The sequence below is a fragment of the Lycium barbarum genome, chromosome 2 (assembly GCF_019175385.1).
Source record: "Lycium barbarum isolate Lr01 chromosome 2, ASM1917538v2, whole genome shotgun sequence".
Lineage (NCBI taxonomy): Eukaryota > Viridiplantae > Streptophyta > Magnoliopsida > Solanales > Solanaceae > Lycium > Lycium barbarum.
In genome coordinates, this window is record NC_083338.1 from 151,133,043 (window position 1) to 151,277,221 (window position 144,179).

At 34.3% G+C, this 144,179-nt stretch overlaps 13 protein-coding genes and 1 non-coding gene across 14 annotated transcripts in view; 8 read left to right on the forward strand and 6 right to left on the reverse strand.

Annotated features, from left to right (window-relative positions):
* Positions 1-40,419: 40,419 nt before the first annotated feature.
* LOC132629161 (uncharacterized) lies at positions 40,420-41,981 on the reverse strand. The gene is made up of 2 exons (XM_060344889.1): positions 41,298-41,981; positions 40,420-41,172 (listed from the first exon to the last, which is right to left on the reverse strand). Exons 1-2 carry the CDS (start codon positions 41,979-41,981, stop codon positions 40,420-40,422), a joined length of 1,437 nt encoding a protein of 478 aa, XP_060200872.1.
* A 6,980-nt stretch (positions 41,982-48,961) lies between these two features.
* LOC132628135 (uncharacterized) lies at positions 48,962-51,861 on the reverse strand. Its single transcript, XM_060343869.1, has 3 exons — positions 51,551-51,861; positions 49,762-50,074; positions 48,962-49,673 (listed from the first exon to the last, which is right to left on the reverse strand). The coding sequence occupies exons 1-3, from the start codon at positions 51,629-51,631 to the stop codon at positions 49,156-49,158; spliced, it is 912 nt and encodes a 303-aa protein (XP_060199852.1). The 5' UTR covers positions 51,632-51,861; the 3' UTR covers positions 48,962-49,155.
* A 1,009-nt stretch (positions 51,862-52,870) lies between these two features.
* Positions 52,871-57,286, forward strand: LOC132628137 (uncharacterized). The gene is made up of 6 exons (XM_060343872.1): positions 52,871-53,325; positions 54,622-54,756; positions 55,264-55,342; positions 55,539-55,633; positions 56,503-56,670; positions 56,769-57,286. Exons 1-6 carry the CDS (start codon positions 52,983-52,985, stop codon positions 56,927-56,929), a joined length of 981 nt encoding a protein of 326 aa, XP_060199855.1. The 5' UTR covers positions 52,871-52,982; the 3' UTR covers positions 56,930-57,286.
* A 1,915-nt stretch (positions 57,287-59,201) lies between these two features.
* Positions 59,202-67,900, forward strand: LOC132628136 (protein FREE1). Its single transcript, XM_060343870.1, has 10 exons — positions 59,202-60,103; positions 61,596-61,682; positions 62,218-62,349; positions 64,549-64,680; positions 65,598-65,663; positions 66,235-66,345; positions 66,658-66,750; positions 67,287-67,320; positions 67,427-67,494; positions 67,591-67,900. The coding sequence occupies exons 1-10, from the start codon at positions 59,297-59,299 to the stop codon at positions 67,666-67,668; spliced, it is 1,608 nt and encodes a 535-aa protein (XP_060199853.1). The 5' UTR covers positions 59,202-59,296; the 3' UTR covers positions 67,669-67,900.
* A 7,507-nt stretch (positions 67,901-75,407) lies between these two features.
* LOC132628138 (GDSL esterase/lipase EXL3-like) lies at positions 75,408-85,390 on the forward strand. The gene is made up of 5 exons (XM_060343873.1): positions 75,408-75,784; positions 82,805-82,935; positions 83,591-83,821; positions 84,404-84,659; positions 84,944-85,390. The coding sequence occupies exons 1-5, from the start codon at positions 75,529-75,531 to the stop codon at positions 85,132-85,134; spliced, it is 1,065 nt and encodes a 354-aa protein (XP_060199856.1). The 5' UTR covers positions 75,408-75,528; the 3' UTR covers positions 85,135-85,390.
* A 1,347-nt stretch (positions 85,391-86,737) lies between these two features.
* On the forward strand, positions 86,738-92,275 carry LOC132628139 (GDSL esterase/lipase EXL3-like). Its single transcript, XM_060343874.1, has 5 exons — positions 86,738-87,086; positions 89,409-89,539; positions 90,108-90,338; positions 90,897-91,152; positions 91,863-92,275. Exons 1-5 carry the CDS (start codon positions 86,837-86,839, stop codon positions 92,051-92,053), a joined length of 1,059 nt encoding a protein of 352 aa, XP_060199857.1. The 5' UTR covers positions 86,738-86,836; the 3' UTR covers positions 92,054-92,275.
* A 2,374-nt stretch (positions 92,276-94,649) lies between these two features.
* On the forward strand, positions 94,650-98,049 carry LOC132623911 (GDSL esterase/lipase EXL3-like). Its single transcript, XM_060338726.1, has 5 exons — positions 94,650-94,971; positions 95,414-95,544; positions 95,646-95,882; positions 96,569-96,824; positions 97,790-98,049. The coding sequence occupies exons 1-5, from the start codon at positions 94,731-94,733 to the stop codon at positions 97,954-97,956; spliced, it is 1,032 nt and encodes a 343-aa protein (XP_060194709.1). The 5' UTR covers positions 94,650-94,730; the 3' UTR covers positions 97,957-98,049.
* Positions 98,050-100,955: 2,906 nt separating this feature from the next.
* On the forward strand, positions 100,956-105,322 carry LOC132628141 (GDSL esterase/lipase EXL1-like). Its single transcript, XM_060343876.1, has 10 exons — positions 100,956-101,291; positions 101,893-102,023; positions 102,110-102,343; positions 102,425-102,680; positions 102,773-102,927; positions 103,854-104,121; positions 104,199-104,329; positions 104,407-104,640; positions 104,719-104,974; positions 105,053-105,322. Exons 1-10 carry the CDS (start codon positions 101,042-101,044, stop codon positions 105,232-105,234), a joined length of 2,097 nt encoding a protein of 698 aa, XP_060199859.1. The 5' UTR covers positions 100,956-101,041; the 3' UTR covers positions 105,235-105,322.
* Positions 105,250-110,301, reverse strand: LOC132628140 (CO(2)-response secreted protease-like). The gene is made up of 9 exons (XM_060343875.1): positions 109,640-110,301; positions 108,812-109,062; positions 108,599-108,710; positions 107,762-108,281; positions 107,458-107,564; positions 107,010-107,252; positions 106,798-106,912; positions 106,492-106,702; positions 105,250-105,973 (listed from the first exon to the last, which is right to left on the reverse strand). The coding sequence occupies exons 1-9, from the start codon at positions 109,819-109,821 to the stop codon at positions 105,405-105,407; spliced, it is 2,310 nt and encodes a 769-aa protein (XP_060199858.1). The 5' UTR covers positions 109,822-110,301; the 3' UTR covers positions 105,250-105,404.
* Positions 110,302-116,583: 6,282 nt separating this feature from the next.
* On the reverse strand, positions 116,584-116,655 carry TRNAE-UUC (transfer RNA glutamic acid (anticodon UUC)). Its single transcript has one exon. It is a non-coding gene; the product is annotated as a tRNA-Glu (tRNA).
* Positions 116,656-118,124: 1,469 nt separating this feature from the next.
* LOC132628142 (la-related protein 1B-like) lies at positions 118,125-124,018 on the reverse strand. The gene is made up of 6 exons (XM_060343877.1): positions 123,325-124,018; positions 122,129-122,648; positions 121,886-122,039; positions 121,647-121,737; positions 119,604-119,690; positions 118,125-118,887 (listed from the first exon to the last, which is right to left on the reverse strand). Exons 1-6 carry the CDS (start codon positions 123,778-123,780, stop codon positions 118,603-118,605), a joined length of 1,593 nt encoding a protein of 530 aa, XP_060199860.1. The 5' UTR covers positions 123,781-124,018; the 3' UTR covers positions 118,125-118,602.
* Positions 124,019-131,796: 7,778 nt separating this feature from the next.
* On the forward strand, positions 131,797-133,736 carry LOC132623920 (UDP-glucosyltransferase 29-like). Its single transcript, XM_060338737.1, has one exon. The coding sequence runs from the start codon at positions 131,997-131,999 to the stop codon at positions 133,365-133,367; it is 1,371 nt and encodes a 456-aa protein (XP_060194720.1). The 5' UTR covers positions 131,797-131,996; the 3' UTR covers positions 133,368-133,736.
* Positions 133,737-141,790: 8,054 nt separating this feature from the next.
* On the forward strand, positions 141,791-143,719 carry LOC132628143 (UPF0496 protein At1g20180-like). The gene is made up of 2 exons (XM_060343879.1): positions 141,791-142,009; positions 142,504-143,719. Exons 1-2 carry the CDS (start codon positions 141,952-141,954, stop codon positions 143,541-143,543), a joined length of 1,098 nt encoding a protein of 365 aa, XP_060199862.1. The 5' UTR covers positions 141,791-141,951; the 3' UTR covers positions 143,544-143,719.
* Positions 143,720-143,862: 143 nt separating this feature from the next.
* LOC132628144 (uncharacterized) overlaps positions 143,863-144,179 on the reverse strand; it is a 3,370-nt gene continuing 3,053 nt past the window's right edge. Inside the window, exon 6 of the mRNA XM_060343880.1 lies at positions 143,863-144,179. This exon is cut by the window's right edge and continues 764 nt beyond it. The gene's annotated coding sequence lies outside the window, so the exon portion shown is untranslated.

Sequence of the window (144,179 nt, forward strand, 5' to 3'; positions counted from 1 at the left end):
ACAGCCCACATTCACAACATTCAATAACGATTCACATACGGCTACTACATTCTCAAGTTATTCCTAATAGTCCGTAGCCTTAACGTTTTCATGTAACAACTTTACAACAACCCAAACAACATAAATACAATGTATATTCTTAACTATCATTAATCCTCTAAGCGCAACAAGATCAACAACAACGTGTCAAAACAGCCCGTACCTTACAACACTCGATAATAGTTTACATGCGATCATGACACATCCAATTTATTCTTGTTAGTCTATAGTCATAATATTTCGTCAAAACGATTCTATAACAGCCCAACCAACATACAATACAATGCATAATCTTAATTATCATTAATCTTCCAAGCTCAATAAGAACAACAACGACACATCCAAAATAGTCCCTAACCGATCAACATAAAAGATGTTCGGAATTCTTGCAAACGCTTACGAACATACTAAGAGAACTACACACAATTTTTACACATTATTTCATGTCTTATTTTCATATAATTTCAGTAAGTTACGACCAGCAGTCACACGACAACTACATCATCAATTCATACGCAACTAAGCTACATTGTCATCACTATAAACCTTACAACAACCCACAAACAATTTTAGTTCCAACTCTAACCATTAAATACCTTCATTTCCACCATAAAATTCATGACAACAACCATCAAAATACCAAGTAAAATCAGTTCACTATCTTCCACACAAAACAGTCCACTACACAGCCTCAATTCAACAAAATAACAACATGTTCATATCAACACAACTTCACCTTTAACCTTCTAATTCTTTTCATTCTTTTTACCATGCAATCTATGATAGCAACAACCATAATTACTAAATAAAATCAGTCCATTTTTCCACACCAAACAGCCCCCTACGGCTTCCACAATGCCTCAACATCAACACCCACAATTTCATACATGCAATTCACATTTACACATGCACAACATATCCAAATCACCCTTAAAACAGCCCCTACGGCATCAACAACATTTCAACACCAACATTCATAATTTCATACATGCAACTTATATTTACACATCTACCATACGTTTTAAACCACCCTTAATACATGCAAAAGAAAGTTAAACCTTACCTTGATAATTTGACTTCTCAACTTGGCTAGAGTTTGTGTCTTGAATTTAATTCTTGTTCTTGCTATCTAGGATCAATCCCACGTTGTTATACACCTTCCAAGGGGTTGAAATGCTTGAAGAAAATATTTTTTTGAATCAACTTGGAGAACCCAAGTTTTGGCCGTGAGCTATAAGAGCTTGCATGGCATGTTTATGGTTTCTCCTTCACTTGAAACATAATGGTGAATGTGTAGAACACTTTAGGGGTTTAATGGTAAGAAAAATAGAAGGGCTGGCCGTGAAATGGTGGTGGAACTGCCATGGCTGGCCGTGGCTCTCTCTCTCCCTTCACTTTGTGGAGTTGGGAAATGAGTTAGTGGCTGAACTTGGTCAACAAAGTAGACCATTTTGCTGCCCAAGAGGGTCTTACACGTCCCCCCAACTCAAGCATGGGCAAAAATATGATTTTGTCATGTGGTAGTGGGGCCCACATGGCCACTAGTGTATAATTAGTGAATATTTAAGTCTCAATCCCCACTTAATAATCCAATCATGGTTAATTAATCCCTAATCTCCATTAATATGTTTATACTAAGTAAAATTTATAAACTAATTTATGTCCTAATAAAAATTGAAAAATTAAGGATTTCTATTCCGTGTCCGGGAAGGGTTCTGTCTTTAACTCGCGTCGATTATTTTATGAATAACTCGACGTAAAAAAAAATACGGGGTATAACAAGTTCTATGCGGTGCGGGGCGGATGAGATGAAATAACTCTCTTTTCTCATTTTCTAGGTCATAGTCTTCATAGATAAAGTGGACGAATATATGATCCAACATCTGGGGGAATACAAGGGGAAGAAGTTCCAAGATGTGTCTGAAAATGGGTTCTAACTTGGCGGGGATAGCGAATTGCAAAAGCTCGAGAAGTCATCAAAGAGCTTGCTCGATGGTGGAAAAATCTTCTGGATGATGACAACATTGATGTAAGAATCAACCAACTTCTTGTTGACACTCCCTGTGTCGTGGTGACATCAAACTACGGTTTAAGTTCATATTTGGAGAGGCTACCACATTCACCGACAATTGGTAAAAGGGTGCTCGAAATCAATTCTAGGCACCCAATCATTGAGAAGCTTCGCCGCAATGTAAAAAACCCAAAGGTATATTTGATTATGTCTTTACATGTGGTTGAATCTTTTGAATCTTTTTCTAACTAATATATCTACTTGGTATATAGGGTGAGAATGTTAAGCGAATAGCACTGGCCATGTATGCTATAGCTTTGAGGGAGAGTGGCTTGGAGCTCACTGAGCAGAGGGTTCCACTTTCCACCCATACCACTTTGTTCGAAGCAGTCTAAACGACGTCACAACAACTGGGGAGGAAGAAGAACCCGAAGAAACCAGAGTTAAATCATATGAATAGGGTTACCGGTTGGGGTTACGTTGGCATAAAATCGACAACTAAGTTCCTACCTTCTCAGTTTTTTTTTCCTTTCCGAAAAGTAATTAGTGTTGTATACAACAATAGGAGGGTGTTTAGGTTTTTGTATTTGAAAGCAAAAATAAAATAAAACAGAGATGTATAACTTGAAGGGCCTCAATGAAATGTGAAACAGATTCTGCCTCTTTTATAACTCCATTTTGCACAGAAAGTACAATATAGCAACATAGATATACATGATTTTTGTATTGAGTTGAATATGTCTTCAATATGATATTTAAGTGGAAAAGGGTAGACGGGAACTCATTATTTGCCTAATTTCGAGCCGTGACCCCAAGCTATGTGTTAAAACTTTGCTGTTTTTTAGTTTCAACAACAATAAGTAAACAAGTTGAGGTCTGGTGTACGTAACTTCACTGACCATGGATCTCTTATTAAGTTTGTGTCAGTCACTACTCTTTAGTTTGGCTGTCAAAAATTTCAACTTTGTTGCAAAGCTTAGGCATGACAAATGGGCAGGTTATGAGAAAAATAGCCATTATTTTGTAACTAGCTCCGTGAAACCATCTACTTCCAACCACTGAATTCCTCCTTGAGCTTAGTTTCTTGAAAGCAGAGGTCATTCGCATTCCACTTGTGGATCAACATCTCGACCACTTACTTTCTATCTCTATTGTTAAGATCCTGTAGGTCAAAAAGCTTCCTAGTTTCATCTTCATCTTAGCATAGCAAAATGCTTTAACATGAAACTTCACGCTTGGTTTGCATTTGGTAAAATCAGCTGCATATATAATTTTCTGCTCAACATCATAATGCTTTTGTGAACCCATAATGTTGTTTCTAATTCGTCCCTAGTTAAAGTGTTGAACTTCCCTGCAATTTTCATCTTTATTTGCCTAATTTATGTGAAGGTGTTTGAATGACACAGAGTTTAAGAATAAAAGGAAGATTTTTGGAACTTGTGGTTTAAAATAAATTATAGATATTCGTATGACAATAAATCACCTCACTAAGGAAAAAAAAGAGAAGTTTAAAGTCAAACTGTTACTACATATAGATATGCATCATTTTTTTTGAGATTTACTAAAAAAGAAAGAGTGTCACGTAAATTGGGATGAAGGAAGTACTGCTCTTTAGTGGAAATATAGTTGATGTGGTTTCCCCTGGATGTCCTGCAATAGTCATACTCCTTCGGCTGCTAAATTGTATCAGCATCTTCTAGTTAAATAATAGGATGCTCTTATTAGTGAACAAAATTTGTTGCCCGTCATTTTTGTTTCTTAAATGAGTAACGTCACGTCTTCATTCGGTTTCGGCTCATTAAAGAGTTGTAAGTAAAGAGGTCTAACCGGTGCTCATATTTTCCTCCTCTGTTTAGATATATTCTTGATAGATGTATTTATAGAGATAATTTGATGAAGCAGACAATGCAATATGTATCATTCTACTGAGGCCTTCCATCATCAGGTTAAAAAGTAGGGGCTCGCTGTCTAATTTACCTTTGGGAAGAAGACAGTGCTTTGTCTTGATATGCTGAATCTTAAATTACTAAACTAAAATATTAAATAATTCTTTTAGTGAAATGATTCTTAACCCATGAGATAAATAAATCTATCGACAACGACATACCAAGTGGAATCCCACAATGTGGGGTCTGGGGAAGGTAGAGTGTATGCAGACCTTACCTCTACCTCGGTAGGTAGAGAGGTTATTTCCGAAAGACCCTCGACTCAAGAGAAAGCGTGACAAAAAAGGTTAAATACGGACAAGAGGAGCAAAGCAGTATTAAAATGAAAATAGCGAGAGCGACAAAGCTATGATAAAACAACTTAAAAATAAAAAGAGGTGGTAGCTATCACAAATAAATAAGGTAAAAAGTAGTAACTATAGTCTAAATACAAAAGCATACACTAATCCCACTACAAGAAATAACAGAATGTAATAGAAGTCGAAGGGTGAGAAACTGTACAAGTACTACTACGACTACTACTATGGACCTTCTAAATAGGGAAACTCACGACTAGCTACTACCTTTTTACCCTAATTCGTGTCCTTCATAGCCTCCTATCTAAGGTCATGTCCTTAGTAAGCTGAACCTTCGCCATGTCCTGTCTAATCACCTCTCCCTAATACTTCTTCGGCTTGCCCCTACCTCTCCTGAAATCGTCCATAGCTCCAACCTCTCACACCTCCGTACTGAGGCCTTTGTGCCTCTCATTTGCACATGACCAAACCATCTTAGCCTCGTTTCCCGCATCTTATAATCCACCGAGGCTAGTCTCACTTAGTCCCGGATATCTTCATTTCTAATCATATCGATCTTAGTATGCTCGTACTTCCATCGTAATATCCTCATTTTCGGAACTTTTATCTTCTGAACGTGAGAGTTCTTGACTGCCAATACTCTGCCCCGTACAACATAGTTGGTCTAACCACCGCTCTATAGAACTTGCCTTTAAGTTTTGGAGGAACCTTTTTGTCACATAAGACTCCAGATGCTAACCTTTATTTCATTCATCCTTGTCACGACCCAAACCGATGGGCCATGACTAGTGTCTGAGCTGGGTACCCGTATACGACCCGCTAGATATAATCCGACTGAAACTGAAAACAATATGGCACTCTGTAAAAGCATGTTGTGAACTCATCATGTCATACATCAGAAAGAACCTGTCTCCTGAGAAGTCACAGTTAACCAAAACATAACAAATATGCAAGCCGACAAGGCTGCCACTATACACGGGGACATCCAAGACGAATTACATCGATATAGCTGACCAAACCGTATATACACAACCCACATATGTCTACTGATAACGTCCAAATCCACCATATTAATTATAATGGGCACAGTCGTATGCAAATATAATTTACCCAACTATGAGTCGGGGTCGAATCCCACAGAGAACAATATGTAGGCGATTAGGAAAAGTAGGAATTTTCACCAATAATAGCTAAAGCCAAACGATGGATAATATTTTGGTTTTGTTTGAGAGAAAATTATAACTAATGCAAAAATGTAAACTAACCTAGAAAGCAAGTAAAATGATCAATGGCCACAAGCATGGATACAAGGGAAACTACGCTCAAGTAACGATCCAATGTATTTCATGATTTACAAATAATGGTGAATTTATATTACTTAGCCTCGGATAATGACTCTAAATTAGCTTCTTCCGAAGACTAACTAGACTACCTAATTGAATATCCCTAAAGCAATTAGGAGCATTAAGAACACCCGAATATGGCTACAAGTGGTGTCGCCTATCCCTAGGTCGATTTCCATTAGATGAGGGTTAACGCCCCAAATTCTTGTTAATTAATCTTTCCCAATTCCGAGTTTGCCTCTTCCAAGTTTAAACCGAAATAAATGGGCAAGTCTTAGGGTTAGCTACTCCCTTAAGAATCATTCAAAATGAGATTAATTAAAGAAACAATAACTCACTTCATTAGGAATAAAATCATTCAACACATAAGCAAAACAAGAGATTCAATCCAAACTTTAATCAAGAATATTTCTATAAACGAGATTCAAGTATTGAAATGAAATATTACACACATAAATATTCAATAAATAGCAAGAGATGAAGAAATGGGTAAAGAATTTCTCATTGGGTGCCTCCAAATCTTCTCTTCCAAGGTGTTGGTGATGAAACCCTAGCCTCCAATTTTTGTGTTATGCCAAAGATATCTAATATTTTGCCCTAGTTTTCTATTTATATGAACTGGAATGGAAGACATCGTCAAAATCCGAGTTCTGGTCGAAAATGCCGAAAATTCTTCAACGCGATCGCGCCATGTGTCTGCGCGATCGCGTGGACGACGTCAGCTCCCCTGCTCCCTTCATCGCGATCGCGTATCGAGACTGCGCGACCGCGTGGAATTAATAATGCGCGTAGGCGCGGTCGCGTTACATTCCATCGCGAACGCGTGGAGTAAAATTCCCGCGTGGGCGCGATCGCGTGGGTACTCTGCGCGATCGCGCAGAGTATTTTTCCACGGTATTTTCCAGAACTTCCAGTTATTTCCAGTTTTGCAACTTTTTTGCTTGTTTTCCACACTTAGGCTCTAGGGACCTCGTATTACCTGAAACATGACAAAAACTACGTAAAATGACATAGACTTGCTTAAAAACAAGTAAAACTTATAGTTAAAAAGCATCGATTGTGGTGTAAAATCACGCCACATCATCTACAGACCTCTAAGAGTATAACAAAGTCTACGTCAAAAGGATCTGTACCAAAATAACTCAAGCTCCGGAACAATGGAGCTCTCCAAGCGGCTGGGTAGAAGTACTAAGCCGGAGGATCACCAATTTTTTGATTTTTCTGATTTTTTTTTTATGTATATATATATATATACGCAGCTACCACATCGAATCTTCACTAGCAAACTCCACCACCCCCAACTTATGTTTTGAGCATATACTCCACATTTAATTCACCCCCAACTTAGGCATTTTGCCTCATCTAATTAACAGCATCAAGGAGGGAACAGGTGTGAAGATGGATTAATTTCACAAAGGGTAAGGTTTCATAATTGGCTAGCCAAGAAAAAGGTCAAAAAGGCTCAAAAGGGGAAACTAGGGGTATTTTCAGCTTTTGGAGAGGCTTATTTAGGCATAGTGACTTATTTACACAAAGAAAGCCTAAGATCATCTCACAACCAAACTAACTTTCGGATTTCATACAAGACCAACCGGGCAGGTTCTAGATTATACATGCATAAACAGAATCAAACTTACAGCTCACACACACATTGGCATAAAGACAATTATTTTTACACTTGTGACCTCATAAGTAGTCATTTATCACACACAATACCCCAATAATAATAATGTCATATAAAGAATCAATCATGTTAATCAATCTTGTTCTAAGTATGCGTTTTCCAAAATTTCGAGGGGTCCAAAATTTCCAACAAACCACAATACATGCCATTAGTTACCAAGTAATACCAATTAAGACAAAATTACTCTACTCAACCTAAGTAACATCCTAAATATGCCAGTTTCAACAAAATGAAAATCCCCCTCGGGAAAAGAACTCTGGCAAAGAAAAGCCGAAGGGGTTCCTAAACACCTATTTACCCTACAACGATACCAAATAGCCACCCCCAACTAAAAAAACTTGCAGTGTCCTCACTGCAGTACATCAACACAGATTTTTTTTTTCATACCTCCTAGCACTGCGTGCTATGGTCATCCCTGCTCACCCTCTGAACTGGAGCTGCTGGGCTCTGGTAGGACAAAATCGTCCTCATTTTGCTCCTATTCATGTTGTGCGCCGCATACACTCCTCAGAATGCTCATCATTTTGTTCAGGAATTTGTTTTGCTTCTTGGCATGCTCCCTCGCCTTTTTCTGCCTCCTCTCTATTTTTCCCTGCTTTTCTTTGATATGCTTCATGTCCTCCACCACACCTGCTAATGTCGGACCAATAGGAACAGAGGGAGCTGTAGATGTGCCTTCTCTATGTGGGCCCGCAGGGAGACTAGCCACTAGCTGCTGAATCCGATTGTCCACCCCATGGACCTGGGTGGAGATATATTGGAAAGGCCTAGCGGCTTCTTGCAGTGGTGGCAAGATTGGTATAGCCATAGGAGGGGCAGATGCCCCACCAATAGAATCTGATGCAGTAGATGTGAACTGCTCAAAGGATGATGTTGCTATATCAATCTTCCTTTTCTTCTGTACATTACCAGGCCCTCTCTTTTTCAACGGATAAATCGGTCCACCAGGCCCTTTTTCTTTGTCGCCTGGTCTTGTGGGCACTCCATCAGTGGAGCACAAGTAAGTGATCAATGATGGGAAGAATAAGCTTTTAGTCTGTTCAAGCACCACCTCCCGGATTTCCTGCATAATGAGCCTCCCCACGTCAACAGGCAATCCTTCCATCACAGCACAAATTACTTTAGCCCTCTCAAGCGGCACCTCTGAATCATGTTTTGAAGGCAGCACCCTGGATGTGACAATATCAAGCCAAGTTTTGGCTTCAGCAGTGAACTCTGCAGAGTCAATCCTTTTCTGCATTGTGTTTAGCCACTTTGGTTGTTCCCCACCGTGAAGGTGGGTCACAAACCATTGTTGCCGCAGGTTTTCGTACATCTGTGCCATCTCGCTGTTGTCACCATCCTGCAGATTGTAATAGGCATTTATTCTTGAGGCATTGCACAGGACATCCACACCTCTGACTTTGACAATTGCCCTATGTGTAATGTCTGCCTCTGCAGCATTTGCGTAGAATTCCCGCACCAGGGTATGATTTGCCCTGATTGGTTCATCTGCAAAGCGTATCCAGCCGCTTGTTACCAACCTTCCATAGAACTCGGGCATCTTTTCTTCCAAATTTTCTATTACAAAGCCCCTCTCTTCAATGAAGCTCTTTCCCAGCAATCTATCATATAGCTTCGAACATTTTGCTGACTGGAAGGTGGTGGTGTCATAGTATTCAATCAAGGGTACTTGGGCAGCACTGGATGATGAAGCCATTTTTTGAGTTTAAGTACCTACAAAACAAACACAATGCATATGAACACCTACAATGATGTATAATGAGGAGTTGGGTTAAGGACATTGGGCACCCAAGTTTTGAACAACTCTGTGCGAGCATTCTGTTTGTGAACTGGGATTTTTTCTTCAGCGCGATCGCGTGACAAGGAGTCGCGATCGCGCCATTTTGCTGTATTCCTTCAGCGCGATCGCGCAGGGAAATGGCGCGATCGCGTAATTTTTATGATTTCCTTAACCGCGATCGCGGTTCAACGGTATGCGATCGCGCCAATTTTGGTCCATTATTCAGCGCGTTCGCGGCTATTATCGGCGCGATCGCGCTGAATCGTTTCAGATTCTCCCAAGCATTTTCACAAACAGGTTATGGGCATCATTTTTTTTGGGCTTCAATTCAATGATTCTAAGCACGTATTTTGGCCCATTTTTTTTCTTATATCAGCACCCAACTCTCAACTCACATCACTCAACAACAAACAACAATTTATATAACAACAAATTCAACAATTTCATCATACATTCATGCTTAAACAAGTAAATAAAAAAAAATTCTTTCCCAATTTCTAACATGGAATGATGATAAAAACAACCCTAGGAACAAGATAATGAAGGAATCACATACCTTGTGGTTGCAAGTTGAAGAATTTTTCCAAAAAAATTAAAACTGTGTTTGAGAGAGAATTAGGGAAATGGGAGGAATATAGGAGGAAAATGGGGGATTTTAACCCCCAGCTCGGTTTAGTAACTGACAAACGCGCCTCTGCGCGATCGCGTGGCGATGTGGCGCGATCGCGCAGAGTAAACTTACTCTTTTTTTTTTAAAATTGAACGCGATCGCGTAGGTTTGTTGCGCGATCGCGTAGAGATAAATCCGGCCCTGTTTTTCCAGATTCAGAAAATAAGCAGAAACCAGCAGCTACTGATTTGTGGCTGTTCTGAAAACTCAACCTATTCAAAACAATTCCAAAAATTGTGAAATTTTGCAGATTAGTCACAAATCATAAACTAAAAAATTCTAAAAAATCGAATTTCAAAAATGATTAAAAAATTTAAAAACGATGGGTTGCCTCCCACCAAGCGCTTAAGTTAACGTCGCGACACGACGGTTACCAACTTTACCGCTTTTCTCGCCATTTGGAGCTTATGAATTTGCGCCCCAACTTTGAATCAAGATTATGATGACGCTCATGGGGCGGTGGCAGAAAAACAAAGAGGCCAACTCTCGGATGTCTCATTTTGCACTTTTTGGCCTTTGAGTGAGGAGTGTCATTTTGTCTTCTTGGCATAGCAAACTTTAAAATAAAAACGCTTTCTTTTTCATATCCAAAATTCTCTATTGGCTCGGTTAGTTCAACTTCCATATCATCAACCAAGCACAATGTTGAAAAATGGTTAGAATGTGGTCCAGCGCGCTCAAATTCCAAATTTGCATGAGTGTTGGCATCTTCACCAAAAAATGAACTAGAGTCTTCAAAAATCATTTCATGAACTTTTCTATGCAACTCTAGTATCATTTCTTCAATCTCGACATCATTCACTATTTTTGGATTTGTTGGTTGGTAATTTATCATTAGCTCTTGAAAATCAATAGTGACCACTTCTTCATTGGAAACCAACTTAAAACTACTATCCATGGCCTTTTGATATTGAGTGTTACATTCCTCAATCTTTGCATTCAATTCGGCCTCCAATTTTTGGATAGCAATTTCAAGTGACTCCATTTCTTGACTTTGCTCAACATACATTTTTCGATATTCTTCCATCATCCGTTAAAAGCCTTCACGGTGATTTCCATAGGCTTCAAGTTGTTGAGCTTGATTCATTAGCCAATCTTGGCTCAAAATTTCCTCTTTGTCAAGTTTTTCTTCATAGTGAGAATCGTCCAAAGCTTGTAAAAATCCTAACATGGTGAAATCCATGTTTTGGATAGTTTCATCATCTCCATGTTGAACTACTTCCCACCAATTGGCCACAATCTTCCCATATTTTTCATTTCTCGCCATAATGCCATTCAACATTTCCTCAATTTCCTCTTTTCGAGAATTGGAGATTTCTTCTTTACGACGTAGCTCATTTTCTTCAAGTTGAACCATTTCTTCAATTTCACAACTCTCGTCGTGGTCACAAGAATTTTCGGGTTCATCTTGTAAACTTGAAATCTCTTCTTCAACCATTTCATTTTGAGGAGTCGACATTTCCATGACAATTGAGGAACTGACATCCTCAAATGACTCATTCATTCTTTTTATGGCTTCTCCATTTTTTAAAATGGATTGTTGGAGGAGCTTTCGCTCTTCCTCCATTTTAGCTTCTCGATCTAAGTATGTTTGGAGCATTGCCATAATGCCTTCATGTCCGGCACTTTGTCCTTCATTTGTCATGTTGTTGTCCCTGTCAAACTCAAAATCACAACTAGCATTTTCGTTAGAACAACTTAGGGGAGGGGAAACAAAATAATTGGGATAATCACCCCAATGTCCACCTTGACCACCACATATATTACAAACACTCTCATCATAGGAATGAGACAGTGCGCACATCTCTCTCCCGGGAGCATATTCACAATCTTGCCAAAAGTGGGGTCCTCCACAATATGGACATGGGTCATCAAAATATGGATTACAACCATCAAACCCATTTTCATTCCAAGATGCCATTTTTTTTTTAAAGAAAAATAAAAACACAGATAACAACTACACAAATATTCACAGGTTCGGATCAAAGCAAGTTAGCTTATTTCCTAGATTAGCCAAAATACACCAATTGTTCCCCGGCAACGGCGCCATTTTTGATAACGTCCAAATCCACCCTATTAATTATAATGGGCACGGTCGTATGCAAATATAATTTACCCAACTATGAGTCGGGGTAGAATCCCACAGAGAACAATATGTAGGCGATTAGGAAAAGTAGGAATTTTCACCAATAATAGCTAAAGCCAAACGATGGATAATATTTTGGTTTTGTTTGAGAGAAAATTATAACTAATGCAAAAATGTAAACTAACCTAGAAAGCAAGTAAAATGATCAATGGCCACAAGCATGGATACAAGGGAAACTACGCTCAAGTAACGATCCAATGTATTTCATGATTTACAAATAATGGTGAATTTATATTACTTAGCCTCGGATAATGACTCTAAATTAGCTTCTTCCGAAGACTAACTAGACTACCTAATTGAATATCCCTAAAGCAATTAGGAGCATTAAGAACACCCGAATATGGCTACAAGTGGTGTCGCCTATCCCTAGGTCGATTTCCATTAGATGAGGGTTAACGCCCCAAATTCTTGTTAATTAATCTTCCCCAATTCCGAGTTTGCCTCTTCCAAGTTTAAACCGAAATAAATGGGCAAGTCTTAGGGTTAGCTACTCCCTTAAGAATCATTCAAAATGAGATTAATTAAAGAAACAATAAATCACTTCATTAGGAATAAAATCATTCAACACATAAGCAAAACAAGAGATTCAATCCAAACTTTAATCAAGAATATTTCTATAAACGAGATTCAAGTATTGAAATAAAATATTACACACATAAATATTCAATAAATAGCAAGAGATGAAGAAATGGGTAAAGAATTTCTCATTGGGTGCCTCCAAATCTTCTCTTCCAAGGTGTTGGTGATGAAACCCTAGCCTCCAATTTTTGTGTTATGCCAAAGATATCTAATATTTTGCCCTAGTTTTCTATTTATATGAACTGGAATGGAAGACATCGTCAAAATCCGAGTTCTGGTCGAAAATGCCGAAAATTCTTCAACGCGATCGCGCCATGTGTCTGCGATCGCGTGGACGACGTCAGCTCCCCTGCTCCCTTCATCGCGATCGCGTATCGAGACTGCGCGACCGCGTGGAATTAATAATGCGCGTAGGCGCGGTCGCGTTACATTCCAGCGCGAACGCGTGGAGTGAAATTCCCGCGTGGGTACTCTGCGCGATCGCGCAGAGTATTTTTCCACGGTATTTTCCAGAACTTCCAGTTATTTCCAGTTTTGCAACTTTTTTGCTTGTTTTCCACACTTAGGCTCTAGGGACCTCGTATTACCTGAAACATGACAAAAACAACGTAAAATGACATAGACTTGCTTAAAAACAAGTAAAACTTATTGTTAAAAAGCATCGATTGTGGTGTAAAATCACGCCACATCATCTACAGACCTCTAAGAGTATAACAAAGTCTACGTCAAAAGGATCTGTACCAAAATAACTCAAGCTCCGGAACAATGGAGCTCTCCAAGCGGCTGGGTAGAAGTACTAAGCCGGAGGATCACCAAACTGAGTGTCTGTACCTGCGGGCATGAAACACAGCCCCCGAAGAAAGGGGGTCAGTACGAATAGTGTACTGAGTATGTAAGGCATGAAATCAACATATACATAAAATCCTGGAAAACATTTGAGGCGGGTCAATGAATGGGCAAAATAAATGCATCAGTATAGCTATATCAAAGAAACGCATATATCCATAGAAATATTACAACCAAGGCCACAACGTCACCCCCTGTCAACTGTGCCATATATATACACATCATAACAAAGGCCACAGCGCACCCCCTGTCAACTGTGCCATATATATACACATCACAACAAAGGCCACAGCGCACCCCCTGTCAACTGTGCCATATATATACACATCACAACAAAGGCCACAACACACCCCCTGTCAACTGTGCCATATGTATACACATCACAACAAGGGCTACATCATCACCCCTGTCAACTGGGCCTTGTAATACACAACAAAGGTCACAGCATCACCTCTGTCAACTGTGCCTTACATATACATGAAGAATGAAAATGAGTGCAGTGCATAATCAAAATGAAATAATAGAGCTCTCTGTAATGTCACAAAGTAGCCATATACATATATTATACTCATGGCATGCATAGGAGTTCAAATGAAAACTATCGCTCTATCCCACCTTGGAGGAAAAATTTATAAGGTGATATCAACAACAATGAAATAAATCGAGAAAATCATGAAATAGCTTAACATTTCATATCATCGTTGAAATCATATTTGAGACCTTTAAGCATAAAATCATCCTCAACGTAATCCTCACAAAAACATACTCGTTCTTAACATCATAAGAAGCTTTAAGAGTCATAAACTTCTAGCATTGAAATCAAGGAGGTTATGAAAACACTTATGGAATCATATCATAGGAATCATGCCTTTAAAAGAAAAGGACAAGCCTTAACATACCTGCCCATTCTCCAATTATATACACCTATTCGTCTGAGCTCGTAAGTCTACATTTAAAAGGATTCACACAATCGTTAGACTCATCATAGTATATTTGTGCTAAGCTTTCAAATCAAACTATTTTATATCCTGCCGAAAATCGGGCAGCATTTCCCCTGTTTATATGCCTAGCCCGAAATCTCAACTCAGCAACCAACAACAACAGCAACAATACCCACATCAATGACATCATTTCCAACACCAATATGTACCATAAAACAGCCCGCACGCTGTTTTCCAACCTCCATAACTAACCAACTTACTACACAATTATTTAATGACTTTGTCTCCGTAAATAAGCCTTAAATAATACCAAAAGAGAAAGATTCATACCTTTTTTCTTGTTAATACAACAATACCCTCAATATCCACGCTAAAATCCACCACAAAACAACACTAGAATCACAACCATGCGTTACCCGAACCTAAACCACTACTCCGCGACTTAAAAATTGCTCACTTTTGATTCCCTCACTTTCTCTCTTCTAATTTCTGGAATTTTCTAGGAAAATATGATGAAAAAAAAGTGGTTATTACCCTTTATATAGGGTCAAATTCGGGTCGGGTTCACTGTAGCATTTACTGTAGCAGTACTGTAGCACGCGTTTCTGCTCTGTCAGCCGAACTTGTAACATCCATAATTCTCTACTCCGATGTCCTATTGATGAGCGGTTTGTTGCATTGGAAACTAGACTCGACGAAATTCATTTTAGGCTTTTGTTTCACTTTAAAACACTTCATATGCGAAGAGATATTCGTCCCCCAATTTGGACCAAAATTTTCACACAAAACTTCACCCATCCTTTCTCCAAAGTCATACTACTCCATGTCTTCCACTCATTTTCTTATATAGCCTTACGGTATACCTTATATACATCTTTCACTCATTAAATATACTTAATAATGCTTGCTCTTTGCATTCCAAAGTGATTTTACTTAACCATAAATCAACGTACTTATGTTTCAAATTTGATAAGTGCTTCTTCGAAGATATGAGGTGTAACAATCCTGCCCCAATAGGATGTGTGACATCATCATCGATCTCACCATTACCTTGAATAATAGACCCAAGATATATACTTGAAACTTCTTTTCTTTTGAATGACCTGGGTACCAAGCCTCACTTCAACGCTAGCATAATGTGTTGCGTCACTGAACTTGCACTTCAAATATTCCGTCTCAGTCCTATTCAACCTGAACCCTTTAGACTCTAAGGTCTCTCGCCAAACCTCCAGCTTAGCATTAACTCCATTGCGAGTTTCGTCAATCAGAACTATGTTATCTGCGAATAACATACACTATGGCACCTCACCTTGAATTTGCCGCGTAAATCCATCGACCACCAAGGCGAATAGGAACGGGCTAAGAGACGTTCCCTGGTGCAACCCTATCATCACTGGGAAGTGCCCTGAGTCTTCGCCCACTGTCCTTACCCTTGTCTTGGCTCCATCATACATATCCTTGGTCGCCTTAGTGTACGCCACCGGTACACCTTTAGCCTTCAAGCATCTTCGTAGAGCCTCCCTTGAGACTTTGTCGTTGCCTTCTCCAGGTCGATGAATACCATATGAAGGCCCATCTCTCTCTCCCTATACTGTTCCACCAATCTCCTTACAAGGTGGATGGCTTCTGTAGTCGAGCACCCCAACACGAATCTGAACTGGTTCTCAGAAATAGACACGCCTCTCCACACCCTCATCTCCACCACCCTCTCCCGTACTTTCATAGTATGACTTAGCAGCTTGATACCCCTGTAGTTGTTGCAACTCTGAATGTCTCCTTTCTTCTTGTACAAAGGAACCATTGTCCTCCACCTCCATTCTTCGGGCATTTTCGCCATCTTAAAAATGACATTAAACTACTTCTTCAGCCACTCCACACCTGCCCTGCTAGCGCTCTTCCAAAATTCCACCGGGATCTCATCGGGCTCGGTCTCTCTTCCCCTTCGCATCCTACAAACGACACCCTTAACCTCTTTAACATTTATCCTTCTACAATACCCAAAATTGCGACACCTCGCCCAGTGCTCCAAATCTCCCAACACAATGTCTCTGTCCCCTTCTTCGTTCAAGAGTTTATGGAAGTACGATTGCCATCTTCGTCCGATGAGAGCATCCCCCACTAGCACTCTGCCGTCCTCGTCCTTGATGCACTTCACTTGATCCAGGTCACGTGCCCTCCTCTCCCTTGTCTTAGATAAATAAATCTATCATTGAAATGAAATAGGTTAGCTTTTGTTCTTTTTTCCCTTTTGCTTTGGATGTATTGGAGAATGGAGATTCTAATTTGAGTTGCAATTTTGGTTTTCAAATTTGTACACAGATAAACAATCAAAATACACAAATGATCAGCTTCAGCAAGTATCTGGAAAACTTACCCCAAGCCGGCTACCCCGCCGCACCTATTTGATAGTTTTTAAACATATTTGAACCAGCACTGCACCACGTTCATTAAACCCGTCCTGCCCCTCATACTCTTAGTGTTCCGCGTTTATCACTAATACCGTGAATATTATTTTTGCGGGTCTATTTTATTCCCAACAAGTGGTATCAAAGCCAAGGTTCTGTCTGAGTATGCTCTGTGGTTGCAGCACAGTCTGAACTTCCACATCAGAAAAGAATTACTTTGGTATTCGAATAAAATAGTATTTGTATTTGTGATAAATGATGGAAGCCAACACTAGTAGAATGGTTACTTTGAGTGGCGTAAATTATGTCATTTGGAAGGGCAAAATGGAAGATTTGCTCTATGTCAAGAATTTTCATCAACCTGTCTTTGCCAATAAAAAGCCTGATAATAAATCAGATGAAGAGTGGAATTTGTTGCATCGGCAGGTTTGCGGCTTTATTAGACAGTGGGTTGACGATAATGTGTTGAACCATATTTCTGGGGAGACACATGCTCGGACCCTATGGAAGCATCTTGAAAGTTTGTATGCTCGAAAAACTCGTACCAACAAGATGTATGCAATGGTATGCACTCGACCAGATATTGCTCATGCAGTCGGTGTTGTTAGCAGATTTCTCAAAAATCCAGGGAAAGAGCATTGGGAAGCTATGAAGTGGATACTCAGGTATCTAAGAGGAAGCTCAGGGGGAGCTATACCATGGCAGTCGAAGTTGCAGAAGTGTGTCGCACTATCAGATATGCTGACCAAGGTGGTACCGAGAGACAAGTTCGAATCGTGCAAAGAACTTGTCGGCATGCACTCAAATTAGAAGCCAGTGTACCCTCCTTCAGGTGAATGGGACTGGAGGGGGAGATTTGTGGGGTCCAGTCCTCTATCCCATATTTTAAGAAAGGAAGATTTTTCTTCCTTTGACAAAATCACATTGGTAGCAATTGTGGAATTGGCCAACAAGTCAATTCTTTTGTTCACATAGCCGTGATGTAAGCGCTTACCTCATCTTAGTCGTGATGTAAGCGCTTACCTCATCATAGTCGTGATGTAAGCGCTTAGCTCATCATAGTCGTGATGTAAGCGCTTACCTCATCATAGGAAATTCATTCCTATAAATAGGCGGCCTATGGTTCATTTGTATCATCACCAAGATCATTTGCTATACACACCAAAATCTCAGACAATACATCTGAGTGAGAGCAAAGTGAGGTGTTCCATAGACTGTGAGAAAATAGTCTGTGAAGAAAAATAGAGTGTGAGTGATATTGTAGTAAGGTGAAAAATCAAAAGAGTGTTATTTCTTTTGTGGGTGTAGTGGTCTTAGGAGTATTTATACTCGTTACTACACAGTGTAAAATTCCTTACTATAGTGATATCAGTTGCTCCTCTTGGCCGTGGTTTTTCCCTTATTCAGAAGGGTTCCCACGTAAAATCTTGGTGTCATTATTGCTGCATTTTATTCTTGCTGATTTAACCATAACTTAGTGTTCCGCGTTTATCACTAATACCGTGAATATTATTTTTGCGGGTCTATTTTATTCCCAACACCGCACCTATTTGATAGTTTTTAAACATATTTGAACCAGCACTGCACCACGTTCATTAAACCCGTCCTGCCCCTCATACTCTTCTTTGAGGAATGGAGCATGTTTCTAGTGAATTGATGGAGGATGAAATTTTAGAACATTTTTAGGAGGATGATTTGGTGGAAACTTTCTCTAGGGTTCAATGGATTCTAAGTCTCCTTTGGGTATCTTTCAAAGTGAAGGACATAAACCTTGCTTTTGTGGACTCTAGAATTCGTGTGTGGAGAATATACATGTGGGGATTTTGTTATAGTCTCCTTATAGTTTCATCTTCATCTTAAAAATGGATATTATGTCTTGTTATATAGATATCTTTACTTGTCCTTAGGTTTCAGACTTTGTATTTATTTATTTTATCGAATTACTCTAGCTTCAAGAATTCCAATTTACTTTTGTATTGTCTAATCAGGGAATGTGCTCGTCAATGGAGGTGGGACACTCGAAGTTACTGAATCACTGTTAGTAGTGTGTAGTTATTTAATAGGATGCAACTTTGATCCTGTGCTAATGTGTATCCTATATGTTATGTACTGAAAAAGACAATTTTGTGGTTATCTCCGATGTTGTAATATTTCAGTTGTTCTGTGTGCTAACAGCAACCCTAATATTGAACAGCCTGTCTACTTATTAATCTAATGAGACATTTTATTTTATATGTATTTATTCTTATGCACAGGGCAACTGCTTTAAGTTATTAGGATTTGGTGTGTAGTGGAAGTGGATTGAGTTTCTGACTAGCATATAGTCTGTGATTTAAATTATTATTGTTGGATGCATAGTCAATCTAGTGCATATCAGTGATTCATTTCCTCCAATTTTACCTCCCACAAATGCCGCCGTAGCCCAGATCCGGCATTGTCGAAGCGGGCAACCCATAATTCCATGTATCCACATTCAATTATTCCACATAACTCCAGGACGACGTTAAATACATGAGGCAGTTTCCAGGTTTTCTTCACGCCATTTCTTTCTACGGAAGGGCGTTGTCGCTGTTCCGAGTTGGATGACAAAAAAATCGAATTGGTTCCTTTACGAAGGGAAATGTTTTGTTTCATGGACATACCCTAAATTTGTAGGGTCAAGAAGATCAGAAGAATATAGATTGAAAGGTCCTTTTCACAATTCCAGTGGGACGATCTGGGGTCTTCTTTATCAAGGTCCTATTAAAGCTTGATGAGAAAATGTATAATTGCATTAAATTTTGTGTCGATTTCTTTTAAGGGATTTTGGGTTATAAAGAGTTTCTTGGGAACAAAATAGTACGGGAGGTAAATCGAGACTGAGGCGGAAAAGTATATAGAATTAGACCTCTCTTTAAAACAGGTTTCTATAGCGGTCAGGTTTTCTTTAGAATTGATTTTTCATATTATGTTGTAGTATTATATTTTATGATAATATTTTGCAATAGCTGCCAAAAAGCACCTAGACAAACAACGTCGTTATAAAGGTTTGACGGTAATAAAATCTATACAAAATAAGAGTTCAAAGAAGGGATTTTGGGTTATAAAGAGTTTCTTGGGAACACAATAGTACGGGGTTCAACTTCAACTTAAAACTGAAAAAGGTAATAGGTTGGGAAAGAGAATTTTCATAAACCGAGTTAATATGCAGCTTTTGTGGAGAAATTATGATAATCTGTAGATGTAATGAATACATAGAGAGGCCCTTAAACTTGCCACAATTTTCCTGACGGACACATGAACTTACTCTCGTTTCTATTGAACTTAACTAGTGAAAAAAATACCAATTTAACACATTTTGTTACATATCATAGTGTGTAATACACTCTCCCGTCTGAGTCGTCTATAGGTCCAAGTGTAGGCGTCTTAAAGCGGCCTTGGCAGTGCTAGAAGAGCAAATAATCTTAAGGAATTTAAATATTCAAAGAAGCACTGACAAAAGTGGTTGGCCGAGTAGAAATGTTCTGGGACAAGCAATCAACGTGGTACTGATTTCTATATTGAAGCAAGCGCTGTTGTTAACAACTGCATATGTTGAGGGATTCATAAAACTAATTTGGCGATTGTGAAAAGTCAACAATGAAGGATGAGTTGTAAAACACACAACTTGTCTCCGGTTTTCCTTGGTTACTCGAAGATTGCATTATCAAGATTAAATTGGTAAAGTCAAAAGCATATTAAATTTGTTTGGGTAATGTGACTGTTGATGCTTAGAATTGGAGGTCTCTGTGACGAGAAAATGATCTGGGAAGAGACAAGTCTCATGAATGCCATTAAATCAAATACTTAGACCCTTAATTAGGAAAATCATAGACAAATATATGACTTAATTACAGATGTACTTCATATCTTTTAAATTAAATATTTACGCCCTTATATTATGAAAATCATACACAAATATATGACTCAATTGCAGATATCATAATAGTATCAAATACTGTACCGACGTAAGAAGGTGGCTAAGAGATAGTAATGGCTTTGAGCTCGGAGCCAAAATGGGTTTTTTTTGCATACATTCAACAAAAATGGTATGCTTTTTTTTATAGACCCAAATGGGCAGTTCGTGATACAATCCACGAAATAGGCGATTTTTTTATTTTTTTATTTCGTCAATTAAATGAAGAAATTGATTTATTATTTTTTTCTTTGCATTTCGTGTATCAATTCACGAAATGCCTTTTTTTTTTTTTTATTTCCTGAATAAAAAAGAAAGTAATTTGTATTTTTTTTTTTGCATTTCGTGACACAAATCACGAAATAGGTTTTTTTTTTTTTTTTTTTTTTTGCAATTCTTCAAATTAAAGAACGAAACTGTTTTTTTTTTTTTTTTTTTTTTTGCATTTCGTGTAGCAATTCACGAAATGCCTTTTTTTATTTTTTTATTTCCTGAATAAAAAAGAAAGTAGTTTGTATATTTTTTTTATTTTTTTTTGCATTTCGTGACACAAATCACGAAATAGGTTTTTTTTTTTTTTTCAATTCATGAAATAAATCAAAGAAACAAGTTTTTTTTTTTTTGGCATTTCGTTGCATGATTCACGAAATGGCCCTTTTTTGTTTTTTTTTGCAATTCTTCAAATTAAAGAACGAAACTATTTTTTTTTTTTTTTTGCATTTCGTGTAGCAATTCACGAAATGCCTTCTTTTTTTTTTATTTTTTATTTCCTGTATAAAAAAGAAAGTAGTTTGTATATTTTTTTTTTTTTTGCATTTCGTGACACAAATCACGAAATAAGTTTTTTTTTTTTTTGCTGAAATAAAGCATTTCGTTGCATGATACACGAAATGTTTTTTTTTTTTTTTAATTTCGTGAATATTAATTAACTTACCTGTTTATTTTTTATTTTTTAGCATTTCGTGAAATAGTCAACCAAATGGGTGTTTTTTTTTTATTTCTTGAATAAAAAAAGAAATAGGAAATTATAATATTTTTTTTTGCATTTCGTGTATTAAAAAACGAAATAGGATAATTTTTTTTTTATTTTGTTCGTATAAAAAGGAAATTAGAATATATATATATATATATATATATATATATATATATATTTTGCATTTCGTGTATTAATGAACGAAATAGGTTTATTTTTTTTAATTTTTTTTTTTTGTATTTCGTGTATTAATGAAGGAAACTGATTTGTTTTTTTTTTTGTTTTTTTACATTTCGTAATCTAATGAAAGAAATTAGTTTTTTTTTTGTATTTCGTGAATAAAAAAATGAAATAGGAAATTATATATATATATATATATATATATATATATATATATATATATATATATATATATATATATATATATATATATATATATATGTTTATTTCATTCATATACCAATGAAATAGGATGAATATATATTTTTTTGTATTTCATTTATATAAAAACGAAATAGGAAAATAATTTTTTTTTCCGTTTATATACCAACGAAATGTTTTGTTCCATTTCGCAGGTATATAACGAAACCTCCCCCCCCCCCCCCCCCCTTACCATTTTTCTGCTCTCCATATCGCTATGGTTTTAATTTTATTTTTTTGTTTCATTTCTGTTGGTTCAATCAGTTTCAGACGAGCATTGAATACTTGTCAAAATAATATCTTTTACATTTCATGACTTAATTTGCGATTTTTTTTACTTTTCTTCATTTATAAATATTGTCCTATCTTTACTTATGGTATATCCTTAGTCTTTCAATTTTCTTTTATCCATCTCATATCTTTCATCTATTGTTTTCTCTTATCTGCTTCATATCCTTCAACTTTTATTTTTTCTCTCATATATTTCATAAAATATGACGGAAACTCATGTTAAAGTGTATTTATTTTGGGGTGGTGAAGTTGTGTATGAAGCTGGTTCGGTTAGATACAACCGTGGTCCTGAAATAGGGCAAAGGTTTCCAATTTCCCTAAAATATGATCGTCTGCAACGCGTCTTAAGGAGTAAAATGTTCGTAAATGATCCTGAACTATCGATGGTTATAACCGGACGATGTCTAAGTTCATTTACAGCCGATGGTTCACCAATTTATGGTGAGATGCCAATTACGGATGATGAATCTTCATCGTCATTTCTTCGTTGTCCTGAGATTTTTAAAAATCACATATGCATAGCGGCGCTTGACATGTATGCTACAGTTCAACGCTCTACCCAGGTTGAAGTACCGACCGACAATGAGTTCGATTTTGGAGGTACTACCTATCTCCCAAGTTTGAATATTGGTTTTTCAAGGGGTGTAGTTCAACAACAAACAATTGTAGGATTTGATAGTCAGTCAAATGATACAACTAATTATGGTACATAGTATGATAGTGTGGCTTCAACGCATGATCATAACTTTGATTGGAGTGGACAGAATCGTGAGACGGGAGGACCAAATAATGCTACTACGCAGTTGCATAATTTGAATTGTAATGTACGACACCCTTCACATCCTGGTCCAAGTGAATTGGACAGTGATAGGTAAATATAATCATATTTTATTCACTTTATTCATGGATTGTATAATTGTATTTGACTCGTAAATTCTATGAATTTTTCTTATTTATAGGCATAACGAATTTGAAGATAACCCCACGTTGACTCAACTCACACAAATTGTGAGCAATAACGATTTAGCTAATGATATAATAAATGAGTCGGATAGCGATAGTCCATTAGATCATGACGGGACGGACGATGATCAATCGTCTGCTGACGGTGACGATTCTGATGAAGATGTTGCGGCCCCCAGTAATGTTAGTGATAATTATCATTCAAATGTGATCCCATATTTGGATAATACAGAAGAAGTAGAACCGGAAGATTTTGCATACATGAGAGATAACGGGTCTGTTCGGGCTGCACTTTGGAATTCTAGTAATCCTAAAATTATCAAATCAGGTTAGTTTCGTGCGACTAATTTTTGTAATAATATATTATTTTTGAATTTTGTGATTTTAATTGGTGTAATTAGGAGTTGATATTTTTTCTTGGGCATGCAAATAGGTATGTTATTTCACAGCAAGAAGCAAATGAAAGGTGCAGTGAGGCTCTATAATATAGCTCACAAAAAAGAATATAAAACAGATCAAGCCAAAGGTACATTTTGGAAGGTTATTTGCAAGCGGCATGAGGAAGGTTGTAGTTGGATGATCCGTTTTTGGTTGATCGGAAGTGGTATGTGGAAAGCAGGAAAAATGATTGAGCCACATAATTGTGATACGGATGATTATACAGAGGATCATTTCAATTTGAATAGCAACATGATTGCTACTTCGTTGATACCATATGTTATGATCAATGCACAAATCAGTATTAAGTTTGTTCAGGAAACTATAAAAGGCATCCATCACTATACTCCTAGTTATAGAAAAGCGCAAAAAGGGCGTAAGAAAGCTTTTGATATGGTGTATGGTGATTTCGAAGGTTCTTTTAGGGCATTGCCTCGATACATGGCTGCCCTAGAACATTTCAATCCGGGCACTATTGTTGAGTGGACACACGAGTCAACTACAATGCAAGGCGAACACATCTTCAAGTATCTTTTCTGGGCCTTTAAACCAAGTATCGATGGATTCAAAAGTTGCAGGCCGGTCATCTCAATAAATGGCACCCATGTCTATGGTAAGTATGAGATGAAATTGTTGATTGCTGTTGGCATTGATGCAAACGGAAATATTTTTCCACTTGCATATGCTATAGTAGCACGTGAGAGCTATGAGTCATGGACTTGGTTTCTCAGTTTATTATGGAGACATGTTGTTTGTCATAGAAAAGGCATTGGACTAATTTCTGACCGTCACCAAGGGATCTTGCAATGTGTAATGACACATGAATGGTTACAGCCACCCGACACACATCATAGATTTTGTGTTCGACATTTAAAAAGCAACTTTAACAAAAAGTTTCTTAACTCTGATCTTGAGAAACTAATGTGGTTGGCTGCTACAGAGCACCAGAAGAAGAAATACCAAATTAGGATGCAACAAATTAAAACTTTGTCACCTGCAGCGCATATGTGGTTAAGCGAGCTTCCGAAGGAAAAATGGACATTGTATAAGGACGGTGGTTATAGGTGGGGGACTATGACGACAAATGTCTCTGAGTCTTACAACGATTTATTGAAGAAAGCCCGTGGGTTGCCTGTTGCTGCCATGGTTCGCTTGAACTTTAAAAATCTTGTTGATCATTTTGTTAAAAGAAGCGCCCTTGTTGCTCTGCTAATGGTAAATAAGAAGACTTGGCCGCCCAGTGTTGATAAAAAGTTCCATGAATATTGGGATTGGGCCGCTATGCACACTGATATGATGAACTATAACATTGTGACTGGGGTCTTCGAGATTCTGACATTTGCACACGAAGGTAAGGGTGGAAATGTCCATAAAGTCTCTGACAATGGAAAAAAATGTTCGTGTGGGAAATGGAAAAACTACCACATGCCATGTTCCCATGCAATTAAATTTTGTCGGATCCGTAAAATTCAGCCTAAGGACTATGTTAGCAAGTACTACAGTTGTAGGTATTACAAGCAAACATACAGTGGAAAGTTTTCTCCCTTGGGTGATGAGGCATATTGGCCTGCAAGTCCCTTCTGTTTAATTGCAAACACTGCATACGAGCGAACTTCTGGAGCCCAGAGAACAACTAGAAGGAGGAATGAAATGGATATTGCTCTTGCTCGCATGGCTAGGAGGTGTGGAACTTGCAGGCAAACCGGTCATAACAAAAATCGTTGCCCCAATCGTACCTAGTAGTTGTTGTTGCTTGTTTACTGTTAAGTTTTTTCATGAGTTCTATGTTATTGTTATTTTATGTAATCTTTGTTATCTTATGTAACCTTCAATAATATGTTGTCGTCCTTCAATAATATGTTGTCGTCCTTACTTTAAAATATAAACGGTTCGTATTGTAAAGTTTAATTGTCTTTAATTTAACAGTTACTGTTGGATAGAACTTACACAACACTTTATTGAATGAACATAAAATTACATTATAATTGAAAATTAAAAAACATAACACATAGTTGGTCTAAGGGAGTTCGTTAGGCATGTCATCATCCGATTTGTAAAGTTCGTGTGCTAAAACACTTGCTCTTTCATGTTTTGTTAGCGTTCGATTTGTTGCTGCAGCTTGTTCTTCAGCAAGCTTAAGGATATAGTACCTACAACGTCTCACCAACATCCTATTATTCTCCTTTCGAATTTGTTTCACAGCTATCTCATATTCTACCATATCCCTGCGTTCCATCCACACAGAGAATCGACGTGGCTTGGGTGCCCCCAGTTTCTCAAGCTCATTCATGAGCATATTTGACTCATGGTACCTATGCTCCCATTCACGGCGTAATCCGCAGTAGTACTCACATGGATCTGATTTTTTCAGCATCCGAAAATCATCCTCTCGTTCGTCAAGCATGTGCGGGTTGTACATGTCCATCTTAAAATCATATGGATCCCATGTTCCCCAGTCGTTGTTGGGTGACTCTGAACTGGAGCTATCATTTCTGTTTTCCGGGAATGCCCAAGCAAAAGGTGAGGAAGAGCTTCCAGGAGTGTTCTCTTTTTTGTTCGACATTTTTTGGATAGTAAATGGATTTTTAAGTCTCAGTCGAAGATTTTGGATAATTTGCGAAATGCAAAATTAAAAAAAATGGCTCTTGCTTGTAAACGCTCACCTGAAGATAACAATGACCGGTTAGAGTTATTTATAATGTAAATTTTGTTGCATTTCGTTGCATATGCACCGAAAATGTAAAATAAAAAATTGGAGTAATCCAAGTTTATAAATAACTTTTCGTCATGGACTTGTCAAATTTAAGTTTTTTATATGATGATGCTGACCTTGCGAAATGCAAGGCTAAAAAAATTGTCAGAAGCTTGTCAATGGCTTTCAATTTTTTTTTACTTGGAAATTAGTTCTTTTCTTTTTACATGGACAAGTCAAATCCATTTTTTTTTAAGAATCTTGTCAGAAGCTCTTTTTCCAAGCTTTTATATTTCGTTACATACTTTGCGAAATGCAAATCTAAATAATTAGACAAGTCAGAAGCTAAAAAGGAAGCTAGTTAGTAGCTTTCAATTCATTTTAAGAATCTTGGCAGAAGCATTGTTGTTATATTTAATTTTCTCCAAGCATTATTGCATCCGTTCAGAAGAAGCTAAAAAGGAAGCTATTTAGTAGGTTTCAATTCATTTTAAGAATCTTGGCAGAAGCATTGTACACTTTAACAATTTTCTCCAAGCATTATTGCATCCTTCAGAAGAAGCTAAAAAGGAAGCTATTTAGTAGCTTTCAATTCATTTAGAATCTTGGCAGAAGCATTGTACACTTATTTAATTTTCTCAGCATTATTGCATACGTTAAGAGGAAGCTAAAAAGGAAGCTAGTTAGTAGCTTTCAATTCATTTAGAATCTTGGCAGAAGCTACACTTATCTTTTCCATTGTTGCATATATATATTCCAATTTCCTTTTTATATGAACGAAATAAAAAAAAAATTATCCTATTTCGTTTTTTAATACACGAAATGCAAAAAAAAAATTATAATTTCCTATTTTTTTTTATTCAACAAATACAAAAAAAATTAAGTTAATTAATATTCACGAAATTTAAAAAACAAAAGAGGCTATTTCGTGAATTGTGTCACGAAATGCAACAAAAAAAAAGAGAAAAAAAGGGCCATTTCGTGAATCATGCGACGAAATGCCAAAAAAAAAAATTGTTTCTTTCATTTATTTCATGAATTGCAAAAAAAAAAAAAAAAAAAAAACCTATTTCGTGATTTGTGTCACGAAATGCAAAAAAAAAATAAAAAAATACAAATTACTTTCTTTTTTATTCAGGAAATAAAAAATAAAAAAAAGAAGAAGGCATTTCGTGAATTGCTACACGAAATGCAAAAAAAAAAAAAAAAAAAAAAAAAAAGGGCCATTTCGTGAATCATGCAACGAAATGCCTAAAAAAAAAACAAACAAACCTATTTCGTGATTTGTGTCACGAAATGCAAAAAAAAAAAAAAAAAAAAAAAAACGAAAAAATATATAGATATTCAACATATTTCATTGTTATATGAATGAAATATATATATATATATATATGCATTCCTATTTCATTCTTTTATTCACGAAATACAAAAAAAAAAAAAAACCTATTTCGTTCATTAGATTACGAAATGCAAAAAAAAAAAAACAAATAAGTTTCCTTCATTAATACACGAAATACAAAAAAAATAAATTAAAAAAAAATAAACCTATTTCGTTCATTAATACACGAAATGCAATATATATATATATATATATTCCAATTTCCTTTTTATATGAACGAAATAAAAAAAAATTATCCTATTTCGTTTTTTAATACACGAAATGCAAAAAAAAAATTATAATTTCCTATTTTTTTTTATTCAACAAATACAAAAAAAAAATAAAGTTAATTAATATTCACGAAATTAAAAAAAAAAGAGGCTATTTCGTGAATTGTGTCACGAAATGCAAAAAAAAAAAAAAAACAAAAAAGGCTATTTCGTGAATTGATACACGAAATGCCAAAAAACAAATTGTTTCTTTCATTTATTTCATGAATTGCAAAAAAAAAAAAAAAAAAAAACCTATTTCGTGATTTGTGTCACGAAATGCAAAAAAAAAAAATACAAATTACTTTCTTTTTTATTCAGGAAATAAAAAAATATAAAAAAAGAAGGCATTTCGTGAATTGCTACACGAAATGCAAAAACAAAAAAAAAACAGTTTCGTTCTTTAATTTGAAGAATTGCAAAAAAAAAAAAAAAAAAAGGGCCATTTCGTGAATCATGCAACGAAATGCCTAAAAAAAAAAATTGTTTCTTTCATTTATTTCATGAATTGCAAAAAAAAAAAAAAAAAAAAACCTATTTCGTGATTTGTGTCACAAAATGCAAAAAAAAAAAAAAAATACAAATTACTTTCTTTTTTATTCAGGAAATCAAAAAAAAAAAAAAAAAAAGAAGGCATTTCGTGAATTGATATACGAAATGCAAAAAAAAAAAAAAAAAAAAATCAATTTCTTCATTTAATTCACGAAAAAAAAATCGTCATTTCGTGGATTGTATCACGAACTGCCCATTTGGGTCTATAAAAAAAAAAGCATACCATTTTTGTTAAATGTATGCAAAAAAAACCCATTTTGGCTCCGAGCTCTAATGGCTTTCCCTCTTGGAGGGTAGGTTTGTTTCAGCCTAATTTTGTTGTTGTCAACTTTTTGATCTTGTTTGAATTTTTTCTAATACTGTGTGTAGAAATCAATTAGCTGCCAGTGCTGGTAGGGCTTTGCTCGGAGCACCAAGAACACAAATCAAGTATGCCGAGTCCCAATTTATGTGTTACTTTTGGCTTTTTCAGATTCAAACTATGTGATCTTTGACCAACATTTTAAAATACTAGTTCTGGAACACGTGCGTTGCACGTGTATCTCATGCTAATTAGTATAAACGCTTTTTAAAATATTATAAATAATATTAAAATATGTATGCGATGCGTTGCCCGAAATTCGAAAGAAAAAAAATACAAGTGCTAATTGATAAATGGCGAGCCTATTCGACTAATATTTACTGTCATCTCAAAACACAAACGTATTGTTTTTTTTTTTTCAAATTACGAATGTGAGAATATCCTTTATTTTAGTATCTTCTTTTAGCAAGTGTTTCTTTACTACGATCAAAGTTGCACACAATCAATTAAATTGCATGTTTTTTGTTTATCAATATGTGTTGATTTTATTTGTTTCGTTAATATTATTTTACTGATAAGATTTTAATGCGATAAAGTATTGTTAGAATGACTTCAATCATACAATTTTTATAATATATGAAACATTCAATTTGACAATTTCTTGTCTTTGATATATCTTCCAACAACATACATTTACATTTCATTATAGCATCGTTGGCTATGATTGTAATTACTTTCACATCTAAAAGTTTTGGGTTTTTTCCCAGAAACTGTAGCCTCTTTCTCTTTACAGACGCATACATATCGAGAAGTTGTTGCTGAATGAAAGTAACATTTTATAAAAGTCGTTCAAAAATTCGATCAATATATGTCTTCCTTATGATTGCTAGTAAATCATTGCCCATTTCTTGATATACATCTGCAAAGAAGTAGTAACTATTTTTCATAGAGATACTTAATAAGTATTGACATCAGAAAATTTAATTGATATATACAAATTACAGTTGCACATATATGTCCCTTTTGTTTGGTTCGAAATTATGAGTACTTTGATCTGTGATTTTGGTAAAAGAATATTTATTGTGACTTTGATATAACGTTATCAAGTTCTTGGTGCTTCACTTGCAAGATTTAAACTGAAAGTCAAATATTCCAAATCAAATATGAGAATAAGAGGAAAGAAAAATTCTTGTTCAATCAAAAATATTAGAATAATGGCTACGGATTGATAACGCCCAAATACACTCCTCGAAGAGAAAGTGTACACGGTCGTATGCAATATATTTACCCAACTATGAGTCGGGGTCGATCTCACAGGGAACAATATGCTAGGCGATTAAGAAAGTAAGGAACTTTCACCAACTACGCTAAAGTCAAACGATAGATAATATTTTGGTTTTTGTTTGAGAAAATTATAACTAATGCGGAAATGTAAACTAACCTAGAAAGCGAGTAAAATGATCAATGGCCACAATCATGGATAATAGGAGATTACACTCAAGTAACGATCCAACGTATTTTACGATTTTACAACTAAGAGCGGGTTTATGTCAATAGATAATGATATCTAAAATCTCACTGAAAGTCTTCCAACCAAATCAATGAATTTCACTCTAAGCTTTTCCAAGCCTTAGAGTGTGATATTAGGCACAATCAATTTAACCTCAAGTAACTATCCTCTTCCGAGCTCAAGTTATTAGATGAGTTTAATGACCCAAATTCTTGTTAACTAATCTTTCCCAACCTAGATTTCCTCTTCCAAGCTCAATCTAAGTAAATGGGTGAGTCCTAGGGTTAGCTAATCCCTTTGGAAACATTCAAGAACGAGATGAATTAAATCAACAAAGACCCACTTCAATAGCAATAAGAATCATTCAATACATAAGCATAACAAGAGTTTCAAACCAAACTTTAATCAAGAATATTTTCACAATCAAGATTCAAGTAATGGAATAAATACTACACACTTAGATATGCAATACAAAACAAGGAATTGAAGAAATGAATTAAAGGTTTAAGAAATACTCAACCAAATCTTCAAATCTTTAACCCCAAAGTGTGGTGTAAAAACTAGTCTCCAAACTTGATGAAAAACTGCCAAAGATATGTCTTACAAAACCCTAAAAGAGTATTTATATTATTCCAAAAACGGGAACAAAATCTGGACCAAAATACCCTCTTGCACAACATGCTGCACCACATGCTATTCGCATGTTCAACATGCTAATCGCATGTGGTGCCAAAACCGTATCATGTGGTGACAATTTTCTCTGTCACCACATGCTGCTCGCATGTGCAACATGCTGCGCCATATGCTGCACTCTGCGAGTAGCATATGGTGCCATTTTCACTGGCAGCAGATGCTGCTAGCATGTTCAACATGCTGCACCACATGCTATTAGCATGTGGTGCCAGAAACGTTGATTTGTTCTATTTTTGCTCTATTTTGGTCCGTTATGCTCTCCGGGCATCTTTTCCTACAAAACAACATAAAATCACAAAAAGTAACAACAAAAGTGCTTAAGGAGTCACAAAAGCTTAAGGAATTAGCGTCGAATATCGCGTAATTTCACGACTCATCAACACCCCCAACTTAAAGTCTTTGCTTGTCCTCAAGCAAACTAAAACAAAAATCTCAATGAGGATCCATTTTAAGCACAAAAACATGACTTTGGTTGGTACCAATAATTAGGCTACAAGCATGTGAAGCTTCAACGAAATAACTCCCTCGTTTCAAAATACAATTTCAAGAATGCATTAGAGATTTAAAACAATCAAGCAACGACACTCAAGCCTCAATAAGTGACTCAAAACTACTAGCTTACTAGATATGCTCAGTTGACTCAACTTTGGATTTTTCAACATCGCCATTCTATCGTAATCCATATGCCCTCACAAGAAAGAAAGTCCCAAAATCACTATATTCACAACAACAACACAAGGGACAAATACACAAAGTCACTCACACTCAACAAAGAAATTCTAGTGCTAACAAATATCACACCATAAGCTTGCCCTTATTTTCAATCATCACTAACTCAAGAACATTCAGTTGGAGATCACATAGGGACTTTTTAAGCTTGTAATGCAGGCTTAGGGAAGGGTAGGATAAGTATTTGGGATACAAGTGACTACGCCTTCCTTGAACACTACACATACTTTTTGTCCACTTTCCTCTTCATTTCAAAACATCACTCCTTCCTTTGCATACTAGTTTCCCCAATTATTCAATTTTTTTTTATTTTTATTTTTGCACAAAAAGTTTGCAACCTTTTTGTATTTTTCAAATTTTCTTCCTTTCTTTTGACTTTTCCACAACACCAACCTTCACCACTCTCAACCAACACTAACACCCCCAACTTAGGCTTTTGGCCTCAAATTCACAATTTTGATGTTCACGGAGGGAAAGGTTCAAAAGAGAGACTCTTCATTAAAAAGGGTAAAGGCTTGTAATGTGGCAACAAAAGAAAAGGTCGTAGGCTCAAAAGGGGTTACTAGTGATATTATTTATGCAATGGTAGGCTAGAAAGGCTAAAGAGGCTTTTTCAAAAATCACAAAGACAGCCCAAGGTCATCTCTCCAACCAACATAATCAAAATTAGCATTGAACGACTAACCGGGCAAGTTCTAAATGATAAAAGTAAACACAAGATTTATTCAACAAACACTCACCACACATGGCATATGAACTAGTCTAGATGGATCAACTAGTGTAATATCTCATAATCCAAAGTAAACACAACTAGTAGGTAAAGAGTCGCCAAATGAGCCAAAAAGTTGTCACAAAGATCATTCTTTCCTATGCACCTTGCTTTTTAACATTCACAAAACAATTTGGAGGGGTATTCGCATTTCAATTTCACATGCAAGAAACTAACTCTATTAGTACCAAACAAGCCAAGAGTTTTCACATTTTTCCTCAAAGAAAGTAAAATAACAAGAGTGACTAATCCACAACATGTCAAAAGAACAAAATTTTCAAAAATTTTGAGCAAGTTTCAAAATATAATGTGCTACCACATGCCACCCCCAACCATAAACATTGCAGTGTCCTCGCTGCACATAATCGAAACAAAACATAAAAATAGAAAAGTTTTTTTTTTCTGGCATGACATGCGACCCCACATGCGAGTCGCATGTGATGTCACCAGGAAAAAGTTTTTTTTTTTTAGTTACTGTCACCATATGCGACGCGACATGCGATTCACATGTATAACATGCGAATCGCATGTTATGACACCAGAAAAAAGAATTTCGCAACTTTTACTGGTTTGGGGGGCTGTCCGGGTATCCGACATTCTCAAAACAACTCCAAAAATTCTGAAACTTTGCAGATTAGTCAAAAACCATAAACTAAACTATTCTAAAAAATAAAATTTCAAAAACGATTTAAAATTTTTAAAACGATGGGTTACCTCCCACCAAGCGCTTGATTTAACGTCGCGGCACGACGGTTACCTTTACCACTTTTCCTTCCATTTGGAAGATATGAATTTGCGCCCCAACTTTGAATCAAGCTTATGATGACGCTCCTGGGGCGGTGGTAGTAAAGCAAAGAGGCCAACTCTCGGGTGTCGCATTTTGCACTTCTTGGCCCGTAAGTGAGGCATGCCATTTTGTCTTCTTGGCATAGCAAACTTCAAAATGAAAACGCTTTGATCTTCATCTCCAAAGTTCTCCATAGGCTCAGTTAGTTCAACTTGCATTTCACTAACCAAGCATAATGTTGAAAAATGGTTGGAATGAGGTCCAACGCGCTCAAATTCCAAATTTGCATGAATTTTGATATCCTCACCCAAAAATGAACTAGAGTCTTCAAAAATTATTGTATGAACTTTTTTATGCAACTCTAGTATCATTTCTTCAACTTCGGCATCATTCACTGTTTTTGGGTTGGTAGGTTGGCAATTTACCATTAGCTCATGAAAATCAATCTTGACCCCTTCTTCATTGGAAACCAACTCAAAACTACAATCCATGGCCCTTTGATATTGAGCATCACATGCCTCAATCTTTGCATTCAATTCGGCCTCCAATTTTTGGATAGTAATTTCAAGTAGCTCCACTTCTTGACTTTGCTCAACATGTATTTTTAGAAATTCTTCCATCATCCATGAAATGCCTTCACGGTGATTTCCATAGGCTTCAAGTTGTTGAGCTTGATTCATTAGCCAATCTTGGCTCAAGATTTCCATTTTGTCAAGATTTTCTTCATTGTGAGAGTCGTCCAACTCGTGTAAAAATCCATCCATGGTGAGATATACCTTTTGGATAGTTTCATCATCTCCATGTTGAACTTTTTCCCACAATTTGGTCAAGACTTGCCCATATTGTTCATTCCTCCCCATTATGCTTTTCAAAATTTCCTCAACTTCTTCTTTTTGAGAATTGGAGATTTCTTCTTCAAGATTATGCTCTTCTTCTTCTTCAAGTTGAACCATTTCTTCAATTTCACAACTTTCGTCGTGGTCACAAGAATTTTCGGGTTGATCTTGTAAACTTGAAATCTCTTCTTCAACCATTTCATTTTGAGGAGTCGACACTTCCATGACAATTGAGGAATTGGCATCCTCAAATGAATCATTCATTCTTTTCATGGCTTCTCCATTTTCTAAAACGGATTGTTGGAGGAGCTTTCGCTCTTCCTCCATTTTAGCTTCCCGATCTAAGTATGTTTGGAGCATTGCCATGATGCTTTCATATCCGGCACTTTGTCCTTCATTTGCCATGTCATTGTCCTTGTCAAACTCAAAAGCACAACTAGCATTTTCGTTAGAACAACTTGGGGGAGGGGAAGCGAAATAATTGGGACAATCACCCCAATGTCCACCTTGACCACCACATATATTACAAATACTCTCATCATAGGATTGAGACGGTGCACACATCTCTCTCCCGGGAGCATATTCACAATCTTGCCAAAAGTGGGGTCCTTCACAATATGGACATGGGTCATCAAAATATGGATTGCAACCATCAAACCCATTTTCATTCCAAGATGCCATGTTTTTTTTTTTTAAAGAAAAAATAAAGCAATGAAAGTTTGAACCAAAGCAAGTTAGCTTAAATCCCAAACTAACTCAAATACGCCAAATTGTTCCCCGGCAACGGCACCATTTTTGATAACGTCCAAATACACTCCTCGAAGAGAAAGTGTACACGGTCGTATGCAATATATTTACCCAACTATGAGTCGGGGTCGATCCCACAGGGAACAATATGCTAGGCGATTAAGAAAGTAAGGAACTTTCACCAACCACGCTAAAGCCAAACGATAGATAATATTTTGGTTTTTGTTTGAGAAAATTATAACTAATGCGGAAATGTAAACTAACCTAGAAAGTGAGTAAAATGATCAATGGCCACAAGCATGGATAATAGGAGATTACATTCAAGTAACGATCCAACGTATTTTACGATTTTACAACTAAGAGCGGGTTTATGTCAATAGATTATGATATCTAAAATCTCACTGAAAGTCTTCCAACCAAATCAATGAATTTCACTCTAAGCTTTTCCAAGCCTTAGAGTGTGATATTAGGCACAATCAATTTAACCTCAAGTAACTATCCTCTTCCGAGCTCAAGTTATTAGATGAGTTTAATGACCCAAATTCTTGTTAACTAATCTTTCCCAACCTAGATTTCCTCTTCCAAGCTCAATCTAAGTAAATGGGTGAGTCCTAGGGCTAGCTAATCCCTTTGGAAACATTCAAGAACGAGATGAATTAAATCAACAAAGACCCACTTCAATAGCAATAAGAATCATTCAATACATAAGCATAACAAAAGTTTCAAACCAAACTTTAATCAAGAATATTTTCACAATCAAGATTCAAGTAATGGAATAAATACTACACACTTAGATATGCAATACAAAACAAGGAATTGAAGAAATGAATTAAAGGTTTAAGAAATACTCAACCAAATCTTCAAATCTTTAACCCCAAAGTGTGGTGTAAAAACTAGTCTCCAAACTTGATGAAAAACTGCCAAAGATATGTCTTACAAAACCCTAAAAGAGTATTTATATTATTTCAAAAACGGGAACAAAATCTGGACCAAAATACCCTCTTGCACAACATGCTGCACCACATGCTATTCGCATGTTCAACATGCTAATCGCATGTGGTGCCAAAACCGTAGCATGTGGTGACAATTTTCTCTGTCACCACATGCTGCTCGCATGTGCAACATACTGCGCCATATGCTGCACTCTACGAGTAGCATATGGTGCCATTTTCACTGGCAGCAGATGCTGCTAGCATGTTCAACATGCTGCACCACATGCTATTAGCATGTGGTGCCAGAAACGTTGATTTGTTCTATTTTTGCTCTATTTTGGTCCGTTTTGCTCTGTTATGCTCTCCGGGCATCTTTTCCTACAAAACAACATAAAAACACAAAAAGTAACAACAAAAGTGCTTAAGGAGTCACAAAAGCTTAAGGAATTAGCGTCGAACATCGCATAATTTCACGACTCATCACGGATGTAAAATTATAATCCTTGTCAATTGTAGTTTCGCAATGGAACAACACGTTATATCTGTCAAATATTACCAGAAGTTTCACTTTAAAAAGATTTAGAGCCTGTTTGGAAAGCCACCTGGTAATTGGAATTGGTGTAATTGCTACCCTAGTAATTACACAGCCTAGTAATTATACAGTATTGTAATTACCACGACCTGTTTGTTTGTCACAATGTAATTATAGTGTAATTACAAGCGTGCTGTTTGGTTGCATATGTGTAATTACACAGTTAGTTTAATTTAAAAATAAAATTTAATTATAAAAAATTTAAAATTAATATTTAAAAAATATGTGCATATATAAATGATATTAAATTATTTATTTAACAATACATTGTTTCTTGAAAATATGTTAATTAATAATCATATATTGTAACTAATATTGTAAAAAATAATTGATATATAATTTCAAATTAATAATATTTTAATTGATTATAAAACTTAAAAGCATACCTTTTTTGTGAGAACATCGTGGGATTGGATGTTTGAAAAAAAAAATATTATTTATAAATATAATGCCATAACATTATTCAAATGTTTGACAATAATTCTATCAACTGTAAGCTAAAAATAAGCAGCACGCAATGTGAAATAATAAGTCAATAGTACTAAAGCAAATATTTTTAAAATCGAAAATATAACCTACATTCAAAATCCAAAAGAAAAATATTTAACATAATACTCTTATGTCAAATTCCAAAGTTACATAAGTAAGTTTCAATGTAACATAAGTAAATACTCCTATAATTCAAAAGAAAGGAAAAATATAAGTATATAACCTCATTCACAACGAAATTCTACTTTAATAACTTCACTCATTATATGCCAAGTTTGTTAATGACTCATTATTTCTAATATTAAGAGATGTAGTTTCAAATATTAGAATATTAACACGGTTATGATAAATGAATAAAATAAAAAACTGAAAAAATACGAGCAATTACATGGAACCACAAGAAGTAAAGGCTGAGAATGAGAATGAAGGAAATGAAATATAAATACTATAAAAAGAAAAATATATTTTAAAAAATAAAAATAATTTAAAAAAAGAAGAAGAAGGAATTAAATAATAGAAATAAAAAACAATTAGAAAAAAAATAAATTAAAAAAATAAATAATAGAAATAAAAAATAAATTAAAATCAAATTAAAAAGAGATAAACTAAAAAGTAACCCAATTCTCACCCCCCCCCCCCCCCCCCTTGAGAATTGGAGAGTGTAATTACACCCTGTCAGTTACACCAAATTCCCACCTAACTGTGTAATTACCTGGTCAAACAAACAAGCCAAACTGTGTAATTACATCCAATTACACCCAATTCCAATTACCTGGGTGTCTTTCCAAACAGGCCCTTAGTGTAGCATTTTAATTAATTTTGAGCAATAAAATATTAAATAAAAAAGATACATACGCTGAACTTTTGAAAGAACACTCAATAATCGAATAATAATGTATGACAATTCTAATTAAAACAGGATTACAGAAGAAAAGGGGGATGATCGTATAATATTTCAAATTAAAATGATGTTGTGATCAATTATCTTGTAACACAATCAATAAATAAAACCCGGGTATATAAGCAGTGATTTAATCCAGAGGTTAAATCGCACTCAGTTGGCAGCTGTAAATTAGGTTGAGCTTAGTTTTTTGGGGGTGATAGTGGAAAAGTTGACAGATAAGTCACCCTTACTGCCGCTCTACAGAAACATACATTAGAGAAGAAGATGCTATTCGTTTGATGAGAAATTAAAAGGAATATCAAAAATTCGAGTGGAAAAGTAACATAAAGAAAAGCAACCCATATTCTTGTTCTATATTACATAGAATTAGATAAAAACGCTAATTTTGATGCTTACAAATAATAAAAAGAGAATAAATGTATTTGCTTTTTAGCTTTCACAATAGAAAAATAAGACTATCAAATTTTAAATAAATTCTAATACCTTGCTCTTTTCGTATCCAACCAACTTTACCCACAAATGATTTGGTCAAGTTCATGCATGAAACTGGAATGATTTGGGAAGGACAGATGATATTAAATGTCTATGAAATACACTCTATTTATAGGTGAAAATTTTACATTACAGGTTCATTTAAAAAAGAGAAAAGACATGTTTTAACCCCTAAACTTGGCACGAAAACTCACTTTAGCAACTAAACTTAAGTTGTATTTATATACCCCCTTTAACAATTTTCATTTCAATTATTTTCCACCCTAAAAAAATAATACCACTCTCACAATGTGAGGTGTATTACACTCGCGCCACGTCATTGCCATGTCAAAATTACCAACACTTCATTTTTTGTTTTTCTTTTATTATTTTTTGTTTTTCTCTTTCTTCTTCTTTCTCCTCATCCTCACCCTACTTTTATCAACCACTACGGCGCTGCTACCGCCACCACCGCCGCCGCCTCCGCTGCTGCCACCGCCACCGCCGCCACCACCACTGCAAAAAAAAAAATCATTATTATTATCAGTCCAAATTGGACGAACTGCCCTTCAAAAAAAAATCATCACCATCATCTTTAACCCACACCCACCACCACCACCATCATCTCCCCACCAAATTTCATTAAATTTCTTCTCAAATTAGTCCCACTTACACTCAAATTCGTCTAAATTGATTGTTTTGATTGTTATTGTTGGCCATCATTAGTTTGAACGAAATGCCCTGAAAAGAAAAAATAATCAACACCACCATCTTTAACCCACATCCACAACCACCACCATCATCTCCCCCAACAAATTTCATCCAACTCCTTCTCAAATTAGTTCCACTTACACTTAAATTCGTCCAAATTGGTTGTTTTGGTTGTTATTGTTGGCCATTATTAGTATTATTATTAGCAAACTCATTTCTTTCATAACTTTATTTTTGAAAGAAAATAAAAATCAAAATCAAGAAACCAAAAAATGGTGAAAATGAAAAGAAAAGAATGATGAGAATATAGAGAGAAAGAGGGATTTGTGACGAAGAAGAAGAAGCAGCAGCTGGGGGGGGGCTGTGGCAGGAGAGGTGGGCGGGGCTGTGGCAGGGGGTGGGGCTATGGCGGAGGGGGGGTGGCGGGGTTGTGGAGTGGGAAGAAGATGGTGGGTGGGGTTGTGGAGTGGGAGGGGGATTGTGAAGAAGATGATTTTTATTTTTATTTTATTTTTAATTGTATAATGTTTATTTTATTTTTTAATTGTATAACCTTTATTTTATTTTTTAATTTATAATATATATATATATATATATGAGCGGGTCCACTTTTTTTGTTTTTCACTCTCTTAATTATTATTTTTTTGTTTTTTTTGCCACATCAGCATTTGGGGTGGAAAATAATTGAAACGTAAGTTGTTAAGGGGGGTAAATAAATAGAAGTTAAGTTTAGTTGCTAAAGTGAGTTTTCGTGCCAAGTTCAGAGGTTAAAACATGTCTTTTCTCTTTAAAAAACATATAGGAAAATGAAAAGCCAACAAGAGCAAAAACGTGAAAGTAAATTAGAGTAAATGGAATGTAAAGGAAAATTAATGTTTACTGAACGTGGACACATTATCTTAGAAGGGGAAGAGACTTGAATTGTGATTAATTAGCAGTTCTTTGAAGACTAAAAGCCATAGTTTACCATTTAATATGGGATCTTAATTTAATAGCCAACTTCAGGTTATGTAAATTTTTTCAGCGAAACTGATGTAGTATTAGGATGTCATTAATTAGTTATTTTTTAATAATAGGAGCTAATTTACTTTTAGGTAAAGGCCAAATTGGTCATTCAACTTTTAAAGAGTATTATCGTAATCCAACTTTTAACTATGGGGCTTCTCACTTTTAGTTTTTTTTTTTTTTTGGTAATTAAAGATTTTATTACCAGATATATACAACCAAACCAGACCCTCTAAAACTGGACAGCCCCAGTTTTAGACTTAACAGAACATCAGCAACACCTAGCAACAACTGCTACCTTTGAATCAAACACTACCAAAATATCACCTATACTATCTAGGAAGCTAGGGATAAAAATTGAGAGTGACCATCATTCTAGCCAGCCTAGGAAAGGTATTTGCTCGACAGAGAACATCCTGTATAATTAGCCTCACAACTTGATCACCAGTCCTGGATGGATTCTGAAAGACTTTCTTATTTCTGAGCTGCCAAATGTAGTAGACTGTGGCTGCCAACGCCATCCTATATACCTCTGCCTTAGAGCCCTTGTTTGCAGCAAAGTTCACAGCCCATTGCAGCTCATTATGCCAGCTCATTGCCTGTCTAGTATATCCTTGCCATTTAAGAATTTTGCACCAGATATAAGAAGAGGTAGGACATTCAAAGAAGAGGTGCTGAATTGATTCCTCCGTAGCTTCGCATATTGGACAGGTTTGGTCGTTGATCATGCCCCATTTTATCAATCTATCCCTAGTATAAAGCTTGCCTTGAATTATGAGATAGAGCACAAATACCCATCTAGGACAGCCAGCATTGTTGCATGTCATTTTCCGCCACCAAACCTTTGGTAAGACTAACCTTAGCATGTTGTATGTGTGCCGCATGGAGTATGTGGGTGTATGCAGCAAGGTGTCAGGGGTCATACCTGCTTCTATTAGATACTTCCCGGCCTTGATAATCTTGTTAATCATCCAAGATGATTGTTTAGCCTCTGTTTCCAAAACTGGTCTATCTTTTACATAGTAAATATGCACCCACTTAATCCAAAGCTTGTCTTTTTTGAGGCATAAGTTCCAGTAGTGTTTAAGTATGCAGCCCTATTCCATATCATGCAATCAGTAATGTTTAGGCCCCCCACAGTCTTAGGAAGACATAAAGTATCCCACTATATCATGGCCTGTCCATAAGTAGCTTCTGCAAGTTGCTACAATTTTTTCCATACTTTCTTTGGTAGAATGAAGATTTGAGACCAAAATGACTGAATAGCCACCAATACACTTTTAATTAGCTGAAGCCTGCCAGCATAAGAGAGAAACCTGGCAGTCCAAGTTGTGATTCTACCTAACAATTTATCCATGAGAGGTTGGCACTGCATGACGGAGAGTCTTTTAGAACTAAGGGGCACACCTAGGTATCTAAATGGCATAGTACCAACCGAGAAGCCTAGTATATAGAGTATCTCCTGCTGAACCTCTTCAGGCACACCACCAAAATATATAGAACTTTTCCCCGAATTAGCTATGAGGCCTGAGGCATCAGAAAACAGCTTGAAACAATCAAAAAGTAGTGAGACTGATCTAGTATCGCCCTTACTAAACAGTAAGAGGTCGTCTGCAAATCCAATTTGAATGATGCCTAACTTCGCACACCTAGGGTGGTGTTTGAAGCCATTCTTGTTTGTTAGAGTCTTCAACAACCTATTAAGGTATTCCATGGCAAGAACAAACAAAAACGGTGACATGGGATCTCCTTGTCGAACACCTTTATTTGCTTTAAAAGGGGCAGTAGGAGTACCATTTATTGTGATGGAATATGAGACAGTCTTGACACATACCATAATCCAAGTAATGAATTTCTGAGGAAAATTCAAGCCGATAAGAACTTGTTCAAGAAAAGTCCATTCCATTGAGTCGTACGCCTTTTGCATGTCTATCTTGAGCATGCATCTAGGTTAAATACCTTTCCTTCCATATCCCTTCACTAAGTCATGTGCAAGCAAAATATTGTCGGACATCACTCTACCAGGAACAAAAGCTACCTGGCTGCTATCAATCAACCAGTCCATAATTCCCTGCATCCTCCTAGTCAACAGTTTAGAGATAATCTTGTACACCGTATTACAGCATGATATGGGTCTGTACTCTTTTATAGATGAGGGATTCTTTACTTTTGGGATTAAGGCCACTGAAGTGCAATTTAGGGGCAGATGCATAGTATTAGTCTCAAAGAAATGTAGAATCGCCTGAGTAATCTCCTCACCTACTACTGGCCATGCTTTCTTGAAAAAGTGAGAGTTTAGTCCATCACAACTAGGTGCCTTAGAATCTTCGATGTCCACCAATGCTCTGTATATATCTTCAGCAGTAAATGGGTTGATCAAAGCAATTTGTTGTTGTCTAGTAAGTATATGTCCCAATTTGAGGATGTCTGGCTGAATAGTGGGCAGAGAGCTACTAGAAGAGCCAAGTAATTGCTTGTAAAAGTGTATAATTTCTTCCTTAATGCCCTCGGGGGTTTGAATAATAGATCCATCTTGTCCAGTTAAGGAGTTAATGTGATTCTGGGCTATTCTACCCTTCATGCTAGCATGGAAATAAGCTGAGTTGGAATCACCAAGCTGTAACCACTGAATTCTAGACTTTTGTCTGTAGATGCTTTCCTCGACTTTGCTCCAATTCTCTAGTTGAGTTCTGAGAGCCTTCTCTTCCTGAAACAACTCTTCAACCAGGCTATGATCTCTCATTTGAGCTTGTATGTTCCTCAAATTGTTTCTAATGTTGGCTATCTTCTCCGTCACCCCAGAAAATTCTGTCATATTGAGTTGTTTGAGCCCCTGTTTAACATGTTTTAGTCTCAGCCATACACCTTCTAAATGGACAGCATTGACAGGGATCAGCCACTTCTCTTCAACTAGTTTAAGGAACTCAGGATTCTTTGCCAGACAATTTAAGAACTTGAATGGTTTTGGACCAGAGTGAGATCCATTACCAAAATCAATGAGTAGTGGGGAGTGATCTGAAAAATGAGGATCCATGAGTTGTACTTGTATATTGGGCATACTTGTCATCCAATCTGCATTAACTATGGCCTTATCAATAATGCTCATGACATGCCCATTAGTCCATGTATAGTCTCTGCCAAAGGATTGTAATTCAGCCATACTATTGTTAGTTAGGAATTGTTTGAAATCCCTAACCTCAGCTTCCTGCACTTCTGATCCATTCATTATGTCCTCAGTATGTAGTATAGAGTTGAAATCCCCCATAATCAGCCAAGGTCCATGCTGAGAAGTAGATATACCTCCTAGTTCACTCCATATTTCACATCTATCAACAATAGTATGTTTCCCATACACTGCAGTAAAATGAAATGCCAAACTACTCGTGCAACATTTGAGAAAACTATGTATGCATTGAGCATGGCTTACTAGAACCTGAACATTAATTGTATTCGGGTTCCATACAAGCCATATTCGACCTTTGTTGCTTGGTGATGCATTGGAAAACCAATTCCATCCTGGAAACAGTTTGGCCATTATAGCATCGGCACCACTCTCATTAACTCTGTGTTCTGTGATGGCCATCACATCGACTTTATTTTCTCTCATAAACACCTTCATCTCCTTATGCTTATACACCTTATTCAAACCCCTTACATTCCAAGCAACCACTTTCATAGGGAATGCGTAGGGTTATGATTGAGCAGCCCATCTCTACGTTCACATTGTCCACTATTTGAGCTACAAGGCAGTAAGTCATTTCCCCTTGTCTCATCCCTTAATGGGTTAAAACCATTACCAATAGCCATTTTGTCCTGAGATTCAACAGCCTTACCATTTTTATTAGCCGACTTGCCACAAACTTCTTGCCATCCCTCTTCCACAGAGCAATTTCCTTTGTCCACATTCTGGGAAGTTAATGTGATATTGGCCTGGGCAGTTGCTTTGTCATGCCATTCCTGTCTGGTAGTCTTCTTTTTGCCCTTTTGGCCATGATTTGGCTGTGTTATTGCTAGCTGTTTTGGGGCCTGTTGAATTTGCTGCTTGGGTGCTATTTTGGGATGGCAATTATGCCCCAGCATCAAACAGGTTTGGCAATATTCAGGCTTCCAGTCGTATGTGACAATTTGCTCAAAGGTATGTCCCATAGGGTCCTGCACTTTCACCTTGCTCGGAAGGGGCCTGGTGATGTCCACCTCTATTAGCATCCTTGCAAACGAAATCCTTTCCAATCTCGACGTACAATCATCAGCATATAACGGTGTACCAATTGTGCTCCCAATACGACTTAAGGACTCAGTACCCCAGCAGCTTAAAGGCAAATTATGGAGTTTAATCCATAAGGGAATTGTTTTGAGAACCTCAGTGGTGAAGTCAAATTCAGGAGACCATGCCTTCACGATAACAGGTTTGTTATTCAAAGTATGAGGGCCAGACAGTAATACCTCATTGCAATCTTCAATAGTAGTAAATCGCACAATGAAATACCCCTCGTTGTGATAGAAGATCTTCGGTTTGGCGGAGAAATTCCCTTGCGCAGCTAAGAACCTATCTATTGCACCAATTGAAGGAGCGTCACCAACCACATATATTATTATAGCGTGTTTCCATTTTTCTATTTCTTTGGCGACATCAACCATCTGAAGTTGAGCAACCTTCTCCCCATTTTGAATCTGCGGAGCAATAAATTTCAAACACTGTCCACGTGCTGCTAGTTTATTGCTAAAAAGAGTAGCCCATGTCTTCTTCTCAAGGTTGATAGGTTGTGGATCTGATTCCACTTGTTTTTCTGGTGTGGAACCTGTAGGACCCAGACCACATTTTAGTATTATATAATATATTTTCATCATATTGACATGAGAATAATTGCAACTTATAATACATTTCATAAAATATTGAGCTAATCTAATTCAATTTAGCTTCGAGTATTAGTTAAGTTGACTCTCATAAAGAATCCGCGACTTAAATAACACAAAAAAAAAAAAAAAAATTGAACCAAACTAGTACAAAAAAAATAAAAAAAATAAGTAGTATTCACGCACGAAATTCGTGCGTGAAAGGACCAAACTGCAAAAACACAATTTTGGCCTTTCACGCACGAATTTCGTGCGTGAATGGGGTCACCAAAAAAAAAAAAAAAGAACATTAGTAATCACGCACTAATTTTGTGCGTTAATGTTGGAGCTTTTTTTTTTTTTTTGCGTTACCTTTCCAATCACGTTTTTTTTCATACTTTGGGCAAAGATTAGTCATGTTTTAAAATCCCAAAATATTAATATTTTATATAAAACTTAATGTAGCTGTGAATGTCAATTTCACTTCTACGGTTTCAATTTTTGAAAATAAAGCTGACTAATTTTCTCGACACATAAAGTTGACTAAACTAACCTTACAGTCAAACACTAAGTTTTATCAAACAAAACTTACTTCGGGCACCTTTTCAACCCCTAAAATGACGATCCGAACGTCTACGTATCCTTGATGTATTGGGCCTACATTATTGTACGCAGAAAAAAATATCAGGTTCTATATAAAATATTGACGTTTCGGAGTCTTGACACACGACTAATCATTGATCAAAGTATGGAAAAAACACTAAATTTTTTCAAACAAAACTTACTTCGGGCACCTTTTCAACCCCTAAAATGACGATCCGAACGTCTACGTATCCTTGATGTATTGGGCCTACATTATTGTACGCAGAAAAAAATATCAGGTTCTATATAAAATATTGACGTTTCGGAGTCTTGACACACGACTAATCATTGGTCAAAGTATGGAAAAAAACACTAAGTTTTTTCAAACAAAACTTACTTCGGGCACCTTTTCAACCCCTAAAATGACGATCCGAACGTCTACGTATCCTTGATGTATTGGGCCTACATTATTGTACGCAGAAAAAAATATCAGGTTCTATATAAAATATTGACGTTTCGGAGTCTTGACACACGACTAATCATTGGTCAAAGTATGGAAAAAACACTAAGTTTTTTCAAACAAAACTTACTTCGGGCACCTTTTCAACCCCTAAAATGACGATCTGAACGTCTACGTATCCTTGATGTATTGGGCCTACATTATTGTACGCAGAAAAAAATATCAGGTTCTATATAAAATATTGACGTTTCGGAATCTTGACACACGACTAATTATTGGTCAAAGTATGGAAAATAACACTAAGTGTTGCAAAAAATAAAGTTGGCCAATTTTTTTTTTGGTACTGTTTATATAACGCAGTATTTTACTGCGTAATACAAAAAAAAAAAAATTGGTACTTCTATAACGCAGTAAAATTTTACTGCGTTATAGAAAGAAATTTTTTTTTTGGTACTTCTATAACGCAGTATTTTACTGCGTTATAGAAGTACCAAAAAAAAAAAAATCTATAACGCAGTAAAATACTGCGCTATAGCACTTAACGGCTCCGTCTCCGTTAGTGCTATAGTGCAGTATTTTACTGCGCTATGGGTACTTTGGTAACTTTTTTTTTGTTAGGGTATTTTGGTTCAAAATATTTTTTTTTGGGGCATTTTAGTTCCGGACCCGTATTTATCCTACTTGTATTGACACTTATAATTCACTTTTTGTATTTGTCTCTAGGTTTAGTGATAGGCTAGATGCAGAGATGCACATGGAGACTTATGGTAAGGCGTACGGGTGGAGAAGATTGATTCGGCGCTTAGTGTGATGTATGATGCTAGCCTTGGGGTGTTGTCATTGTCTCGTAAAAAAACTGAATGATGATGAATTACTTCTATTTAATAGAATATTCAATTCGAAAATAAAATCTCAAATTACAGTATTTCCTACTTGTATTTATGAGCACTTGGTTATAGTCATCACTTACATGCTTGCTGCAATTTAACTTTTGAATTGATAAACACTTGGTTTTTGTGGTAACTCTCCATTGTGCCCTTTTTAACTTTAAAATTTAAGTAGCGTTTCGAATGTTTTTAAAACCGAAAAGCGCAACAAGGTCCTTGGGACTTGAGCGAAATGTAAGAAGTGAAACGAACACATCTTCGAAGTGAAGCACATGATTGTGCAAAATTTTATGAAACACAAAAAGTATGTAGGAATGTGGTACAAAAAACGAGTCATTGTATTCAGTTTGTAAATTCCAATCAAAACTTGCAACTTAACCAAAAAAAAAAAAAAAAATGAACAGGTTGGTCTCAGGAATCGGAAAGTCATAACTCATAAGTAGTATTTTTATTTCTCAACAAATCATTTTGTGACTATTTTTGTTAGGAATGCATTCACAATGCAAGCATATCTAAGAAAGGAGCAATTACAAAGTATTTCCGTGAGAGGTCCCAATTTATCTGGCATATGCGCTAAACTAGTTAAAACCAGCTATGTATTAAATCATCTGTAACCATTTTTCGAGTCTGTTTAGGCCCATTTCATTCAAACATTTACTATAAAGGATTACATAACAAAATCTCCAATCTTGTAATATTAAAATTCATTTGGTCTAGCGATATGTCTGAGGAATCTTTGTCAAAACTTATTTTATCAACAATATTGTAATATCTTTTAACTGCCTTCAACCTTTTTTTATTTCTTTAATAAGATACATTCGAGGTTAAATGGAAATCCCAAAGCTCAAGAAAATGCATAGGATTAAGAAAAACAACGAAATGTCACAATCATAGTATAAATTAATCACCTACTCATCTCTTTGTATATATAGGCGATATATAATCCTTAGTTTCTCATACAAACACAAAAAACTTCCATAAAGGAAAATCACATACTCATACTATACTCTATGGCCAAAGAAACTAGTGCAAGTATCATTGCCATGTTGATGTTGTTCCTCGTATTGACGACAACACAAGGACTACCACCAACTCCTTGTTGTCGTCCCCCTGTGTTTTATTGTTGCCCTTTCAAAGAGAGTGGTGTTCATAACATTCCATTGCCTTCCAAGAAAAACATTAACAAGTTTGCCACACACAAAAACGATCAGCTAAAACACCCATGAATCATTTAGTTTGCTTGATTATTGTTCGAGTTAAGTCTACTTTAATTACGTGCTGCTGGAATAAGGTTATATGGGTTGCATCTTTGATTTGATGTTATCGCATAATAAATTACGGATCTAATAATATCTAAAGTTTCTCCTTTCTTTTAGATTCTGATGCATGATGTATGAAATTATCGTCTCATCTTCATCTAATTTAGTACTTAAACTTAACAATTATAATGATGCATTCTCTTTGATTAAGAGAAGGTTAAGGAAAGCAAATTGACCTATTGTGGTCACGCGGACCAATAACATGATTGCAAATCTCACCAATGCAACTTGTAACAAGTATTGTGATATGCTAAGTTGAAACATAGGGCAAAAAAGTGTTTTAGAGTATTTCTCTATGTTCCCCGTTCTCCTATTATGGCCGCTAGGCTAGGACAATTGATCTACTTCATTTTGTTAAATTTTGTACTTGGTGAGTTTAGGACCTATCAATATTGTCCTGGGGAATAGAGCTTTGAACCGTAACTAAATAAGGATTGGACTAAACTTTCATTTGTTATGAAAAGTGCAATTAAAAGAGACGGGGCAGGAAAGAGAAACCTTGAAAAAGTCCCGACAAAATCCACATACGCGAAATTCGGTGGTGCGAAATTCAATGATCATGGCATCACTTGTTACTGAGATATTACACAATGAACTATTGCTGCACAATAATTCGATATTCAATTTTCAAAGAACAAAGGGGAAATCAAAAGTATGAAAACTGGTATGTTATTCCACAGATTCTAAAACCGACATTTGTGAAAACATTAAAATTACGCTTCCAGATGTAAAAAAGAAACACAATGAGATTGATGATAGAAATTATACTAATGAAATTGCTCCAGTTAAATAATAAAAGAAGATATGAGAGAAGAAAATCTACTTCTATATTAATCTTTCATTGATTCATGAAATTGATGCAACTCGCTGCTGAAAAATAAAAAGAATATTCCTGTCATTGCCACTGAACTCCAGGTTAAACTACAGCTGTTTCCAGAGAAGAGCTACAAAATTCCCTGGCCTACTAAATGATCAACTACTATACACAGTTGCAATGGTTCAAAACGGAATTGTGAAGGGCAGTGCATACAAATCAGCACCCTGAAGGTATTGCGCCCGCGGCCACAATGCAGAGCTTCCACAAGTTGTGTCATTGCTGCATACATTTGTTTCCTCCACTCTCCTTTGCTTAGGTTTTCTTTGGAATAGCCACGCTTGATCATCGTCAACATCAAGATGATCACTTTGCAGAAGACTTGGTGGAAGCCAGTTCTCTATCAAATTCTTGTACTGAAATTCTATGCTGTTCTCGTGCACTTTGGAGCATGATGGAGTTGCCTTGTCTACAGCCACACTGTGGATCCGCCCAGAAGTAGATGCACTTGGCACGACAACTGGTAGAGGAGGACGACAACCTTGGTTGTTTGTAGCTTTGGACAAAGGATTAGCTCTTTCGGCAATTGCCCTGACAGTAACTTCTGCTTCTGGTTGAGCAGGCTTAGGCAAATGCTTCTCTTTGGAAGCTGATATCTCACCATGCACACCCTTTTTAGACAATCTAATCCTGATAATGCTACCTATTGTCAAGCAAAAAGACTAATGAGCAACAGAAACAACATAATACCAAAATGATTCAAGTATAATAATAAAGGAAAAATAACTCACCATGCGCCTGTATGCCAGCATGTGAAGGTGAGGCAGGCCTCTTCCTTTTATTGCTATTCTGGGTGCTGTCAGATGAGCAGCTGGAATTCTGTGAGCACACGGCGTTGCCATGTTCCTCAGTGAGGTTGCTCCTCTCCAATTGCTCAGCTTCATCTTCTAGACATTTAAACAAGTACTTCCCTTTGGACTCATGAGTGGCCTTGTCAAATCCAAGATTACTCTTCTTTTCCTTTTTTGCCTTCTTCTCTTCTCTTTTCTTTTCCCTCTTCTTGTCCTTCTTTTCTGCTTTAGCTATCTCCCTCTCCTTTTGGAGCTTTAGAGAGCACCAGGATAATAAGTTCAGAATGGAACGAGAGAGAAGATACAGCATGACCAGAAGGATAATGAACAATTAAGATCCTCACACTGAGGATCATTCACTGATCTTTTATCACATCAAAATAGGTATGGGTGTAGCACCAAAACATGTTCTGGGGTTCACAACATATACTTGCATCAATATGACAGAATGCAGAATCTCAGTCCCTAGTTCTATTTATCACACAACCTGGCCCTGATCTTACTTGCATAAAAGTTCTAACAAAGTTCAGTGATGCACGATTCCAACAACAAAGGGTATGAGGGGAATGATTCCAACCCCAAGCAAAACATGTTCTTACTGATGGAACAAATTAAACAGGTAGATAAAGAATAACCATATTTTCACTGTCGACCACATAATCAAAACACTTAACATCATTATGGACAAAACCAAAACAAAGATATGCTTCTCTTCTGTGAAGACAATCATTTGAAAATGAACACTTAAAAGCAAACACTTGCGCAATACTCACTTATCTATTAAGTGGTTGTGTCAAAGTAGCTAAAAAAGACAGGCATCCTATAAACAAACATGAGACGATTTTCAATTGAATTTGGTTTCATGAAAACGAACAGATAGGCAACGCAGGAAAGAGGCACGGACCCAAGTTCAAATACAAGAGTTTTGAAATATGCATGCTTGGACATTTGTCTTTCTACTTTGGTTATGAATTTTTGTATGCGTTCAGCCAAAATATAGGATTTTGGAAGTGTGCCTCAAAAGTAGTTTTACCCAAAACACTTTCATAAAATCTTCTCTGAAAAATCTTTTAAATATTACAATACGATATTATTTTTTAAAAACAGTTCGCGGCTATTGAGTATTGACAAAAACAGAGATTCACAAGACAACCAAAGACGAGTGGACCTGACAAGAACACAAAGCACAAAAGGCCAACCAGGATTACAAGTCCCAGAAAAATTTCCCATCTAACTCAAATATCAAATCGGCAATCACCCATCATACGAGTATTTTAATGTCTTCCTCAAACAATACATAAAACCCTAAAAGTTGCCTATACTTTCCACTTCTCATTCTTTAACAATAGGTAAAATGGTATCCAATTACTCGAACGTCCACCTATCTCATCCCGTAAATCACAAACTTAATATAACCCAGGTGACAAAAACAGGACTAACCCTTAATTCAAAGCAGGTAAAATCGGTACAATTATTAAATCCACAATCAGTCGTCCTGGGATCTATTCCCTAATCAGTTAAATTACATATAGCTAGAGGGTACAACCAATCTGTACATAACTTACAATGACGAAACCTTAAATCCATATTCATAATTGGTACACAAATTTCGAAACCCTAAATCCAAATTCATAATTGGTACAGAGATTTTCCTAATAGATTTACATGTCATATCAAGAACAAGAGCAAACACACATAAATTGAAGTGCTCTTTTATGTTTCAACAAACCTTAATCGATTCGATCAAGGCTTCATTGTTGGCTCTATTCATCGAATAGCCAGGTGGTGGGTATGGAAAACACCGAGACATCCTTTTTCGATTTCAGATCTGAAATTTCCCTTCCTTTCTTTTACCAAAAAACACTAAAATCAAATCGCAAAAACAAAAAAGGGGCTAAGGTTCAGATTGTAGATCCGTCGATTTGTCGCTATAAAGCAGAAATTTTTGATTGAATAACAAAATCAAAAATTTGTGGAAACCCTAGAATTAGATAGGGTTACGGCGTCACTATTGAAGAGGCGTAGATGAATGGGCCTCTGGGCGTCTCATGAGGGGGTATTTATAGGCGGATTGGTGGCCTACTTTAAACGCGTTATTATTTTATTACCTATATTGCCCTTCAGTATCCCTTCCCTTAGCAAACACGGATAGCATCATTGAAGGCCCATTTCATATTTGGACAAACAAGTGGGAAGTGGGAACCAATTATAATTTGAACTCATATTTGCTATTTTGAAATTAAAAGAGATAAAAGTTTGTTGCATCTCGTGAAAATTCAAGAAATGGGAAAATTACAATCATTGTAAGTTTAAATAATTTAATCTGATTGAGCTAAAAAAAACTAGTGGAATTGGCTATTAATAAACGAAAATGTCAACTAAATTGAAACAAAGGGAGAGTTAGTTTAATCATATATGAGATTTAAGAAAAATGCTAAATTTCCCAAAATCAATCATTTTAGCATAATAAACATTAAATCCCGCCGAAAATTCCCTATCTTTTTGTTTGGAATAGCATTTTCATTTAGAATCATTAAAAGAAAAGGCAAGCAACACCTTAGATAAATCAAGTTGAGCTCAAATAAACTAGCTCCTGTGAAAAAGAACAATTGTATGGTAGCTTAATTAAATAACATTTTTTATTTCGTCAACCTGAGTAAATATTGAATATAACATTTTGCTAGGACGTTCTAATTTCTTGTTTTTTGTTCTTTTGGTTGAAAAGCTCGAGAAGAAAGAGAAAACAGAAAACAGAAAAAGAGTTTCCTTCTCTAGTTTTTTGGTATTTTATATGCAATGAATAAAGTAAGCATACAAAATATAGAAAAACTCATTTTCTCTCGGGTACAATAGTTTAATTTCATGAAAAAAAACATTTTTCCAATAAAAACCAAACAAAAGAGAAAATTTCCTTTATTTTTTATAGCAGCTTCCAAATTCCCGTGACTAGTTCCCCAGTTGCAAAAAGAGAACACTAGTTGGGCCAAGATTTTTCCCGAACCGACGGCTCTGGGGCCCAATTTCCCCCGCTGACGTGGCAAATTATAAACCCTCAGTAAACCCAAAATCGAGTTGTTTACAAACCTCCACAAAAGCCAGGCCCATATATACAAATAAAACTCACATTTTCCAGAGATTTTCATAATTCTCAGATCGCCGGAATGAAGAGAGTCAGCCGTATCGCCGCCATATACCGAGCCGTCGACACAACCGCCGCCGTACCGGCGCCGCAACACAGGATATCTACGGCGGCTCAGTATAGCACTACGAGCAATAACAAATCTTCTTTCAGGTCTAACTGGTTAGTATTCAACAATTTGGTGACTGATCTATCTGTTAGAAGAAGTGCTGTTCATGCTGTTACTGGAACAATGCTTTTCTCTGTGGCGGCTACAACGTTGACTGAGGAAGTCAAAGCTAAAGAAGCTGTGCCGTTAGAATTACGACCGAAAGAACTTGTTCTTTATCAGTATGAAGCTTGTCCTTTCTGTAACAAGGTTAAAGGTACTCTCACTTTTTTGGCTCTTTGTGGTTTATTTTGTACTTGCTTATTTGTGCTGATGTGACTGATTAAAAAAAATGTGTTAAGTCTTTAGTAAAACAGAAATTGGCTATTTTTGTAAGAAAATCAAGTCTCAACTTTATAATCATTTCCCCCTGGTAGCCTATAGATTTATGGGAAACTTAAATAAATGTATCATCAGCCAGACTTAATTACCGGCAGTAGACCAAATATACAAAACCTATACGCTGATACATACACATTATATACAAGGTATATTTAGGTATAAATATACAAAACCTATACATTTGCTGACTAGTTTGTATACTAGATCACCAAAGATATTGGGCTTTAATTTTCTCTAGATTTATTAGATAACGTAGAAAAATTACAATATGAAAATGAAAGCAAGTGAGGGGAGATTTCGTTGGAACCTCATAGGATTTGTAGTTTAACTACTCTGCAAAGCAAGAGCTTTGCTTCCCTTTTTCACTTAGTTGTGCTTGGCCACATATATGCTAAAAAGAATCTCGTATCGGCTTAAGAATTTATTTTTTTCACAAATGGAGTATGGAATTGAGATAGGTGATGGCTGCTAGTTGACGATAGGTTTTAGACTCGTATGCAACTTTTATTATTACTATTATTGTTAGTAATATTAGTAGTATTATTTATATATATTTTTAACATATTTTTTACTTTAATTTTATTTATTATGATGATGATGATATGATATGAGCTTAAATGAAGATGACTATTCATGTATCCGACCACCCTTATTTGGGATTGAGGCGTAGTAGTTGTTGTTGGAGTATTGAATTAAGAACTATTCCTCATACTTGATCCCGTACCCCCACTCTAGTGCACATAGCCTATTGAATTCATCTGTGATCTGTTTATAGTTGGAGATAGTTCATTCACAATAAGATCATAATTCTATGGGTTACAAGATTCCTAAATGTTCCTAAACAATATATCTAGCATCTTGAGTTCCCACTAACAAGGTATTCTCTCTGTACAGTATGATTCACCTCAGTAAAGTATTTAGTGTATGTTTGTATTCTTGGATGGAATTTACAGTCGCTTAACTACTTTTGATTTCTTGATACAAAATGTTTTCTTAAGGTGTGCTGATTCTTTTTTTTGACATTTGACAATTATACCTCTGAATAGTCATTGTGCATGCTTGTTAACATTTATGTTTCCATCTCTGTGATCCCTTATTTTCTCCCTCCCCCATTAATTTTTATTAGCTGGTATGCACCGTAGTCCTTTACCCTGGAACTTCTTCATTTCAGCATTCCTTGACTACTATGACTTACCATACAAGATCATTGAGGTCAACCCCATCAGCAAAAAAGAACTCAAGTGGTCTGATTATAAAAAAGTGCCTGTTCTGATGGTTGATGGTGAACAGATGGTGAACTCATCAGGTCTGTGCTATATATTTTCTGATTTCCTGGCATTGCTTGAATTTTTTGTGTGAATTTACTGTTGATTGCATTGTCACTTAGAAACAGATCCATCTCCAACAAAAAGCTTCACCTTAACTTAAAGAAAAGCGGTAGGAATAACCTTGAATTTACTAAGTGAACTCTTCAACTGAATCTTGTAAACCCTATCTGCACCTTTTACTTGTTGAAGACAAGAAAAAAATGTATTGATCATAAGTATGTTATACTTTAGTTTTTATACACAACTAATTGCAAAATGCATCTCGACTGTTAAGTAAAATCAATTGAAATCCTATTCAATTATAAGCTCAAGTGCTCAACTGTGAAGTAAGAATTTGGAGTGACAATAAGATAACTATATCTATGGATGACAGTTTTGCATTAATTAAGGATGAATAGAAATGGATTCCAGGACACCTGATTTATCCTCATCTCTTTATGGTTACTTCTAAATATTTTTCTTTTGCATTTTTTTGTGGATTATAGATATTATCGATAAATTGTTCGAGAAGGTTCGTTCTACTGATTCTACCTCTGATGCCGATGAAGAGAGCAAGTGGCGCAAGTATGCACTTTTTTTTTTCCATTTATGATAGTTTTATGTCTGCGCCGTAGCATTTTCCTCTCAAGATAAGTGATATTTATTAAGTTATCGAGTCAGTAAGTGATGTAAGAAAGTAGCCTTTGTTTCCAGATGAAGTTTTTTTCTCTTTGTTAGGTACTTGGGTCTTATCTAATGATCGTGATTCTTGCAAATACAGGTGGGTGGATGATCACTTGGTGCACATGTTATCACCCAACATATACAGAAATACCTCAGAAGCTCTTGAATCGTTCGATTACATCACTAGTCATGGTAAGGTTTGATTGCGACCACATGTTAATATTCTGGGGAGAAGATTTTACTATGGTGCTTTTCTTTCTTTCATACTAACAGCTCTGAATTAAAATGTCAAGCGTTCCTTAATTCTACCGTTTGCATTAACCACATGATGCATACAAGTCTTTAAATTTTCTAGGAAAAGTCTTGTTTCTTTTTGGTGTTTTATCCATCTTGTAAGTTTTCAGTTAGTTAGGTCGGGGTAAACGATTATAGTTGATGTAGATAATACTTTGCTGCTTCCTAGCTAGTTTTGATGTTGTCCTGCCTGAGAGTATCTATTCTTCTGTTACAACTTAAGCAGTGTGATTACATCCGTTGTCTTACATTTTGCATTGTAAACTTGGTCTGAAGAATTAAAGATGAAAGAATGTGAAATAGAATGCTACTGTTTCATGATATGTATCTGAGGTTACGTCCTCTATAAATTTGGCCAAAGGTTTAGTTGAATTTGTCTTGCTCCTTGATTTCTCCCTTGCTGGTTATTATTCTAATGTATTTAAGTTAGGGTCAATAAAGTATCAGAACCTAAATCGTAGTGGACACGAGAAAACGTGGAACTTATTCTCAGTCCTTATACAGATAGTTTAGAGAGTTCTTTGCCTGATTGCCCACGGAGGTTCAATTCTCATAAACACTTTTTTTTTTGCGTCTACATATTAGCACCTAATAAATGGTTGAGTTTTCGTTGGCTTCCTTTTGATCTTTATTCAACATAGCCTGATGGCAAGTGTTATTCTGTTTTGTGTATCTTTTTCTGAGTTAAAGCCTGGGTGTCTTTTAGAGCAATTTTTGTCCGTGGTTTACCTATAGCATAATTCTGATCTTATTTATACCAAGGACAGGTAATTTCAGCTTTACGGAGAGAATAACTGCCAAATATGCTGGAGCCGTAGCGATGTATTTTGTTTCAAAAAAATTGAAGAAGAAATACAATATTACAGACGAGCGTGCAGCCCTGTATGAAGCTGCAGAAACATGGGTTGATGCTCTGAAGGGACGAGATTTTCTTGGTCTGTTGTAACTTCTATGTCAGAATCTATTTGATTGATAATTTTTGCATCAAATCCTTGTCATATATGTGAGCTTTGACTCAATTTCAATCTAACAGGTGGCTCTAACCCAAACTTAGCTGATCTTGCTGTATATGGCGTTTTGAGACCCATTCGCTACCTGAAGTCTGGTAAAGACATGGTGGAGAACACACGTATTGGTGATTGGTACTCTCGGATGGAAAGTGCGGTAGGCGTGTCTTCTAGAATTCAAGCTTGAGTGACATCTATCGGTTAATTGGAAAATCACAAGCAGGAACAATTTTTGAAAGGAGTTGATTACAGTTTTGAGAAAGAATATTACTCTCAAGCTGGTGACAAATTAATATATAAAGGAGGTGCACTTTAACAAATTTTTGGTAGTTAAGGATACAAAATAAATTTGGATGTGGGTTTGTTTCTATTTTACATTGACTTATTCTTCTGGATGAAAGTTGTATTTGAGGTGTGCTGAGACAAATAATTCTTTCAGTTTGCCACTATTTTGTTGCCAATGTTGTAGACTCGTCACTTTCATGTGCCAATTTTACTACTGATTTGTCCTTCCAGAATACAGTGGGACCTTTTCTCCTAACAATGTTTCTTATTTCTATATTTTGGGTGCTGGGATTTGATATTTACTTCTCCTCCCTATTCTTTTTCTATGAGATGCTTGAATTGAGCTAGGATCCTAGAATATGAGTATAGTTTTGTTTTCTCAAAAAAAACTTTGAGATGCGCTGACAGACTCGTCTTCGATAGTGGCTTATGTAGTGTTTGGCATTCCTTCGTGCTCCTTCTTGCCCCCCTACTTAAGAACCCAAAGGTCACCTTTGGATGTATTCATGATATGTTGATGATTATGTTGGATCCTGAACAAAGGCTAGCAGTGACTGAACCATTTATGACTTTTATTTGGCAGGCTGTTACTCGTCATTAGTCATCGTCTCATTTTGAAATCTGGACCAAAAACAGATCTCCATCCTAGGAATTTTGCTATGGTTTTCCGACGAGTACTTGATGGAATAATCTGAGAAAACCAACGAGTACTTGGTGGAATAATGAGGTGAGCGTAAGTTTTATTGTGTCTGCTAGAATCTCGGCGGGATGCTTGAGCATCATGCAAGCTTCTGCTTTGGCGATGTCCATGTGATTACTTCACTGCTTTAACATGCAGTTCCTCTATCATACTTTGCACCACTCCGGTGTGCTAGCCTTTTTCATGTACTTGAAGATTTTTTTGCATTTTCTCTCTACTTCAGCTCAAATCATCTCATATTTTGTCCATGACTTTCTACACATGAAGATCCTACAAATAAGATGTGAAGGTCACTTTTTCACTTCTCAAAACTCACAAGGTAAATGTATCAAATTGTATATCAAAATGGCTGGTTATCACTCATCCATTTGCTTCTTCCGTTATAAGGTAACGTTAACTAGCTTCGTTCTTCAATATAATCTTGAACTACTTGAGTGTTGAAACCTCGAGATAAGTCATAACCTATAGCATTGTATTTCAAATAGGAAAAGATACCAGGAAATTATACCCAATGATCTTCAAAATGGGTGATCTTGAACTTTTGGCCTTGGCTTGCCTTATGGACAAACCTTCAAAGTTAAAAGTCGCTTGCCTCATGGACAGGCCTTCTAAGTTAAAAGTCAAAACTTGTTATACTTGAAGTTTTGCTTATGAGTCAAGAGGCTACCTCCAAGGTCATTCTTGTAAATCGTACAAAGGAAAATCAAGGATTTTTGGTCCAAGTGACCACCTCATTAAGCCCGAAATGAACCAACCCGTATATATCTAAACCGTGAAAACGAAGTTGTGGGACAACAATACAAGTGTCGTGCTGCAAGGAGAAGCAGTCTGAATGTTGCACCTTAGATGACGAAAGCCAATTAGCTGAAAGCATCACTAGGTTACGCTCTGACTCGAGTAACATGGGACATGTGGAATTCCATGTGAATCAGCAAGAACCGCCTTGCAAAGTTGAAAACTCATGGTTGACCGATAGCAAAGTAGTACCGTAATGGGAAGGGTGAAAAGAAGCCCCATCTAGGAAGAAATAAAAATGATAAGCTCCCGAACAGAGGGAGTAGCGAGGGCCTTGACCACGTGTCTGTTGTAGAGTGTGTTAGCTGCAATAGCTATAATAAATAAGCACTCAAAACAAGAATATGTTCGAGAATCATTAAACAACTCCTTATCAATCTCATCCCCTTTTAATATAAGAAATTGCACGATTTGTCCTTCAAATGGACTGGTCTTTAATTTTTATCGTTCAAATGGAATTTTTGCCTAGCGGGGTATATGTTCTTGGTGGGATCCAACACAACCTGTGCCGGATCCTTAAGGAACTTATGCCTCGAGGGACCAAAAAAAGACCGGCACAAACTAGGGACAAAGCGCAAATGACCCAATATGAACAACAATTGAGCTATATTTGTGTAAAAAGCCCAAAAAGAGTCCGGCCCAAGAAAATACCCGGCAAGCGCAACTGCTTCAATCATTTTCCACATAAACTGCTCAGCAGAGATCACTCACTGATCAGAAACAAACAAAAAAAAAACTGAAAGTCGTCCCTAAGTCAGCTCCGATCCGAAGAAAATGCAACAAGGCGATTACAGCACCTCCTCCAATAATCCCTACTACAACAACAACTACCCTAATTCAGCTCCGATCCCATCACCACCTTCATACGCCTCTGCTCCGCCCTTCACCGCCACTTACAACCCTCCTCCTCCTCCTTATACCCACAATCCCGATTTACTCTCCTACAACCCTCCCTCACACTCCTACAACCCTCCACCGCCGCCGCCGGCGTTGCAACAGCCTCAGTCCTCCTCTCCCTTTCCTTCATTTGAATCTCACGCGCCGCCGTACCAAAATCCACTTCATTCTCAGCCTTATTACGATCAACCCACCCAGGCTACTCCTAATTCTCGCTATCCTTCAGTTTATCCACCTCCCAATTATGATAATAATAATACAGGAAAGGTTGATCAAAATGGACCTTATTTTGATGAACCTGTGGATAACTATGGAAATTATGCTTCGTTGAGAGGTGAATTTGGGGAAAATGCTTATGGGAAACGAACTGAAACTAGTGGATTTGGTAATGATGGTTATGGTGATGGAGTTTTTGCTTATCAAGGTAGTAAAGTAGAACCTTATGGGGCAAGAGGGACTGGTTCAAAATCGTCGATTTGGTCTTCGTCCAGTTTTGATGATTTTGGGAGGCCAATTGGGTATAATAATTCGACAAAGGATCGTTTATCTGCTCCAACTGCGAAGATTGTTAAGGCAATACCTAAGGTTGATACACAGGAGGATGTGAAAAGTGGTGTGCAAAAGTTTAGGGTGAAGTTATTAGCTGAAAGTGGTGGACAGAGTACTCAAGACGTTCTTTGCCAGGTGGCTCTCTTACACTCTGTTTGGATGGTTGTTACATGTTGTTTCATAATGTATCGTATTATATTAATTGTGTTATATTGTATCGTACAACATTGTTTTAATGAATTGTTACATAATCCCACACATCAACAATTTGAACGATAAACCTACAAGAAAAGTAGGGTACGAGGTAGAGCTACTATAAAAAGGAAGGGTAAAGGATAAAATAGGATTATTAGATAATAGGTGGGGGACAGAGTACCCAGGATGTTCTTTGCCAAGTGAGTCTCGTACTCCCTCCGTTTCAATTTGTTTGTCTTAATTTGACTTTGGCACAAATTTTAAGAAAATAAAGAAAGACTTTTGAATCTTGTGATCTGATATATGCCATGTAAGATATTGGGTGTAAAGAGTTACTAAATATAGAAAGTGACATTCTTTTTTGGAACTGACTAGAAAGGAAAGTAAGACCAACAAATTCAAATGGAGGGAGCACTTGTATTGGATGTCATTGATGATTATCATTACTTGTGCGCAAGTTTTTGATTGGTTGGATTTATGAAGTATCGACATATACTATATAGAACTGGAGAAGTTGTTGTAGTTGGTAAATTTCATTTCAGGTGTTTTTGGTATGAAGAAAAAATGTTTTTCTGGGATATGTTTTACTAGAAGAAAGCATTTTTCAGTGTGTTTGGTTACTTTGGATTACGGGGAATTGGAAATTACATTTTAACCTATCAAAAAAGTAAATCAAAAACATGTTCCACAGAAAGGGCAAACAACTTTCTTCACTTATGGGCGGAAGTCAGTTTCCTTTACGAATATCTCGAACTCTTATTCCATATTACTTGTTTCAATCAACATTTAGAGGTTCTTGAAAACCTTTATTATCAAAATCCTTATAGTACTATTCCTATGCCATTTGTCACCACCTTTATATCTAACCAAAATGATCCTGAACATGGTTTTCTTGTAGAGAACATATTTTAGAGAAAATATTCGCAGGAAAATATTTTTCCCATACAAAAGGTATCTGCATTTTCCAGTTTCATGCCTTAATTAATGTTTGTCTGTTTATTTTGATGATTTCTCTCTTGACCAATTTCAGTCCATGATTTGGCATTATGGTACTTGGCATTCTTTCTAAGGAATTGCCAAATCATCTTGGGCTCTATTATTTCTGAGATTGTAACACCTTTACTATGGATCATACCATGATCTAACATCTTGGGGTCTCAATTCTTGATTCTCGACGCTGCATGATCGGAAAGTTATTATATCCTGTGTGTATTTTTGAGCCACTAAGATAAACAGTATTAAATATATATCATTTTGGTAAAATCTTCTAGTTGTGTTTTGTGCTTCAACAAGGTGGATGCTTCTCTTTTTGATCAGTGTCTGTGCCCTTAATGGGCTTCATGTCTTGGTGCATTATGTATCTCTATCTCTTAGCTGGTCAAGCAAAAAAGCAGCATTTTTAATTTGGAATCCTGCTTGTGGTGCATTTCAGATTGGCTTGGATGGAATCCGCATGTTGGACCCGAGCACTAGCCGGACGTTAAGAATATATCCTCTTGACACGATAACTCGATGTGATGTAAGTGTTTGTTCTTTCTCTCCATGTCCAACCATGTATGATAACACGGTTTAATTATCTTTACCTTCCTGATATGACTATGGAAGAGTTTACTCTTTTTACTAAATGATTAACTGGGCTGAAACTTGAATGTTGAAATTGTTGGTTTTGCAACATTGTCTGCTGATAATGCTAGGATGAGGAAGTTTTTAATTTATGGTGGAGAAAGAGATAAGTTTGGAGTTGAGGGCATAAATTGCTACATGCTCAACGTGCAGTTAGAATCTTGTTTTAGAAGTATTTATGGGGTCAGCTTCGACTTTCTTTTAACAGAATGCATAAATACGACTGGAGGATGATAGTTTTGTACATACCAACAAAGGTTTTGTATTTCAGCTCGATAACAGAGTTGTAATTCAAGATTCTGGCTGCACATTGAGAACATGAACAATATAGGCCTTCAACTTCATCAATGCACACTGGATATTGTCTTTTTCTTTGTCCAATTTATTGAATTTTTGCAGAGCATTAATGAAGTTCTGTTTGTCTTGTTTAGAAAACGGATTCATCTACCTTTTCCTTCTGGTCAAAAAGTGCGGTGGATATAGAACCAAGGCGTATCAGACTGCAGTCAAACAGTTACACAACCAGTACCCTTTTAGATACAGTCACGGCTGCAACTGTACAGGTCAAATTTGTCTCTCCATTTTGTGTATATGGGATCTGAATTTGTTTTATCTTTAACAATTTTGTAATTGATGTTTACAACAACTACCCTCAGTCCCAAGCAAGTTGGGATCAATTGCATGAACTCTCACTTCCCATGTCGCCATTTAAGGGCATCTTAATCCAACGTTATACAACAACATCAACATACCCAGTGTAATCCCACAAGTGGTCTGTCCAACGTTATATAACATAAAAATAAAAAGTACTAGAAGTTCTCTACTGAATTATAAATCTCTAACATGACTAATAGACTTATAGGAAATATTGAACCAAAAGTAAACGTAGTAATACGACCAAAATTTAATAAACTAATTGGTATTGTGTGTATTTATCTTTCCTTCCATTATGTATCATTTCTTGCTAGGTCTGCATGGATTCCAAGATATTGTAAGTCATTAGAGAGAATTTCCTTCAATGTGATTTTAGATCTACCCCGTCCCCTTTCAACATTTTCATTCACCATAGTGTCACACCTACAGACCAGTGTGTTTGGAGGTCGATGTAGGACATGACCAAGCCATATCAAGAGACTTTCTTTTTGATGCACAGCCGCTACCCTTGGGGTGCGCACAGGGTAAACCCCCATCCTATGCAATAGCCCGCAAACCACACAGGAGAGATAACCCGCGCTAGGCAAGCCCCGTGTGACGAGCTCGACATAGAAGGCAAATCCCCTGCTCTCGGCCCCATGCTCAACCAACTGAGCCACCCTTGCGGGTCATACCAAGAGACTTTCTCATTTAATATGTGTGCTACTTGCACCTTTTGTCAAATGTGATCATTTTTACTCTTGTCTAATCTTTTGTGACTGCACATCCATCTGGGGGATATCTGGGATTTTTTTTTTAAGACGGTGACTGTTGGATTTTGGAGGTCCAACATTTAATCCGATATGCCATTCCTGATCTTATAATTGTTTTGTAGAATTTGTCCACAGAAAAAAAAATTGTTCACTTAGGTAGGTATCCTTCTAGCACATAAAACTCCGGTAACCCTTTTTACTTTCCATCGTGTATTAATGTTATGTGTAACATCATCATCTTTCATACCATTCTCCCGGAGCCTAGATATTTTGCTTGAAACCATCTCTTTCGTCCTAATAACTTCTCTCAGTTAAAAATCTAGAGTTGCTTCAAAAGGTTATGCCAGTGCTTTGTGAACACGAGATTGATTTTTTTTTTCCTTTACATAGGCCGAATGTCTTTCATTGATGTCACGCCAAGGCAGTGTACTATATAAGTTCCATCATGTGTACAAGCATTTGTTAGGGTTTCCCAATGATCTAGCCGTCCACATAATACAAAATGCTTTCTCTTTTCTACACCAAAATTACAAATAAACAAGCTAGACGCTTGACTCTAGACAATGTTGTCTCAACTCATACAAAAGTAATACCATTCCTTTTTCATATAAACTAAAAAAGCTAAAGGTACTTTGTCTTTTCGGCCTCTTTCTTTCCTCTGTTTTTTTTTGATAAGCTAGGTTAAATTTTATTAATGAAGTACCAAGCTGGTACAGAAATTACAACAGAAAGAGGAACTCAGACCAATCAACCATTACGTGCTTCTCCCTAACAACTCTAGGAAATCAAGATATTGATCCATATCCTCTAACAAGCCCTCCTTACACTAATAGTACAGATACTGGATACACTTGTTTCGGCCTCTTTCTTTCTAGCACCCAAATTGCTTGTCTGCCCGCTTACCAGTAGGTTTGCACTGTTCGGTGCAGGAGTTACATTATGTGAATGCGAGTGCACAGAGGAACACATACATCTACTGCTTGCAGATAAAAGAAGGATAACGTCGAGCACTTCAAGCAGTATATGAATTCAGGGTTGGAACTAATAATAAGCAAGGGGGTTCAATTGAATCCCCTTTGTCGGAAAATTATACAGTGCAAATAGGGAAAAATCAAATATTTTTTGTTATATGTATAAACTGTTGAATCCCCTTGACATAAGGAGTCTAGTCAGTTGTAGAGGGGTTCAAAATTTGCTTTAGGTCAGATGTTCAAATACCAACTAAGGCATTCTAGTAATTTTTTTGAATTCCCTCATAACGTTTCTGGTTCTGCGGCTGTATGCATTCAAACACGCTGGGTGACCAACATGAATTATGTGAACTTCTTGAATTAACTTTTCTTTTTCTTCAAGCAGTTCAAGGAGATGGGTGGAAGAATCAGATCATCTGAATCTCCAAAGGTGGCTGAACAGCCTACTGAGAAGAAGAAAGGTCTTGCTGATTGGATTAATATAGTGAAGCCTGTTAATGAGGAGAAAGATCACTGGGTAACATGTTTTATTTTATTTGTTTTCGCACACCTCATTTTTACATGATATAAGATGTGTAAGAGTTGAAATGCATCAATATAATGATCAGGTATGGCTATACTTTCTCGTTCAACAAAAAGAAAAAAAAATGGTTCTTTTTGCCAAACTTTTCTCATCTAATTTCGTATCTATTTTCTCTGTATCTACTTACTTTCTCGCTTAGATGATTTTTGGCTGGTGAGCATCTTCACTTGGTTATTCTGATTGAGCTGTATTTCCTCTCTCCAGTTTCTTAGATCTATCCAAGCGGACCTGATTTCATCTAATTGTTCTTTTCAATATTTTAAGCTTTCATATTTGCTTTTCAGTATAGATGCACATTCAAGTGTATAGTGATTGGAACTCATGTCTGGTCCACTTCAAATTTGCCTGAAGTTGTTTTCGGTAATTGTAATATTCTTCTGTAATTCATACTATGTTGCTCGGATTCTCCAAAAATGTTGCCACACCCATATCAGATCCTCCAAAAATAGACTACTTTTGGAGGATCAGACGCGCACCCGTTGACATTTTCGAAGAGTCCGAGCAACATAGAATTCATGTACTTCTAAAAGAAAATCTGTTAAATAATGTTCATAAGTTGCCAAAAGAGAAGGTTTTAGTCCTCGGCTCATTACTTGCTGTAAATATTGGAGAGAATCAGAAGGATTCCGCTGTTTAGTTCATAAATGGGTTTTTATGCTAATTTCTTGTCTGTGTTGCTTATCTTGCTCCAGAATTTTTATGACCGGCTGAATCGAGGTTTAATGAGACGTGTGCTAGCATGCATATGCGTGTTAGAATACTCTACTTTTAATGTTAATTAGGTGGTGGAAAGTTACGTCATTTTATGGTAGAACCATTAATTTTTCATTAACTCATTACCATTTTGTCAGGTTCCTGATGAAGCAGTTACCAAGTGCACAGCTTGTGGATCAGCCTTTAATGCTTTTGTGCGCAAGGTATGTCTTGTCTTTACAGATATTAGTTCTTCTTGCTTGCACTTTGTTTCATATAAAATTGGGAGGGGGTGGACTTGTTAATTTGTTTCCCCAAGGAGAGTTATTTGTTATTGTTTGTTTGCTAAAACAATAATAGAACTAAAAGAAATACCTCCTACGCTTGTCCAGAAGTTATTTCTACTTTTGATAACTTCACGAGGGTTGAAATTGCAGTTGTAGTCCTGTGGAGGAGTGGCCCTTACCCATCTTCTTTTGCTTTCTGATAAAACTGTATAATAGCTCCTTCCCACTTGCTACTCTTTCCTCTTTCGACTGTAATCAAATATAGGTTATCCTGATTTTTTGTTGCTTAATCTCTCTCCCCAACTACCTTTCTGAAAACGAAAAAAAAAAAAAAAAAACTCTTGCAACCACCCTTCAAAGAGTAGGTAAAAAGAAAAAGAAAAATATGGAAAAAATTGTTGATACATTTCTTGTTGTGCATTGCTTTATGCTTTGCATTATTTTTGAATGTTTAGGGGGCTGAAACACTGAAAATACAAGAGGAATGACATTTAGATTTTGTTTTCAGCATCACTGTCGGAATTGTGGAGATATTTTCTGTGACAAATGCACTCAGGGAAGAACTGCACTGACAGCTGATGAGAATGCACCAGTTGTCAGAGTTTGTGACCGATGTATGGTATGCATCAACTACCACCTGCACCTTTTATGACTGCCTTTTTTTTCCATTCCCAATTCTGTTTTTGACTTTTTGTTCTGGCCCCTTTTTCTAAATAAGTTATCTTTTGGGGTTAAAAAGGAATTCTTCTCAAACCTTTGTTCCTACTTCCTTTTTGATATTTTTTCCTTTGGTTACTTCCTTCGGAGAGAATAATAGTAATGATTTATTTTCCATTACAAATGCGCAGATCATGTGGTCACTAAAAATTGCTACGTTGTCAAAGATATCCTAATTTCATTTTGTTAACTACATCTCATGGCTTTCCTTCAGGCTGAGGTTTCTCGTCGGTTAAGCAGCGCAAAGGAAACTGTCAATAGATCAACTGGATTACAAAGTCATGAAGACCTTGCCAAGAAGCTTCAGGTGGTTTATTAGTTGAATTTTCCTCACTTTATGCTTTAATATACCAGCAGAAACAGACTATAACTGCATATTCTAACTCATTCTTTCACATATATGATTGCTCTCTGTAATTTAGGAACCAAAAAGGGGGGAAAAAAAAAAGGACCAACTTTTCCTCAGCTTTTGTTATATGCATAAAGAGGTTTTATATTAATTACTCTGGCGACCTTTCAACTTTTTATGCGTAAATCGAACTAAATAAAGTATCACATCTAATTCAAAATTCGACCTGTATGATGGGCACTATGCCTTGGTAATGCTTTTCAGTGTGGTATATAGTTTCTACTGTTCTAGTTTAGAGTCTTGCATCTGCTACTTCATTCTAGTGAAAGATATTCATCATTTTGATGGTAAGCAAATGGTTAAGTACTGAATTCAATTTGAAAAGTGGGCACTCCTTTTAACTTGATTATAGTATTCGTTTACACAATGCTATAATGTTTGCTTATCGCATTGCTGAACTAAGTTTGACATTTAAATCTGCTTGTTATTTTCAGGAGGAGATGGAGAGAAACCGAAGAGGATCATCTGGCAAGTGTCATCTGCTGAAATACTTATGCTCCGTACTTAGTATTCAATAATGAGCTAATTTTTTATGGAGTTTGTCTGCTTGCTCATAAAGTTTTTCCGGTTTCAGGGTCTAGACAAGATCGTTCGGGGAGGATGAAAGAGGTTGCGTGCCCTACTTGTACAGTACATTTGCAGGTTAATGGTCTAAGCCTTAACCTATTTGAAATGTTGAAGAGCTTAAACCACGGTTCACATTTTGTATAACCACTAATTCTACGATGCAAAATGCAGGTTCAAGTTCCGAGCTCTGGTTCAGAGACTATAGAATGTGGGGTTTGCCAGCATCCTTTCCTCATTAGCTCGCACTGATTTTGATGTCTTTTGTCAATGGAAGGAAGGATTGCAAACTCTTTTCTGGTTTTGTGTGTTCTCATATTTTGTGCATCTGTGAATATTCGGATTGTTTGTGACGTCTTTGGTTGGTTAGTTGATCCCTTTGTTTCCACGAAAGGCAATTTGCTCATTTGATTTATATTAGCGGGAAGAAATCCAACGCTTGCTTCCTTTTCTTTTTTCTTTTTATGGAGAAACTTTAAATTAATTTGATTCCTTCAACTCCTTCCCGCTTTTCTTTCCTACCCCCCCCCCCCCCCTTTTTTTTTTTTTTTTTTTTGTTCCAGTGGAATGTAAGATGTGAAAAACAAAGGGCTAATAAACAAGAAAGATAGCACATGTTTCGAAATTAAACAAAGCATTTTCTTCATCCTTGGTTCATCAAACATGTACTTCAAGCATGTAATTCTTCCGCAAACAGTACTTAGACAGAATAGATTGGATGAGTTTGAGCTCGGTAATGAAATTGCTTTTGAAAGGAGTGCTTTCTCTCAAAATAGAAATTTCCAAACGCGAATCCTAAAAGGCTATCATCTTCTTTATCTAATAGCCTTAATAGTGAAGAGCTGGCATATACTACTACTTTTGCTGCTTATCGCTCTAAGCTGTATATAATTATTTGCTAGGGAATTGATCCCTATAGATTATAGGCTCTTTGTATAGTTGGGGATCCACTATACTTTAGACTGTGCTGGCACTAACTAGCTTAGGTCTTTTTAATTTGGATGCATTTTAACTTTTTCTCGTTAGTTAGTTAATTTGTATCTTCTTGTTGGGGAAAAGTTTTATGGTGGGTGAGGCACAAATATGACTTGGCATGTGATAGTGATTTTTTATTGAAAAATAATAGTGTGTGGTTCCATCTCTATTAACCCTTTCATCCTTACTCCTTGGGGCTATTTTTTTTTTTTTTCCTTGTGGTCATGAAACATTATTGGTGCTATTTGTGGGCCCCTTCTCTACTTTTACAAATCACAAATGAAACCAAATGAAAAGAAAACACTGCATAATACGTACAATAGAAATGGTGGGAACTTTTCACCATTTTCCATCCTTTTATATCTAAATCAAGTAAAGTAAATTTCACCCAAAGAAAAATACACCATTGTTGATCAGTGCACTCTCAAAGAGATACCCAACAGTCAAGTAAAGTTACAAGAAACTCTCTTCTAAATGTATAAATCTATGAACTTATTTCTTCTTTTTTTCTCTTCAAATAAATTGTATTTGTACAATCACATTCTGTTGCCAAATTTTCAAATAAGAAAATGAAGAGCTGACCCTTATTTTGGTACATATATACTAGGCAAAAGTCATAGATAGCCATCTAAACTTTGCCGCATTTTCCTCTGGGGTACCTAAATCGAAGGTTGTACCTATTGGGTACCTAAACCAGTCCGAATTTGTACCACTTAGATACTTTTTGCTGAGGTGGCAAAATGTGTGTAATGCACTTACCATTGGCGCGTGAAAGGTTATAATTTTAGCCGATTTTTAAAAAAAATCTCTTCTTCTTCGTTAGTTTTTGTCATTATTTCCTCCACCAACCCCCGCCGCCGCAGCCACCATCATTGTTGATGCCACCACCAATAATAACCAACTTTTCATCTTTTTTTTAGATCAGGAAATCACCATCACAGCACCACCATCTCCTTCTCCTTTTTCTTTGAATCCAATAATTGCCCACCGTTGTTATCTTGTTCGACGGAAAACATGGAGGCCGCCACCACTTTTTTTTCTCTCTCTCTCTCGTCTGCTAGAAAATAATGAACGATAATCACAAAACAATCAGATTTAAAAATCAAACAAAGAAAAACGAAGACGGAAAAATGACGGGTTTAAAGGGACAGCAACGGCGGAGGGGAACGACAATGGGCAGTTGGTGGCGGGTGAATTTATTGGGAAAGAAGAGCTATACTAAAAATTATAAAAAGAATTTTACAGCAAAGAAAAGAAAAGAAATTATCAAATCTAATAGAAACCAAAAAGAAAAGAAGAAGAAGAAGAGAGAACAAGAAATTTGATTTTTTAAGCGCATATTCCATAGTGGTAAATTGGTAGTCAACTGATCAGATTTGGCAAATACACAATTGCACAAAAGATTACTTACCATACCAAAGAGAAAAGATCGGTCTTTTTCCCCCCTGTCTACGTTTCCCTATCTTTGAAGTCAGTTCAATAATTCTTGTCTCAAACTCTAAATTTTGTACACACTTGTTCATTGCAATTCAACTCTGTTTGGTCAATCGTGATCCTTCAAATAGGTAAAAATCTTGGCATTCCTTGCTGTAATCCATGTGGGTTAATTGTAGATTGATGATTTTTCTATCTGTGGTTGTTTTTATTTCTTTTTAAATTAGTTTTTCTTTTCTCATAATTCATCCTTTAATTATTATTGTAGGCCAAAATGCCACATGTCATCTTCTAATTAACATTCTGCCACATCATCGCGAGTGCACTGCACACACTCTATAATTGTAGTTGATAGTAAAAAAAGTATCTAAGTGGTACAAATTCAGACTGGTTTAGGTACTCAATAGGTACAACCCTCAGTTTAGGTACCCCAGAGGAAAATGTGATAAAGTTTAGGGGGCTATCTATGACTTTTGCCTATATACCACCAGGATAAAATGGAAGTGGTAGGAGAAGATCCAAGTAATTGAGCTAGATTTAGACAGAAAAAATCAAGATCTAAAACTAATTTTTTATTCTTTTTTAGCATCAGATGTCAACTTTTTCTTTTAATATCAGCAAGGATGACAACCAAAATTGAACACCAATCTTCAAAGAAATTGCATGTTTAATTTACCATGGCTAGACGTGTATTTTTAATTTTTGAAAATATTAGTTGGAACAAAATTTCCATTATTTAATTGAGAAGGAAAAAGATGGAACATTGAGCTGAAAAAGAAAAGTCATTTCCTTTTCTCTTTGGAATGAACGAGCATTAAAGAGTAAGTGGACCCCCCCCCCCCACGCCCCAATTTAATATATATTTATTTAATACAAATCTGCTGGGACCATGTCACTTTTATATTTCTCTCTCTTCTTAGCCTTAAAGTAGAGAAGAGGCCCACAGTCCACTTGTCACTTAATGAACCCCTCACGCAAATATTACATGGCATATCTCACACATAATAAAACTTTTCAAGTAGTCAGATATTAACTAGGCGTTTGGCATAGAAATCAAAAATAATTTCACTTCTTTTTGGAATTTTTGAAGTTGAAATTAGAGTTGGAATTGTGTTTGGTCATAATTTTTGCAACTAATATTTGATTGTTGAAATGCACTTTTCCTAAAAAAACATGAAATATGATTTATATCCCCCAATTTTTAAAAAATAGCAAAATCACCCAAAACAATTACTAAAATTAACCAGTGTGCGAAATGTAGCAATTACACTTGAGATTAGCTTATGGAGTGCTCAAAACTGATGGTTTCTTTCCATCAAAAGGTTGCAGCTGGCAGGCTTATTGGTGTATACAAACAATATAGCATTTCTAAATATGATTTTGTTGCAAAATTTCCACCTACTTCTTTTCTTTTAGAGGTTATTTAGCACATGATGTGTGATGTTGTTGGAGTGGAGAGCAACTGCTCTAACATAAGTTGTCTCTGACCAGTGAAAAAAGTTGTATGAACTTTTAGGGTAAAAATTGAGCACATAAAAACTTTTGCGGTAAAAATTGAAAACAAAAAAACAAAAGTAGAAGTTCAAAATAGAAAATGGAAAAAGTGAAAAACAAGTTATGGTTGTTTTCCAAATTTCAAATAAAATTTTAAGTTATATTTAAAAAATTTATGGCCAAACACCATAAAGTGAAAAAATATTCCCAATAAAAGTGAATAATTCTCGTGGCCAAACGGGTCCTAATAATTGATGAGGGAATTGAAGAAAAATGAGGGCTCTTTTCATTAAACGTGAAGCAAGTCAAGCGGCTGCTTTAGGCCCCCAAATTTGAGGGGCCCCATATATATATATATTTTTTTAGTAATAATAGGTTTATAGATATTTTCTGTTACAAAATATTGAGAACTTTTTAATAGAAAGGTAAAAAAAATTATATTAAAATGTCTCAAGAGAGATTGAATGGATCAAGTATGTTATCAGTTGAAAAAGAATTACTCCCTCCGTCCCATATTAGTTGTCATATTTCACTTTTCGAGAGTCAATTTGACTAATTTTTGGAGCTAAATTAGATTAGATTAATTCAATAATTTAAAATTACAATTTAGATATTCAAAAACTAAATGAAAAGTTCTATAAGTTACAATTCTTTTTATATCAACATGACAAAAAAAAAAAATCTGAAAACATTGATCAAAGTTAATCTAGTTAATTTGACTTTTGAAAAATGAAGTATGAAAAGTATTATAGGACGGAGAGAGTATTAGGAGAAATCGATTATAAAATAATTATTCATAATTTTACATCTCAAAAAGCTAGAAAAATATCATTCATATAAAAAAGGTATATATGAAACTTTTTTTTCCTTAAATAAAATAAAATAAAATTAAGACCTCTCATTATAGTTTGGCTTTAGGCCATCAATAATGTTGAGCCGCTCCCGATTACAATCCATCATCTCCGATAGTAATGAGGGTTTGATGCGGACCCCTTTCAAAAGGTGAATATATAGAAGAGGGACGTGAAGCCTTACTTCCTCAACAAAAGTTAGAGCCCGTTTGGATTTGCTTATAAGTTGTCTATAAGCTGTTTTCAGTTTTTGTGAGTGTTTGACTGGCCAACTTAAAGCCATTTTGTGCATAAAATAAGCCCAAAAAAATAATTGGACCCTTTTGACTTAGCTTATCTAAAACAATTTATAAGACAAAAAAAATAAGTTAGCCTACCCCAATTTTTTTTTTTTTAGCTTATAAGCTATTTCCAGCTTATAAGGTGCTCATTTTAAGCCCATCCAAACAGGCTCTTAGATGGAGAGGATCATTCATTACATTATGCCACCAAAAATATAAGTTACAGGACGGAGTGGGAGGAACCTTTAAGACGAGAAAAAGGAGTGTGCACTTTCGCTGTCTTACCATTATTGTCATATCACCTCTTAAACTTAAATGTTAATCCTCTTTGGTTAGCCCAATTAATGAAAGACGGTTCAACAAACAGCTAATTCGATAAAGACATCTTTTCTTAAAGACATTTAATAAGCTCAAAAGTGACTATTTTGTCTAAAGACAGATGTTACAAATTTGGCCATGACATTTCATGCATACATTATTGTGCATTATTTTTTTGGTAAACCATTATTGAGCATTATTAGAAAAAGGATACGACATTTTTTTAATGAGTGGATACAAGCTTTTCCCCGTGTGACCAATTTAATGAAATTTAACTTTTTTTTCTTTTTTATATTTTCAATTTTCCATTAGAAAATTCTAAGTTTTTTTGTCTTCACAAGGAAAGATGTGTGTGTATTTCGGTGATCTGAGATAATGCTGTATGAGATTGACAACTTATAGTTTAAAATGATTACAGCGATCTACCAATTATATCATTGTTTTCTTTAATGCAATTCATTCAAGCCTTTTATATTGATAAAAATGAACGACTTTTTAACCAATTATATATATGAACCAATATTTTAAATGAGAAAAGAAATTACACACATCAAAATAAAGAGGGAGTTTCATCCAGCTAGATTGATTTATCAGCTAATAAAATGTACTGATAATGAAGTATTTGCTTAATTTACTACAACCATTATTAATGCATGAATCAAAAGGTGGGATGTTATAATTTGGAAGAATTTCCATCTTACTACTGTTAAAGATTTGGTTTGTTCCTTAGTAAGGGAAAGAAAGATAAGTATAGGGATTATATATGATTTTATGTTTTTGGGGGGGATTAAGTTCGTTCATACGCACGTCTATATCAGTGCGACTTGATAAATGAAAATAAAAGAACTTGAGGATGGGATAGTTAAGAATTTGAAACGTATTTATTCTTTTGTTAGATCGAATGTCTTTACCACTAGAGGAAATTTGAAAATTTTGATTTATGACTAATCATGATTATTGATCGCTAAGTGCTTACTAATTATTAATTTACTTCATTTCGTCTTGCTTTTTCTGCTTTTGTGGTTATTTGAGATTTTTTTGTACAATATAGAATCATGGTCACAGTTCTTTTGTCTCATGCTTAATTGATCGAAGTTTCTGTCTTTCCAAGAAAAACAAATTTGATCTCAAGATTTTCATTTTGAGCTTAATTAACTTCTATATAAGGATAGTGTAAAAAAATGAGATCACCTAATCAATTAAAATGAAAATTAGATAATCGAGATGATACGTGGACTAATGCCCTCTGATCTCCCATGCTATATCAAAAATATGCTTCCCATGTCTATGTTTCATTGATATATCTTAGTTTGATTAGATACAAAATTTAAGAAAGTACACAAATTTTTTGAATCTTATTATTTTAACCGAAAGATATACGTTTAAATGTCTTTGTAGATTTTGTGATCTTAAACATGATAGGTTGAATATTGAAGTTAAGTACTAGTTATTAAGAATAGAAAGTGATATACTTTTCTTTTTAAAAAAATACTCTTAACGAGTCGGTGTGCATTATTGTTTTATTAATACGTGTCTATAATTAGATTGAAACATTCAAAATACAGATGAAGTAGCCAGATAACAAAGGGAAACTTTTCCATGTTGCAAAACTTTCTCCCTGTCTAATCATGAATCTGACAGCAGGTTGGAAAATAAAAAATTGTTAGGGATCGGTTGGTACACGGACTGGGTTATTTCGGGATTATTGTCTTGGGATTATAATTTCTGGACTAATTTATCTCATTTGAAAGGTGAGATAAAATAATACCAAGTTTGATGGGATATTCAAAATTAAATTTGAGATATTTATACCTTCAACCTAACAACATATAGATTTTATCTCAAACTTAATATTGAGATATCCCACGTTATCCCGAGACCTTAAGTCTTATCACTCACCAATCACCATTAGCTTACTCTAAAGTTCCAGAATATATAGAGCTTAAGTTATGAGCCTGTTTGGATTGGCTTATGCCTATAAGCTGAAAACAAAATAAGTTGGGGTAGTCTAACTTATTTTTTTGGCTTATAAGCTGTTTTCAGCTTATAAGCTGCTTTAGATAAGCTAAGTCACATGGGCCCAATTATTTTTTTGAGCTTATTTTAAGCACAAAATGACTTTAAGCTGGCCAGCCAAACACTCAAAAAAGCTGAAAACAGCTTATAAGCAACTTATAAGCCAATCCAAACGGGCTCTATAACACGATTAGACTAAAAAATTCTTACATTATTAGACCATCAGCTTATTTATTGTAACAGATAACACATTTTATTTTTGAGATTACAAATTCGACACTTTAAGTAAGCTTACACTCATATATCATTTGGGTGTCCTAATAGTATATATATATTTTTTTTTTACAGTGATAGTGTATATTCTGGGGCGGATGTAGTTTTTTGGCTTTGGATCTATCTGAGTGCACATAACTTTTGAAACGGAGTATAGATATCTATATAAAAACGTATTAAAATATCAAGATATATTAAATCATAACCTATAACTTTAGCAGTATAATGAGTATAATATGCCGAGAATCTCAAAAATTCAACAAATTAAATTGAAATATTAAATTGACATATATGTATATAACTTAAACTCATACCGTATAATATACTTTCTTTGCCTGTATAAATAAACAAAAATCCGACTAAAACCTACTCGACTCCGACATTTCAAAGCTTTTTCCTAACTTCAAAAGCTCTCTTTTGTTCGTATTCTTCAAAAGGAAAGTGCCAGAACTAATTTGAGCAACACAATAATGCTGCATAATATCATGGTGATATCATACTTTGTTTCTTTTATGTTATTTGTTGGCTGTGAATCGAAGGTGCAGTTACCAAAGAACTTAGTCGTAAAAGCAGTTTTTGCATTTGGAGATTCAATAGTGGATCAGGGAAGTAATAACCATATAGCGACAGTAGTTAAGTCTAATTTTCTACCTTATGGTAAGGACTTCAACGGTGGAATTCCAACCGGAAGATTCTGCAACGGCAAGACGCCGCCGGACTTGATAGGTAAATACATGCAAGTCTTGCTTTTACTGTTATATAGAGAGTTACTCGACATATTGCTTGACGTAAAACATATAGCGGATTTGTTTCTGACTTTTGCTGAAAACATATTTATAAATTCTCTTTTTTACAGTCGTTAATTTCTTTCTTAATTAATTCCTCTACCAAGATCGATCGTTTTCTCTCACTTTATCTCTTTTTTAGTTATGATAATGAAAAGAGTTAAAATTCTTAATAACATATCAAGTTAATCTATGACAATTGATATCATTTAGTATAGTATCTCTGATATGGTAAGGGTTTGTAAATATTTTTACACTATTAGTGATCAATTTTAACCTATTGAGTATCCTGCCTTGTTTTCAAGGTTACGAATCCCTTCTTTCTTTGTTTTTTTTAATGTACAATTTAGTGTAGTTATTCTTTAGTTTTTTAATGTACAATTTAGTGTTGTTACTCTTTAGTCGACTTGATAGTGTGAAAAAAATAATCTGCCAATATATTGATCGATCGAAGCTAAACTAAAAAATACAGATCCATTAAAAGATTACTTTGCATGGCTCATATATAGCCTCATGCATGGCTTCAGGGTGCTTATTTCTCTTTTTAACTTTATTTTATAGTTTAAGTTTTATATATTGTCAATTCAAGGCCAGGTACTGGCCATGGGGTTCACATGAACCCCCTTCAACGAAAATTATCTTGTATATGCAAGGTTAAAATTATTTTTTATGTATATATAGTAGATGTTGAATCCTGTTAGCTTTTTCGTTTGTTTACTATTTTAAATTTTTGAACCTCCTTAATGAAAATCATGACTCCGCCACCGTGTCAATCAATGTGAGTAACTTTTTACAATGTCAAGTCTTCCAAATGATATTTATAGTCATGTCTTTTCAAGATGGAGAATTTGAAATAAAATATGTTACATGTTACGACTGGTAAAAATGACTTATTGGTGTAAATATTATTTACACTAATACTAGTGTATATTATCATGGTTATAGTTGCTCAATAGGCGGCATTCTGAGCACGACTACTACGTACATATTTTATTATTCGTGCATACTTTAACTTTTCATCAAATACGAGTCACTACAACATAAGGCATCTATAGCTACGAAACACATTGTAGCTAAATATGAGAATTTTTGTGGCTAAACACTTTAGTCACAATATTTTTTTCCGTAGCATCCGTAGCAAAATGTAGCGTAGCTAAAAGTTAGCTACGGACTTTACATGATCCGTGGCTATGGACTAATACCTATTGCTACGAATATTTTTTTGTGTTGTAGCTGTGAGTGTAAAATATTCTTGCCACGAAAAATGTATTTATAGCAAATAACTATATCCTTTTGCCATGACAAATAAAACTTGTAGCAATATTTATATAGTAGCTACAATGTGTTCTTTTGTGGCAAAAATTTTAGTTTATTTGCCATGAAAATACAAATTTGGTGGCTATTTTTGATACTTTAGTCTCGTGGCAATAATATTGTATTTAGCTACAAGTTCAAGAATCTATAGCTATAAATTGAAGTATTTGCCACAAATATTTTTAAATGTAACTAAGAATCCATTTTATTTTTTTTTTGCCATGAAATGTATAAATTATAGCTAAATGTTTTCTTCATATGCCACGAAAAGTAAAAATGTGTGGCCCTATTTTTGGTGATTATATATATAATAATTAGCTACGAACTAAAAAAATTCATCGTTACAAATTAAAGAATAACCCACAAGCAATGTTAATTAGAAGAATTCTTCTATACAAATGAAAAAAATTGGATTCCAGAGTAAGTTTCAATTTACATATAGAGTAAGTTTCAATTTACATATAGTTACATATCTAAAATTTCAAACATTCACAATACATAATTCTTCTATGACACCAATTACAATAGTAGTATCTTCCTTGAGACTCAAAGCCGCACAACCTTCTGATTTCTCTCCTCCCACGCAGCCTCCAATCTTACTTTGATCAATATCTACCCTCTAGTTTGTCATTGCTTCTGCTATAGTAATTTCATAAATGTACCTGTTAATTTTGATAAAGTAAATTAATATCAGAAACATAAATTAAATGATTATATAAGTATATGTAACAGTCGATCATATATTATGACAAATACATGAATGAACTTCTCATGAAGAATCCTCATGTATTTTCATAATGAAACTCTCACTAATCTTAAAAGTGATAGAAAAACTCCAAATATCAGAATACATTTCGATCGTTACCACTTGATAAATTGCGAATATTAAGTAGAAAAATCAATAACCACCTACCTTGGAGAAAGATCAAGATAATTCTATCAAAAGTGATCAATAACATCTCCTTAATCGCATTTCAGAACCTTCAACCAAAAAAAAATATATTATTGGTATACCAATCTTTCAAAGGAACATAAAGTTTCAAACTTTTCTCTTCTCTGTTAATAACTAAGAGGAAGAATAAAAATGCTTCTACCGAATCAAACAAAAGTTACAAATGAAAGTTGAAGTATACATTAAAAACAATAAAGAGGGTGAGAGAAAGTAACCAATAAATAGATCTGCATGAAAAGAAAATAGACAAAGAATCATATTCAAAAAGAAAAAAAGACCTGCTTCAAAATTTATGATAGACCATTTATGAAGATCTTGCTGATGTAGATTTAATACAGAGGAACCATCACTTAAAATATATGCAACACTTTTGCCCCTCCATTCTAAAAAAAAAAATGATTAGTCATTTACCCAACTCCATTACATAACACCAGAAAACCCCTTATGATTTTTTGATATGGAATAAGATTTGGGGTGGAATTGACAAAGGGAATAAGGAACCGTAGAGGGGTGTGGCGGCCAGAGGTAAAAAAATATGAGGGTTAGGTTTTGGATTTTTAGCTTTAGTTAATTGCCATTCTTTTCTTGTTTTATATATGTCTTCTATTTTTTTTACTTCTTTATATGCAAATACGATAATGTAAATAAGATAACGACAATGACAATTAAGTATACCTATAAAAAAACAAAAAGAATCATAACTACATTAAGCAGGACAAAATAAATTAATTATGTGTATGAAAAAAATTCTGAAATATATTTATTATTTTTTAATGTTCAATTAGATTTATGATAACTAGTAAGTTATTAATATTGCATTTACATCATAAAATCAATAATGTATATGATAATTTAAATTTAATATAATTAGTGATCAATGTAGTTAGATACAAGCACATGGATATTAATTGTGTTATAATTAGATATTCAAAATCAATTAAATAAAATTACATAATTATTTGTTATATTAAAACTTACAAGTAATAATTTATTAAATATAAATTATTATATATTAGTTAGTTTTGATGTACAACCATACGTATATCAACCATATTCTTAACTGTAATGACCTGCTAGGTCGTTACGGGGTGACTTAGAAAACTAGACCTCCGTTGGGAATTCTAAGGCCGCGGTTGAGTCCGTAGCGTGTTTTTATGTATCTGTGCATGTTTTGTTTGCGTCTGTAGGGCCTTGGATTGGTGTTGGATTTTGGGTGAAAACTAGTGCAAAAGCCCGAGCTACTGGTCAAAATGGACCGCTGCAGCATGTTGTTTGGTTGCACAAGTGTAATTACACAGTTACTTTAATTTAAAAATAAAATTTAATTATAAAAAATTAAAAATCAATATTTGAAACATATGTGCCTTTATAAATGATATTAAATTAGTTATTTTAACAACACATTGTTTCTTTAGGTATTTAACAACACATTGTTTCTTGAAAATATATTAATTAATAATCATATATTTGTAACTGATATTGTAACAAATAATTGATATATACTTTTTAAATTAATAATATTATAATTTTAATTAATTTTAAAAATTTAAAATAGACTTTTTTGTGAGAACATCATGGATTGGATGTTTGACAAAAAAATTAATATTTATAAATGTAATTCCTTAACATTATTCAAATGTTTGACCAAAAAAAATATATCAACTGTAAGTGAAAAATAAACATTATGGAATGTGAAATAACAAGTCAATAATACTAAAGCAAATAAAGTAAAATCGAAAACATAACCTAAATTCAAAATCCAATAGAAAAAGCTTAACATAATACTCTTAAGTCAAATTCAACATAACATAAGTAAGTTCCAACGTAAAGGGAAATATAAGTATATAACTTTATTTACGACGAAATTCTGCTTTAATAACATCACTCATTATATGCCAAGTTTGTTAATGATTCATTCCTTCTAATGTTAAGAGGTGTAGTTTCAAAAATTAGAATAACAGCACAGAGCACACACACCCCCCCCCCCCCCCCCCCTCCGAGAATTGGAGAGTGTAGTTACATCCTCTCAATTATGCTCAATTCCCACCTAACTATGTAATTACTTGGTCAAACAAAAATGTCAAGTACTGTGTAATTACACCTAATTACACTCAAAACCAATTACCTGGTGGCTTTCTAAACAGGCTCTAGATCTGTCATTTATTGTGCAATTTGTAGATAGTGTAAACGGATATGAAAAGCCAAGAAAGATAAAAATGGGGTGAAAACGTTGTGCAAAATTATTACTATTAATGTGGAAGATAAAAGAAGCGAATAGTGATCCAACTTGCAATTATGTGACTTCCTACTTTTAGTATTATATGATTAATAAACTATTAAAGTAGTAATAGACCAATTTTTTTATGTCTAGATTAAATTAGTAAAGCACCAAACCATTATAAACATAGTTGTTTAAATTCTTTATAATTTGTTACTTAAATTATTAATTGGATAAAATTCTATTGTTAATTTAATTATAGTTGAAACTTATAGATAATACTTATTTAATAAGTATATTATAATATAATCGTTTTGTTAATGGACTTACATATTCAACCACAGTAAATTTTTCATTGTTAGTGTAACTAGGTATAAGAAAACATATTCTTATAGTTTACATAATTAGAAAATTATAGTCTATATGGTGAAAACAATATTGTCTACAAACAATTATTATATATAATATTGTTAGCAACGACATTTATTTTTAAAATATTAGCGTCAAATTAGCGATAGATTTCATAATTAAATTATATTTTTCTTTAAAAACTATTTTCATCTTAAATAGTATTGCTAGTTTGTTATATGCTCATTTGTCAATTATATTAAAATTCTTATCTTTTTCGTGCTTTATTAGATTACTGAATAACTATCAAGTTATTAAAATAGCATTAACCCATTAATTTGACAACTTTTATTTATTCAAATTAGATACAACAGTGATCAACAAAAATACAAGAACATAGTAGTTTGAATCTAATAACACTTTCTATTGTCCAAATTAAACAAATATAATATGTTATACAATGCAATTACACAAGATTATAGTTGTTTAACCTCTATATATATTTAGTTATTCACACGTTATTAGATAAGGTTAATGTTTTTTTATTATAATATTGATATTACCAAAACTGATGTAACCTTAGCTAATGATACTATTGAAGACATCGAATCAAAACTTGAAACTGATGATTATAGCTATTAAGTCAAGTGTTCAACGATTTATTAGTACTCAAAGCAAAAATATTTATTTAGCTATGATATTTTATTTTAAATAATTTTTTGTGGCTAAAAGTTATTATTGCTACAACAAGTTTCAACTCGTGGCAAAAAATTAATAATTAGCTACGAAGTTTTATTACAACAAGAAAGTTTGTGCCTATATCATTGGACTATTGTCATAATTTTTTATAACTTGAAGCAAAAATACTTATTTAGCTACAATGTTTTGTTCCAAATAATTTATTGTGGCTAAAAAGTTACTATTACTACAATAAATTTCAATTCGTGGCAAAAATTAATAATTAACTACGAAATTTTATTATAGCTAAAGTTTTGCGGCTATATCATTTAACTATTGCCACAATTTCTTATATCTTGAAGCTAAAATATTTATTTAGCTACAACATTTTGTTTCAAATAATTTATGTGGCTAAAAGGTTAACTATTGCTATAGTAAGTTTAAGCTCGTGGAAAAAAGTGATAATTTAGCTACAAAACTTTTTCATAGCAATAAAGTTGTAGCTATTTAGGTGTTTATTGCCACGATTGTTAGCAATTATAGCAAAAATGAGAAATTCGCTTTATCAATTTAATTTCGTGGCTAAAGTTTTTTACGAATTTGTAGATAGCCACGAAATTTTAAATTTTGTGGCTATTATTAGGTATTAGCCACGGTTTTTAAATTCATAGCTAAGATTTCGTAGCTATAGATGCCTTATGTTGTAGTGAGTATAGGTTTAAAAGATTGTTTTTTTTTTTTTTCCCCTCCCATTTAGGAGGATTTATAGTGTTTCCACACTTTCCCTCCACTGTGACTCGAACCCAGGACCTACCGGTCGTGGGTGGAGGTGCTTAACCACTGAGCCATCCTCACTTGTCTTAAAAGATTGTCTATTATAGAATTAATGGAGATTCTCGTTACCTTCCAATTAATATACACAACATTCAACTGCATGATGCAACTAACTTGTTTGAGCCAATTTCTTAATTACAACTGTACTTTATAGTTGGGTTTCAGCTTTCAAGCATTTATAGCCCACAAAAATAAAATAATCTTTAATGTTCTTGAGGCGGAGTGAATTTTTAGTTTATGGGCTTCGATTTTCAATTTTTTACTTATCAGCTTTCTGATAGATTATTGATACAGATAAATGAATCTTTTAACATAACTACAATATTTAAATCTATATTATTGAATTTTACTAAACCCGTAACTACATTAATCCCGGCTCCGCCTCTAATCTATTCTTTTTCTCTTCGAATTTGGATAATAGATGCGTTGGTTGGTCATGTCATGGCCATAGGTGCAAATGGGACAAAGTCAAATTGTGACAAACAATCTCAATATTTCTCTGATGTCACCTTGTCAAGTGAATTTAATTATTAATGCAAGGAGAAAATTCTTTAAAATGCTAAATAAATATAACACAAATTGCAAATTTTACATGACTAAATTGTTTTCCATTTCAGTTGAAGAACTGGGGATTAAAGAGTTTGTGCCAGCTTACCTAGATCCAAACTTGAAAAGTGAAGATCTAAAAACTGGTGTGAGCTTTGCATCTGGTGGTAGTGGATATGACCCTCTAACAGCTACTATTGTGGTAACTTTTTACTCATTATATTATCCATTAAGTTAAAGTAATAGTATAATTACTACTCCTACTGTCTCATTTTATATGATCTGACATGAAATTTAATTGAAAAAAAATGAAGGCTTTGAAGCTTTTGATTATAAACATGACACAATATTTGTATGGCTATAAAAACTTATATTAAGGTTATATAAAACTTGAAGTTTAATCTAAGTTGTTTTCAAGTTTAGAAACTAGTCACTTTATAAAATAGATTTAAAAAATAAATAAAAAAAATAAGGCCACGTAAATTAAAATGGAGGGAGCAGTACTTGTGCTTAATTCATTCAGCCATATTTAGCAACATTGACCATTCTTATAATAAACAAATTGAAACTTGTGCTTTTAATTTATATCGTTTGTGGTTATAAAAATTTATCATTAAAGGTAAAATGTGATTTTAATTTAAATCGTTTCCATGCTCAGAAAGGGACTATTTTTTGAAGCATTGTAAAAAAATAAAATAGGGTCACATGAGCTGAGATAGAGAAAATAGTATTTGAGATTAATATAGCCATAATTAGCAACACTACCATTCTTGTCACACAAAAAAAAAAAAAAAAAAAAATCACTGATCTTTGCTCCTATTTGTTTTGTATTTTTTTGTTTTGTTTATGTTAATCAGTCAGCCATACCCTTATCAACACAATTAAATCAGTTCAAAGAATATATTGGGAAGCTAGAAGGATTAGTTGGAAAAGAAGAAGCCAATTATATTTTGGGAAATAGCCTATTTTTGGTGGTTGCTGGCAGCGATGACTTTGCAAATACATACTTCACGGCTGGAGTTCGATTTAAGCAGGATATTAACTCATATACTGATCTCATGGTGGAAAAAGCTTCTGAATTTGTCCAAGTTAGTATACCTTTATCCCTATCATATATATTTTCAAGTTTTTGTTTTTAATTATCATGACTTAGAATTGGGAATATGTACTCTTTTTTTATGGTGAGTTCTCAATGTTGATCCTCAAATCAATTACTCGTTTTCAATGATATGGTGGATTAGGCTTTTTAATCCTCTATGTGAGCAATTATGTAAAACTAGCTTCATTTGAAATCAAGTACATTGACATATGGAAAAACTCTCATTAACATAGTTGTGTTTCAAAATCAATGAATTCCCACGTAGAAAGTGTGGTGGAATGATAAAAGGTTTAAAGTCACATTCTTAATCAGACGTTTTAGATTTAAGCTCTAGAATGAAATCTCCTTTTTAAAAAGGAGTTCAAAAACCTCTCATCACTGGCTTTTTATGCTGCAAATTTGAATCAGTCGGGACAGTAATTTCAGAATAACAGATGATTAAACTGGCAAAAATTTGAATTCTATATATATATATGGAATGTAATAGATAGTTCTTTGTAACCAATTATTAAAAATATTAACTTTCAGTAATTATGTATTGATATATTTAAGTGTTTTTTTGTTGTTGAAGGAATTGTACAATTTAGGAGCAAGGAAAATTGGGATATTTGGAATTCCACCAATAGGGTGTTTGCCATCACAGAGAACACTAGCTGGAGGGCTAGATAGAGGATGTGCTAAGGAATACAATGAAGCAGCACAATTTGCCAACGAAAAATTTTCCACTGCAATTGATTCATTATCCAAAGAGTTGCCTCAGTCCAAGCTTGTTTTATTAGATATCTATAATCCGCTACTCGATCTCATTGTCAACCCCCAAAAATACGGTACTATACAATATACCCTTATATAAATTCATGACTTATCTATTATATATATATAGATTACTTTTATCTATTATAGCAAATAACATATCTTATCTTTAATATTATACAAATTCACCTTTTATGCAATATTAGCTATAGATATCCTTAGAATGATTTTATAATGCAAAATTTTCTTCAGACTGTCGGTGTATGTAGTAGACTGCTTTGTGCTTCATTATTGCTTTCGTTTTTTTTTTTTCTTGTATTTGTCTTTTATGAATTTTGTTATTGTGGATTTCTTGTAGGATTTGAAGAAGTTGAGAGAGGGTGTTGTGGCACAGGAACAATTGAGGTGGTAGTATTATGCAACAAATTCAGTGGAACGTGTGAAGATGATACAAAATATTTGTTTTGGGATAGTTATCATCCCACTGAGAAAGGTTACAGGATTCTTGTTGACCAGATCCTAAAAAAATCTATCAACAATTTCTTGTAGATGATGATGAGTCAGATCAAGATCAAAATATGTACTATTTACCTAGTTTGTAAACGTTGGATCGAAGGTCCAAAAAATATTGTTTAAATTCGTCCTTCTTGTATGCCTTTTTTTTTTTTTGATTCATGGATAAAGCTTTATTACTTCATGTAATAAGACAATGGAAATCAAGTTTACGTCTTTGATGTTCATATTTGTATATCCAATGGTGTTTGTTGGAATTGAATGAAAAATAAGATTGTGCATAATTAATGTAGTAGTTGGTATTTAGTGGTCCTTATCTACTACTAGTAATTACTAATTTTTTATTGTCCGTACTACTTTGATTTTTCAAAGTGCACGCTAAATCTAACAACTATAATTTCTTAAAAGTTTGACGGAAATAAAAATGCCCAGTTTTGATAAACTTAGAGGATCAGATTGCTCATGAATATATTTAAAGGACCATGTTGTTCTCTCTTCTTTTTTGGGAGAAAGAGAAGAACTAATGAAATTTGCGACGTTCTCATTAAATTGCATTTACCCGATGATTGTAATAATCGCATTTTGACGTGCACTATTTTGCATGTTAGAGAAATATAAGTTGTTCAAGGCTTTAAGCTGAGTCTATTTACCAAAATGTGAAAAAGAAATGCAAAATCGAAATATAATGCATGCTATATTTGTTTTACCTCAATTTACGGGGAAAAATTTACTACTACTAAATAACAAGATACTTCTAATAAAAATGTGAAAGGTATTTAATTAGGAAGTTTCTCCACAAGAATACTTGTATGTACTACTATTCGTAACAAGTCGATGTGCATTATTGGATTTTACAAGAAAATGGAATAAAGATTTTATTTTACTTTTATAAAGATTTTACAAGAAATGGAAAAAAAAATCTTACCCTCCCCCCACCTTCATTTTTTTAAAAAGTTTTTTTATTTTTATTTTTTATTTTGGTTTTTCACAACCCCCCCCCCCCCTCGCACCCCAACCAACCCCTCCAAAAAAGTTTTAGTCTTTTCAAAAAACTTTTTATTTTTTATTTTTACACCAAACCCCCCCAAAAAAGTTTAATTTTTTTTACACCTCCCACCCTCCAAAAAAAATTAATTTTCGTTATTTCAATTTTTTTTTAAAGTTGCACTCCGAATTCAAAAATTGGTTTTGCTTTGAGTATGTGCAAATGCTTTTAAAATGACATTTTATAACTTGCGTACTAAACACAAGAAAATGAGTAGGAAAACTACTTATTTTCCGAGAAAACATTTTCCTTCATACCAAACACGGCCTCAATATGTACAAATAATCAATAGAAGCACTTCTTGTAACCAAAACAAAAATTCATAGATGTTCTGGACCACACAACTAAATTGAGACTCTATTCATGACTTAAGCAACAACCAAAAAAAATAAATTATGATTCAAAACACATAAATTAACAATTCTTACTCGACCTATGTTGTAGCAGGTAATGCATCTAAATTTCAAGATTATTAATTCTACTACGTTTTAAGGAATCTTACATATAGATATTATTTAAATAATTTACATTGGTGTATATATAATTTAAACAACTTATAAAATATACTTTCTTAGCCTCTATAAATAAACAAAACCGCGACTAAAACCTACTTAAAGTCGACACTTCAAACCTCAAAGTTCTCTTTTGTTGGTATTCTTGGAAAGGAAGTGTCTGAATTTCAGAAACACAATAATGCTGCATAATATGGTTATATTCTTAATTTCTTTTGTGCTATTTAGTGGCTGTGAATCGAAGGTGCAGTTACCAAAGAACTTGGTTGTAAAAGCAGTATTTGCATTTGGAGATTCAATAGTGGATCAGGGAGCTAATAATTATATAGCCACACCAGCAAAGTGTAATTTTCTACCTTATGGTAAGGACTTCAATGGTGGAATGCCGACCGGAAGATTCTGCAACGGCAAGACGCCACCGGACTTGATAGGTAAATCCGTCCTAATTTATGTGATAACGTTCTGATTTGAAAGTTGAACGAGTTTTCAGTTTTCCTTTGATCACAATTTTTTATTATGCTTTTGAAGTATTTTGAATTATTAATTACTGTGACTTATAACACTTTTTGCGTAGTTTTTAAATATGTTCTTTATTTCGAAAAAACATTCTATGTCCAAATTTACGATCGAAATTAATAAGTTTGACTCTCGAAATTCAAATTGTACCACGTAAATCGGGACAAAGAGAGTATTCTCTCTTGCTGTCGTTGATTTCTTCTTAGTTCCTCAAGAACATTTCCGCTCACTCTAGCTTTTCCTATGTTATGACAAAAAAAAGAAAAAGATTTTAACCTATATGTGTACGACCAATATAAATGATTTTCTACAGGTAATTTACCTTGTTTTCTAAATTATTAATCCACTTTTTATACAAAATTACCTGATGTTTATCTTTTGGTCAACCTGATAGCTAAATAAGTTGTTAAACTCAAAACGAATCCATAAAAAGACGACTTTGCATGGCACATAGCGTAATATCTTCAGTGACTTCTTTCCAGCCGGAGTTTATTATGGGTACTTACAGTTATTTTTATGTTAGTATCTTTCTAGGGTTATAGTTACTTAAAAGAGTTTTAATTGAGAATGATTAATTTAGTAAAATGTTTATGTTGGAGTAGAAGTTTTAGCTACTAGTAGGGGGAGTTAATATGGTAATTTAATGGCGCCGTCGTTCATTAAATTTTCAGTTAATATGGTAATTATATTTTCAGTAGAAGCATCGCTTGTTCTAATATATAATAATCAGTATTAGTTATATTAATTTTAATACTATTTAAATAATTCTAAGCATGGCTCATAAACAAGTCGTGTAAAAAAATGATTTATACTGACAAATGACAATGCATATAACTTATATTCTTTCATATTCGTGTTAGTAAAAATTGAGAACAATATAGTTCAGTAACAAGTAAAATAAGAAACAGCTTATCAAATCACAGTTGTGTCGTGGCAAGTCACTGCCTTGAAAGCGATTTTCAGACCGACCAGGGTGCAAATCGTTTAGCCTGGTACGCTTCCCAAGGTTCCACGACACTTTCGAACACTTACACTAGCAGCTGAAAGTTTGGAGATTACACAAACTATTGCCCAGAAACAAGAAGAAAAGATTAACTTTTAAGTAGAATAGCGGCTGAAAGTTTAGAGATTACATAAACTATTGCCCAGAAACAAGAAGAAAAGATTAACTTTTAAGTAGAAGAAAACGGTAAATTAGCATTAACTCTTGAATAATGGGTCACTTAATTCAAAGGGGTCCACCACAAGGGGGGCAAATTGACTCATCTTGAGTAAGAAGCGCAATTCTCATGCGCGCAAGACCACTCTCTTATTCTAGCCAATTTACCATCCAATAAAGGCTTTCTCATTATAAAGTGGGAAGAAAGACTTTTCACCAGGTACGAGGGACTTTTGACATTCATAAAGGACAAAAGATAAATGAGTGAAAAAAGAACCGACAAGAAAACTTTACCTCTGCGTTATCAATAAATAAATTACTAACATAATTCTCACAATTCGTGAATTCTTTGACTTTTCATCAAGTTAATTTGCTAATAGCGAAACGACTTGTTTTCGCTTTTTATTTTTCAAGGGGCAGAAGGACGAGTATAAGTTTAAAAAAATTGTCTATTACAGAATGGATATTAATCTCGTTATCATCCTATTAATACATAACATTCAACTGCATGATGCGACTAACTTGTTTGTAGTGAGGTTTCAGCTTTCAAGCATTTATAGCTCACATGCAAATATATCTTACTTTGGAAAATAGATGCGTTGGTTACTTCACGGCCATAAGTGCAAATGGGACAAAGTCAAATTGTGACAAACAATCTCAATTCTTTGATGTCACCTTGTCAAGTGATTTTATTTGTTACTGCAAGGAAAATTCTTTAGTAAAAATAAAATTTCGGGATTTAATAAAAAATGCAAAATAAAAATAACACAATCACAAATTTACTCCCTTCGTTCACTTTTACTTGCCCACTATGGACCTTGTAAACCCCTTAAGAAATAATAAATAAAGTGTATAATTTACCATGATACCCATATTAATTGATGTATATTTTTATTGAACTTGAAAAATGATTTAAAATGAGTAATTAATGTTATGGATAAAACAGGATAAAAGAAATTATCTTCTCTTAATATATTAAAAGTGATAAGCAAAAAATAAAAATCTATTTTTAGAATACTAGATATGTAAAAGTGAACAGAGGTAGTAGTTGACATGACTCCATGTTTGGCAATTTCAGCGGAAGAATTGGGGGTAAAAGAGTTTGTGCCAGCTTACTTAGATTCAAATTTGAACAGCGAAGATCTCAAAACTGGAGTAAGCTTTGCATCTGGAGGTTGTGGATTTGACCCTTTAACATCTACCACGGCGGTAACTTTTTACTCCCTCCGTTTCTTTTTATGAGATCATGTTTATAGGATTCAAGAAAAAAAAAGATATTTGAAATTTATAATTTTTAACATGACATAATATTTGTGTGGCTATATCTAAAGCAATGTCACTAAGGGTATATAAAATCTGAAGTTTAATTTAAATTAAGTCAAAGTTTAGAAAATGATCACTTTTTCTTAACATATATTAAAATAAAAACAAGGTCATGTAATTACGTAAAATAAAGGAAATTATGTCCACTGACTTTGAAAATGGGTGGTTGAACTTTTGACTCATGCTTGCCTCACGGGCAAACCTCAAGGTAAAAAGTTAAAATTGTTCTAATGAAGCAAAATTTGTTAAACTTAAAATTTGGCCATGGATAAACAAGGTCAAAAGTTCAAAATCACCGCTTTTAATGTCATTCTTGCAAACCAAAAGGAGGGAGTAGAACTTGTGATTAATATAGCCATACTTAATAACATTAACCAGTCTTGTCACACAAAAAACAAATAGACCAAAAGAAACACTAATCTCTGCTCCTATTTTTTATGTTTATGCTAATCAGTTAGCCATACCTCTATCAACACAATTAACTCAGTTCAAAGAGTATATTGGAAAGCTAGAACGATTCGTTGGAGAAGAAGAAGCCAATTATATTTTGGAAAATAGCCTTTTTCTGGTGGTTGCTGGCAGTGATGACCTTGCAAATACATATTTCACTGCCGGAATTCGCCTGACGCAGGATCTTAACTCATATACAGATCTCATGGTGGCCAAAGCTTCTGAATTTCTCCAAGTTAGTATACCTTAATTTATGCATATTATATATATTCAATCTTTTGTTTTCAATTTAGTTGGGAGCGTAAAAACCTTGCAGCTGTCGTGATCCAAGTTCATGGTATGTATTGTCTGTCTCGTATGTAAAGTTCATGACGGAAGATGGACCGACGAGAGTGAGTCATAGATAAGGACTGACAGTGTTTTGGGCTAATAAGCTTCTGAAGAAGGGTTCACATATACCTAAAGCGAATTTCACATCGGAATGGGAGAGGAAAATGGAGAGCTTTAAAAGGCATAACACAAGTCCACATGGTACGTGCAGGCTCAATGATGGTGTAACAGATAAATCTGTGAAGCCTGTAAAGTAGACAATACGTGTTATGGGCTTGAATCGTGACAGTAGACGATTTTCTACGTTGCAAATCTGAATCAGTCAGGCAATGCATTCTGGATAATGGATGATTAAATCAATCAAAAAAAATTATACGTATGAAGAGGATAGACAGTTAACAATTACATATTAATTATATTAATTTGCAATTGATTCAAATGTTTGTTTTTTCCTTTCTTGAAGGAATTGTACAATTTAGGAGCAAGAAAAATTGGGATTTTTGGAATTCCACCAATAGGGTGTTTGCCATCGCAAAGAACACTAGCTGGAGGGCTAGATAGAACATGTGCTAAGGAGTACAATCAAGCAGCACAATTGGCCAACAGAAAACTCTCTATGGGCATTGAGGAGTTGTCCAAAAAGTTGCCTCAGTCTAAGCTGGTTTTCATCGATATCTATAATCCTCTTCTTGATCTCATTGTCAATCCCAAAAAATATGGTACTATATACATATCTTTTCTCATGAGTTAGTCTTATGTCAAATGAGCAGGTTCGGCTAAATTTGGGCGGATTAAAATAAAGTGAGTTAATGACCCGCCCAAATGCACTTGGACTAAATGGGCTGAGTTAAAATTGGCTAAACAATTAATGGTCATGATAACCCAACCTGTCAACTCTTACTAAGTTTTAGATTTTTTGCTTGTTTTTTAGAATTTGTTAGAGTACTTAATAACATTTTTCCTTTTATTATGACTATATATAATATACCAAACAAAATAAATATATCTTTTTAAAAACATTTCTATAATTTTTTTAATGGATCAGTTTGGAGTAAATACCAAGCTAATTTTTAAATGAATTGAATTGGACGGATCAAAATGAGTTGAGTTTATTATTGGGCGGGTTAGTTGGACAGGTTGGGTGGATTATAATTCATAGGCTACTTTTTGTCACCCCTACTTATATATATTGTGTAAAAAAAAAATTATACCATTAGATCACCTTTACATGTTGTAACAAGTAACTTGTCATATTTTCAACTTTACAAATTTCACCTTTTATGAAAAATTATCTATAGATATTTTTAGGGTGATCTGATAACTCAAAATTTCTTCACATTATAAGTATACTAGCTAGACCGCTTGTGCTTCTTCATTTTTGTCTTTATTTTCTTGTTTTATCAATTTTGTTAGTGTGGATTTGTTGTAGGATTGGAAGAAGTTGAGAGAGGGTGTTGTGGCACGGGAATAATAGAGGTGACATTATTATGCAACACATTCAGTGGAACATGTGAAGATGATACAAAATATTTGTTCTGGGATAGTTTTCATCCCACAGAGCAAGGTTACAGGATTCTTGTCAATCAGATCGTAAAAAAATACATCAACAGTTTCTTGTAGATGATGATCAGTGCACTCAAGATGAAGATGTGTAAAGGTCAAGAAAATGTGTTCAACTAATCCGTCCTCTTGTGCTTCTTTTCTTGATGCATTGATAAAGCTTTACCTCATAAAATAAGGCACTGAAATTAAAGTCTTTGTCATTGTTTCATATACGTATATCCAGTAGTGTTTATGTGGGAATTTTTAAATTGAATGAAAAATGAAACTTCTCCATGAGAACATAGTTGGTATTTAGTGGTCCTTACTAAGCGATTACTTAATAATTTCTGTATTGTCCTTAGTAATTTGATTTCATAATTCACGCCAAAAAATTTTAAAAATTTTCTGGAAATAAAAAATTCTCACTTTTAATAAACTTAAAGGATCGAATTTGCTCATGAATGTATTTAATGGGACCATTTTGAACCTACACAACACAGAAAGGACAATTTTGTTATTCCCTCGGTTCTTAGAGTAGAAAGAGAAGAATTAATGAAACTTTTTGTGACGTGCTCATTAAATTGCATTTACCCGACGATCGAAATTTACCGGACAACATTTTGACGTACACGATTTTGCAAAGTAGAGAATTAACCACACAAGTTAAGCTACTTGATGTAATCCTTATACTATCAATTTAAGTTCACTTACGATAATAAGTAAATCTACGTAACATGCTTGATGTGATAATTTAAAATTATTTTACGCTGTCGGGTATGTATATACTTTAGAATTAGAAATGTCATGTACCAACTTAAATTCTAGTAGCCTAGCTTTGTAGTACACAGGTCTGTTCAGTTTGCATGGTTTCAATTTGGATAGCAGAGTGAGTCACCTGCTGCTATGGCTTTGTAAAGGATTCATTTGGAAATTAATACAAAAGTTCAGTTACCACAAAAAAAAAAAAAAAAAAAAAAAAAAAAAAAAAAAAGTGAGTTCAATTATGAAACTTGAACATCTGTTTAAGAATGGGTCATTTGCACTTTTGTCCCTATTTTGTGCTGGTCTTTAATTTTTACCCCTCAAGACAAACAACTTTTTCACAGGCATAAGTTTATATTTTCATTTCATCATTCTTTAAAAATTATGCCCCGAGCCATTAAATTTTGAAGGACAAAAATTAAAGACCACCCCATTTGAAGGGACAAAAATTAAAGACCACCCCATTTGAAGGGATAAAAATTAAAGACCACCCCATTTGAAGGACAAACCGTGCAGTTTCTTCTTTAAAAATCAGGCTCGTGTTTCTAGTTATAGTTAACCGTGCTTACACGGATCATAAGGAAAGAAATTACACGAATTTCCTTCAAATGGGTTGGTCTTTAATTTTTGTCCTATAGTAATAAACTTTATGTCTTGGGGCATAAGTTCTTTAATCATGCGGGGCGTAATTTGTGAGATATTATTATGTAAAAATATAAATTTATGCATTACGAAAAAATTATTTTTATGAGGGACAAAAATTAAAGACCATCACAAAATAGGGACATAAGTGCCAATGACCCATCATAAGGCGTATTAAAATAATTTCTCCAAACGATTTTATCAAATCAATGGTGATCAATGTAGAATCGTGTGGGTTTCTTTAATTAAGTCGGGTTGAGGAATATTATATTACTAGTAGTTAGTTGCATAATTTACTTTTCTATATAAATGAAATGCAACTTGGTGGAGAATTAATTCATCCAAATTCTTCAATCACACTTTTCTCGTTGCTTGGCACTTTTTTTCTTCACGGCTGTCTCTCTTTAATGCAAGAATATAAACATGAGCTATAATGGAGATGGAGTGTAAGTTCTTCGGTGTATAATATACTTAGACAATCGAATCAATAAAAAGGTAAATTATATGTAACTCTATTTAATAGTATTGATTTGTTAGCTAACAACATTTTGTCATGCGCATCAGTGGCGTTGCCACATACAATAAAGTATGGTAAGTTGAACACCCTTAATAAAAAATATATCATGTGTATATATATAAAAGTTTACCAAGTATATATACATAAAAAGTTAATTTTTGTGCATGTATATTAAATCTTGAAGACCATTAATGAAATTTCTATCTTCGCCACTGTCGTGCACAACTTTTGCATATTGGACAAACTTGTCGGGATGGATATACCTTGCCTTAAGTTGTATTATGAGATATCGCTTTGTCATGAAATTTTACTACATATGTATACATACATAACAAGCAGTACGAAAATACTAAGTACAAATATAAGGAAAATGACATCCCTTGTCATTATAGTGATTTATTTATTTGTTTACTTCTTCAAATGTTGATACTGTTTCTGAAAAATTCTGCATACATTGCCGGGAGAAACCACATAATTTACGTACTTGATATTTATGTCGATATCATTTGATGCCTTCGAAGACAAATGAGTTGGAGTGCTTTTTAGGTAATATGGTAAAAACTAAACTCTTTCCCAACAAAAAAAAAAAAAAAAAAAAAAAAAGAGAGGAAACTTTTTTCTCCATATTATGAAAGTTCTCAACGTCTTATACTCATCTCATGCGTATGATATCACTCATCATAACAATCTATGACGTATTCCTTTTTTGCGGGTTCTATAAATAAACAAGAACCTCAAAATTCTTTCAAGTGTCCGAATAATATCTTCAACTTCGATAGAAGTTTCGATATATACAAGGTTTTCTTCTCGCATAGAGTTTTTAGTACAAATAAAATGGCTTTGTGGTGTTTACTTTTTATTATGTTTTTTAGTGCATGTGAAGCAAAGTTGCAGCTACCAAAGGACGTGAATATAACTGCGGTTTTTGCTTTTGGAGATTCAATTGTGGATCAGGGAAATAACAACAATTTAACAACTCACGCAAAGTGTAATTTTTTGCCTTATGGGAAAGATTTCATGGGTGGAAAACCAACTGGAAGATTTAGCAATGCCAAGACTCCACCGGACATGTTAGGTATATTTTCGAGTTTAACTTCTATATACTAATACTGTAAAAAAAAAAAATGAAAACTATCACGTCACTTAAAGTATAATTACAGGTTTATTGAATTATTTACTTGAAAAGTTAGGTCTGTTCAAGCTACAAGAAGTTAAATTACATGATAGTGGCAAATATTACTTACATTTTGGCATGTAAGTAAAAGAGAATCTTTCAAGAAGGTGTTTTAGAATAAAAGTTTTGGCACATACTTGCGTGCAATAGAAAAACAAATTACAAAATTATGTCCATTTATCTTTTGTTCCTTAGGGAATAAATTGACAAATGTTTATGTAGTTTTGTAATAAGGGTTTTACACAACTATCTATGTCAAAATTAATCTGTTAATTCCTAATAAAGAATGTATTTTTGATAAATCAGGGAGTTTAACATCAACCTCTATAATTGTCCATTTCAGTGGAAGATTTGGGGATTAAAAAGCTAATGCCAGCTTATTTGGATCCAAATTTGAAAATTGAAGATTTAAAAACTGGAGTAAGCTTTGCTTCAGGAGCCTCTGGATATGATCCTTTAACCCCAATTCTCGCGGTAATTGACTTCACATTCAACGTATTCATTTAGATGTAACATTAGTTTTTAGTGGTGAAATGACATTTTTATCCTATAAATTTTCTTGTAATGTAAATCAGTCAGCGTTGCCGCTATCAATACAATTAGCTTTTTTTCAACAATATATTTGGAAGCTGAAGGGATCTGTTGGGGAAGAAGAAGGGGACAATATTGTAAAAAACAGTCTTTATATAGTAGCTGCTGGCAGTGATGACCTCTGTAATACATATTTCATGCTCAAAATTCCACGGAAGACGCTATACAATATTGACTCATATACTAATCTTATGGTGGATGGAGCTTCCAATTTTGTCAAAGTAAGTATGACTATTTTCAAGTCATAATTATTCATCGAGTTTAAGTTCTATGCATTAAAAATGTATACATTTTACACCATCAAGTTGAGTTAATTACATGCAATCAGGGGCGGATATATCTTGCCCTTACCAGTGTCATGTGACACTGTTCGTCAAATTCTTTTACTAAATATGTATATATAAATAATAAGCAAAATAAAATTATCAGGTATAAATATATATATATATATAAAAAAAAAAAAAAGTACATTGTTTTTATTTATTTGTTTATATATGTTCACTTCTTCATATACTGAACGAGTAATTATGAAGTACTAGTTTCATTTCAAATCAAACACAAACTTATATAACTAATTTAATGATTGAGCCAATCCCATGAACCATGATTACAAGTTCATTTCGTACTGAATCAGGCCAGGATTATATGTACATTTTCATTATGAGAAGAAATCATTTAGGCTTATCTGAATAGATGGTACTATTACTATTAAAAATCATGAATTTCTGACAAAATGTACTGAAAAATAACTTACTGAAAATGTTTTTGACGGACTTCTTGTCAAAAATTTCATATTTGTGACGGTGTTCTAACGCGAACTTCCGTCGGAAATTCATTGATTTGTACCATTGATTAGAAATCGATCTATAGTTTTGATTCAAGGGCTTTTTTTCTTTTTTTGGTGAAGGATTTGTACAATATGGGAGCAAGAAGAATATGGATATTTGGGATTCCACCAATAGGGTGTTTGCCATCACAGAGAATCCGAGGTGGAGGTCCACCTGGAGTTTGTGTCGACGAATACAACCAAGCCGCACTAATGACAAATACCAAATTGGCAGCTAAAATTGATTCATTATCAGAAAATTTTCCTGAATCGGAGCTTGTTTACATCAATATTTATGATCCTCTACTTGATCTTATTGTCAACCACGACAAATATGGTACATTATCTTAAACAATACTCTTCTCCAACTACATATTTGTAGATGAGTTTAATTTTTATATATCGTCAATATTAAATAAAATTATGCTAGCAAGTTACGGGCAGGTACGGTTAGGGGTATCAAATGACGGGTAGGGCAAAAAGAGTGGGTCATTAACCCGTCAAAAGATTACTTTGACTAGATTAGGATGAGCTAAACAATTGATTTGTTTGTAACCATCAGATTTTAGTTTCTTTGTTTATTTTCTTATGATGACTTGTTTAATTACCAAACAAAACAAATAAAACTTCTTCTTTCTATATTATGGCTATATATAATCAAACAAAAAGAATTATTTTTTTTTAAAAAAATCTTGATAAGTTTTTCATGGGTCAATTTGGTCTATATATTTAGTTTAAAGTAGGCCAACTCTTAGATGGGCTGAATTAGTGAGTATACGCTGATGATACATTTATTATATACAAATTACACAACAATGATACAAATCTATGATACATTTTCTATACATATACGGTAGGGATACATTTTCTATACATATTTGATCTTTAGTGGCGACTAAAGTTGCCACAATAAGTCCTTTTTTTTCCAACGAACTTTTAGCGGCGACGGTCTTTATTTTTTGAGTAAATGGTGCGGGCTACAAATTGGGTTTGGGGAAACTTGGGCCATCGGTTTGGATTAGTTTCACCCGGTCGGCCATTTCTGTCTTTTTCCCTTATAGTAGTGGGTTGAGTTTATCATATCTCTATAGGCTAATTTTGCCACACCTAGTAACCCTCTATAAAAGAGGAATAGGTCAGCTGAAAAATAAGGCACTTTCTCTGCTATAACAAATTAAAAATAATGATAATATAAGAATGACGCTGTATATCAGTTAGTAGATCTTTTGTCGAATGCTTGAACTTCTCTTTTACTTTCCTGTTTTTCTTCTTATGAATTTAGTTGTTATTGGTTGATTTTAGGTTTTGAAGAAGCAAAGAGTGGCTGCTGCCGAGGAAAGAACGAGTTCTTACTATGCAACAACATCAGTGGAACATGTGAAAATGACACAAAATATTTATTTTGGGACGGTTATCATCTCACAGAGAAAGGTTATAGGGTTCTCCTTGATCAGATTTTCAAAAAATAATTAACAGATAGTTTATTGTAAACCTGAATTATCAAGATCGAGATATATGTCTTATCCAATTAATAAAAATTGTATTATTAAAGTTCGAAAACAATTGCGTTATATTTCGTCCTTCGTTATCTTCTTTTTAGCTTCAAAAGATGTGTTGTATCTAACATAATTCGAACCCACAAACGCATGAAGCTAGGATTTAAAGATTATATTCTGAAATACGGGTCAATTGCTTATCTTCTTACGCCATGGTGACCCCATTGGCCATGAATTGTTTGGGCTTGGCCCATGATCATGAAAAGTTTGAGAACGCAGTCCATATGGCTGGGAACCTCAAGGGTGTAACGCTAAGAGTGAATGATGTTGCAAAAGCTGCTCTTTTCTTGGCAAATGATGATGCTACTTACATAAATGGTCATAATCTGATAATTGATGGTGGATTCAGCGTCGCTAATCCCTCTTTTGGGATGCTTAAATATCGTTAATCAGCTTGATTAATTGAGCAAGTGTAATTTTACATTTACAAAAATAAATATATAAATAATGGATGTTGGTTGAAATTTATTAAACCAATACTTTCAGTGTTTATATATTGAGATTATTGAAGGAAAAACAATTTTGTTCTTATAAAAAAGGTCAGTTTAATAAGTAGGTCTAATTCAACCAGATCAAAATTTCTTGGTGTTGCCCTCAGGATTTTTATATAATGTGTAAGAGTTTATGGTGAATCGTCAGAATTTCTGGCTAAATATTGACGATCACCGTAACTTGTTGTTAAGGTAAATCTTTCATTTGAAATCTTGACGATTCGTCAGGATTTGTGACCAAAATTCTGACGAACGTCATAATTTATTAAATTTTGTGACTAAAATCCTGGCGATTCATTTCTGATTTGTGACGAAAGTCTTGAGTGAATCACCATAATAAGTCAAGAATTTGAATAGTTGTTAAATCTTAATTGCTTTTCCACTCCAGATGGCGTGATTTGATTTCAAAGATTTAGACTTAATGGTTTTGGCTTTTAGCCATCTCTATACTTTAGAAAATCAATAGTTTAACTCTTCAAAATTTTGATTCAAAAATTGTCTAATGATTTCTTTTTTTTTTTTTTTTTAAACTAGCTTTTACACTGATTTTTTTCGGACCCATTTTGCTAACGTAGTTTAAACGTTTCAAAACTAGTTTAAATGATTTTACTCTGTTTGTGAAACTACCTTTAGGCTTTAGTTCGATATATCACCTAGCCCTTTTAATTATCTAAGTCCGGCCGGTTAACCGTCCTTTAACGGATCTTAAAGGATGCTTAACACCTTCCCTTTAGATTAAGTGAACCCTTACCTAGAATCTCATATCAAATAAGAAATCCTGGCAATTGCCAGAATTTTGCTTGGAAATCCTGACGAATTACGTAAAGTTATCCCGGCAACCGCCATTAGCATGCTTCACATTCTGGCACGGAAGCTATTTTTTCAGACTTTTCTTAACAAGTTCAAACTTTAAAAGATGGCAACGAAAGATCTTAATTGTGCAAATTACCATTATTCTCTACATCATCCACACAAGATCTGCTTAAACTGTCACTGAACTATAGGAAATAGGTAATGGATTCACTTTTCTTTCTTTTGTACAAGAAAAGTTACTTATTTTTACTATTTCACTCAATAGGTCTCTCAAGTCGAAAAGTGATATATCTGACCACTTTTTAATGACGTAACACCTAATATTTTAAGCCAAAATTTTTAAACAAAAAACATTAAACACAACCAATTTTAACCAATAACCTCCCATCCAACCCAATACCCGACCCATAAAAAAGTAGTGCATACGAGTATATGTTTTGATCTCCTACTCCAATACTGGCCATTCTTTTTTATGACAGATGAAGTTGCATTTACTGATGCAAAATGAAAACTGAATTTTTAATTCTGCACATGCATTATCTTTACTGCAGGCTAGTTGCAGTAGTTTGTTGAGATCATAAACTCTGTAGAAAATCGAGAAGGGTAGGTACTGTCACTTAATGCAATATATGCTACTTATCTCTGAACCATGTCCATGTGCAAATTACTCTTATCCGTGATTTCATATTTCATATTAGTGATATTCCGATTTAATATTTCAGAGGAGTAATATGATGTACTTCCGCCGTTGAATCCAGGTGACACAGTTTGACTCGACAAGAAGTTTAAATAAAAATAGGAGGCTTTTGAAAATTTGAAGTTTTAAATATAACACAGTTTATGTGATTATAATAAAGTTTCTCATTAGGGATAAAGCAAAAAATGTATAGTTAAATATTTCTAAATATAGAAATGTATAATTTTTTTTTTAAACAGACTAATAAAAATTATCACATAAGCAGAAAGAGAGAGAGTATAAAATTAATCTTTTTGTTTGGTTTCCAATCCGAATTCGCACAGAAAGTCCACATTGGGGTGGGGGTTTGGGGAAAGGGGGGGGGGGGGGTGTAAAACGTGTTAAAAAAATAGGAAGTCGGAATTGAAGAAGAAAGGCTTTACCATGAAAAATCATTATCCTTAGAGAGATATCGTCCATATACGAGCAATTTCCTCGGGATTAAACAAAGCCCTAGTTTATTGCAAATTAACTTACCCTAGTCATTTTCTTTCACGAACATATGTGTCTGTTCAATTTAATTAAGACCTCCAAATATTACGAGCTAACTCAACAAAGTAGGTGATTCCATACATAGGGCTCATCCTCGGGATCTCTGATTGAGGATGAAGGAATACTTACCACTTCACCACAAACTATTGTTGGTGTAGTAAATTAATTAATCGTGAAAGCAGCTCTTCCTGTCCCTGCACTCCCAATTGGTCAACTTTGCTAAAAGATACGGTATCCATTTTATGTAATAAACTTGTGGATTAAAATTGCCGGTGGATGTTGACCTTTCTAAAAAAGGAAACATTAAAAATCAAGTCTTTCATAAAAGCGAGCATGGTCTCTACGTGCAATCTTTCCTGTACCTGTAAGTGCAGCATTTACTCAGCATGATTGAGTTCTTGATTCTTAAAGTTAAATAGTAGCACTAGTGCTTGTGTGTTTCTGCTAAAAGTTTTCAACTTTATCAATGAAGTTCCTTTTATTCAAAATATACTCTTTTCTTGTGTTGTCAATAAGTTTTTGTTATGCCATAAGGATACCTCCTAATAAGTCTATTCCAGCAGTGATAGTTTTTGGAGACTCCATCGTTGATACTGGTAACAATAATGGCCTCAAAACTATATTTAAGGTTAATTATCCTCCTTATGGTCAAAATTTCATGGGAGGAATACCAACTGGAAGATTTTCTGATGGCAAAGTCCCCTCAGATTTCCTTGGTAAGAAAAGTTTACTAATATATATGTACACCTACGTTGCTCGGACTCTTAAAGAAATGTCAACTAGTGCGTGGTGGATCCTCCAAAAGTAGTGTATTTTTGAAGGATCCGACACCGGTGCAGCAGCATTTTTGGAGAGTAAGAGCAATAAATAGCTGAAAAGTTCTATCTATCTAGAGTTTGAATAGAGAAGAGTCCTCTTAGGCCTCATTTGTTTTCAATAAGATTAAGACGTCTGACTATGAATGCACCTCTTAATAATAAGTTGTTGTAATAAGATTTGGAGCCCGTTTGGATTGGCTTATAGCTTAAAGCTGTTTGCAGCTTATAAGCTGAAAAAAATAAGTTGGGGTAATCCAACTTATTTTTTTTGGCTTATAAGCTGTTTTCAGCTTATAAGCTGCTTTAGATAAACTAAGTTAAATGGGTCCAATTATTTTTTTGAGCTTATTTTAAGCATAAAATGACTTTAAGCTGGCCAGCCAAACACTCAAAAAAGCTGAAAACAGCTTATAAGCCAACTTATAAGCCAATCCAAACGGGCTCTTGAATACAAAATAATTAAGACTTTTTATTTTATCAACATACGTCTTTATTTCAGTGGAAGAATTGGGAATAAAAGACCTTTTACCGGCATATCTTGATCCAACTTTACAAGCAGAAGATCTCATCACAGGAGTTAATTTTGCTTCAGGAGGTGCAGGATATGATCCTCTAACATCTGAAATTGCGGTACGTGTTTTTTCTTTATTCATCAATGTGTGTTTTTACCAGCACTTTTCTTTTAGTTCTGAAATAAACTTAATGTGCATATGCAGAAAGTTATATCATTAAGTAGACAATTGGCATTATTCAAAGAGTACATAGTAAAGCTCAAAGAGATAGTAGGAGAAGACAGAAAGAATGAAATCTTGGCCAATAGCTTATTCATATTGGTCACAGGAAGCAATGACATTACCAACACGTATTTCAGTACTCCTCTTCGAAAATCATACTATAATATTTCATCATATGCGGATCTCTTGGTCAACTCTGCTTCCAGTTTTGTACAGGTAATATAAAGTTTCAACTCAATCTGAATTCATTGGAATATACAGGACTAAATATGAGATTTTTTTTTTCATATTCTGAAGGATTTGTATGAGCTAGGGGCACGTCGGATTGGTGTTTTAAGCATACCACCAATCGGATGTTTGCCATCACAAAGAACACTGGAAGGAGGAGAAGAAAGAGAATGTGTTGATTATTTGAACCAAGCCGCGCAATTGTTCAACAGCAAGCTGGCAGCTGACTTAAACTCTCTTGGAAACAGATTACCTAATTCAAGATTGGTGTATGTAGACATATACAATCTTACACTTGATGTCATCTACAACCCTCAAAAATATGGTAAAAATATGTTTACCACTTTCTTGAACAAATATACTCCAACTTATAACGGACAAGATTTCCGTTTCTTATCTTTTTATATGATTGTGCAGGATTCAAGATTGCAGACAAGGGATGCTGTGGAACAGGGAAAATAGAAGTTGCAGAGATCTGCACTTTTACGTGTTCGAGTGATTCTGATTATGTTTTTTGGGATAGCTTTCATCTTACAGAAAAAGCATACAGACTTTTAGCTCATCAAATTCTTGTCCTACATTTAAGTAGCTTCTTCTGATAGATTCCACATGCCAACATGCATAAGTGGATATACTCTAATCACTTTATAGTCCTTACCAAGCATAGATTTTTTTTATTTTTTTTTGGGTATACTGCTAGAGAATGAGAATAGCAGCTCACCCTATGTACTATCCTTATCTATTGGTTTACAAACAATTATATTAGAATTATAATACATGGAACGTGATACATGTGTCACCGTGATTTTTTTTTAATAGATTAAGCAAGTAAATGATGTGATAATAACATAGTTGTATACATGATCTATCACAATACATACAAACTCGATAATCGAAATGTGCATTATGCAACAGATGAATTTCAGAATGGCCAACTATGTGAAACTTAAAAGTGATTCACTTACCTCGCGAGTTGATGTAAGAGAGGATCTTATAGCCATCCTTATTAGTTACTACAGCGCCAGTGATATATTTGAATTCGGGTGCTACAATTCTTGCATCATCATCTACTACTATAAAACCAGTGCCAAGCTGCTACTCTCTTCATTTAGCCTTTCACTAGGTGCATATATTTTGTCAAGATTTTCATGAAGAACAATTATCGCTTAACTTCCTGAAATACCTCTGTTAGTTATATATAATAGTTCATTTCTTCGAGAAGACATCATTATCTTCTGATTTGACTAAATTGCCACTACTGTAGAAGATCAACAAGAGGTAGGTACAATCATTTAATGCAATGCTTGTTATCTGTTGTATTCAAAGAACTCGCATGTGGTTATATACAGTATTCAACTAGAGGTGCAAGCATTTACTAAGCATCAGGGACCTCATGTTCCCTTTAGAAATTGAATTATTGATTCTTAAAGTTAAATACTAGTGCTTTTGCGTTTCTGCTTCATTAGTTCAAGTAATGTTTTCAGCTGTATCGATGAAGTTTTCATCATTCAAAATATGTACTTTTCTAGTGTTGTCAAGCATTTTTTATGCACTTCTACTATGCAATGTCCAGGCAATCATAAATATACCGCGTAATAAGTCTATTCCAGCAGTGATAGTTTTTGGAGACTCCATTGTTGATACCGGTAACAATAACGGCCTCAAAACTGTAGCGAAGGTTAACTATCCTCCTTATGGGAAAGATTTCATGGGAGGAAAACCAACTGGAAGGTTTTCTAATGGAAAAGTTCCTCCAGACTTGATTGGTAAGAAGAATTTAATTGTCTTACCTACAATTCATTATAGAGAATAGTCCTTAATCTTTATCTTTAATTTATTTCAGTGGAAGAATTGGGAATAAAAGAGCTTTTACCAGCATATCTTGATCCAACTTTACAAGCAGAAGATCTCATCACAGGAGTTAATTTTGCTTCAGGAGGTGCAGGATATGATCCTCTAACATCTGAAATCGCGGTATATTTCTTTCATTTATTCGTTTTTATGTGTTTTTAGTTTTTTTTTTTCATGGAAATTTTTTTATGTAAATGCAGAATGTTATATCATTGTCCGGTCAGTTGGAAATGTTCAAAGAGTACATAGTAACGCTTAAAGAGATAGTAGGAGAGGATAGAAAGAATGAAATCTTGGCGAATAGCTTTTTCATATTGGTCATAGGAAGCAATGACATTACCAACACGTATTTCAGTACCCCTCTTCGGATATCATACTATGATGTTTCCTCATACGCCGATTTTTTGGTCAACTATGCTTCTAGTTTTGTACAGGTAAGATAACGTTTCCACTCAATCTGAATTTATGGGAAATACAAGACTAAATATGAGATATTGTTCAAAATTCTGAAGGATTTATACAGGCTAGGAGCACGTCGGATTGGTGTTTTGGGCATACCACCAATCGGATGTTTGCCATCACAAAGAACACTGAAAGGAGGAGAAGAAAGAAAGTGTGTCGATTATTTGAACCAAGCAGCACAATTGTTCAACAGCAAACTGGCAACCGACTTAAGCTCTCTAGGAAACAAGTTTCCTGATTCAAGATTGGTGTATGTAGATATATACAATCTTCTACTTGATGTCATCAACGACCCTCAGAAATTTGGTACGAATATGTCTGTATTTTTCTTGAATATCGATAAGATTTCCATTTGTTATCTTTTTATATTATATGATTGTGCAGGATTCAGGATTGCAGACAAGGGATGCTGTGGGACAGGAAAAATAGAAGTTGCAGAGATATGCACAGTTACATGTTCCAGTGATACTGATTATGTTTTTTGGGATAGCTTTCATCCTACAGAAAAAGCATACAGACTTTCAGTTCATCAAATTCTTGTCCAACATTTAAGTAGCTTCTTCTGATAGACTTTTTTGGGATAGCTTTCATCTTACAGATAACGCGTACAGACTTATGGTTGGTCATTTATATATTATTTTCTCACTTAGTGCACATAGTTGTATTCATGAACTTTAACAGTACATACAAACTTGCTAGACTACTTTGATCGGCAATCAGCAGGTTCCGGAGTTCATCAGACACCTTTTAAGTCAGTGGTTACGACAAATGGACTTCGAACTTTGTATTTACCATTTGTCCATGTAATTGATCCAAACAAGTCTTCCTTTAGTTTAGATGAAGCTTTGAAAGACACTTCATAGCTCAACTTCTTACTATTACTTGTAAATACCAATTTATTGGGAATCACTTGGACTTCCAAACCAGCCGATGCCTTTATACTTGCAGTGTATGCTGCTTCTTCTTCCGCAACATTAGTTAAAGTTCTGGTTACTTTCTTGGTTTCATTTTCTTTGATATTTGAAACACCAATGGAGGGGTAATTCATTTGTGAGACTGATTCAGAACTTGAGTTGGCGGGACATGAAAAATCGCCAGGAACTGTATTTGAAATGAGTTTTATCTTTGTTTTATCATAGCCGATTGAGCATAGGAACTGCAAGTAGTCTGCAGCGTTAGTCTCGTAGACCAATCCCGGATTAAGTGCACTTGAAGGGCTTGCTTCTCCGGCTCCTATGTCGTATGGTGTTGCAGCGGATCCCGAATTTGTTGTGATTGGAGCCTTCAAGTTGTTAGTTTGTATAGCTGTAGAATCAAAGATTGACATGAGTCACTATTAGGTCTGGCAAAATGGTTAGTTAAAACAAGTAACCATCAAAATATGGTGGATAACTGACTTTTTAAAAATGGATGAAATATGGATATTATCCACTAAAAATGGATATCCATTTTCATGAGTTCTTGCTCTGGGAGTCTTAAGTTTATTTTGGCTTTCTTCTGTTCTCACCTGGCTATTCCTAAAACCCTGGATAATAATATGGATATCCATATTATCTGGTTAATCCATTTTTTATCTGTGTTGTGGGTGGGGGTGGCGGGGTGGGGGTGGAAGTTCAGATATTTTATCCATTTTTTTAAACCTGTTTTTGACCCGCCCATATCCCATCCAATCCACCCAACCCCTAATCAATATAAAGGGCAGCCTGGAAGGGCCATACACATCAGGTCTATCGTTCACAGCTTTACCTTGCATTTCTGCAAGAGGCTATTTTCACAGCATTGACATGAGGACTCAAAAAACTATAGTATGTTAGATTTATTACCTGTGGTCATAATCGCTGATTTGATTGCTGAAGGACTAAAAGAAGGATTTTGCGCCTTGACGAACGCGACAATACCAGAAACATGAGGGCAAGACATGGAAGTCCCTGAGATTATGTTGAAAAGCGGTGGCTCCTGGCCAGCGACAGCCTCTTTTGTGTCATTTCCAGGCCAAGCCGCAAGAATTGCAACACCCGGTGCTGTAATATCTGGCTGCAAGTACAAATCAAAATACATTCAGCCTGTTTTTTAATCTGTTTTTCTGCGTTAGACCATAACCAAAGAACAAAAAAAGTACTAATATTTACTTTGAGGAGATTAGGAGTGTTGTATGAAGGACCCCTTGATGAGAAGTAAGCCACAATAGGAGCTGGTTTGTACTTAGTTATCGAAACAGTTGGAAGAACTGATGCAAGTGGATTCCTTCAGGAGTTTTCAAGAATATAATAAACAAAAATGTTAAGTTTGCAAACAAATGAAATTCTGAATTACCAACTATCGGAAACTTAAAAGTGATTACTTTGTTGAGTTGATGTAAGTGAGGATCTCATTGCTATCCTTTTCAGTCACTACAGCTGCTGGAAAGGATTTGAATTTAGGTGCCACAGTTCTTGCATCATCATCTACTAGTATAAATCCAACGCCACCTTTGCTCCTCACTTCTGATAGCTTCATACTAACTGAATATTCTCCGTCACGATTATCACAAAGAACAATTTTCCCCTTAACTTTCTTTTCATCTAATGAATCAGGAACACAACTCCTGAAACACCTCAGTTAGTTACAGGTAAGTAATAAAGTCAAACCGCTCTATAACGACGTCTTTTATCTGTATATTTAAAAATCGGTTCCATAGAAAACGTGGTTGTTATAGTAAAATGTTGTTATAGAGAGGTCTGACTGTATAATTCATTTCTTTGAGTAGACATCAAATGTTGTGACCTAATACTCTCTATTCTTCCAATTACCTTGCATTTTCCGCAGAAACATCATTATCTCCGGATTTGGCTAAATCGCCACTAATCAACGGGTATACCGGAGACTTTGTCAGATTACTAAAACTTATGCCTCCACCCTGAAACTCAAAACAAGGATACCAAGTATTTTAGTAGATAGCTTAAACAGTTAACTTTGGCTTAAAACATCAAAAACAAAAAGCGTGATTGATGTTTAGCATTCTGTGTACTAATTCATGGCAACAGCCTACAGTATACAAAAAGTAGCCCTTTTTAGTGTTGACCTTCTATAATTAGGAGCAAAGAATTGTTTTACCTTAATTAACTTGTGCCCACCTAAGACAATATCTGTCTCAAAATCGCGGTCAAGTGTAGTAGCTGCAACGGTGAGAATCCAAGGAGCGACGTTGACAACACTTCTCGCGTCAGGGCCATCATTTCCAGCAGAACAGACAACAAGAATTCCCTTTTCAACAGCATGGAATGCTCCAATAGCTATAGGATCAGTAGAAAACTCGGGTTCAAGTCCAGATGAGGAACCAAGTGACAGCGATAAAACATCAACCCCGTCTGCAATAGCATCATCAAATGCTTTCATTATAGCTGATCCACGACATCCATCACTCGTGCAGACACGATACATGGCTATTCTTGAACCTGGGGACCCACCCTTCGCGGTCCCCGAGGCCAAGCCGTAATAGGATGCTCCTGAAACCGGGTTCCCAGCTGCTGTAGATGCAACATGAGTTCCATGTCCATTCTGGTCCCTAGCTGAGCCAGAAGTTTTTCGACCCTTCTCATCAGAGGCGTCATAAAACCTTGCACCAACTAGCTTCCTAAAAATTAAAATGATCACAAAAATAGAGAACGCTATAAGTTTCTAGTCATATGTCTATGAGCTGGAATGCTGCAGAAGGATGTTAATTTCGCGTATGGTTTCTAAACGTTACTCACTATTGTAGTAAAGTCACCATAGTGTGTATAGTTTAATGGTTTTACAGTAATCGTGACCAAAGTTTTGTTACTTTAATGTGACTGAAAATGGTTTAATGACTTTACTGTTATACTATGTAACGTTCAGTTATTATGATGTGGTGAAAAATAGGTGTGATCATACGTGAAATTGACCCGGAATATAAGAGGAGAAAGTTACTTGTTGCATGTGGAAGAGCTGAAATCATGACTGTCCATGCAAGTGCCTTTCCACCTTGATGGAACTTCACTCATTTCATTGTCACTAAAACTCTCTGATTCAGGCCATATTCCTAAATATGATTATGGAGATTAAATTTTGTGATACAATAGACAGAATATGCAACTTTCTGGCACTATATTTTTATTTGTGGAATTTTTTAAAATATCCTACCTGTGTCCAAGATTCCTATTATGGTATCAGCTCCTTTTGGAGATGAGTTATCAGAACCAGAACTGATTTCAACATCAGTTTGTAATTGCAAGAAATCCCACGAACGCGTTGTGTGGAGTTGCAATATTGGATCAGGGAACACTGAGATAACTCCAGGTCTTTTAGCAATGGATTTGGCCTCAGCTTCTGATAAATGGGCTGCAAATCCTGTGAAACCATTATTGTAGCTATGCACAACTGCATCCTTTTTCCTAACAGAAATTAGAAATAAATGTTAGCTCAATCTTGAAAATGAAAATTCCATTAGTCATGTTAGCATTCAATAACCTGGCTACAGAATGTGCAAATATAGTCCTTGAACCTGACAAAACATTAGATTGTTGTATAATGTCTATAAAATTTTAGGTTGTGGTCTAACATTCTCTCATAAGATTTTCAATTTGCTCAAAAGTGACCACTGTCTAAAAGGTCCATAAATTGCAAGAAAAGAAAAAGAGGGATCATTACTAAACGACTGTCTCAAAAAGGGACAACCAACCAAAATTTACGTTACTACTTACTGATTCAGACTTTCAGAGTCATGTGTAATACTCCCTCTGTTTCATTTTTATGGGGCGGTGTTTGATTCGACGTTTAGTTCGACCAAGAAAGAAAGACTTTGGATACATACCTCTTAAACGTGTCATGACGTTTTTATGACTGTAAAAACGTGTCATTAAGAGTAAAATACATAGTTTAAAGTTAAACATGTCATTCTTTTTAGGACAGAACAAAAATGAAAATAGTGACGTATAAAATGAAACAAAGGGAGTATTAATATAAACTAACCTTTTGATCAAGGAGCTCATAAGGTCTGCTTGATGATTATTAGTGCCATCCTTCGATACACCAGCAGCACCCATGTAAACAATGTATATACCATTATTTTGTCTTTGAGAAACTGCATTAGATTCTCTAAGGAAAGAGACAAGAAATAAATAGAAGCACAAAACCAGAGCAATGTCTTTCATTTTTTTGTTGCCAAATCTTTAACAAATGAAGGTCCGTTTTAAGCTAAATCTCGCTCACAAAAGCCTATTATATACACATGCTAATCAGTGGAATGAAGTTTGGTACTGTTTAGCTATAGGTAGAAATTGATTTGTATTTGTAAAATCACTTGTTTGGTGCATTTCATGCGCGTGCGCACTGAACGAGCGCCCGTCAATCATATGCCACGGGCTATATATTATAACCAACTATAGTGCGTATAATGCTTATCCAAATACGCCACTATGATAGTGGTAGTGCTGGTGGTGGTGGTGGTAGGCGGTGGAGATCGTCGTCGTGGCAACTGGTAACTGGACTAGTATTTTAATGTTAAGATTATTTATTATGTTGAAGTCATAAAGGGTAGTGGGTACGATGTATATACTGAGATTTGAGTGTAAGTGCTAAATCCAAGTTGTAAAGAAGTATAAGCAAACAGAATAAAAGAACTACCCACATGCCTTTTAGATTGGAAGGTTTTCCTAACCATTCAAGTAGTTGTAGCAAAAGTTGTTTATGACATTCAAGGTGTGGTCTAGTGTTTAATAAAGTTGATGAAAATTATGGGAGAGCACTTGGTTCAAGTCTCAGTAAAGAAACGTTTGTTATTTTATTTTCATCCGTCTAATTCTCGTGGACAGAGTTTTCCGATGTTATATTGAGAGTTACACCCTCCGTCCTAAAAAGATTGTCTTACTTCCCTTATTAATTTATTCCAAAAAGATTGACACATATCTATATTTATAAACAACTTAACTTTATGAGATGATTTACAGTCACACAAATATCTAAAGTTTGTTTAGGACCACACATTTCAAAAGTCTTTCTTTATCTTTTAAACTCCGTGTCAAGTTAAACTAAGATAATCTTTTTGGGACGGAAGGAGTAATAGATACTAGTGAAATAGTAGAGATATAGTTAAATTAGCCGGAAGACTGCCATTATTAAAAGAAAAAAAGTTGTTTCTGATAAGGCTTTTAAATATTCATGTACTATGTGATTAATTAGCAGGATCATATGGATCAAAATTAGCTATATCCCATAGGCAGCAATAATTAATAAGTGATGAGTGCCTTTTAGCATGAACATGACTTACATTGTACCCAAAAAATAAAAAATAAAAGACCATGACTTACAAGAGATTATTAGTAGGAATATATCAAACAAATGAAAAATGAAAGAAGAAATTAATTGAACTAAAAAATCGTAGAAAAATCACAAGTACTTTTTGCTTCCTTTAGGGCCTGTTTGAAAAGCCACCCAGGTAATTGAAATTGGGTGTAATTACACAGTTTGACATGTTTATTTGACCAAGTAATTACACAGTTAGGCAGGAATTGAGTGTAATTGAGAGAGAGTAATTACAATCTCCAATTCTCAAGGGGGATGAGAATTGGGTGTAATTACACCCTGTAATTACAGGGTTATTTTTAGTTTGTTTCTTTTTTGTTTATTTTAATTTCTTTTTATTTTTAATTTCTATTATTTTAATTTCTTTTGATTTTTAATTTGTTTTTTTTCTATTATTTTCATTTCTTTTTATTTTTACTTTTTAATTATTTTTATTTTTTAAAATGTATTTTTCTTTTTATATTATTTATTTTTCATTTCCTTTCTTCTCATTCCTAACCTTTACTTCTTGTGGTTCCATGTAATTGCACGTATTTTTTTTATTTTATTCATTTAGCATAATTGTGTTATTATTCTAATTTTTTAAACTACACCTCTTAATTGTGGAAAGAATGAGTCATTAACAAACTTGGCATTTAACGAGTGATGTTATTACAGTAGAATTTCATTATGAATGAGGTTATAGACTTATATTTTTCCTTTCTTTTGAATTATTTACTTAAGTTACGTTGGAACTTACTTATGTAATGTTGGAATTTGACATAAGAGTATTATGTTAAACTTTTTCTTTTGAATTTTGAATTTAGGTTATATTTCCAATTTTAAATTATTTGCTAACATTGCATGTTGTTTATTTTTCACTTAAATTTGATTGATTTTTTGTGTCAAACATTTGAATAATGTTATGGCATTATATTTATAAATATTATTTTTTGTCAAACATCCAATCCATGACGTTCTCACAAAAAAAAAAAGTCTTCTTTAAGTTTTATAATTAATTAAAATTAAATATTATTAATTTGAAAATATATATCAATTATTTTTTACATATTAGTTACAAATATATGATTATTAATTAATATATTTTCAAGAAATAATGTGTTATTAGTTAACTAATTTAATAATCCCTCCGGATAAAAAAAAGAGTCCACTTAGCCTTTTTTTCTTGGATAAAAAAAGAGTTCACTTAGCAAATCAAGAAAGAATTAACCTTGTTTTTCCATATTTGTCCCTATTAAGTGTTATATGATCAAATCCCAATGCCTATTTAATTAGGGGTAGTTTAGTCAAATTACCTATTTTTGTCTACGAGTTAGTATTTTCTTAAGGGGTGTGCAAATTGCTAAGTGGACTCTTTTTTTAATCCGGAGGGAGTATCATTTATAATGGAAAATATTTTTTAAATATTAATTTTAATTTTTTTATAATTAAATTTTATTTTTAAATTAAACTAACGGTATAATTACACTTGTACAACCAAACAACACGCTTGTAAGTACACTGTAATTACGTTATGGGCCTGTTGGAATTGGTGTAATTACTGGGGTAGTAATTACACAACCTAGTAATTACACAGTAGTATAATTACAACGACCTGTTTGTTTGTCATAACGTAATTATAGTGTAATTACAAGCGTGTTGTTTGGTTGCACAAGTGTAATTACACAGTTAGTTTAAATTAAAAATAAAATTTAATTATAAAAAAATTAAAATTAATATTTAAAAAATATTGCTTTTATAAATGATATTAAATTAGTTATTTAATAACACATTGTTTCTTGAAAATATAATTAATAATCATATATTTGTAACTAATATTGTAACAAAAATAATTGATATATATTTTTCAAATTAATATTTAATTTTAATTAATTATAAAACTTAAAAGAATACTTTTTTGTGAGAACGTCATGGATTGGATGTTTGACAAAAAAATAATATTAATAAATATAATGCCATAACATTATTCAAATGTTTGACACAAAAAATCCATCAAATGTAAGTGAAAAATGAACAACATGCAATGTGAAAGCAAAATAACTTAAAATTGAAAATATAACCTAAATTCAAAATCCAAAAGAAAAAGTTCAACATAATATTCTTATGTCAAATTCCAACATTACATAAGTAAGTTCCAACGTAACTTAAGTAAATAATTCAAAAGAAAGGAAAAATATAAGTCTATAACCTCATTCACAATGAAATTCTACTTTAATAACGTCACTCGTTATATGTCAAGTTTGTTAATGACTCATTCTTTCCAATATTAAGAGGTGTAGTTTCAACTATTAGAATAATAACACGGTTATGCTAAATGAATAAAATAAAAAATAAAAAAAATACGAGCAATTACATAGAACCACAAGAAATAAAGGTTGGGAATGAGAAGAAAGAAAATGAAAAATAAATAATATAAAAGAAAAATACATTTTAAAAAAATAAAAATAATTCAAAAGTGAAAATAAAAAATAAATTAAAATAATAGAAATAAAATATTAAAAATCAAAATAATCAAAATAATAGAAATTAAAAGTAAATTAAAAATAAAAAGAAATTAAAGTAAAAAAATAAACAAACTAAAAAGTAACCCTGTAATTACAGAGTGTAATTACACCTAATTCTCTGCCCCCTCCCCCTTGAGATTTGGAGAGTGTAATTACACCATGTCAATTACACCCAATTTTCACCTAACTGTGTAATTACTTGGTTAAACAAACATGTCAAACTATGTAATTACACCCAATTCCAATTACCTGGGTGGCTTCCAAACAGGCCCTATGACAAACAAACACGTTGTAATTACACTAATGTGTAATTACTAGGCTATGTAATTACTACCCTAGTAGTTACACCAATTTCAATTACCAGGTGGCTTTCCAAACAGGCCCTTAGTTTGGTGGACCAATAATAATGAGTAGTAACAAAATCGAGTGCTCCATGTGAATAATTGGAATTTCAAGGCGACACTGACTTTAAGCAGTTGGTAATCAACTACTTAGAGCCCGTTTGGATTGGCTTACAGCTTAAAGTTGTTTGCAGCTTATAAGCTGAAAAAAATAAGTTGGGGTAGTCCAACTTTTTTTTTTTGGCTTATAAGCTGTTTTCAGCTTATAAGCTGCTTTAGATAAACTAAGTCAAATGGGTCCAATTATTTTTTTGAGCTTATTTTAAGCATAAAATGACTTTAAGCTGGCCAGCCAAACACTCAAAAAAGCTGAAAACAGCTTATAAGCCAACTTATAAGTCAATCCAAACGGGCTCTTAGTATTATGTTTTTACACGTTTGGTGATTTACCCAACACAGTATTAATGTGGTTCCATATAACTAGTGTCGTAGCGTCTTGAAAATCATGTTCTAAAGTAGTGCACGCAATAATACCATTTCCATCATATTTGTTGGGGAAAATATGAACAGAAGCTTAGACACAAGTATTTGCCATCCCAAAAGTTTAGGCAACAACCCAAACAGAGAGTACATTTATTGGGGAAGGACTTTTTAAAGACATGTACATTCAAACAGTGGATGAAACTAAAATTTTCACAAAAAAAATCAAAATGTAAAAAAATAAACGCACGATAAAAACAAAAAGATCCAATGGCTACTATAGATACATAATAGAATTATCTTATATAGTATGATTTTTCGATTAGGGGGTTCATATGATCTTCCTTGCAACAGCATAACTCAGCCCATGCATTCAAAATAGTGATGAAGAAGCACGTCTAACAAACGAATTTCCGTAACATGTTAAATTCTTGCGACTCCAATGTTCATCTTGAAAGTACAAGTACAACAAGAACAACAAACTGAGTGTAATCCAATAATTGGGGTTTGGAGAAGGTATTGTGTACGCAACCTTACTCCTACCTTGTGAAGGTAGAGAAGTTGTCTTTCGATAGACCCTCGGCTCAAGTAAAGCATATCAAATCAAATATGAAAAGGAAATACAGTTGAGAAGAAGCCATGTCGCAAATAATGGAGAAAAGATTAGGCCGCAATAACAAATAATACGATAAACGAAGCAAAAAAAACAACAGATAATAATAAAATCAGATAATACGAAAATACAAGGTAATCAATTGGTCAAAAGAAAAAAATTCACAAATGTTTGGTACATTTCGGGATCAAACTTTGATTACATTAATTGGACAGCATCTCATGGCTTTCTCTGTTAGTTACATTATGTTTAGTCTATTTTCTGATGACTGCAAGTGAATCATTGTGAGACAACTGAACCATAATGATCACTAGTTTCCAGCATGATTAGCACCTAAAGTAGTATCCTAGAGAAAAAATGTTTGTTCCTTTAGATTTTTGACACTGACGTTACTATACGCATGCAATGATTCATAACCCCACCCATTGTTCTTGTTATAGATTCGAGTCTTTTTTCTGGGCCATTAGTCCTGCAGATACCATAAATTATTCGTCTCTTGTTCTTTTTAATAGATCAATAATTAAAAAGCAGCTAAGAGAAAAAGAAATGGAATTTGATGTTTAACAGCAAGTGCTGATTAACAATCTTTATGTACTATCTTCATAACATTAAAAAAGTTCATCTATATTTCATAACATTAAAGCACAGGAAATAACAGATAATAGCAGAAATCTGAGCAGAAGAAATTATATTGCGATAATGCGACTACTAATAAGAACGGAAAACGAGACTATCTACTAGCCTTCTACCCTAATTTGGGTCCTCCAAACCCTCCTCGTTTGGAGGACCCAAATTAGGGTAGAAGGCTAGTAGATAGTCTCGTTTTCCGTTCTTATTAGTAGTCGCATTATCGCAATATAATTTCTTCTGCTCAGATTTCTGTTATTTCTTGTGCTTTGATTATCCTGTGTTATCTGTGTCGCTTGCATTATTTCATTTCATATCGCTTTGATTCTCTTAACCTTATCTGACTTCTTTTTATGCTTTTATTGAGCCGAGGGTCTTTCGGAAACAGCCGTCCTACCTTGGTAGGAGTAAGGTCTGCGTACACTCTACCCTCCCCAGACCCCACGACGTGGGATTTCACTGGGTTGTTGTTGTTGTTGTTGTATATTTACTAAATGAAAAAAATTGTCCAATGTTAGTATAGGTGGGATAGAAAGGTTTTTCTAAGGCAAGTTTAAAAAGTAGAGTTTTACTCAATACCATAGCCATTCATCAAGGCATCCGATTCAACATTTTGTAGTTGTGTTCAATAATATGTTAAACCACTAAAAGTTGTGATAGTATGGTGAATATCTCTTCATTCTAATAGAGCCACTTTAATAGGTAATGCTTTATCCTCAAAGCAAAACTTCGAGGTGCAAATCTGAATTAGTCGGATCCAAAATGGGCGCCGACCACCTCGAACGAGGAGATCGCTGATGCCGACCACCCTCTGTGTCTTTGTCAGTGAAATAAATCATCCCGATGCTAAGCGGAGGCAAACAAAAAAAATGATATAGTCTAATAACTTTTTCAGAAATTGTCCTTGCAAACAAGTGCTAGATGCTAATTCAAAACATGTTGAACATATATAAATTAAGTTAACCCTCATTCCACATGGTTTTTAGTTTTGATATGTATGCGTAAAAGGAAAAAATGTTTACGCAAAAAATGGTAGTAAAAGAAGTATTCCGTTACCGGGAATCGAACCCGGGTCTCCTGGGTGAAAGCCAGATATCCTAACCGCTGGACGATAACGGATTGTTGTTGATGTCTTCCTCTTGCTTGTAATCTACTATGTCTATGGATATTTTGTTTGTTATCTGAATACAAAAGTGTCTCAAATCAACGTTACTTGTGGGTTTAAAGTTAAGGAATTTATACTATTAGTGATGAACTTAGGATCTTATTTGACATTCATCCAAATTTGTGTACTTCCCTGTTTTAGTTGGTAATTGCAAATATGTTCCATTTTCATTTTTTGAGATTTAGTGAGGCCACAGAATTTAATTTCTACGGGATTGTCTAAAGAAATGAACATTGAGTCTAACTCAATTTTTCAAAAGCCAGTTCATGAAGTTATAATCGCCTAAAATCATATAGGTAGACAAACAACTCTCATCGCCATTATGAGACACTTAACAGATTTTGAGCAATTGGCTGTTTGGATTAGTAAAGTGTATTGATGCGTTTCAATATATGTTCCAAATAAGTAAAAAGAATAAGAATAAAAGTAAGAGCTCTTTTTTTCCTTCCTTTAAGAAGAAACTACAAGAGTTTTGATAATCATATCCTAATATAACTCATGTGTGCTTGTTATTTGATGTCACTTTATACCGATAGGTTGTTAACATGATAACATCTTGTTATAATTTGGCTCCTGGAAAAAGGATCTCACGCTCGAGACTTATTAATGAGAATAGAATTGTTACGAAAAGAATTAAGTTTAGACGAGAGTCCAACATGGCTCAAGCTGATGAGAGTGTAAATATTGTGTTCTCTACTACAGCATAATAAAAAAAAAACTGATGGTATATTCATTAGGCTTCTCTTGTCGGTAGAATTACTAGTCTAAGCAGCAACACTTTGAAAAGGATAAAATTTCCAAATTATGAAAAAGATACCGCCAGTATTTTGCTTAATGATTATTCATCTGTACCCAAATTGGGACAAGTAGTATAATATAATATCATCAGCTACTTTTTAACAAATTATTTAATTTTTCTTTTCAAAAAAGTTATCACGCAGAGAAATGCAGACGAAGGTCCTGAGATGCTTATAAACTTTTGGATGATATACCTAAAGTAAAATCTGGTCCCCGAATCCAGTGGTTCTAGAAAAAGTTGCAATTATTCCTCCAACTCATTATCAGCACAATCTCTTGTTCTTAAAGCAAGAGCCTTTATTCTGATTCTGAAAGTTGACTACCACAACGTAAATTGACCCGATGTTTAAGCCTACCCGATGTTCACATACACTATTATCACTAAATCATAGTTAATTAGTACACATCTCACCTTAATTTATCACTTTTAAGCGTGATAAATTGGCACTTATGATTTAGTGTCAACGCCAAGTTCGGATATTTGTTCTACAAGTCTCAAGGCCTTCTTGGTGTAGGCAGTAACTTATCATGCACCACAATCTACTATCCATAGATCGAAAGAGCTCGAGAAGAAATCTCTAAAAATAACTATTATGAGATGCAAAAAGGAAACAAAACAGAAAGATAATAGAATGAAACAAAATAATTTAAAACAATCAATTTGCCTAGATAAGTATAACAAAATCAGCAGAGCTCAATCACTCTGGTTACCAGCCAAGCACTAAACTTTCTACATTTTCAGAATCTTTCCTCTGAAATGGAGGTAAGTTTCAACCCAAAAAAGTTGGCTCAAAATCCAAATTCACTCCACTGAATCACAATGGAATACCAGCCTGCATACGCGATGCAAGTATACGAGCCAAACAACTCAAAAAGTTTCAAGTCTATCAACTGTATATCCTTTTAATCGCCACTATCGCATTCCGCTCTGACGCTCTCTATACCAGATAACTTACACATTAGTTTTAACTCTTCCACTCACCTCAAAAACTGCAAAAATATGGCCCCCACCAAAGGCAGCAATGATGTATGTATAACCCTCCAAATACACCTCCAAAATATTTTCCACTTGTTGCAAAATATGCAAAATCGACAGCATTGTTTCACGCGTGGTTGGTAGAGATTTCTTCAGTGCAATCTTCTTCTTGAGCCGGCTTTGATTGCTTAATCGATTCGTCTGATAAGCCACCAGCAGCTACCTCTGGTTGAGCATTGGTCTCTTCTGTAGCACTACTAATAGCTGATTCATTCAAAGAGACATTCTGCAAGGAAGCTGTTAGACCACCGTCTGTCGATGCAACAGGTGTGGACGAACCTGAATCAGCTGCCAGCTGGCCAGAAGTATGCGTCCATTTCCTCCAACCATCTCGTCTCCTTACCTTCTCATCCTGGAAAAAAGAACATCGCTATCAAGAGAAATACCTGATTCTCTATGGCTAATTACTAAAAACTTGACAACAGTCCTTGAATTCACACGGACAGTTGAATAACCAATTACAACCTCAGCAACCTTAGGATGTGTTCGGTATGAAGGAAAATGTTCTCCAGGAAAATAAGTCGGTTCTTATATTTTTCTTGTGTTCGGTACACAAGCCAAACTATTATCCTAAAAGCATTTGTATATAATTTAGACAAATACTATTGGAGGTGGGGGTGGGGTGGGGGTAGGGGTGTGGGGTGGTGGGGATGAGGGCTAGGAGGGTGGGGGTGAAGATGAGGTGTGTTGGAGGGGGAAGACACAATCAATGTGGAATACCACTTGTGGAACTTGTTTTCCCTAATGCTACAAGGGAAGTCATCCCTTGTTTTCCAAAGAAATTGACCAACTGAACATGGAAAAATTGCAAAACATTTTCTAGAAAATATTTTCCTCTATACCGAACACACCTCTAATGTGAACTTCATATCATGGGATCTAATAGCGGAAAATCAGGATAAACAGACGGATTATGCTGTATAATATAAAATTTCTCAACTGATGATACACCATGTTCAAAATACAGAGGCAGTGCTCTGCTATCTAATATCATCAAACAGCATGTTTTTGCAAACTAAGCATTAAAATATAATATATCAAGACAAGAAGTTTTAACTGATATATTACCTGCACTTCTACAAATGTTGAAGCCCTCAAACAATGCAAAATAAACTGGATGTTATCAGACTGGACCTTCTCTGTCAAACTCTTAACCTGCAAAAACAGACGACAAGCAAAACCTTGATCCCTAATGGGGCAATACCAACGGAAAAATGTACAACTATATCGTCATTTTCAAAAAGATGTATTACTATACTGTAAATGCACATCAAGAGCACACAATAGATATTACATGGGCATATTTAGCAGTGGCAGAGCTAAGTTGATGGAAATTGAATCCCCTTTATAGGGTAAAGGGAATTTTTTGTCATATATTAGTTATTGGATAACTTTGCTAAAAGAAAAGGTCTAGTGAAGTGCCAAAGGAGGTTAAGAAATTGCTTTAGATCACAGGTTTAAATCCCATCTATTGCATTGTACTGTTTTTTAAACCCCCTAGTACAGATTTCTGCGTACACCACTGGTGTTTAGTACGGTTTTTTTGGGGTGTATTTTGCAGAATTCCAAGGAAATACCTATACCGCTGCTATTCCTTCTCGATATGTATGTGTCGGTCAAACGAAAAGATCAAGTAACATAATACATAATGTGATTGCAGATTACAGTAGATTGGATAAAACAAAGTCCCTCTATAAAAGACAAAATTGCAAATCTCAAGGTAATAAAAAGGCATTTAGATCTTATCGTATCGCCATAATCAATACTCAAAACATATAGAAATTTCCACCCTTGGCGCATGATTTAAGGTTTTATAAACATATACTTCTCAAGAGAAAAGGGTTTATATGATATGGACAATAGGAATACTTATCCAAAAAAAAATATGGACAACAGGAATAACAGAAGTCCAAAAATCATTGATGAGACCCAAAATCCTTATTTGTATAATTACACTATTTAAAGATCCAACCAAAAATGCTAAAATCTACTTGGACATTGGCCCAAATTCTTAACTTAGGCATGTAAGCCGTTGTCTATAAACATGTTGGATACACAAAATGTTTGGGGTTAATTTTTTCAAGAAGAACAATTGAAATGCTAGGGTCATAGTGAAAATTTTAGAATTCAAAAAAAAACATGCCAAAAATATAAATTTGTATACGGATTTTAAATTGAATAAAAAAGGAAAGGAAACAAATTCCAGCTTTTTATCCTTGACTTCCTGTGAGAGCACCAACAAGTAAAATAAAATAAACAAGAAAGCCCAGAATGGAACTCTGATCTCCAGATGTTCGCTTTGACGAAAGTTATTTCTGTCAACTGCAATAACATCCATCAGCAAACAAAAACCATGCTGATAAACATTAAAAGTAAAACCAACATGAAACAACGAAACACAACAGGATATTACAGTCAAACAAAATTCTTTCTACATGTGGTCTGCAATTTTTTTTTCCCCTTACATGTAACAACCTCCAGAAGCTAAAACAAACATATACGTAGAAAATATAAATACTTTGAGGAGATATCAGTGCCTTTAAGTGGAGAAAGACGTATTCACTCACCGACCAGAGGAGCTATAAGTTTTTAAAAAGGATTAAAGAAATTATGTGTCTAGTATTTTCAGTTTTGTTTATAAAGTACATTTCATAGATGATGACATCAAGCAGATACGAAAATTACAGAAGGAAAGATTAAGTCAGCTCTAATATAAAAGAGATTAAGCTAGAATGAGGGATCTGGAAAAAAAAATCCAAATTTGGATAAGCTAGTTTCTGAATCATTCAAAGAGAGACTCAATTTCAACTTGAGTATTTTGTTCATCATGACCTAGCTTCATATGTTTTATTTCCAAGCACCAGATAATTACAATATGCAAAGCTCAAAAGATCGGCATATGATTTCTGGAACTTGTGACCATGCTGAGATTCAATTATTTTAGCTAAGCAAACTGAGCTAACTACCAAAGAGAATACAATAACTTGAAAAACAAGACATACATGATCCCTAAGCTTATCAACATAGGAGAGAAATGACAATGTCGCGTTATCACAATGACACACACCACAATCAACCAATATGTGATACACAAAAAAAGATATCACTTACTCGGGGAAAGTTAGCAATCAATGTAATAGGAACCCAGCCTTCCTCGTCCATTTTTAACCTCAAAAAGTCATCTTTTACAAGATTAGCATCACTGCAACCACCCAAAAAAAAAAGTAACTTTGTCAGAAAATTGTCACAAAAGACCCTATAATTGAAAGAAAGAAACTTATTTAAAAGGGACAAAACCAGGGAAGGGAAAAGAAAAGAGAAGAATCACATTCTTAGCTTTGAAAAATTACCTGAAGTAATATTCTATCTGATTAATCAAGGAGGGAGGCAAATTTGGATCCACTAAAGGTAAATGTTGGGGTAGTTGTGGAGCTTGGTTGATAATTGGCACACCACTATAGGGCTCTGGACTCAATGGTGGAACAAAAAAATATGGTGCCATATCTGAACCATCAAAAGAAGAAAGAAATGAAGCATAACTGAAAGCAACCAACAACATAATCGATTATTAAAGAATGGAGCAGCGGACTTACCATATCCCATCGGAGTAACATAGGGTCTCATAGGGGGTGGAAGAAATGGGCCAGCGACAGGGGGTGGTGGGGGCCGCATGAACGGAGGAGGAGGAGGAGCAAACTGAGGAGGAGCCATATGAACGTCTCTCCGATCTTGATCACGCCTGCCTCCACCATGATTGTTATGATAAGATCCATCTCCACGGGGTCGGCCCCCAAAGTTTTTCCTTCCATGATTTCTATGATGAGAATGATCATTTGTAAATCCTCCAACAGGTCTTGAACCTCTTCCAGGAGGCTCAAGAACAGGTGGTGGGTAGGGCATCACCGGAAATGGTGGAGGCAGTGGAGGCGGAGGTGGAGGCGGAGTTCTAATAAATGCTCCGCCACTTGGACCACTACCGCCACTGCCGCTGCTGCTGCCACCTTTGTTGTATTTCATTGATCTTTGTCTAACAGGGGTAGCAGGGTTTGCATTTGAATTCTTGCTTGCATTAACATTAGCTTCTTTTTGAGGTGACTGAGAAATAATTGGACCCTATTCAAAAAAACATATATAAAACACCAATTAACATACATTCATACCCCTTTTAATTCCTTCATATCAACATAAATACAAGAGTTAATGGTCAAAAACACACCTTAACTATCATTTTTTCGCGAATCTCATACCTCAAATATCCATTGCTCCCTTTACCTACCTAAACTATCACTCCCTTTGAATTAAAACACAATGCTGAGTTAACCAAATATTTAAAATAAATCAACAACCGGCACATGAAGGCCAACTAAGCATCGAGGTGTGTTTTACTCCCTCTATCCCAATTTATGTGATCCAGTTTGGGTTTCAAGAGTCGAACAAGAAAATCTTTGACCGCGACTTATTCGTATGCCCTTTAAATATTTTAAATTGTTAATTATTGTGACTTATAGTACTTTTAATGTAGTTTCAAAATATGTAAATCATTATTCAAAAAACTTGAAGATTGTATGTCCGAATACTCGGTCAAAATAAACAAGTTTGACTCTCGAAATGCAAAATGTATCACATAAATTGGGAGAAAGGGATTAATACAAACGGAGTGACAGTTTATGGAACAATGGATATGAAACTCGCGAAAATGTGATAATTTAGGTGTTTTCTTAACCAATAACTCTAAATACAAATTACAAATGCAGAGTAACATTTAAGATATTAAATAGTGTTATTAAACCTGAGAAAGAGAAGTGGATCCATCTGGAATAGGTGATTTTGGGCCGGGCTTAGTTGCATCAGATAAAGCAGGCCATGATACGGCCCCACCCATAACAGTAACCGCTTCAACAACGACACCGTTTAACGGTTTATTCCAAGCTTGCTTCTTCACCTTACCTACATTCCCATCATTATTACTCTCACTACCCTCCGGCAAGGTAGAAACTTCCGCCAAAGTCTTCTCCGGCGATGACATTTTCTCCGGCAGCGGTGACGCCGGCGCTGACTGTGGTTCAGGCTCGCCGCCGCCGCGGACAACTTGAGCCCACGGCGCTTGCAAGCTCCGGCGAGGTTGAGGACTGCTGACGGCCGCTCCAGCGCCGGCCGCCGAGGTCGTTACGGCGGCGACACCATCAGGTTTGGCGGCGATACCATCAGGTTTGGCGGCGGCGGAAGAATCCGGCGCCGTGGCCATTCAAAACGCAAAAAAAAAAAAAAAAAAACACAAAAAGGAAAAAACAGAAAGGATCAACAGAAAGAAAGAGATTAAAACTGAAATGTAGAGAGGAAAAACAACAATTAAGAAACAATAATTAAAATTGAAGGAGAGTGATGAGAAGAAAAAACGAGGTTTTTAGAAAGCATAGAGAGAGAGAGAAAGGCTGTAAAATTTTAGGGTTTCAGTGATCACTACTATCTCTCTCTCTGTTTGTTTGTGTGTTGTTTTATTTTATTTATTTTTATTGTTTTACTCATTCTTTCCCTATTTTTTCCTCTAATGAAATTACCAAAAGAGGCTTTATTTTCTTTATAATGTACTAATGGTGCTTCTTAATTATATACAGTGACAAGTTTAATCTTACAATTAATTGGAGAAACCCTAATAAGTACACTTGACTATGGCAAGAATTGAGTTTTATTAATCGACTAGATTAATGCATGTATGAACTTTAAAAAGTTCCGAAGGTCTAGAGTAAAAATATCGGATTTATGGTAATCGCTTAAACGCCTAATTAATTAAAATCTAGTAAGTACGTCATGATTTTGGTACCAGTTGAGATTTTATTGATTCGCTAGATAAATGTATGTACGAATTCTAAAAATCTCGAACGTCTAGAATAAATGAATCAAATTTACAAAATACGCTTAAACATCGGATTTAATTAAGCCCTAGCAAGTACACATGACTTTGGTGACATTTGAGATTTTATTAATCGACCAAATAGATGCACGCGTGAACCTTAAAAAAAATTGAGAGTGTAGAGTAAAAACATCATATTTTAAGTGCTAGGAAGTATATGCGACTTTTGCAACAATTGAAACTGTACTGCTCAATTAGATAAATGCACCTAAGAACCCTAAAAATCTCAAGGGTCTAGGGTAAAAGCATTGGACTTTGCTGAATTAAATTTTTGATAAGAAAGATCGATTAAACCCTTGTAGTAGAAAATAATTAAATACATATTGAATTCGAAATAAAAAATAGCTGTTTCCAAAACCAAAATAATGTAGTAGACAAGACTATAATTGCTTTAAATTTTTAATATTAGAAACAATATATGTTTGGCATTTTTGTGAAAATTGTGTATCCAGTATTTTTATTCGTATAATATATGCCCTACTTTATTTTTTTAATGGACAACAAATATAAAGAAAATTGAAAAACAATCATCATCAAGGGTGCAATAGAATATTTGGATCCCTCTGCTTTTGATCATTATTTTGGATTCTAGACATGCGAATATAGAATTTGTTTGTAGGAAGCACTCTACCCTTTTAATAGGCCTAAAACAATTTTCAAAATAACTAAACTAGTGATATAAATTCTTGCCTAATATCTACAACATCAGTACTTGATTAATTAGTTAACCAAAAAGGAAGAAGTAATTTCTACTAGTAGCTAGGGTGTGTTGCAACGATTATACTTATACTTAAGAAAAGAGATATAGATGTGCATGATCTCACGAATGAATGAGATGGGATGAATAAGACTACTCTCCTTTTAATTGTGAATTCTTGAAATAAAACAATTTTCAGTATAATATTTTTGAATTAAATACAAATTAATTGGATCAATTGGCTTTTAATATGGGATCGATAAACACTGAATCATGACGAGAAATTTTCACGGATTATCTATTTCCAGACAGATGTTTAGTAAATGATTTTTTTTTTTTTTGTTGTTGCTTTTCTTACAACTGATGGACCTTTTAGGCCACGGTCTAGAGATTCTTTTGAGGAAACTGATATCATATGAGAAAATGTTAGACCGTTTAATATTTTGTCTGCAAGATTGAGAAACACGAGACCAAACACGCAGCCTGAGTCTAATACAGGATTAGCTGGAAGGATAATTTGTTAAGGGTTACATTTGATCCACTTTTAAAAATAGGGATTATAATCTAAAAGAGGAACGTTTGTGTAAATCAGCAACCATAACAACGTCCAGGAGAAGAGCCCAATTGAGCTTGAACATTGGCAGGCTAGGCCCAACTGAGGTGGCGTCTATGCTAATTGCTACATACAAGTACTATACTAGTATAGTAGTATTGTACACGAAAACTATTTCCCAGTAACAGAGCTTAAAATAGTATATTGATTTTAACAATTTACCTTATCACAACACAAATTCTGATTACTAGCATAATCAAAACAATTAATTTCAAATGTCCTGCACTTTCAATTTGTTTTAATGCAACTTGTAATTTCAAATCACATGTCAAATTTGTAATTTGTTTTAATAAGGTTATAGAGAATCACGAATAACAAAATTTCAAATTCACATTGGTTAAAAACTTAAAATTTCTCAAAATCCATATGGTACTTTCAATGACAATTCAAAGTGGCATGCGACAACCTAAAGTGACAAAACTGACGTATCAAGATATTTAACAACCTAAATGGCGAAATTGAGTGCCAACATATTTGAACTCGTGGGCTATAATTTTTAAAAGACAGTGGCTTTATAAATATCATACAAAGTAACTTGTAATTATATTTTTTATTGTATAGATGACCTTGTAATCTCTTATGGAGCCAAGACCCGAGTAAGGACAGTGGGGGAGATTCCGGACACTTTTTAGTCATGATGGGGTTGCATCACGGATCAACTCTTAGTTCGATTTTATTTGCCTTGGCATTGGATGTATTGACAAGTCACATTCAAGGGGAAGTAGCCATAGTGCATGTTATTTGCAGGTGATGTTGTATTGATCGATGAGACGCGGCGCGGGGTGAACGTCAGATTGGAGGTTTGGAGGCAAACCCTAGAGTCGAAAGATTTCAGATTGAGTAGGAGTAAGACAAAGTACATAGAGTACAAGTTCAATGCGGTGACGAGTGACGATGACGTGGAAGTAAGGCTGAATACACAAGTCATCCTAAGGAGAGAAAAATTCAAGTACCAAGGGGCTATAATCCAAAGTAATGGGGAGATTAACGCGGATGTCACATATCGTATTGGAGTAAGGTGGTTGAGATGGAGGTCGCATCTGGTATCCTGTGTAATAAGAAGGTGCCACCAAGACATAAAGGTTAGATTTACAGAGTAATGGTTAGACCGACGTTGTTATATGGGGAAGAGTGTTGGCCAATCAAGAACTCTCATGTCTAGAAGATGAGAGTTGCGGAAATGAGGATGTTGAGATGGATGTGTGGGCTTACTAGGAGAGATATGGTCAGAAATGAAGAAATTCGGGACAAGGTGGGAGTGGTCTCTGTGGCGGACAAGATGCGAGAGGCGAGACTAAGATTGTTCGGACATGTCCGGAGGAAAGACACAGACGCTCCGGTGAGGAGCTTTGAGAGGCTGGCAATGGAGGAGTGAAAGAGAGATCGAGGTAGGCCGAAAAAGTACTGGGGAGAGGTAATCATGCAGGATATGGCAAGTCTCCAGCTTACTGAGGACCCTAGATAGGAGGGTGTGGAGGTCGAGGATTAGGGTAGAAGGTTAGTAGTAGGATTAGCATGATTTTCCTTTCTTGTTGGATGAGTACCGTCATTTTTTTTTATTTTTTATTTGCATATTTCTTATTCTTAGTTTTCTATTACTATTTGTTGTCTATTTACTTTAACTTTTTTGCTATCTTGATATTGTTTATGCTTTACTTGAGCCGAGGATCTATCAGAAATAACCTCTCTACCTACCGAGATAGGGGTAAGGTTTGTGTACACTCTACCCTTACCAGACCTCACTTGTAGGATTACAATGGGTATGTTGTTGTCTTTTTTTTTTTTTTTTAATCCCAACCATTTTCAATTATACAATATTGAAGTTTGCAGAAAAAAGTTAAAAAAAACTTTATACAAAACGACTACTTTCTATAGTAGAAATATCTTAGATTTTTGAATTAAGCTACTCACATCTTCATATTGGTAAATAAAATTTTATACAACTATGTTCAACAGATTGTATTGCAATCACATGACTAAAATTTTATTAACTTGAATTAATTCTTACCAATATAAATGATAGCAATATTTCTATGTGAAATTAATAGTTTTATGTCTTTTAAGAATACTAGACAACAAGTATGAAAAAAAAAAAAAACATATGCCCTCTTATTAAAATTTGACTTTAGGTCATATATATATATTTTTTAAGCCATCCTAGATTATCTTGCATGCCATTGCGTTTCTCTTTCTTTGTATTTATAACTGAAGTTTCAGTGCATAATTAAAAGTCACGGAGATTCCTTCCATTTCTTTCGCAGACAATGTTACTAAAATATCTAATTACCTTTTTTATCCAAAAATATATTATTACCTAATATTTAGAAAGTTGCCTATTTCACAAATGTAAGAATCTTCTCTTATGCCTATTTCACAAATGTAAGAATCTTCTCTTACCTATTAGCTCTAAGGAATATTTTGGAACTTTTGGAGAAAGTTAGTATAAAAGGAAAAGCTATTTGCATAGATTTTTATTAAATCTTTTCCTTATTTGTTTTAAAGCAATAACTATAACTATAAAATTGAATACGCTAATTAGGTAATAAGCAACATTTTACTTCCTTATTTTTCTTATTGTTTCCCTTTTTTTCTTCGTTTCAGAGATTCTAATGTGGTTCCTGCACTTGCAATTACTCTGAAATTATCAGAAGGGCTCTTATAATCCATTGTAATGGAATTACTTTGAAATTACCAGAATGGCTCTTCTAATCCATTGTAATGGTGCTTCTTAATCACTCATAATGACAATTTTCCCTTGCAATTAATTTGAGTATCCCTAATAAATACACGTGATTATAACAATAATTGAATTTTATTAATCGACTAGTTAAACGCATGTACAAATCCTATAAAATTTCTGAAGGTTTGGTAAAAGTGTCGGAGTTATTGGATTCTCTTAAACACCGTATTGATTAAGCCTATGTAAGTAGACATAACTTTGGCAACAATTGAAATTACATTAATCAACTAGATAAATGCACGAGTGATAACCTATAAAAATCTTGAAGGTCTAGAATAGAAAAATTAAATATATTCAATACGGGTAAATTCCTTCGGGCACATCTGATAAAATTGAATACGCTTAAACACAAGATTCGTTAAGCCCTAGCAAGTACACATTATTTTAGCAACAAATGAAATCATACCAATCGACTAGATAAATGTGTGCATGAACTCAACAAAAATTCTATAGGCACTACAAGAAAGTAGAGATACGACGACATTATATAAATGTCGTATTACGCTTCTTAAATGTCGTTGAATGCACTTACATAATGAAATGATCAAGCCCTAGCAAGTACCCGTGGATTTGGCGACAATTGAAATTGTACTAATCGACAAGATAATTGCACGTATGGGGCCTCGGGTTCCATGTATGATGCTATGGAGTAGATACTAGATTCCCCATCTTTGTTCATGATGTGCTCAGCTTTGATTTGATTAATCATTAATCAAAATGCCATTTTTAAAAAAAAAAAATCACTTTCATGACATATATTGGGTCACTTGTTCCTACTCGTAGTAAGTGTGATAGATGAAGAGAGACTTTCAAGAATCAAAGATCGGTTAATGAATATTTGAGGATTTACAAGGCTACTTACACACGATTACATACAATTGTGGGGCAAGTCTGTGTGTAGAGCGGGGTGTGTATCCGAAGCGTAAGCCTCATGGATATAAAACCCACAATTAAGCTCAAGGACATTTTGGGAGTGCCTCGTCCCGGAGCGACCCCCAATTGTGCCTTTTTAAACATTTTGTTATAATGCAATTTGTAATTTCAAATCCCATGTCAAATTGCGATTTGTTTTATAATTGGAATTCTTATAATAACATTATAGTTGAGGGGTCAGCTCTGCTCCATTAGCCTTTGGTCAAAAAATTATTAATGTACCTCTGGATGGCTGACACGTGGACTTATGCATGAAAAGTTGGGTTTACTTTCTAACTTATTTTCTATTTTTGCTTGTATTCTTTATTAATGGTACTATTAAACTATATGGTGCCTTGTATTCTTTCTCAGGTTCAGTAGTTTGACCCCTAATGTTACAAAATGAAAGTAATTCGGTGTCACTTAATTTGATTGAGTACTTGCAGCATAGGAATGCTATATATTCTAATTGGTCTTTTTTCTCATTTCAGTATTATAAAGCAAAACAGTTCCAATTTTCTACACTGAGAGGGCTCTATAAATTTTTCAAGAACAGGTTAAAACGATGAAGAATCTGAGTTTTTTTTTGTTTCTTTTCCTTGGTTCTTCTTTCTTCTATTGTATTATAGTAATAATTATTCAACATAACATAGATTAATAAAGAATACAACCAAAAATAGAAAATAAGCTAGAAAGTAATCCCAACCTTTCATGCTTATCAGTCCACGTGTCAGTCATCCGGAGGTGCATTGATAATTATTTGAGCAAAGACTAACGCAGTAGAGCCGAACCCATAGTGAAATTGTGAAAAACAAAATTTTAAATTCACATTAGTTAAATTAAGATTCTCAAAATTCATCTGGTATTGCCAATGACAACCCAAAGTAGCGAAGCTAACGTGTCAAGAGATTTAACATCTTAAAGTGGCGAAACCAATGTGTCACGATATTTGAAATCGTGAGTTATAATCTTATAAAATGTAGTACTCTTAATATATCATAGGGTAACTTGTAATTATTATTTTTAAGTAAAGATTAAAAATTGTTTGGCATGAATAGGGATAGAAAGAGTAAATGGCCTCCGATTTTTTTTATTTTTTTTTTAAATCATATGTCCCGAAGGGACATTTTTTATCAAACAAACCAAAAGCTAGTTTTACATTGTCGTGCCATTATGACTGTTTTTCTTCCATCTCTTCCAATAATTTCAATAGAATATTCAACTACCTTTTTCTTTCATCCGAGAATATCTAATTACCTAACTCTTAAAAGGTTGCCTATTTCCCAAAATGTAAAAATCTCCTTTGCAATTCTCTTACCTTTATTAACTCAGAGGAATATTTTGAAGATCTTGGACAAAGAATGTGTAAAAGGAAAAGATATATGCATAGATTGTTATCAAATCCTTTCTTTGTTTGTTTTAAAACAATTATTGTATAACATAATACGCTAATTAGATAAATAATATGTAACGTTTCAGTACTTGACAAGCAAATTGTGTCTATTAAAGTATCTCAAGAATACAATAGAGGGTAACTTGCAATTATATTTTTATTTCAAGGAACAAAAAAATGTTTGATTAGAATTGGGAATACAAAGAGTAGATCATTGATTTCCGATTTTAGCTTCTAATTAATGTTCCGAATGGATTTAATTAAAGACTCTAAAATTTGATCTTATATTAATATGTCATTATTAGTTCTCCTTTTATATTTGTGTTAAAGTTTGGTTACGTAACATGAAGTTATAACGGACACTCGAAGCAAATGAATAAATTATCTGTTTCCCTCTTCATAATTTTAAGTTTATTTCCTTATTATAATTAGAAGTATGATTCTCCCACTTTATTGTACTAAAAATCTGTATCACACATAATTTTCATTAATTATCACGAGATCTTTCATTCTATAAAAACTTACTCGCACTCGAAGGTTATACAAAATCAATATACTATATCATGACATGCATCTACTACTACATACTCTTTTATCAATTAATTATGGCAAATTAATGTGTATTTTCACTTCATTTTTATTACTAAACCACAATTTAAATATATTAATTTGGTGTAAACACGAAGCGCGAGTAAGTTTGACCCCATACATTGAGTGAAATGACATATTAAGAGTTTATCTATGAAATTAAAATAGTAGACTGTAAATCATTAAAATAAAAGCGCATGGCTGCTTGGGATCTTTGTTATTTGATACGTAGTTGTCGTAGTAGTAAGGTGAATTAGTAGATGGTATCTAAATATTTAGTTAAATATACTCCAACTATAAAATCCAATTTTTATCTTTTCTTGAACGGTATTTGAGTACTAGATTTAAAAGGCAATAAAAAGATCCTATAGTAACTCTTCTTTTACATAATACACAAGATAAAAAGGTTAAGATATGTAAATTAATTTGTGATTTTTGTTCAAGATTTATTTTCCTTGTCTAACCATTTTCCATTTATATGAAAGTTAACATAATTATCACAACGACATCTATTATAAATTATAATGCTACCTTAATAAGAACATCACCCTTCATCTAACTACATTAGAGAATCAAAGATTGAAAAAAAAAAAAAAAAGACGTTTTCATGGATACTTCAACGGAGATCAACCAAAAACCAGTTCGTGTGTTGATGTTTCCATGGTTGGGACATGGACACATTTCTCCGTTTCTCGAGTTAGCCAAAAAGCTCGTCACGAGAAACTTCACCATCTACTTGTGCTCCACCCCCGCAAATTTCATTTCCATCAAACAAAAACTCATTAACGAAAGCTTGACCGAAAAAATTCACCTCGTTGAGCTTCGACTTCCCTCTTCTCCCGACCTTCCTCCAAATTACCACACCACCAACGGCCTCCCACCCCATCTCATGTCCACACTCAAGAAGGCGTTTGACAAGTCCCGTCCAATTTTCACCCAAATCCTCAATACCATTAAACCCGACTTGCTTCTTTACGATTTGCTTCAACCATGGGCTCCAATAGTAGCATCGAAAAAAAATATCCCATCGGTTGTTTTTGCCACGAGTAGCGCCACCATGTTTTCCCACATGTTTCACACTTTCAGGTACCCTAACTCGGAGTTTCCCTTCTCCTCTATTTATTATCGCGATTACGAGTTCACTCGTATGCTCAAAAAGCAAGATTTGGAACCTATTGAGCAACAACAAAAAGATAAAACTAGTCTTAAGTTGTGCTTCAAGAGGTCTTCTAACATTGTTTTGATTAAGGGTTTTGAGGAAATTGATGGTAAATATTGTGACTACATATCTAGTTTGACCAAGAAGAAAATCATCCCTGTGGGTCCACTAGTTCAAGAACCTACAAGTGAAGATGGCAACTCACAAATCCTAACATGGTTGAATCAAAAACAAAAAGGGTCAACTGTTTTTGTTTCTTTTGGGAGTGAATATTTTTTGTCTCAGGAAGATAGGGAAGAGATTGCTCATGGGCTAGAGCAAAGTAGGGTTAATTTTATTTGGGTTGTGAGGTTTCCAAAAGGTGGAAAACTCAAACTTGAAGAAGCATTGCCACATGGATTTTTCAAGAAAGTTGGTGAAAGGGGGATGGTAGTTGAAGATTGGGCCCCACAAGCAAAAATATTAGGAAATTCTAATATCGGCGGATTCGTGAGTCATTGTGGATGGAATTCTGTTATGGAAAGTATGAAAATTGGTGTTCCAATAATTGCTATGCCAATGCATCTTGATCAACCATTGAATGCTAGGCTTGTGGAAGAAGTAGGTGTTGGTTTGGAAGTTGTTAGGGACAAAGATGGAAAACTTGATAGTGAAACAATAGCTCAAGTTATCAATAAGGTTGTTTTAGACAAAAGTGGAGAATCCATGAGGGCAAAAGCAAAGAAGATGAGTGAAACAATTAGAGCCAAAGGTGATGAAGAGATTGATGATGTTGTCCAAGAATTGCTCAAACTTTGCAAGAGAGCAAATGTTGTCTAGTTAGCTTTTGAGGATTTGCATGTGTTTTTCTATTTTTTTTTTTTTTTTTTTTTTTTTTAGGTTTCAGTATCATGCTTATGAACTTAGGCATGTATTGGTGGAGTACTAATTTTTTGTACTCCTCAATTAGGTCTTGTTTTGAATGATGTTTATCTTAGCTAGCTAGACAAACTGATCTGAGACTAGCAAATATGAATGTCAAAATTTGCATTAGTTCAATAAAAAGTTGAAGTTAATTAACTTTTAATGTTGGTTCTATTTTAGCAGAGGACAACTATTGAAGCTTATGCAATTTCTTCTTCTTTTTTTTGTTTGATCATAAGACATGTATAAGACTAAGTTTCTTTGACTCGATTTGTTTCCTTCCATTTCTTCCGACAATGTTACCAGTATATATAATTACCTTCTTTATTTCATTCGAAAATATTTTATTACATAACTCGTAAAAATTCCTATTTCACAAAAGGTAAGAAACTTTCTCGTGCTTCACTTACCTATAATAACGTAAATGATTATTTTGATAATTTTGGAAAAAGTTTGTGCATAAGGGAAAGGTATTTGCACTGATTCAAGTCAAATAGTTTCCTTGTTTGTTTTTAAGCAATAACTATAAAACATAGTAATATGTTAATTAGGTAGTAACGCTCGACTAGTTAACCAGAAAATTATCTCTAGTAAGTGTTTCTTATATCTTCATATCATTATTACTTTTTTCTGTAGTATAATTTATCGTTAAAGTTTCGGCATATACCACGAAGTCACAAAACTACTAAATTTACGTTATATTTCTCACAGATCTTCACACTCGAAAAGATAAATTAAAATGTGTGTTTATCTCTTCATAATTTGAAATATGAAGTTATAATTTGAAGAACTGGATTTCCAAACGTTTTTATATCTTATTTTGGAAAAGTGAATAAAACAGAATTATCTAAATGGTAAGTAATATAAGTTATTTCCTTACTAGCATTAATTAGTAATATATGATCCCCGGCTTTATTTGTAGTAAATCTGCAGCTTGCCTAATTTACATTAAATTTTTACGAGATCTTCCATGTAAAAATTACTCTCATTAAGTGTTTGCACAAATTAAATCCAACTGATGGGTTGTGTATTTGCACCTAAAATGGGGGTCGATTCATTTTGTGACACATTACAAATCCTTTTAAGTTTTACATCAAATCTTCCAGTAGATCTTTAATTAATTTTATATGTAAGAGATCCTAAAATAGACTAAAAGAGATTTTTAGTCATTTTTTCCTAGTCAAATGGTAAAGGATTATGTCGAGCTATTCTCTTTAAAAAAAAAATCTCAGGATTCTCGAAAGAATGTCCTCTTGATATAATTGCATGAGAAAAGGAATATGAATTGATTTTTTTTAAAAGATAACTTTAAAAGGAATGGACCCAAAGAAGTTACAAAAAAACATGGTTCACCTAATATAACGCATGCACGTTTAAATTGTGGATAGGATTGCAAAGTTATTTATTCCAATGTAACACGAATTAAGTATTTACCGTTTCTTTCCCCCGTGTATCCTCCAACATTTACTAATCCAATATACCAAATTGACTTTTTCTACACCTACATGATACACTAGAATAAATTTACATTAAATCATATGTATAAAATAAGCGCTTGAACATGTCAAATCTCCAATAGTTAAGGAGTTCTCTCTACGAGAACCAGTGATATTGATACAGAATAATTCGAAAAAGTAAAAGAATCACTTTGATTGTTGAGATTTTATTTATATATAAGTTAGATTATGGCAGACAAGACTATATATAAGATTTAAAAAGATCATATATATGCGCTAAAAGATGAAAGTAGCAAGTATTGAGGATAAAATGAGAGAGTGGCGGTTGAGATGGAATATCTATAAGCCGACCTTCGAATGCATAGGTCGTAGATGTGAAACTATCACTACTAAAAAAACAGTGAAATTTGACCAAAATTTTCGACCACATGAGGTCGAAAAAGGCCAATTTTCGACCAAAATTTCGACCACAAGGCATGGTCGCTAACAGCTAAGGTGAAATTTTTTTCGACCTCACGTGGTCGGAAATTTTCGACCTCACGCGGTCGAAATAAGTTTTCTACCTAAATTACGAAAATAATTTTTTCGACCACCTGAGGTTGAAAAAAGTTATTTTTATTTAAATATTAATAAAAAATTTCGACCGCGCGCGGTCGAAAATATTATTTTTATATAAATATATTTTTAAAGTTTTCGACCTCTTGTGGTCGAAATATGAAAGAATATTAAAAAATAAAAATAAAAAATCATAATTTCCACCACATGAGGTCGAAATTTAGCAATATTGTTGCCAGATTTCGACCTCATGTGGTCGAAATTCAAAATGTTTCCCAATTTTTTGACCTCATGCGGTCGAAATTCTAATTTCTGGGTACAATTTCGACCTCACTAGGTCGAAAATTATCAATATCTGGGTTGATTTTCGACCTAATGCGGTCGAAAATCTGGAAAAAAAATTTCAGCATTCAGCTGCTTTTATAGCATCCCACCAGCCAATCTCATTCATCAACCAAATCAACAATGCAATTCATCAACACATTCAATTCATCAAAATACTTCTACAATCAAATTCAACCTCAAATTCCAATTTAAAATACTTCTAATTCAAATTACAACTACATTGATACACTTAAACATCATAAATTTAAACAACCATAAACTACATTCTACAATCAAATTCACCTTCAAAGTACTTCTAATTCGAATTAATACTACATTCAAACACTTAAATATCATATACATATCCAAGAAAACATAGCAAAATTAGAATCCAAAAGTATACGAATCAAAAAGTCAACGCTGGGTGTTAGAGACATGATCCGAATCCTCCTCACTATCCTCATCCACAAAACCATGATCTACGTTGGCCTGTGACCTACGTCGTCTACCATGGGAAGGTCGTCTACGTTACCCCAATTATCACACACCATCTACACAATAAAAAAAAAGGTTAGAAAAAGGGTATTATTCCTAATTCATAGAAGGACATCACATTTAGCAGACCCCAATTGGCTGGACCTAATTCCACTACTAAATACCAAACCTTCCCTGTATCTTGTTTCTTCTGGTTATTTCCTTTCTTGGATTTAATAAATTCTGCAATACACTACACACATTATGGGGACTTTGTGTTTTATGTTTTTATTGTTTCGATTTGATTTGTATTTGGACTTTAGTTGAAAACTATGGAACAGATTTTTTCTACTTTCTTTATCTTAAGCAGAGATTGGCACCCTTCACTCTGCTCTTTGTGGCATGTTGTGGTTGGAACTTTTTAAATGCACTGCAGATCAAGATGTGAAATTTACATTTGTTTTTAAAATAACTACATATATAAAAGGTATTATACTCGAGCATAAGATAATGAGTGCGCTCAAACCTGCTGTCGAAGAAGTAGTCTCCTCAATGTAATTTGGAATTTAGGATTTTGTTGTTAAAGTACCAAATTTATTCTCAAGATAGGAGAAATAGGCTAGACAATTCATGCATCATTTGAGCCTAATATGAAAATAATTGACTAAAAGACCTTAAGAAAATAACACTACTAAAAAAAGGTTAGAAAAAATGAATTTGGGATATAGGAGCAACATGAATTTGGAACAGTCATAAATGTAGATAATGACACAACCAATCCCAAGGGAGAAGGGGACAGGGAGGATCATGCTTGAAATAAAAACCCAATGTTTCTTCAATATTTAGTTATACACATATCTTTTTACAATTTTTAAAATTCCCAGGTTTTAGGTCTTATGTTTCATTATCCTATAGCTAGATCAGGACAAATTTGCATTAGCTTTATAGTCTCATAGGTGGTGTAAAGACCACTTGCTCAGCTATACTAATCTTCCTTGAAGTTTATCAAACACAACTTTCTAACTATGTCCCATAAGTTAAACTAATCAGCACATGAAAGTTTTAAACAAACAGAGTACCAATCCAACATCATGACTTACAAAATCATGCTAAAATAATTTAAATAACTAAGCTGACCAACATAGATTAAACACACCATACCATAGTTCCTTAACTATGTCATCTTAAAGTTCAGATGCTTTGATGAACAAGATTAATTGGAATTTCAACCTAAATGAAATCCATACAAATTAAAAGAAAACAACATAGTCCCTTCAACATCCATAGACTTATAGCAATCTATGATTATTATTTTTTCACCAAAGCTGGAGCTTTTACAGCACACTTAGTTAGCAAAATAAAATGTCATAAACAAGTCTTTATCACCATGACCAAATTAACCCAATGGCATAAAGTATCCCCTGATAACAATGAGGAATAATACCCTTTAAATCAAATTTCATACAGATCAAAACAAACAAAATATATATCAAGAAATGCAGATCAAACAATGTTGTACTTTAATAACAAACATAACAAGAAATAATCCAATAGTACCATTTATTAAATAACTCCAATCAGATCAGATATTATCAATCAACTTGTAAATCCTCAATGACAATAAAAAGAACTCAAATTCAAACAGATCAAGAAACCAGTGATTTGCCAACCAATCTCGATTTTTCTCCTAAAAAATAACAAGTATAAAAGCAACACTTCATTTTTCTTCTATTGCTATATTACTTCAACTTGACTCAAAAAAAAAATCAAACTTTTCAACAACCAAGATCTGGTAAGCAAATGAACTGAAAAATCCCTTTATTTTCTGTACTAAATAACCAGTCCAATTTCTCGTGGAAAATGAATGAAAAATCGAAAAGGTTTAAAGATTTCAAGAAATGCTCTAATGAAAGAGCAAAAGAATGTGTTTTTTTCGTTTGAAGTTTTTTTTCCTCGTTCTTTGTTTTTTCTTTTCTTTTCTTTTACCAAAAAGCAAACAAAGAAATATTATCTAAATCATCTAATACCTAAAAGAAACATTGAACAATCAATAAAGTTAACAAATCTTCTAATTAAACTACAACTATACAAAGTAATGCAACTAATAATGATAAAATGAGATTGAAAAAAAAAAAAGGACTAACCCAGCTCGTTGTTCAGTCGGCGGCGGCTTGTGGCTACTCCAGTGGTTTAACTAGACGGTGTCGCCTACTTGGACAATGCCGGTGTTGGTGGGGTGGTGGGAAATTTGGGGAAGATGAGTTTAGAGAGGGTAAATGTTTTTGAAAGAGAAGAGAAAGTTTTGGGGGGAGATGAAATATTTTCATCCGCCTGTGTGGGTGTATTATTTATTGAAATTTTTCGACCGCATGTGGTCGAAAAAATTAAGCCATATTTGACCAGATTTGAATTAAAATTTTCGACCTCATGCGGTCGAATTTTTTTTTTTTTTTAATTTTTTAATTAATTATTTTATATTTATATAATTTACTTTTGTGCAAAATGATTTTTTTTTCATTTATTATTTGTACAAAAAAAAATCAACCTCATGAGGTCGAAATCATATTTTCCCGTAAAAAAAACGACCCCATGTGGTCAAAATCCTACAGAAAATAAAATAAAAAAATTAATTTGGAAATTTCGACCTCATGTGGTCGATTTTTTTTCCACCAAAAAGTGAGGTCGAAATTTTTTGGTGGAAAAATCCCCTTTTTTTAGTAGTGTATAGACTATAGTGAGTGAAGTCTTAAAAAGAAACGGGATAGACCCAAAATCCTATAGAAGAAAGTTGTCTCAAAATACCTATAAATCCTTGAAAACAATGCAGACTTAGCTAAAGATCAAACACAATGAAAGAAAAAGACTAACAGTACAATTATCTAGTACTGTAGTTGGCAATAAGTTTTAGACTTGTTAGAGAATTTCTGATAAAAATTATTTTTTACTTTTATTATGTGATTTGGTATTATCATGATACAAGTTGAGCTTAAATAAACAGTGAGGATTCATATAGTTGATTCTAACTTGTTTGTGATTGAGACGTAATTATTACTACCGTTGTTATTAGATTATGACTAGGCGCTTTAGGTACGTGTTGACCACGCAATTCCTCTCTCACCTCACCAAGAAAAAGAGAAAGCAAAAATTTATTAACATAGCTAAATTCATGTGATATTAATTTCAAGTTAAAGAGATGGAGAAAAATGGATTGGGCTCTTCTCCATTTCACTTCTCTCCATTTTCCCCAAGTTCTACCTTAGATTAGGGACACATGGCATGAGCTAGAATTAATGGCTAAGATTTAATTGATTAAAATAAGGCTCTAACCATAGTTTACATAATTAACTTATCCTTAAATATATTAAAATATTTTCTATCTCTTCCTATTTTAATTTTCCTAGACAGTAAAATATTTTTGCTCTTTATTAGTTTACAGTTTATTCATTCTTTTCTCCCTCTTTGCGCCAAAATAATTTTTGGTGTAATTTTTTTTTTGCAACACCCGAAAAATCATGACTGCCGTTATCTTTCAGATTTTGAAAGAAGGGGGGATTTCCAACCCTGCTATGTGGATAAAGAAAAATGAAAGGAATTTGTATACCCTCTTTCAGAAATATACCATTACCATTTGAATAATGGGGTTTATATTCTGTGAATTAGTAAGCATCATAATTGAGAAAAATGAAAAATATCACCAATTGAGTAATGAGGTCTATTTCTGCGTAGGAAAACAAAATAAGTGGGAGACATAATTGGGGTAAAAGAGCAAAAATATTTTACTATGTAGGAAAATTAAAATAGGAAGAGAGAGAATTTTTTTTAATATATTTATGGATAAGTTATTAATTATGTAAACCATGATTATGGCCTTATGTAAGTCAATTAAACCTTAGGCATTAATTCTACCCATGCCATGTATCCCTAATTTAAGGTAAAACTTGAGAAAAATAGAGAGAAGGAAAATGGAGAGGACTGAGGAGTCCAATTGAGAAAAATGTACCCGTTCCTATATCCCTAAGAAGCTTAAACGTGGACTCCAAGAAACAAACGTAAATTCAGGTATTTAACTAACAAACATTTTCAAAAATAATCCGTCTTTTCCTTATTAAGAAACCTTCAAACATAATCACTAGTACCTAATTTTATATTATACGGATTTGCCTCCCTCCTAAAACATAGAACACAAAAAAGCAAGAGAAAAAACATCATTTACAAGGCACTCATTGTTAGTAAATTTCATACCCTTTTAGTAACAAGTTCTTATTTGATCTTTCCCTCTCTTTTTTGGCAATGTAGCAAGCCAATGATATCATCCACATGAATTGTGTGGTGGTTTTGCCCTCATTTTATTTTATTACATGGGTTAAATTTTCCCCCTCATAATAACAGTAATATATTGTCATCTAAATAAATAGTTTACTTCAGAAAAACAAATTACATAGACTATTGAATCTCTTTTTACAATCTTGGATAATATTGTCTCAATTGATGAGTTTCACTTTAATAAACTTATACTAATCTTTTACATTATCAAGTCGCTTAATTAAAATGTAACTATAAGTAAATATTTAAAATGAGTGAAATGGTTTAATATTAAAAAAGAAGGTATACTTTTCTTTATATGCATGATATATGATTTTGGGTAATTCTGATCACCACATGAGCTTGTATTTGAGATTGAGCTAATTAGCCTTAGGTCTATGAGCCCGTTTGGATTGGCTTACAGCTTAAAGCTGTTTGCAGCTTATAAGCTGAAAAAAATAAGTTGGGGTAGTCCAACTTATTTTTTTTGGCTTATAAGCTGTTTTCAGCTTATAAGCTGCTTTAGATAAACTAAGTCAAATGGGTCCAATTATTTTTTTGAGCTTATTTTAAACATAAAATGACTTTAAGCTGGCCAGCCAAACACTCAAAAAAGCTGAAAACAGCTTATAAGTCAACTTATAAGCCAATCCAAACGGGCTCTATGTCTTTACATAGTATTAGAGCAAACACAGAACTGAACTACTATCGACCCATTATAAAAAAGAATTGCCACGTATTTACCTTTAATAAAAAAAAAAAGTTGCACGTGAGGGGTGTGTTGGAAAAGATATAATTAAGTAATTAATAACGTGCCCACTCTAACAAGTTAAATTTTAAATGTGACGTTCTCACACTTTTAACACGTTAATTATTCTAACAGATTGAATTACGCAAATAATATATATAATAAAAATACTTTACAGAGTATATAAGCTATGCTATTAAGATTTATCAGAAATATCGGACCTTCAAAAAGTTATTTATTTTTAAAGAAATCGGCATAAATGTGACTGACATTTTCAAAAAGTCCAAACAACGTATGACGGGGTTCTTTAATTCGTCAACGTGATAACCTGCACACAATAGTAAAACCCAGCTTTCTCTCTGAACAAAGAAACAGAGAAAAGAAAAGGAAAAAGAAAAGAAGTTACACCATTCAGTGGATGCTTTACACGTAGCGAGAGAGAGAGAGAGGTGCACGAGACGCAAACGTGTTATAAAAGCTATATAAACGTTTGTATCTTCAAAGCCATCAATTTCTTTTTCAAGCTTATAATTTTTTTTTCTCAAGAAACAGGGAAACTCATATATATACAAAGAAGAAATCAGTTGCTTTCAGAGCTTGTATTCTGGAAAATCATTTTCAATTCTCCTTCTTTCAACATATGCATCTAATGAGAAAATTAGTCTTGTCCAAGTTGAAATCGACTCTCAGAAGACAACGTAAGTTTCATATCCTTCTTCATGTTCCTCGTACTATTGTCTTCTTTTTCTATTACTAATAATTTGAAATTCACGTCATAGTTCTGTTTTTCCTTCAATCTTTTTGTGGGCTTGTTATCTTCCTTCGTCATCTTCTTGCTAATAACAGAACTTCAATTTGTTGCTTAGTTTTTAGATATATGCAACATTCATGCTGAATTATTCATGTTGCCTTTGTTTTATCTCAGATTATTTCACCATAACCTTTGTTCTACCTGAGATTATTTCACCACCCACTAGTTAGTTCTAAGAAAATTAGTATTTCATGGCTGCTTTTTACTACTATGATTCCTTAAGCCTATGACTATCATTGTTTCCGGTTCATGTTATGATAGTCTTGGCTCGTTCTCTGATATCATGTTTCAATCGTATGATCGTCTCGTCTCAAAATGTAATAAGTTGTTAGACGGCGCAATATTAATGTTGATTTTAACTTTGTTGATGCAATTTTTCAGGTAGAATTGAGAATGACGGTTCAGGTAGCTTGATGAACAAGTCAAATGTGAACGAAGAGTATGTTGAAGCCTTAAGAACTAAGTCTTACGTAGAAATGTTCAATAAAGTTCAAGAACAACTGGAAGGTGGAAAATTAGATCATCATGATCGTAGATTATCGTCGTCTTCTTCTCTTCAACTCGATACAAATCTATGTGGAGAAGCACCTGCTGAAATCCCTGAATCATGTCAACTTCATCCCCTTATTACTAACTACTTTGATATAACCTTAGAAGCATGCAAAATCTGTGAGTTACTACTTCAAAATGTGCAACAAACAAGAGCTAATTATAGGAAGATTAGAAGGGCTGTTAGATTAGTGAAAGTGGGATCGGATTCGAGGCAAGATTATAGTGTATATAGAGAACTTGCTTCATTTGCTTCCATCAAGAATCCTTTCTCAGTTGTTAACCAAGTGCAGATTCTCGAGTCACACGAAGGTCATGATTTATTGCTTCAGAAATTATCATCACAATTCAGAAGAGTTAACAGAAGGATGAAATTCTTGAAATCTTGCAAGAGGGTATTTGGAATTAGCATTGCAATAGGGTACACTGGTATTATGATAGCTTTATTAGTCCTAATTCTTCATAGTATGGTTTGCATTGTGGCTGCCCCTGGGTTAATAGCTTGCTCTTATAAGCTGTTCAAGAAGAGATTGAAGGTTGATAAAAGAACGATAAGTTCGAGTTCACTTGAAATACTAATAGCACAGCTTGATGTAGCAGCAAAAGGGGTGTACATATTGATTAATGACTTTGATACGATGAGTCGGCTAGTGCGGAGACTATATGATGAAATTGAACATAATAGATCTGTAGCTGATATGTGTGCTAGAAAGAAAAATGCCGATATGTTGAAGGAGGCAATAAGGGATTACAGTATTAACAAAGACTGCTTCATGGAGCAGTTGAAAGAGCTTGAAGAGCATGTTTGCTTCTGTTTCCTCACTATAAACAGATCAAGAAGAATGGTTCTACGAGAAATGGTCAACAGATGAGTTAGCGCAATTTATTGAATTAAAAAACAACTGAGTGATTTTTTAGTGTTCGTATCCTAATATTGGAAAAATTCTTTTCCTCCACTTTGTGTTTCTTGTTTAACATAATGGAGGTCATAGCATGTTCAGAATTCTTCTCATGTTTCTAGTTCAAGCAATACAATCCAATAAGATTGTTACATCAATATATATGTATTAACTATGGAATAAATGTTATTTAATCATATCACTCTGATATGGACTGATGGAGCAACGAGGAAAGTAAAACTCCACCCATCCAAATAATACGCCAGAAAAGTAGTACTACTAAGAAGGTTAATTAAGTTCCAACTAGGAGAATATGTAATTTTGAAGCGAGGACGTCGAGCCTCCAACTTTGATGATGTTCCTCTGTATCCAAATATTACACCAAAAAGGTACTAATAAGAAGGTTAATTAAGTTAAACTAAGAGAAGATGCAAATTTTGAAGCGATGACGTTGTGCCTCCAACGTTCTTCTGTATGCCAAACACAGAAGCAGATCTTACTCTTAGAGAAAGAGAATCATTGCTATCTCAGGTGACTACAGTGCCCTTCCGATGTCCTTTGGTAAGTTCTGGAATTTACAAAATCTTATACTTAATACAAAGTCGTCTA

Bases quoted from the DNA above. Each gene is read 5' to 3' on its own strand.
- LOC132623911 (XM_060338726.1), top strand. From the start codon at position 94,731: ATGGCTTTGTGGTGTTTACTTTTTATTATGTTTTTTAGTGCATGTGAA. The intron at 94,972-95,413 runs GTATATTTTCGA...TGTCCATTTCAG, and splicing joins GACTCCACCGGACATGTTAG to TGGAAGATTTGGGGATTAAA. The intron at 96,825-97,789 runs GTACATTATCTT...GGTTGATTTTAG, and splicing joins TGTCAACCACGACAAATATG to GTTTTGAAGAAGCAAAGAGT.
- LOC132628139 (XM_060343874.1), top strand. From the start codon at position 86,837: ATGCTGCATAATATGGTTATATTCTTAATTTCTTTTGTGCTATTTAGT. The intron at 89,540-90,107 runs GTAACTTTTTAC...TATGCTAATCAG, and splicing joins CTTTAACATCTACCACGGCG to TTAGCCATACCTCTATCAAC. The intron at 90,339-90,896 runs GTTAGTATACCT...CCTTTCTTGAAG, and splicing joins AAGCTTCTGAATTTCTCCAA to GAATTGTACAATTTAGGAGC.
- LOC132628138 (XM_060343873.1), top strand. From the start codon at position 75,529: ATGCTGCATAATATCATGGTGATATCATACTTTGTTTCTTTTATGTTA. The intron at 75,785-82,804 runs GTAAATACATGC...TTTCCATTTCAG, and splicing joins GACGCCGCCGGACTTGATAG to TTGAAGAACTGGGGATTAAA. The intron at 82,936-83,590 runs GTAACTTTTTAC...TATGTTAATCAG, and splicing joins CTCTAACAGCTACTATTGTG to TCAGCCATACCCTTATCAAC.
- LOC132628142 (XM_060343877.1), bottom strand. From the start codon at position 123,780: ATGGCCACGGCGCCGGATTCTTCCGCCGCCGCCAAACCTGATGGTATC. The intron at 122,649-123,324 runs GTTTAATAACAC...TTTTTTGAATAG, and splicing joins GATCCACTTCTCTTTCTCAG to GGTCCAATTATTTCTCAGTC. The intron at 122,040-122,128 runs GTAAGTCCGCTG...TTGATGGTTCAG, and splicing joins TGTTACTCCGATGGGATATG to ATATGGCACCATATTTTTTT.
- LOC132628137 (XM_060343872.1), top strand. From the start codon at position 52,983: ATGAAGAGAGTCAGCCGTATCGCCGCCATATACCGAGCCGTCGACACA. The intron at 54,757-55,263 runs GTCTGTGCTATA...TGTGGATTATAG, and splicing joins ACAGATGGTGAACTCATCAG to ATATTATCGATAAATTGTTC. The intron at 56,671-56,768 runs GTCTGTTGTAAC...TCAATCTAACAG, and splicing joins GAAGGGACGAGATTTTCTTG to GTGGCTCTAACCCAAACTTA.
- LOC132628136 (XM_060343870.1), top strand. From the start codon at position 59,297: ATGCAACAAGGCGATTACAGCACCTCCTCCAATAATCCCTACTACAAC. The intron at 64,681-65,597 runs GTAACATGTTTT...CCATTTTGTCAG, and splicing joins ATGAGGAGAAAGATCACTGG to GTTCCTGATGAAGCAGTTAC. The intron at 66,346-66,657 runs GTATGCATCAAC...GCTTTCCTTCAG, and splicing joins GAGTTTGTGACCGATGTATG to GCTGAGGTTTCTCGTCGGTT.
- LOC132629161 (XM_060344889.1), bottom strand. From the start codon at position 41,981: ATGGAATGGACTTTTCTTGAACAAGTTCTTATCGGCTTGAATTTTCCT. The intron at 41,173-41,297 runs GTATGGAAAAAA...GATATGGAATAG, and splicing joins TCTTCATTCTACCAAAGAAA to GGCTGCATACTTAAACACTA.
- LOC132628141 (XM_060343876.1), top strand. From the start codon at position 101,042: ATGAAGTTCCTTTTATTCAAAATATACTCTTTTCTTGTGTTGTCAATA. The intron at 101,292-101,892 runs GTAAGAAAAGTT...TCTTTATTTCAG, and splicing joins AGTCCCCTCAGATTTCCTTG to TGGAAGAATTGGGAATAAAA. The intron at 104,330-104,406 runs GTATATTTCTTT...ATGTAAATGCAG, and splicing joins CTCTAACATCTGAAATCGCG to AATGTTATATCATTGTCCGG.
- LOC132628140 (XM_060343875.1), bottom strand. From the start codon at position 109,821: ATGAAAGACATTGCTCTGGTTTTGTGCTTCTATTTATTTCTTGTCTCT. The intron at 108,711-108,811 runs GTAGGATATTTT...AATCATATTTAG, and splicing joins AATAGGAATCTTGGACACAG to GAATATGGCCTGAATCAGAG. The intron at 107,253-107,457 runs GTAATTGGAAGA...GAGGTGTTTCAG, and splicing joins GTTTCTGCGGAAAATGCAAG to GAGTTGTGTTCCTGATTCAT.
- LOC132623920 (XM_060338737.1), top strand. From the start codon at position 131,997: ATGGATACTTCAACGGAGATCAACCAAAAACCAGTTCGTGTGTTGATG.
- LOC132628143 (XM_060343879.1), top strand. From the start codon at position 141,952: ATGCATCTAATGAGAAAATTAGTCTTGTCCAAGTTGAAATCGACTCTC. The intron at 142,010-142,503 runs GTAAGTTTCATA...GCAATTTTTCAG, and splicing joins ATCGACTCTCAGAAGACAAC to GTAGAATTGAGAATGACGGT.
- LOC132628135 (XM_060343869.1), bottom strand. From the start codon at position 51,631: ATGTCTCGGTGTTTTCCATACCCACCACCTGGCTATTCGATGAATAGA. The intron at 50,075-51,550 runs GTTTGTTGAAAC...TGCTCTCTAAAG, and splicing joins CCTTGATCGAATCGATTAAG to CTCCAAAAGGAGAGGGAGAT. The intron at 49,674-49,761 runs GTGAGTTATTTT...GCTTGACAATAG, and splicing joins TGCTGGCATACAGGCGCATG to GTAGCATTATCAGGATTAGA.